The sequence below is a fragment of the Mytilus galloprovincialis genome, chromosome 10, assembly GCF_965363235.1.
Source record: "Mytilus galloprovincialis chromosome 10, xbMytGall1.hap1.1, whole genome shotgun sequence".
Classification (NCBI taxonomy): domain Eukaryota; kingdom Metazoa; phylum Mollusca; class Bivalvia; order Mytilida; family Mytilidae; genus Mytilus; species Mytilus galloprovincialis.
Genome location: NC_134847.1, coordinates 54,577,972 through 54,700,117, shown reverse-complemented (window position 1 = coordinate 54,700,117; position 122,146 = coordinate 54,577,972). Strand labels below are relative to the sequence as shown.

The 122,146-nt window shown below is 32.8% G+C and overlaps 1 protein-coding gene and 2 long non-coding RNA genes across 4 annotated transcripts; 1 reads left to right on the top strand and 2 right to left on the bottom strand.

The window, feature by feature from the left end:
* Positions 1-22,869: 22,869 nt before the first annotated feature.
* Positions 22,870-32,935, bottom strand: LOC143047871 (uncharacterized). 2 transcript variants are annotated; one of them, XR_012969683.1, is made up of 4 exons: positions 32,852-32,935; positions 31,772-32,188; positions 29,316-29,484; positions 22,870-23,469 (listed from the first exon to the last, which is right to left on the bottom strand). It is a non-coding gene; the product is annotated as an uncharacterized LOC143047871 (long non-coding RNA). The 2 variants fall into 2 exon arrangements; XR_012969682.1 differs by having other exon boundaries at positions 32,821-32,884.
* A 3,453-nt stretch (positions 32,936-36,388) lies between these two features.
* LOC143047867 (uncharacterized) lies at positions 36,389-91,416 on the top strand. Its single transcript, XM_076221182.1, has 15 exons — positions 36,389-36,506; positions 37,262-37,378; positions 46,461-46,540; positions 48,847-48,945; positions 58,013-58,129; positions 58,546-58,668; positions 72,021-72,140; positions 73,649-73,768; positions 78,175-79,075; positions 80,370-80,493; positions 81,067-81,226; positions 83,363-86,518; positions 86,842-86,994; positions 89,847-89,973; positions 90,240-91,416. Exons 1-15 carry the CDS (start codon positions 36,457-36,459, stop codon positions 90,334-90,336), a joined length of 5,544 nt encoding a protein of 1,847 aa, XP_076077297.1. The 5' UTR covers positions 36,389-36,456; the 3' UTR covers positions 90,337-91,416.
* A 2,730-nt stretch (positions 91,417-94,146) lies between these two features.
* On the bottom strand, positions 94,147-98,502 carry LOC143047866 (uncharacterized). Its single transcript, XR_012969681.1, has 4 exons — positions 98,207-98,502; positions 97,203-97,266; positions 96,453-96,533; positions 94,147-94,694 (listed from the first exon to the last, which is right to left on the bottom strand). It is a non-coding gene; the product is annotated as an uncharacterized LOC143047866 (long non-coding RNA).
* Between the last annotated feature and the right edge of the window lie 23,644 nt (positions 98,503-122,146).

The following is a 122,146-nucleotide window of genomic DNA, read 5'->3' as shown; positions in this document are numbered from 1 at the left end:
ATTATACCTGATTTTTAAAACAAGCTAAACCTCTCACTTGTATGACGTATCCTGCTATACCTCTAAGAACACCCATCAATGTACATTAGAATTACACAACTAAGTGCAAGAGGGAATCTCACACAACCGATAATGTATAGATCTGGAAATGTTTGAATATCTTTCACCCGCGAAAACATGTCTCTCATGAGTTGAAACACAAATATATAGAATCATACACATGATTTTGGATGATGATTAAAACAACTCAGTTTTGACAAATATTACATTTTTTTTTATCCTTTACATATGAGATTTTAACAGTCGACCAACTGTAAAATATTCTTTTGAAGGAAACAGTTTTTTCTTTACCTCCTCCAAAGTCATCTGTTGTATTTTATGCTTCTAAAGACAAAACTATCTCCGGGATTGCTGTGTATTGATAAAGGGTCATATATATAAATAATATTTATTAGTAATGGTAATGTTTAAAAGAGCTTAAAAAACCTAGCACTCAATGAAAACTGTGAAACCCGTACGTTTATTGTGCCGACTGTAAATCTTGGAATCCTCTCTTCTCTACTCTTGCTACGTTGTATGAACGAAGGGGGATGGTTCAGTTTGAGTTTAAACCAACTAAGATTAATCCTGTAATATGTCATGTTCCTTACTATGAGTGTGTTCTGCAGCAGCAAAGAACGACAACCGTATATATTGTTTTGCATCAACAATAGTGGACTGATTTGGATTTGAATGTTTTCTACTTAACGTCTAGTAGCAAATATTTCACGCAAATTAAATCCATTATGTCAGTAAATCCAATCGTAAAGCTAAGGCACATGTGACGAAATTTCAAGCAACAGATTACAAATTGCGGTTTCATGGTGTTTTGTTTACTTTAGTTTGGTAAAGAATGATATGCTATCCTATACTCTAATATCAGTCACTACTTCTGAGAAAATGCATAACAGCAACGTCATCAACAGTATAGAAGGCCATATCGGAGTGCTGTCTGCATGGGAAGTCTTTCAATTCTGTATTTTTTTTTTAATAATTTCTAGCAGCCCTTTTGCTCTATTCTTTATAAATTTAGCCCATTATTCTCTATTCTGTATAATTCAATACTCTACTATTCATTTTTACTAGTACTCAATTGTTTGGTCTATTTTTCTCTATTCTTTCATGTTTGTCCTATTCGTATGTTCTCTTTATATTGTTAGCCAGTTATTATGCACGATTCGCCCATTATTCTCTATTCAGTATACCCCTTCCAGATCCTCATATGTGTGTGCAATGCATTGCAATATTTAAACTACATATTAACCTTGTCCTACCGCGTCAAAGAGTTTTATGAAACATTGGCGGAAGTTGTTTCATGATAAAGAGAGGTATACATAAAAAATAAGAAGATGTGGTCACAACTCTCCACCAGAGGCCAACTGACATATAAGCTTACTACTATAGGTCGCCGTACAAGCTTCATCAATGAGCAAAACCCTTACCACATATATATAGTCAGCTATGAAAGACTCCGTATAACATATGAAAACAATTCAAACGAGAAATCTAACGGCCGGGTTTATGTACAAACAAATGAATGAAATACAAATATGATATATAGCAACAAACGACAACCACTGAGTAACAGGTTCCTGACTTGGGAAATGCACTCCACCTTTTCTTGAACCTTGTTCCTATCCAGGTTTTTCATTTTACTTCCAAACATTTTATGGGGGCGGGATCAATATACCGTTATTCAAACATTTAATTCAAACCGTACTGGTTACCGGAACTTTAGATACACCAAAACCATGTACTTCATATCTGAGACACAGGCAAAATATGCACTTAGTTTTAGAATTCATTCATACTTTTTTGGTTTTATTTCCGAATTGTCAGTCAATATGTGTTCTACAAGGATCAAGAGTCCGTCACCTTTTATTTGATACCTTAATACCTGAAATATATTCTACAATTTGTTATATTGATACCGATCCGTAGGAACTATTTTGTTTTAAATGTGTACTACTTTCTCGTACGTTTTTTTGTTATCGGATCCCAATTCTGAGTGCACGGTTCTATACTTTCTGCTAGTACAGTAAAACGCAGAATAAAAAGGTTTACATAAAACCCATTTTGGCAAATTAGCACAGACATCCTTGCAAGCTTGCACGCTCTGCATAAGTCTTGCTATTTTTTTGGAGACCAATTCAAATTAAACGAAAACTGAATAATAAAATAATCTGTTAACATACTTTACTTTTAAGCCGTCATAAACAAAACTCCATCCATTGCACGTGGAAAGTGGTGTATATTTTGAACAGACAATCGAAGAAAGTTAGAACAGCGAATTTCATGCTGTTCAATTGTGTGGTGTTGGATTGCTGTTTTATTGACGAATAATACCTCGCATCATTTTTTTATTCATATTCTATGTTATATGTTTAAAAAAAATGCTACCGTTCTACTAAATATTGAATATAACTGTCTCATTTTGTAGCTGATTATCATTTAAAAAGTCTATACCACGGTACCCCTTCCCCCTTTTTCTAAAAGCAGTAGAAAACACAAAACAATAGATATATCTAGATCAAAACACCAAAAAAATATTTGCCATACCTAATACGAGACAAAAAAAGCTTCAACTTCAGAGGTTATCATACTCTGTAATAAGTTTGAAATCCTTATATAGTACACAATTTACACAATTTCCTCAGAGAAGGTATTGAAAAAATCTGGATCGTTTACAAAAAATGTATATACGTATTGTATACGTTTGTACGGCGTTTTGGCCTTTTCCGTATTTTTTGAAGTTGTGATCTGTACAGATTAAAATTTACAAGTTTCAATAACATTTAAACAACGACTTAATCATAAAATAAGTCTTTAACATTGGGTTTTCGTACAAATAAACACAAATTTTGCAATATTTCCGTTTATCATACCCTTTTAAGCAAATAGTTTTTACAAAAATATTTGCAAAACAGTTAGAGTGATCTAACCGCAGTTTAGTTCATTGTAAAATGACAGTCTAGGTCATATAGCCCGAAACGGCACTAAGAAAAACCGGTGCAGTTTATTGGCCGACAGTAATTGTTTACCCTTCTCTATTCTTGTCACGCTGTATTGAGGAAGTAGGATGATTCTGTTTTAATTTTAGCCAACTTACGTTTAACCCAGAAATATTTCATGTTCCTGAACGTGAGTGTGTTTCGCAGCAGTGAGGAACGACAACCCTTAGTTTTTTTTTTTATGTTATATCGTAATGCCCCCTCCCCCTCTTTTTTTTCTCGTTTAGAGAATTGCGTGTTAATAGCAGGTCTTAGATTGTTTCTGTTGAATCTCATGCTGTTCCATTTTGTGTTGTTGGATTGCTGTTTTATTGACGAATAATACCTTGTTTCTTTTTTGATTCATATTCTATGTTATATGTTTCAAAAAAAATTGCCACCGTTCTACTAAATATTGAATATAACTATCTCATTTTGTAGATGATTATCATTTAAAAAGTCTATACCACGGTACCCCTTCCCCCTTTTTCTAAAATCAGTAGAATACACAAAACAATAGATATATCTAGATCAAAACACCAAAAAAATATTTGCCATACCTAATACGAAACAAAACAAGCTACTACTTCAGAGGTTATGGATACACTGTAAAAGATTTGAAATCCTTATATAGTACACAATTTGCATAATTTCTTCAGAGAAGGTATTGAAAAAATCTGGATCGTTTACAAAAAATGTATATACGTATTGTATACGTTTGTACGGCTTTTTGGCCTTTTCCGTATTTTTTGAAATTGTGATCTGCACAGATTGAAATTAAAAAGTTTCAATAAAATTTAAACAACGACTTAATCATAAAATAAGTCTTAAACAAGGAGTTTTTCTACAAATAAACACAAATTTTGCAATATTTCCATTTATCATACCCTTTTAAGCAAATTGTTTTTACAAATAAATTTGCAAAACAGAAATAGTCAACTAACCGCAGTCTAGTTCACTGTAAAGTGACAGTCTAGGTCTGTTGGTGATATAACCGGTAAAGTTTATGGGCCGACAGTAATTCTCTACCCTTCTCTCTTCTTGTTACTCTGTATAGTAAAAGGGGAATGGTTCTGTTTTAATTATAGCCAACTTACGTTTAATCCAGTAACATGTCATGTTCCTCAACATGAGTGTGTTCCGCAGCAGTGAGGAACGACAACCGTTAGTTTTTGTATGTTATATCGTAACGCCCCCCCCCCTTCTTTTTTTTCTCGTTTATAGAATCGCGTGTAAATAGCAGGTTTTAGATTGTTTCTGTTAAATAATATATATCTTTCATGAAATCGAGACAATTGAGAGCGAGACATGTTTTGTATGTGTGGTCATCTGTCTGTCAAAGGATGTATGTTTGCATCAAGATGTTATTTTTTTTCTATCATTGGGCTACAACTTTTCCTGATTCTCTTTTTATTTCACAATTTATTTTCCACGCACACTGCTGGCTGTTTAAATAATACAAATATGATAGCACTTATGAAACATAATGTTAGGACACCTGTCTCCAGTTGAAGATTTTACACGTCTCCCTCTAGATGATCTGCGGTTATTTCTGTAGTAGGGTTGCTGTCTCATTGACGTATACATCACATTTCTTTATATTCCTATGTCACTACAATTTGCGTGTTTGCTGCTGGCCGAAAAAAAAATTGATAGCACTTATAAGACATAATGATAGGACATCTGTCTTTTGTTGAAGTCTCCTTCTAGATGTCGTTTGTCGTTTGTGTATTTCTTTAGTAAGGTTGCTGTCTCATTGACGCATAACTTACATCTCCTTTTTTCGTTCATCACTTATATTCCAGGCGCACTGGTGGCTGAAAAAAAATCTTATCATATAAATCTGATAGCACTGTCTGTTTTGTTTTGCATCAATAATAGTGGATTGATTTGGATTTGAATGTTTTCTACTTAACGTCTCGTAGCAAATATTTCACGCATATTAAAGCCATCATGTCAGTAAATCCAATCGTAAAGCTAAGGCACATGTGACGAAAATTCAAGCCACAGATTACAAATTGCGGTTTCATGGTGGGTTTTTTTTTACTTTAGTTTAGTAAAGAATGATATCTATCCTATACCCTTATATCAGTCACTGTACTTCTGAGAAAAATGCATAAGAGCAACGCCATAAACAGTATAGAAGGCCACATCGGAGTGCCTGCATGGGGAGTCTTTCAATTCTGTATTTTTTTTTAATAATTTCAAGCAGCCATTTTTCTCTATTCTGTATAATTCAACACTCTATTATTCATTATTACTAGTTCTCAATTGTTTGGCCTATTTTTCTTTATTCTTTAATGTTTGTCCGATTCGTATCTTCTCTTTATATTGTTAGACAGTTATTATACTCGATTCGCCCATTATTCGCAATTCAGTATACCTCATCCAGATCCTCATATGTGTGTGCAATGCATTGCAATATTTAAACTACATATTAACCTTGTCCTACCGCGTCAAAGAGTTTTATGAAACATTGGCGGAAGTTTTTTCATGATAAAAAGAGGTATACATAATAATAAGAAGATGTGGTATGATTGCCAATGAGAAAACTCTCCACCAGAGACCAACTGACATAGAAGCTTACAACTATAGGTCGCCGTACAAGCCTCAACAGTGAGTAAAACCCTTGCCGCATATATATAGTCAGCTATGAAAGTCTCCGTAATGACTCAAACGAGAAATCTAACGGCCGGATTTATGTACAAAGAATGAATGAAAAATAAATATGATATACAGGTACAAACGACAACAACTGATGTTACAGGTTCCTGACTTGGGATATGCACTGCAACTTTTGTTGACCCTCATTCCTATTCAGGTTTTTTTCTCGTTGTTTCCTATTGTTGTTTTTAAATCATCATGACTTTTAAAAATGACGAATATTAAAAATCTAGACATAAAATTAGACTTACAGTTTCCAATTTTTTTGACAATTATGAATTTATCAGTTGAAATACCAATACTAAAAATCCAGGCTAAAATAAGGCTTACACACAGATATTTCAATTCAGTCAAGGACCCGCGATATCACGGGTGTGTTCTAGTTTTAATAAAAAAAAAATGACAGGAAATATGTCGGTGAAACAAAAAGTTCAAATCTAATTGAAATTGAAAGTGCCGATGAACTCTATTCATAAAAAGGGTCCGTGTAACAACTAAAAAGTGTCCGTGTAACAACTAAAAAGTGTCCGTGTAACAACTAAAAAGTGTCCGTGTAGCATCTAAAAAGTGTCCGTGTAACACCCGTTAATGTTTTGCAAACAGTGGTGTCTTACTGTAAATTTATCTAAAACCAAAGTGCTTATATTCAACAAGGCAGGCAGACATCTCAAATATAATTTCAAATACAATGGAAAAAATGTTGAATGTGTAACCAAATGTAAATATCTTGGCATTACTTTTTGTTCATCTGGATCTTTCTCCTTTGCTCAAAATGAACTTTACCAGAAGGGTCTAAAGGCTTATTTTAAACTGTGCAAGGAATTTATTTCTCACTGTCCTTCACCTAAAATCTCATTACATGTATTCAATCACACTATTATGCCAATATTATTATATGGTTGTGAATTTTGGGGTTATTTTAATCCCTTTACATCACGATTGAAAAAAACCCTGATTTGTCCTTTGATGAAATTTATAAAAGACTTAAATGTGAAGATTTGCATGTTAAATTTTGTAAATTTGTTTTTGGTTGTGGGAAAAAGAGTACAAACTTTGACTCCTTGTCAGAACTTGGCAGATTACCCACACATTTTAATATCGTCAGTTCAATGCTTAAATATTGGCACCGTTTGGAAAATTTAAATAATCAATTTCCAATTCTAAAAGATGCCTTTTAAACTTCCATAAATATATGAAAATTCATTATATTAATCTTTGGCAAAAACAAAAAACATCATTATCAGATGGCAAACTGTGTACGTACTTCAAGTTTAAACAAAACTTTGGATTTGAAAATTATTTAAATATTATAAAAGATTTTGGGCAGGGGAGAATTTTCACCAGATTCAGAATATCAGCTCATAGACTTCAAATAGAGTTAGGAAGATATCAAGGTATTATTAGGCAAAATAGATTGCGTGTTCATTGCTCATCTGGCGAGGTAGGAGATGAGAACAATTTTTTACTAACATGTACAAAGTATAAAGGTGAACGTTATGATCTAAATTTTAATTAATGCTATTTGTTTGAAATGTCCTAATTGTACCCACTTACAAAATCCTGAAAAATTTATTTGGATGATGAGTAATGAAGATCATGAAATTTTATGTAAAATTTGTTGTCTTATATCCAAACATGAACATACTAATTAAAGAGTAGTGGGACTTTGTCACTTCACTTGCACCTGCTACTGCTATGCTAGAGTGTTGAATATGTATATATATGCATTTGTAAATATAATTACATACGATTTTGGATGCCAAAACCTTTTAGTATCACCCCATGGTGAATTCTGCATTAAAGTGAACATTTTTTTTACTTTTTTGCACTTATCACGAGGAGGTTAAAACGGTATCTAAATTCCAGTTACTAACATGTCCGAGTGCATTTGGCCTTGGTCTCTTTTCCATTTTAGTGACTTGTATTATTTATTCTTTCAACTTATTTTTCTGGATAAGAGACGAGGTGGACCTCTGTTGGCAAACTATTTCCATTCTCAATTTAATATGGTGAATTAATAAATTATTAAAAAAATTTTGCTGGCACTCTGGCATTGCAGAAAAAAATCAAAGATATGAAACTTTGAGACAACTAAAATAACTTATAAATAATAACAAAAACAATTGTTTTATGTTATGATATTTTTAATATATGATATATATATATATTCTATGATATTATCTCATCCTCTACATGTGACTTGAAATTTTAATTTTATCTTCATTATATGTTTATGTGTTAAGAATCAGAATGTATTGTGTATTGTTGTCATTATGTCCCGTCAGGGGCCCTTAATTGGAAAATAAAGAACTTTGAACTTTGAACTTTGTACGGGTTTTCTATAGCTCTACTGGGAGCAAAGTCGTACAAATTATTATAATAAAATACAAATTAAGAAAAAATACTATAATAAAAGTCTTATATATTATTATTATCAATTTTTTACAGGTGAAATACAGGTAAAGGTGGTATCTATTTATTTCGGAAAAGTAATGCACGAATATGCGGAAACATGAAACTGGATTTTTGCTTACTGAAATATGGAAACGTAATACGCCGGATAATAGCAATAGTTTTCCATCTGTCAATGTCGAAAGATCTTATAAGATGCAAAGGAAAGACGATCATAGTTTTTGCTGTTTGAAACAATTATAGACTGTATTCACCCGTGAATTTACAATTGAGTTAACAATTTTGTGACATAAATATTTTACATATTGAAATGCCCGAAATATAAATATGCTCACGTGATTGTAATTGCCTATGTGTATTTAAATCTCTATATATATAGTAAACAACTTTCATGTTTAAAAAATGGCCAGCGAGGAAGACAAGGACGAGAATAGACTATCAGAAGTAGTTTCAGACTGTCTTAAGTGCGAAGGCTATTTTATGGAACTGGTTGGAGTGTATAGGTCTGACTGTTTACTCACTGAGAAGATAGAAGAAGATCTTTTTGAGTCAAACCATATTAAATGCGGAAGTTTTATTGCAGAAGGATCGTTTATATTAGGAAGCGACATGGATCATATGTACGTTGCTACAGGGATCATCGCTGTTAAAGGAAAGTATAATTTTAATGAACCTGGTGTGAAAATGCATATATTTACAATGGCACTTGACAATTGTTCACCCGGTTATACGAGACTTGAAGTACTCAAAATAAATCCAAACAGTACCTTCTTGCCAGACATTGAATTAATGATAGTGACAGCCGGAAATAGACTGTTTTTGTCCAGTGAAGAATTTTTGAAGACATTTCAAAACGGACTCATTAAAAAATATGATAAATGGACACATCCTCACGTAAACGCCAGTTTTTATTCGCATGGTCCTTGTTTATCAGCTTTAATGTACAATTTTAAAGGAATTTCATCAAACATAGAGTATGATATGACATTTGGAATAAAATGCCATTCCTGGCCTGTTGCCGCTTCTGAGTGGAACAACAGAGCACGTTCGAAGGGCTGGCCATCACGCGAAATTGTCCACATAATCAGTGCATTCCCAGTGCACGTGGTGCCAGTTGGAGATTACAGATCTAACATTTCGTCAATGCAGTGGCGGTTTTCCTTTTCAAAAGCAGAAAGGGAACTTATTTGGAATTTCAATGATACTCAGTTTCAATGTTATGTTTTAATGAAAAGTATTTTAAAAGGTAAATTGCAATCTTTTTCTCCAGATGAACTGAGTGGATATCAAATGAAAAACTTACTCTTTTGGATATCTGAAGAGTACGGTGTTAAAATGTTTTCTAAAGAAAACTTGCTCTTTTGTCTTGAAATTTGTTTTGAAAGATTTAAACAACATATACTGAAAGGTTCCCTTCCGCATTATATTATTCGCGATCGAAATCTGCTTGCCGGTAAATTAGATACCCGAACACGACAACGGATTGCAGATGAAATAGACAAAATTTTGGAAGATGTATTCGTGACAATATTCGAATGCCGCCATATCGTGCTACGATCTATCAAATTTCTGAAGATGTATAACGGATCGAAAAGAGACTTTATATGTCAAGTAAAGGCGCCACTTAATTATTGTTTGATGGAATGTCCAGAAAATGTAAAACTGGAAATCATGTTACGAAGTTTTAAAGTTTGTTTAAGCATGGTGCACTTACCAAATAACTCGAACAAACTCTTGGCGTTTATTGAAGATATGAAATCAGGAAATAATTGTTCTCGGAACATTTTACCATGTATGCTGAAAACGGCAAAGCGGTTTGGTAGTATACAATTAGGAATTATGTTCCACGAAGAAAGGTGTCGAACAGAAAAAACTCAAACAGAAATCGATATTTATCTCCGTCATACACATGGCTTACTCAAAATTGGAACCGATTTAGATGAATTGTCTGGAAAACTATACTTGGTCACTTTTGAACTTTTAAACAACAAAATAGATACTGCATGGGCATTACTTTCTCTTGTGATGTCTAATACTAAACCGTTCGTATACAGTGGATGGTGTATGGAAAAAAATATGGTATGGGTGTTAAAATTTTTATACTCTGAAATTCTTGTTGTGAATTATGATATGGTACATAACGAATTATTAATTTCATACGATGTGATGTTTCCGAAAAATGTTGTAAACTTCGTCCCAGAACCTATCAAATATGAACTTTTTCTACTACAATGTACAAAGCAGTCAAATTTTTGTGTTTATCATCCAGTGGTATATGCTTTTTATTTGAATTTCGAAATAAAACGAAAGAAAAACGAACAAATGTCTATACAGAATGAAATTCTTCGTAAACTTTCAAGTTTTATTGAAGACTGTAATGGCGGTTACGAACGACATAGAGCTTACAATATTCTTGGTTACTGCTATTACGTATCTGGGAGAATAAATGAAGCTTTTACTACTTTCTGTCTATCAATGCAAGAGAAATGTGATAGCACAAATGTCGCTGTATACCATTTGTGTATAGTATTGTCGGAATATTTCACAAATAAAGATGTCTAGTATACAGCATAGTAACAGTAGAAAACGCATCAAAGATACCAGGATTAAAATTGTGTACGCTAGATGCGCATTATGCCAATAAATATCTATGTAGATGAAATGTTTTAAAGTAAATTATTAATCATTGTACTTATTATTTTTTACATCCGTATTAGAGATCTTGGGGTTTTTCTTCAAAGTTGTTATTTTAACTTTAAATATTCTGTAAATTTTATTAAAATATTCTGATGTTTTGAACCTTTCTCGTATATATTCGGAAAAGCAAGAGCATCAAAACAGTAGTAGTATAGAATTGTTTGACTGAATGTAATATCCTAATGCCCCTTCCTTGTCTTATTTAGATAATTGCGTGTTTATAGCAGATGTGTGATTATTTCTGTTGAATTTATATATACCTTTCATGAAATCGAGACAATTAAGAGCGTGTGTGTCTGTCTGTCTGTGTCGAAGAATGTATGTATGCATCAAGATGTGTTTTTTTTCATCATTGGGCTACTACAGTGCCTGATTCTCTTTCTTTTCACATTTTTTTCCCGCGCACACTGCTGACTGTTTAAATAATACAAATATGATAGCACTTATGAAACATAATGTTAGGGCACCTGTCCAGTTGAAGATTTTACACGTCTGCCTCTAGATGATCTGCGGTTAATTCCGTGGTAGGGTTGCTGTCTCATTGACGTATACATCACATTTCTTTATATTCCTATGTCACTACATTTTGCGTGTTTGCTGCTGGCCGAAAAAAAAATATGAATTTGATAGCACTTATAAGACATAATGTTAGGACATCTGTCTTTTGTTGAAGTCTACACGTCTCCTTCTAGATGTCTTTTGTGTATTTTATTTCGTAAGGTTGCCGTCTCATTGACGCATACCTAACATCTCCTTTTTTTCGTGCATCATTTATATTCCATGCGCACTGGTGGCTGAATTTTTTTTTTATCATATAAATCTGATAACACTGCCTGTTTTGTTTTGCATCAACAATAGTGGATTGATTTGGATTTAAATGTTTTCTACTAAACGTCTAGTAGCAAATATTTCAGGCATATTAAAGCCGTTATGTCAATAAATCCAATCGTAAAGCTAAGGCACATGTGACGAAATTTCAAGCAACAGATTACAAATTGCGGTTTCATGGTGTTTTGTTTACTTTAGTTTGGTAAAGAATGATATGCTATCCTATACTCTAATATCAGTCACTGTACTTCTGAGAAAATGCATACCAGCAACGCCATAAACAGTATTGAAGGCCATATCGGAGGGTCTGCACGGGGAGTCTTTCGACTCTGCAATTTTTTTTTAATAATTTCAAGCAGTCATTTTTCTCTATTCTTTATAAATTTAGCCCATTATTCTCTATTCTGTATAATTCAACACTCTATTATTCATTATTACTAGTACTCAATTGTTTGGTCTATTTTTCTCTATTCTTTCATGTTTGTCCTATTCGTATCTTCTCTTTATATTGTACCAGTTATTATACACGATTCTACAAATTTTTATATTGATACCGATCCGTAGGAACTATTTTGTTTTATATATGTACTACTTTCTCGTACGTTCTTTTGTTACCGGGTCCCAGTTCTGGGTGCATGGTTTTATTATACTTTCTGCTAGTCCAGTAAAACGCAGAATAAAAAGATTTACATAAAAACCATTTTGGCAAATTAGCACAGACATCCTTGCAAGCTTGTACGCTCTGCGTAAGTCTTGCTATTTTTTTGGAGACCAATTCAAATTAAACGAAAACTGAATGATAAAATAATCTGTTAACACACTTCACTATAAAGCCGTAATAATCAAAACTCCATCTCTTGCACGTGAAAAGTGGTACATATATTTTGAACCGACAATCGACGAAAGTTAGAACAGCGAATCTCGTGCTGTTTAATTTTGTGATGTTGGATTGCTGTTTTATTGACGAATAATACCTTGTATCTTTTTTTATTCATATTCTATGTTATATGTTTCAAAAAATTGCAACCGTTCTACTAAATATTGAATATAACTATCTCATTTTGTAGCTGATCTCATTTAGAAAGTCTCTACCACGGTACCCCAGCCCCCCTTTTTTTCTAAAAGCAGTAGAAAACACACAAAAACAATAGATATATCTAGATCAAGACACCAAAAAAATATTTGCCATACCTAATACGAGACAAAAGAAGCTTCTACTTCAGAGGTTAGCATATACACTGTAAAAAGTTTGAAATCCTTATATAGTACACAATTTGCACAATTTCCTCAGAGAAGGTATTGAAAAATCTGGATCGTTTACAAAAAATGTATATACGTATTGTATACGTTTTGTACGGCTTTTTGGCCTTTTCCGTATTTTTTTAAATTGTGATCTGCACAGATTGAAATTAAAAAGTTTCAATAAAATTTAAACAACGACTTAATCATAAAATAAGTTTTTAACAAGGGGTTTTCCTACAAATAAACACAAATTTTGCAATATTTCCGTTTATCATACCCTTTTAAGCAAATAGTTTTTACAAATAAATTTGCAAAACAGAAATAGTCATCTAACCGCAGTCTAGATCATTGTAAAATGACAGTCTAGGTCTGTTGGTGATATAGCCCGCAACGGCTCAAGTAAAACCGGTGTAGTTTATGGGCCGACAGTAATTCTCTACTCTTCTCTCTTCTTCTTACGCTATATAGAAAAAGGGGGATGTTTTCTTTTAAATTTTAGCCAACTTACGTTTAACCCAGTAACATGTCATGTTCCTGAACGTGAGTGTGTTCCGCAGCAGCGAGGAACGACAACCGTTAGTTTGTGTATGTTATATCGTAATGCCCCCCCCCCCCCCTCTTTTTTTCACGTTAAGAGAATCGCGTGTTAATAGCAGGTTTTAGATTGTTTCTGTTAAATTAATATATATCTTTCATGAAATCGAGACAATTGAGAGCGAGACATGTTTTGTATGTGTAGTCATCTGTCTGTTAAAGAATGTATGTATGCATCAAGATGTTAATTTTTTTCTATCATTGGGCTACAACTGTGCCTGATTCTCTAGATCTTTCTATTTCACAATTTATTCTCCACGCACACTGCTGGCTATTTAAATAATACAAATATGATAGCACTTATGAAACATAATGTTAGGACACCTGTCTCCAGTTGAAGATGTTACACGTCTCCCTCTAAAAGATCTGCGGTTATTTCTGTAGTAGGGTTGCTGTCTCATTGACGTATACATCACATTTCTTTATATTCCTATGTCACAACATTTTGCGTGTTTGCTGCTGGCCGAAAAAAAATTTGATAGCACTTATAAGACATAATGATAGTACATCTGTCTTTTGTTGAAGTCTCCTTCTAGGTGTCTTTTGTGTTTTTCTTTAGTAAGGTTGCTGTCTCCTTAATTGACGCATACCTAACATCTCCTTTTTTCGTGCGTCACTTATATTCCATGCGTACTGGTGGCTGAAAAAATTCTTATCATATAAATCTGATAGCACTGTCTGTTTTGTTTTGCATCAGCAATAGTGGATTGATTTGGATTTGAATGTTTTCTACTTACCGTCTAGTAGCAAATATTTCACGCAAATTAAAGCCATTATGTCAGTAAATCCAATCGTAAAGCTAAGGCACATGTGACGAAATTTCAAGCCACAGATTACAAATTGCGGTTTCATAGTGTTTTGTTTACTTTAGTTTGGTAAAGAATGATATGCTATCCTATACTCTAAAATCAGTCACTGTACTTCTTAGAAAATGCATACCAGCAACGCCATAAACAGTATAGAAGGCCATATCGGAGGGTCTGCATGGGGAGTCTTTCGACTCTGTAATTTTTTTTTAATAATTTCAAGCAGCCATTTTTCTTTATTCTTTATAATTTATGCCCAATATTCTCTATTCTGTATAATTCAACACTCTAGTATTCATTTGTACTAGTACTCAATTGTTTGGCCTATTTTTCTCTATTCTTCCATGTTTGTCCGACTCGTATCTTCTATTTATATTGTTAGCAAGTTATTATACACGATTCGCCCATTATTCTCTATTCAGTATACCCCATCCAGATCCTCATATGTGTGTGCAATGCATTGCAATATTTAAACTACATATTAACCTATTCCTACCGCGTCAAAGAGTTTTATGAAGCGGAAGTTGTTTAATGATAAAGTAAGGTATACATAATAATAAGAAGATGTGGTCTGATTGACAATGAGACAACTCTCCACCAGAGAACAACTGACATAGAAGCTTACAACTATAGGTCGCCGTACAAGCTTCAACAATGAGAAAAACCCTTACCGCATATATATAGTCAGCTATGAAAGGCTCTGTAATGAAATATGAAAACAATTTAAACGAGAAATCTAACGGCCCGATATATGTACAAAGAATGAATGAAAAACAAATATGATATACAGCAACAAACGGCGACAACCACTGAGTTACAGGTTCCTGACTTAAGATATGCACTACACCTTTTCTTGACCCTCATTCCTATCCAGGTTTTTCATTTTACTTCCAAACATTTTATGGGGGAGGGATCGATAAACCGTTATTAAAACATTTAATACAAACCGTATTGGTTACCGGAACTTTAGATACACCAAAACCAGATACTTCATATCTAAGACACAGGCAAAATATGCACTTAATTTTAGAATTCATTCCTACATTTTTGTTTTATTTCAAATTGACAGTCAATATGTGTTCTACAAGGATCACTAGTCCGTCACCTTTTATTTGATACCTTAATAACTAAAATATATTCTACAAATTTTTATATTGACACCGATCCGTGGGAACTATTTTGTTTTAAATATGTACCACTTTCCCGTACGTTCTCTTGTCACCGGGTCCCAATTCTGAGTGCATGGTTCAATATTTTCTGGTAGTCCAGTAAAACGCAGAATAAAAAATTCACATAAAAAACATTTTGGCAAATTAGCACAGACATCCTTGAAGGCTTGAACGCTATGCGTAAGTCTTGCTATTTATTTGGAGACCAGTTCAAATTAAACGAAAACTGAATGATGAAATAATCTGTTAACATGAACACTATAAAGCCGTCATAATCAAAACTCCATCCCTTGCACGTGGAAAGTGGTGTATATTTTGAACTGACAATGTAAGAAAGTTAGAACAGCGAATCTCATGCTGTTCAATTGTGTGTTGTTGGATTGCTGTTTTATTGACGAATAATACCTTCATATTCTATGTTATATATTTGAAAAAAATGCTACCGTTCTACTAAATATTGAATATAACTATCTGATTTTGTAGCTGATTATCATTTTAAAAGTCTATACCACGGCACCCCCTTTTTTTCTAAAAGCATTAGAAAACACAAAACAATAGAAACATCTAGATCTAAGGCAGCAACCATTTGATTTTCTGGGGGGGGCTATGGTTTTTTTTCTGTGCAAACTGTTTTTTTCGCCTGCGGCGAAAAACAATCTATTTTTTTCGCGACAAGTTGAAAACAATTTTTTTCTTTCAATTTTAGCATTACATATAGTGGCAGCTGATGGTGAAACAAACAATTTTTTTTTCTCAGAATCAAAAACAAATTATTTTTTTCTCAAAAAACTGGAAACAAACTTTTTTTTCCAAAAAAAACCATAGCCCCCCCCAGAAAATCAAATGGTTTCTGCCTAAACACCAAAAAGATATTTACCATACCTAATACGAGACAAAACAAGCTTCTACTTCAGAGCTTATCATACTCTGTAAAAGGTTTGAAATCCTTATATAGTATACAATTTGCACAATTTCCTCAGAGAAGGTATTGAAAAAATCTGGATCGTTTACAAAAAATGTATATACGTATTGTATACGTTTGTACAGCTTTTTGGCCTTTTCCGTATTTTTTGAAGTTGTGATCTGCACAGATTAAAATTAAAAAGTTTCAATAAAATTTAAACAACGACTTAATCATAAAATAAGTCTTTAACATGGGGTTTTCGTACAAATAAACACAAATTTTGCAATATTTCCGTTTATCATACCCTTTTAAGCAAACAGTTTTTACAAATAAATTTGCAAAACAGTTATAGTAATCTGACCAGTCACGTCTCAGTCCTTACAGCTGAACGGACGTGCTGGGTCAGCTCTCCTTTACCCGCTATCTTCGATGAGGGTTTATTGCTAGATGGTCAACGACATACTACTAAGATGACAGAAACCAATCCATGCCGTACAGAGAGACGTAGTAGTAGGCGTACCCGCGTTAACATGCCTCCAAAACCATTGTCTATTATGGGGAGTGTCATGCCGATTAACGTCCGAGGGCTGTATCCTAGGCTGTTGGGTGATACGACCTGCATGTAACTGCCTCACGGCTTTGGGTCCTGATAACGCTTCCTGTCATCTTAGAACTACATCCAACATTCATCTACCGGTACTCACTCATCGAGGTTAGCGGGCTGCCAAGCTGACCAAACTGGCCCTGAAAGCAGCCGTTGTGAAGAAGAAAAATCCAAAATAGTCAAAAACCAAAAACAACTCACTAAAACCAAGATGGCGGCCTCCATTCGGCGTCCTCTACTACCAGTTCCTGACCCACGGCAGAAAATATTTAAATGCTCACCAATCGCCTTCGGGCACCGAGCCGACCGTGCGAGGGCTGTATAGCCAGTCAAGGTCGTTAAACACTTCCATTTGTTGTTGTAATCTGACTTCCATTTGTTGTTGTAATCTAACCGCAGTCCAGTTCATTGTAAAATGACAGTCTATAGACTTGTTGGTGATATAGCCCGCAACGGCATTAAGTAAAACCGGTGCAGTTTATGGGCCAATAGTACTTCTCTACCCGTCTCTTTCCTTGCCATGATGTATTGAAAAAGTGGGATGGTTCTGTTTCAATATAAGCCAACTTACGTTTAACCCAGTAGCATGTCATGTTCCTGAACGTGAGTGTGTTCCGCAGCAGTGAGGAATGACAACCCTTAGTTTTTGTATGTTATATCGTAATGCTAATGCCCCCCCCCCCCCCCCCCCATTTTCTCGTTTAGAGAATTGCGTGTTAATAGCAGGTCTTAGATTGTTTCTGTTAAATTTATCTATACCTTTCATGAAATGGAGACAATTGAGAGCGAGACGTGTTTTGTATGTGTGGTCATCTGTCTGTCAAAGAATGTATGAATGCATCAAGATGTTAATTTTTTTTATATCATTGGGCTACAACTGTGCCTGACTCTCTTTCTATTTCACAATTTATTTTCCACGGACACTGCTGACTGTTTAAATAATACAAATATGATAGCACTTATGAAGCATAATGTTAGGACACCTGTCTCCAGTTGAAGATTTTACACGTCTCCCTCTAGATGATCTGCGGTTATTTCTGTAGTAGGGTTGCTGTCTCATTGACGTATACATCACATTTCTTTATATTCCTATGTCACTACATTTTGCGTGTTTGCTGCTGGCCGAAAAAAAAATATAAATTTGATAGCACTTATAAGACATAATGTTAGGACATCTGTCTTTTGTTGAAGTCTACTCGTCTCCTTCTAGATGTCGTTTGTGTATTTCTGTAGTAAGGTTGCTGTCTCATTGACGCATACCTAACATCTCCTTTTTTCGTGCATCACTTATATTCCATGCGAACTGGTGGCTGAAAAAAAATCTTATCATTTAAATCTGATAGCACTGCCTGTTTTATTTTGCATGATTAATAGTGGATTGATTTGGATTTGAATATTTTCTGCTTAACGTCTAGTAGCAAATATTTCACGCATATTAAAGCCATTGTGTCAGTAAATCCAATCGTAAAGCTAAGGCACAAGTGACGAAATTTCAAGCCACAAATTACAAATTGCGGTTTCATGGTGTTTTGTTTACTTTAGTTTAGTTAAGAATGATATGCTATCCTATACTCTAATATCAGTCACTGTACTTCTGAGAAAATGCATAACAGCAACACCATAAACAGTATAGAAGGCCATATCGGAGGGACTGCTTGGGGGGTCTTTCAATTCTGTATTTTGTTTTTTAATAATTTCAAGCAGCCATGTTTCTCTTTTCTTTATAAATTTAGCCCATTATTCTCTATTCTGTATAATTCAACACTCTAGTATTCATTTGTACTAGTACTCAATTGTTTGGCCTATTTTTCTCTATTCTTTAATGTTTGTCCGATTCGTATCTTCTCTTTATATTGTTAGCCAGTTATTATACACGATTCGCCTATTATTCTCTATTCAGTATACCCCATCCAGATCCTCATATGTGTGTGCAATGTATTGCAATATTTAAACTACATATTAACCTTGTCCTACCGCGTCAAAGAGTTTTATGAAACATTGGCGGAAGTTGTTTCATGATAAAGAGAGGTATACATGATAATAAGAAGATTTGGTCTGATTGCCAATGAGACAACTCTCCACCAGAGAACAACTGACATAGAAGCTTACAACTATAGGTCGCCGTACAAGCTTCAACAATGAACAAAACCCTTGCCGCATATATATAGTCAGCTATGAAAGGCTCCGTAATGACATATGAAAATAATTCAAACGAGAAATATAACGGCCCGATATATGTACAAAGAATGAATGAAAAACAAATATGATACACAGCAACAAACGACAACCACTGAGTTATAGGTTCCTGACTTGGGATATGCACTCCACCTTTTCTTGACCCTCATTCCTATCCAGGTTTTTCATTTTACTTCCAAACATTTTATGGGGGCGGGATCAATATACCGTTATTCAAACATTTAATTCAAACCGTACTGGTTGCCGGAACTTTAGATACATCAAAATCAGGTACTTCATATCTGAGACACAGGCAAAATATGCATTTAATTTTAGAATTCATTCATAAATTTTTGTTTTATTCCGAATTGTCAGTTAATATGTGTTTTACAAGGATCACAAGTCCGTCACCTTTTATTTGATACCTTAATAACTAAAATATATACTACAATTTGTTTTATATCGATACCGATCCGTAGGAACTATTTTGTTTTAAATATGTACTACTTTCTCGAACGTTCTTTTGTTACCGGGTCCCAATTCTGAGTGCATGGTTCTATACTTTCTGCTAGTCCAGTAAAATGCGTCAGCCTTGCTATTTTTTTTGGAGACCAATTCAAATTAAACGAAAACAGAATGATAACATAATCTGTTAAATACTTTACTATAAAGCCGTCATAATCAAAACTCCATCCCTTGCACAACGGTCCCTTGCACGCGGAAAGTGGTGTATATTTTGAACTGACAATCGAAGAAAGTTAGAACAGCGAATCTCATATTGTTCAATTATGTTTTGTTGGATTGCTGTTTTTTTGACGAATAATACCCTGCATCTTTTTTTATTCATATTCTATGTTATATGATTCAAAAAATTGCAACCGTTCTACTAAAGATTGAATATAACTGTCTCATTTTGTAGCTGATTATCATTGTCTATACCACAGTACCCCACCCCCCTTTTTTCTAAAAGCAGTAGAAAACACAAAACAATAGATACATCTAGATCAAAACACCAAAAAACTATTTACCATACCTAATACGAGACAAAACAAGCTTTTACTTCAGAGGTTATCACTCTCTGTAAAAGGTTTGAAATCCTTATATAGTACACAATTTGCACAATTTCCTCAGAGAAGGTATTGAAAAAATCTGAATCGTTTACAAAAAAATGTATATACGTATTGTATACGTTTGTACGGCTTTTTGGCCTTTTCCGTATTTTTTGAAGTTGTGATCTGCACAGATTAAAATTAAAAAGATTCAATCAAATTAAAACAACGACTTAATCATAAAATAAGTCTTTAATATGGGGTTTTCTTACAAATAAACACAACTTTTGCAATATTTCTGTTTATCATAGTACCCTTTTGAGGAAATAAATTTGCAAAACAGTAATGGTCATCTAACCGCACTCTAGTTCATTGAAAAAATGACAGGCTAGGACTGTTGGTGATGTAGCTCGCAACGGCACAAAGAGAAACCCTACTCTCTCTAAATTTATGCTGTATAGAAAATGGGGGTTGGTTCTGTTGAAACTTTTATCAAATAACGATTAACCCAGTAATATTTCATGTTCCTGAACGTGAGTGTGTTCAGCAGCAGTAAGGAACGACAACCGTTAGTTTTTGTATGTTATATCGTAATCAGTGGCGGTTCCATAAATTTTCATAAGTGGGGGTCCACTGACTGACCTAAGAGGGGGCCCGCTCGAGTCACGCTTCAGTGATTCCCATAAAAGCAACAATTTTTTTTCCAAAAAAGGGGGGAGGCCGAGCCCGGGCCCCCTGCCCCCTAAATCCGCCCCTGGTAATGCCCCCCTTTTCTCATTTAGAGAATCGCGTGTTCTTAGGTCTTAGATTGTTTCTGTTGAATTTATATATATCTCCTACGAAATCGAGACAATTTAGAGCGACATGGTTTGTTTGTGTGGTCATTTGTCTGTCTGTCTGTCTGTCGGAGGATGTATGTATGCATCAAGATGTCCCTGATTCTCCTATTCTGTAATATCAGTCACTGTACTTCCTGAGAAAATGCCTAAGAGCAACATGATAAACAGTATAGAAGGCCATATCTGAGGGTCTGCATGGGGAGTCTTTCAATTATGTATTCTTTGAATATTTTCAAGTAGCTGTTTTTCTCTATTATTTATAAATTTAGCCCATTATTCTCTAATCTCTATAATTCAACACTCCTTCATTCTATATTACTAGTACTTAATTGTTTGGCCTATTTTTTTTAATTCTTTCATGTTTTGTCCCATTTGTATCTTCTCATTATTCTCTATTCAGTATACCCCATCCAGATCCTCATATGTGTGTGCAATTCATTGCAATATTTAAACTACATATTAACCTTGTCCTACCGCGTCAGAGAGTTTTATGAACATTGGCGGAAGTTGTTTCATGATTAAGAGAGGTATACATACTAATATAGATATATATAGAGAACTCGTCTAAGCATCAACCCAACAATGTTAGATCTGTAAATTTGATTTTGCAAATTTTTGGTTCTTCCCTAGCCGGGATTTGAACCCATGCTGATGAGATATCGTGACACCAAATCGCCTGCACTGTAACCGGTGCGCTAGACCACATGACCACATTGGCTTCATAAAAATGAAGCTTTCGGTGGTCTGGTGTTACCTTTCAACGTCAATTTTGATCTAGCGTCGTACTACAGTACATGATATATAAGGCATGTAGATGTTATTCTTACAGATCAGCTAAATTATCTATAGTAAAGGATCCTACAAATTAATTTAAGATACAGTCACAGAAAATATTTATATTTATAAGTACGTTTGAGCCAGTGGCAACTCTACAACATATTTATCCATCGGATCACCAGCAGTGATGGAGATGCATGGATGATTTACAGATCTACATTGTTGGGTTGATATTTAGAAGAGTTGTATATACATAATGTACACAGCCATGTATCAACATCACTGCTGGTGATCCGATGGATAAATCTGTTGTAGAGTTGTCACTGGCTCAGACGTATTGTAAATTATTTTCTCAAAAGTGGGAGCAGGAAAAGACTGGCCTGTGCCCGCCGCAAAGTTTTAAATGAACCACCACCCCCTTCCACAGCTCCTACAACAGAAAGAAAAATATTGGCCACTTGACATTTTCGAGAAAAGTCGAAGGTTAATATTTTGGCACTTGATGATATTGTTAGCTTTTGCACAGCTGACGCATGTATAAAAATATAAGTAATTTGCTGGTCCCACTGATCTTCCGGTTTTTTGTGTAGGTTCTGAGGTTAATCGCTGAAACAAATTTTGACTTTTTATTTTGAAACGATGACATCAGATGACTACAGGTTTTCAAGAGTTGCTTACCTTTAGCAGCACTCGAGTTTCATATAGGTTTTTGTCAAACAATTTTAAGTTTTCTTTTATGTTTTTTTCGGACTTTGTTTGTTTTCTCGTCTACGTTCATTTTGTCATGATGTTGCTCTTCTCTCTTAAATATTGTTATCTTCTTGCGTATATCTTAAAAAAATACGTTTGTGCTAAGAGAGTTTTTCAACTCTAAGTCAAAATCAATAATTCGGACGGTTGAAAAGGGAGTATATGAAGTCTAAATCATTATCAGTTGTTTTATGTGCGGAGGCACAACGATTAACTCGCTTGTGTCAGTATTTATTTGTTTCCATAAGTGATTTTTCAATAATGCAATAATTATTTTGTTAAACTCATTTATTTAAACATATTCCATTCACAAATAAAAGAACACTACAATGCTAACGATTTTTTTTATTTGATTTACATTATAAACAACTTCACATTTTGATGACAAAAAACAATTCAATACACAGAAAGAAGCCACTATCAGAGCTACGCTTCGCAAAATAATATAACATAAGACTGTACAACATGAAAAAACTTGGTATATTAAACAACTGAGATAGAAAAAGGTGAATACTGTCTTATTATGTGTCATTACAGTTTGAAAAGAAGTCAGAGGTTGTATTGTAAGATTTTTGTCACGAAAGTTCCCATTAAAAGAAACTTCAGAAAATGATATGTCATCATAATTTACTTATATTTCAAATTTGACATTTATGCATTTTCTGACATTTATGCATTTTCTATTTTTTTTTCTCCCATTTGACAAACAAAATCAAGGGTAACCTGTGCGATGGATACGTCGTAATGATCGGTTTACAGTTTGCTAACCTTGCTGTGAGGCAGGAAATCAGTGTTGTTAAGTAGAAATATGCTAGGGCAATTAGTAAGTGCCATATACCATGGAGATACAAATGAGCCAACACATAAGTGCAGTGGAAAGTATCAATCCACCATAGCACATATGCAATTACGACATACCCTGTGGCGTACCTGTTAAAATGAAATTATACAATGTTTATTTGATATTAATTGTTATAATACATTTTCGGGCGTATTGCATTTCCGCTGATTTTTCAAAGTCCCAATACTACGTTTCCGCAAATTTAAAGTATAGGTTTCCGCAATTTGTATTTATTACTTTTCCGCAAATTAAATTACCTGGTAAATTGTAAATTATAAATATTTGAATATTTGAATATCATATATACGATGAATTATTATTATTTATTTTTTTAATAAAGACAAGGTTCTGATCTATCTTATATCTACAATATACTAGATATAACTAGTTGACTCTGGTAGGGATTAGTTAAACTTCATTGAGAAACCCAATGAAAATTATTTGTTTTAAAAGTGTTCACCTTATCCGTAGACATAAATAGGTATTCACACTCAACATTTGATCACACATCAAAATGGATCTGGTACATACAGAAACGAACAGAGGAAAGAAATGCATAATCTACGACGGATTTTCCTATAGATCGTCAAATATTTTGAAGAATGGGGATAAAGTTTACAGGTATGTACACTTTTACAAATATTAACTTTACTCTGAATAAAATGATGTAAATATTTGATTTAATGTTGTACGAGTGTATACAATTAAAAATGATAGAATTTGTTCATACTTTGCCAAAACGTTGTATATATTTATTGTGAACGTTAATGTCGGAAAAGAGAACGACAAATGGTGCCGAGTCTTTTCATGCCCACCTGAACGAGCAGTTTTATGCTAGCCATCCTAACATTTTTGTTTTTGTAGATGTTTAACTAAAACTGCAAACAACATCTTACATAAAGATGAGAACTCTTACTGTCAAAGCACCTGTTCGCAAATACAAAAAGGAAAAGATGGACTTCCTTCCAGAGCAAAATTCAAAACTTCTAAACGGACAATATACTACTGTGGACTTTATAAGACGTGTTGGGTACAAGTATTCTGCCAGAACTGACTTATGAACTATTATCATTCAAGATACATCTGATTATAATAGTGCTGAACATACGCTTGCGTACATTTTTATGATGAATTTTATTTGCATGCTATGATGACCTTTAACTTAATAAATATTTATTTTTTATTATGGCTTTGCTTTCGATCAAAAGGTATTCCTTAATTATTTGCGGAAAAGTAATAATTTATTTTTTCCGGAATAGTTAATTTTTTTCCGGAAAAGTAAGATATTTATTTGCGGAAACGTCATCTTTTTTTTCCGGAAAAGTAATGCCAATTTGCGGAAACGTAAAACGCCGACATTTTCATACGTTTGGTTACTAGCAATTTCAATAGCAAGATCTCGGCATATTTTCGACAGGCTTTCTATTGATAAATATTTCTCTCTCTATATATATATATTATTATATATAACGAGATTACGATGCTAACCAATATTAACTACATCCTGGAATTTACGTTGTTCAGGGACAACAACTGATGTAATAATATATAAATAAACTCATGATAGATACCAGGACTAAATTTTATATTTACGCCAGACGCGAATCCAAAAAAGTTAAAAAAGAAAAAGCCAAATAAAGTACGAAGTTGAAGAGCATTGAGATCCAAAATTCATAAAAGTGTTGCCAAATACAGCTAAGGTATTAATCTATGCCTGAGCTAGAAAAGCCTTAGTATTTCAAAAAATTATAAATGTCACAAAAATCTAACTCTTAACACTGGACATTTTTAATTTGCAAAAGACTCATTTGCAAATCCACCGCCGTTTCTCCTTAGAGCTACAATGTCGTGTATGTAACCAAAATGTGCGGAATTACATGGGATTCAATAATTTCATTGCTTTTCTGCTGTTATTATTGCAATTTGGTTTAGAAAAACATGGAATTTTCAATATCCCATCTGACAGGGCAAAATCCCATGGGATTGACCATTATCCCATCGGATTTTGGGTAAATCCCATAGAATTTATTTGGTTCCATGGGATAGTTGTAGTCCCATGGGACAAAATAATTCTCATAGGACTTTAATTATTTCAAAGGATTTTAATATCCCAGAGGCAAAATAAAATCATATGGGATTTAAATTATAAATATACAGTAATATGTATGTAACATTGAATTCTGTTTGTAAGTTAATTGTTTTAAGATGATTTTTTTAAGTTGAATATCTTTTTTTCCTTTGAAATGTTATGCAATATATTGTTCTATAACTGCTCAAAAATAAAATTTTAAACAACAAAGCAGATAATGTAAGTATCAATATATGTTTATTTATGAATTCTAGAATACTGTTTTTGAAACTCAATTATTTCTCATTTGAAATCAATGAAAGCTCTGATATAAGGGTAAACATACATGTACTCATAGGTTTTAACATAAATCTATATTTTTTCAGGATATCCCTCCACCTAAAGAATTAATAGGTTTTTTTTATCATCCAGCATTGTGTGATCATAATGTACGTTCATTTTTGGTCAATCAGCACGGAACATTGTCATAATTGTGGGTTTAGTATCTTTTGGTATTTAATATTTAATACCAAAAGACACCGAAAACAAAATTTGAAACAAAACATCAATTTAAACTTCAAATATATCAGACTAATTTATAAAAACAAACAAATAACTAATGTAAAACAATTCAAAGGCGAAAGCTAAGTGCCTGATTTGTGCGCAAAACAATAAACAAAAAACAAATATGATATATAGCAACAGTGGACAACCACTGAAAAACAGGCACCAGTCTTGGGAAAGATACTTACAAAATGGGGCATGGGTGGTGTAAGTTTCTGTTCAATATTAAAACTATAAAAATAAGTCTAAAAGGTTTTTTTTCTGCTCTTTTTGTCAGGTTATTTTGATACATTCACATTTTCATTATACATTTTATTAACTGATGAGAATGCAACAAAGCAGAAAACAGCAACTTAAAACACAAATTTGATGTGACTGGAAAATTCTTTCCCTTTCATAAAACAAAAAGACTCAACACATAGATCTGTTTGTACTCACAGTTACTGACAGCTAATTCAAATCAAATATCAACTAACATATAAACATTGTGTGAGTACCCAACACGCCCCTAACCTGGGACAGTGGTTTTAATAACAGCCAAACATTTGAACAACCTGTAAACATTTGCTGCAATTGGCTTAACTCAAAAGACTGCAACGAGGCACACAAACAATTAATATGATCAAGAAAAAAAATTAGAAAAATCATATCATAAGGAACATGTGTACTATGTTTCAATTTGATTGGATTTCACATTCATCAAAAACTACCTTGACCCAAAAACCAAAACTTTAACCTGAAGCGGGAAGGACGAATGAACGAACGGACGCACATACCAGAAAACATATGCCCATACATTGGACATAAAAAACGTAGATACAAAGCACTGAGATAAGAGTACTTACAACTAATATTCAAATGAAAATTTATCAAAATGTTTATAAACATGATTAAATAGCAATTTTATTGCTTTATTTCTCTTCATTGATAATTTGTTGGGTTCTATGTATTTGTAGGTCAGACATCTTTAGTTGGCTTTCATGATCATCATTCAACAGGTTAATACTGAACAGAAAGATCTTTGAAGAATAACCTTATCATAGATACCAGGATTGCAATTTTATGTAGAACTGTTCGCCAAAATGTTTTGTCTGAGAAATGTTGGCATATTCTAGTGGATGAAATAATTTATTTACTTGACTCAGTTGATTTAGTGGACCGAATAATGGTACATAGAAAGTTGAAACAAAAAAACTTAAATTTAAAAGGAAAAGAATTTATTTTATAAATTTGCAAACATAAACATAATATTAGGCACACCACAGAGGTATACAATTCAAAGGAAATGCATATTCAGATGTATTGCAATGCAACTAAAACGAAGAAAACTTTACCTCATGAAAAGAAAAAGAATAAACTATTAAACGTGCTATTTCAACTTTTTCAGTCAGAATATGAACAGATTATTACAGTTCTATTTTTCATAATCAGATAAATAAGTTTTTCAAAACAATATTTTGTTCTTATTTCAGTTAAAGGATCTTATTTTTTACTTAAAATATTATTATACTTTCCAAAATAATAATAATCTTTATTGTAATATAAACAAATTAAAAACATGTTTGTGACAAAATGAAAAAAAATATTTATAATTTGAATCCCAAAGGATTTTATTTTATCCCATGGGATAATTATATTCCTATGGGATTTTTGTTGATGCATTGGACAGCAAATATCCCATGGGACAACTATTATCCCATGGGACAACTATTATCCCATGGGACCTAAAGAAACATATGGGATTTAACAAAAATACCATGGGATAATGGTCAATCATATGGGATTTTGTCCTGTCCCATGGGATATTGAAAATCCCATATTTTTGTAAATCAAATTACAAAATATACATAATAATAACATAAAAAACAATGAAATTATTGAATGCCATGTAATTCCGCTCATTTTGGTTATATACACTACTCTAGCTCTTAGATGTGTTTGAACTTTTGATTTTGCCATTTGATTGGGGACTTTCCTTTTTGAATTTTCCTTGGAGTTTAGTATTTTTGTGATTTTACTTCTTAAAAGAGGCGGCGGCTGATTTGCAAAACAGTGTTTTGCAAATTAAAAGTGTCCAGTGTTTCTAACACTGTTGGATGTTATTTCAGACTTATATATAAGGAGTTAGTTAAGTACTTCATTCCAATAGACTTAATTTAGATGATGTGTCGCTAATCACTTTATCCTCAAAGACTTAGCAATAGGTATCAAGACTAAAGGTACAACAATTAAATGGTTTACAATCAGCTATAAAAACTGTAGGGAGTTAACTTATGATTATGGTTATAAAACTAATTGGTAGCTGAACTTTTTTTATAATAACATATTTCTATCATCTAAAGTATGAATTACAAAATACCCCAACAATGTCTTACAATTACTGGTATCACCTTTTATGATTCGACTAATAATATTGATCATAATGACTTAATTGCAGATTAACTGATATTTTTTTGCCAATGACAAATGACTTTGTAATGTCCATTACTGTAAAGTCAGGCATTATTATAATGAGTGTTTTTTTTTACTTCAGTCAACATTGTACTCATTTACTAACCGTGTGTTAAATCAACATTAAACAAGAATGTGCCCAAAGTTAACGGATGCCCCACTCGCACTATCATTTTTCATATTCAATGGACCGTGAAATCTAATTTTGCATTTAGATTAGAGAGATTATACCATTGGTAACATGTGTACTAAGTTTCAAGTTGATTGGACTTCAACTTCATCAAAATCTACCTTGACCATAAATTTTAACCTGATTAAACTCGCACTTCATTTTCTATGTTCAGTGGACAGTGAAATTGGGGTTAAAAGTCTTTAAAATTAGAAAGATCATATCATATGTGTACTAAGTTTCAAGTTGATTGGACTTCAGCTTCAATAAAAACTACCTTGACCAAAAACTTTAACCTGAAGCGGGACAGACGGACGGACGGGCGAACAAACGGCCGAATGGACTGACGAACGGACGCATCGACCAGAAAACATAATGCCCCTCTACTATCGTAGGTTGGGCATAAAAACGAAGTACTTTTATACATGTTATATAATTTCTTATTCTGATAAACGTTTTCGGTAATATATAAGCAGTATTGAAGTATCAAAAACGTCATTTTGTTGAAACCGTGCTCCGCTTGAAGAATGTGATAGATTTGAATCCTTTTTCTAATGCAAGGATATTTTGAGGTACAAATGTACATTCAAATTACAGACTTAGTTCCAAACGCTTATTTTTCATTATCAAGGTTGATGATTTTTTTTTGTTGAGTCATTATTTTTATACTGTTTTATACTAACCACATCTGCAAAAATGCATCAATCTGGTCAAATTTGTAACTGTCTTTATCCTTCCATATTTCGAGACAAATAGACAGTATAAAGAACCACAGAACGTCAAAAGTCAACCAGCCGATCCATTCATTCCTATAGGCAGAACTTAGAACCACTGTGACCATTGGATACATTCCTAAACAAACAGAAAGTTATAAACTGAGCAATAAACAATAGTTATATTTAGTTCATATATCAATTCAATGAATTTAAGCTCAATAGTCCAATTCTTACCAAACCAGAAGTGATTTTGTAATTGTCAGGGAATAATGCAATAGATGACTTATACAGTTTGGATAGAGATGGACTGCAATTAGAAAAAAAAAATACGAAGCCTATTAAGTTTTTTTAGTCAACTTTGATTGCTACGGAGAGTTATCTGATTTTGATTATTTGGTTTTCTATCTGAAGCTGGAAATAGTTCAGAAATAAGTTCTTATGTTGTACTGTTATACCACTGTCCCAGGTTAGGGGGAGGGTTGGGATCCCGCTAACATGTTTAACCCCGCCACATTATTTATGTATGTGTCTGTCCCAAGTCAGGAGCCTGTAATTCAGTGGTTGTCGTTTGTTTATGTGTTACATATTTGTATTTCGTTCATTTTATTACATAAATAAGGCCGTTAGTTTTCTCGTTTGAATTGTTTTACATTGTCTTATCGGGGCCTTTTATAGCTGACTATGCGGTATGGGCTTTGCTCATTGTTGAAGGCCGTACGGTGACCTATAGTTGTTAATGTCTGTGTCATGTTGGTCTTTTGTGGATAGTTGTCTCATTGGCAATCATACCACATCTTCTTTTTTATATGTCCCGGGTTTTACAAGTTTATTAATGTTGTGCACTACATTCTAGTAATTATTTTGTTAAAATCATAATGTGAACACAAATTTCGTACACTTTCCTTTTGAACAAATTGTAATTTGTAAAATAATTTGTACAAAATTTATACAAAATTTACCTATAATTTGTACAATAATTTTAAGTATGAATTATAATAGCATTGATACACTCTTTAGAATAGGCATTCAATGACCACACAACTTAATTATTTACAATATACAAAAAACGTTCTGTATCATTTGTTTGAGCAAGTGAGTTAATTATGGCATCGGGAATGGAATAACATCTGCTGCCAACCCTTTGCATTTATATGAAACAAATCTCTGTCAACAAGTTTTTTAAATGCTTTTAAACTTCTTCACTTAGCGATTTTTTTACGTGTAAACAAATCGCCATGTCAAATACAGTCAGAAGAAATTACACATTTTTAATTAAAAAAAAGTGGCAATAGTGTTCGTATATTTTTTGTTCAAATACTGATTGCATCTGGTATGTCTAACTTCCTAACGGCTACTTACCAGGTACTTTACATCCCTTAGACATGTATACGTAACGTTTCCTTCAGATATCATTTAGGTATTTGGTTTGAATGATAAAAAAGGAGAAAAAATGGATTTACTTGAAATGAATCAACAAATTAATAAACATTGTAATATCCGGCTTTACTTCCAGCTTTCAAGTAGATGGTTTGTTAAGCATTTGCAAGTAATCGTAAAACAAGTTACCACATTATTCATGTGGCTGTCAAAAGTCATGAGCCTGTAGTGCAGTGGTTGTCGTTAATGCATGTGTGTCATATTTGTTTTTCGTAAATTGTTTCGTATGAATTAGTCCGTTTGTGTTTTCAACTGAGTCATTTCATATTTTTCATGTCTAGACCTTTCAAAGCTGACTTTACCGTATGGGTAACCTATTTGTTGAAGGCCGTACGGTTGTCTGTATTTACCTAAATTGACGTTATTGCAACTTTGGTGGATAGTTGTCTCATTGAAAATCATACCCTATGTCCTTATTTTTATATGAAATATCCTTATAATTGTCAGAATTGTTGGCCTGCTATTAACGTGATTTTCCAAATCAGTAAACCAGGTGTTCCGGAAGGTAAGCAAATCCAGCTCCATATGTGGCATCTATCGTGTTGTTAGAATAAGTGCAAATCCTATGATAAGTCTAATTCGGTAAGTCACAATTGGTAAAATGGAGGACAAAATTGTGTGAACGATAATCAGAACATCTCTGTCGTTCTCTATGAAACTGTTATTGCATAACAGTAATTTAACTCGTGAAGGGATCTGTAAAATTTCATAACGAATGACGTCAAATTAACTATTTATAACTTGTAAAACATTGGGAAGGCTATTCGGAATACATACATTGTAGTATATGAATTTTAAATACGATTGCCTTATTTTGATTGTAAAATTACATTTGCTTAAAATCAATATTCAGCTTTAAATATGCGCATTTAAGAAGCAACTTTACACTTTGATAAGTGCATATTTGTAGCATTAACTTTAGACATAAGCATCTTAAAATGGTGGTTGAAAGATTGAAATGTTTTTATAAATAACCGCTAACTTACCGGCTATCAAAATAGTTGTAATGAAAATGCAGTGGTGTCCATAAAATTGAGAAAAACCAGCAGTATTTGCAAGAAATACTATAATCAGACTTTGTTGAAACTTGAGTATAGTCTCTCCTATTCGTCCAAAACCATTCCATAGTGTTGCATGGTATATGCCTTCCATTATACCATACCCAACAATCAAACTATACAAGTACAGGATTAATGATGACACATTACTTCCAGATTTGTAGATGCCGATAATCCCAAGAAAAACACCAGATAACAAACAAATAGCAAAATTTCCAAACTCTTTGAATAGGATCATGTTAAATAGATTGAAAGGACCAAGTTTCTGGTATTCGCAGAATCCCTCTGGAGGATATATCGCAGTAAAATTGTAAAAAGATATATTGGCTGGTTCTGTCATGATAGCTGAAAAAAATATCTATTTCTAATGTAAAACATTGTTGACCAACAGAATACAACGATGCATTGTTCTCTACTTTTACTTTTAAATGTTAGATTGTATCATAACAATAGCCCGCCAAAGTTTCTGAAAACATTTTCAAAGCGCAAAATCTATTGACATACTCAAAGTCATGCTGTTTTTGTAATATTTATAGATCATCTTATAGACAACAAACAGCTGTAATTCCCTTTTCAGACATGTCGTTTATGCAGAGTTACGTAAAGCGCTTCTTTTCATACTAAACAGCATTTTCAATGTTAAACACAACATTAATAAATATCAGCTGCTCGCCACAATATGAAGAATTTTTGATTTCGTTCGCTGCGCTCAGTCGACAAAATGTTTAATTTTGTGACTCCCAGCTGATAATTTACAATATCAACATGCAGACAACCTGATTATCGGTACACACAACATTGAAACCTTATTTAGTAGAAAGAAATATTAATCATAATTTCTTTCGTTTACAGAGATTGTAGATATATAAAATTTATGTTCATATCAACATGAGTGTAAACTAAATCATCAATACACACGATATAATAAAAATTGAATAACAATACCAATATAAGAATTTAACAACATAAGTATCTACCATAATTAAGACCTGCTGTAAATCTACTCACTGATAAGTTATGTGCGTCTGTTGTACGTGTAAAGAACATTTCCTGGAAGGAAACTAAATGCATATCTAAAAATAGAGTTTATATCCCTTAAATGAATAAGTACATTGTGTACTATATTTCAAAAATAGTATAATGCGTGAATTTTTAAACTAAAATATTACATATTCTTTTGTAATTCACATAACAGGTTTGTAATTGTACTGATAGGTTTATTTTTCTATAGCATATTAAATAACTTGGGCACACTAATATTTTATGATCTTTAATTGAATAAAATTAATTCAAAATGCAGTTTCAAATGAATGCTCAATGTTCACTTGGTGAATCCTATTACGGCAGTCTCATCTGATAATTATACACATAATGACATTGTTTCCTAAGTTATACTTTTAAAAGAACAAGATCAACATACAATTAAGATTTCCTTTCAAAACTTGACTAGCAAAGGGCCACGATGCAGTCCCCTCTTCTATACCCTAGGCGGATATATGTTAATTTGTTGTTTCCTTAGCATAATAATGTAAACAACGGAAGAGGATTGATTTATAAGCTTTGGGATCATAATATATTTATTTGCTTTTAACTATGTTTTCAATATATATATATATATATATATATATACAACTCGTCTAAACATCAACCCAACAATGTTAGATCTGTAAATTTGCTTTCGCAAATTTTTGGTTCTTCCCTCGCCGGGATTCGAACCCATGCTACTGTGATATCGTGACACCAAATCGCCTGCACTGCAGCCGTCCCGCTAGACCACACGACCACCTGGGCTCTCATATATATATATATGATGAAAGATGAAGTCGGTACGACGCTAGGTTAAAGAACATCAGTTGTTCGACCCGTTAGTCAAATGCGTTTTGTTTAAATATACTTTTTCACTTTTTTGGTCTTTTGGAAAATGTTGTTTGTGCTGTTTTTAGACCCTTCTACAACGAAATTTGTTTTCCATGCACACGTATAAAAATTGCGATTTTTATCCAACGCAATCATAGGTTGAACGTAGTTTTCAATTTAGACTCGTTTGAAAAAAATGTTTAATTGATATTAAGATACGAGGGATCCAAAAAGGAATTTGGGTTGACTCCTTGTCTTGTTTTCTAACAGAGGGCTAAAAGTGATATTTTTTGCGATTTTGACACTTCAAGCTTTCTTTCATATCGAAGATGACATAAATACTGGGAAATTATTTTAATAGTATCTGTATATATACAAAGTCTACAATAGTATTCATTTTTTTTAATACTGAAAGACCAGATGGGTCTCGCTGTTTTTCAGTGGTAGGTTTTCACGATACATTTTGAATAGTAAACTGGCATGCTGAGTCCTCCATAAATTTAGAAGATCTTACTGTTCCTGGATTAGATGATTATTGACATTATTTACATGATTTATTTATTCGAAAATATCTATTTTTTGGCTTTCCATAGCTGTTCTTATCTATAATTTTAAATCTTCGTGGAACGTTCGTTTCTGTTTGTTTCCTGTTTAAAATTTTCATTCTTGATTATATTATTAATCTTAAGGTCACAAAGAGAAATATGCGATTTGCATAAGGGTTTATATTTGAGGACAACGATAATTTACGAATACTTTAATCGGTCAATAAAAAGATTTCCTTTATCTCTTAGTTCATGTAGTTTTTACAACTATAGTAAAAATTTAAACTATCCTGCGTTGAATGTTATTAATGTTTAATTTTTTTTATTATATTCAACTTACGAAACTTCAATATCGAAAGAACTGATAGCAGCCTGTTGGATACTGCATATCGAATATCGAATAAGGAATCGGCTGCTTTTTCACATACATTACTTTTCCGCCTAATGATTGTATACGTATATGGAATTTCAACCAAAGATGAAGAACTGGATCTTCCATCACTCTATTGGATACCTAAACTACATAAGTGTCCTTACAAACAACGGTCTATTTTATTAGCAATCAAAGCCGGGGTCCAAAGTTTTTGTGAAACTGCCTTTTCCAGATGTGTATACTAAAACATTCCAAAGATATTTTAGAGTATATACAATCTAAGACTCGCTCATCTTGCAATAGTATTAAAACATTTGACTTTCCTACACTTTACACAAGTATTACCCATTCCAAACTAAAAGACAAATTGAAAGAGTTGGTATTACTTTGTTTCATTAAAAAGAATGGCGAAAGTAGATACAAGTATCTTGTCTTTGGGAGGCATAAACCCTACTTTGTAAAGAATCACTTTGATTCAATCAAAAAATTCTCTGAAACTGACATTATCAAGATGCTTGATTTCTTGATTACCAACATATTTGTTACGTTTGGAGGACATGTTTTTCAACATACTGTCGGAATTCCAAGGGGAACCAAGTGTGCCCTCTTGTTTCTTTATTATTATCAGGCTGACTTCATACAGTAACTTCTTAGAAAGAACGATATGAAGTTAGCAATATCCTTTAACTTTATGTTCCGTTATATATATGATGTTCTCTCGCTAAAAAATACAAAATTTGGTGACTATGTTAAACAAATCTATCCAATCCAACTGGAGATAAAAGATACTACAGATACAGCTAAATCTGCCTCATATCTTGACTTACATCTAGAAATTGACAATTAGGGTTGGTTGAAAACAAAACTTTACGACAAAAGAGATGATTTCAGCTTCCCAATTATGAACTTTCCATTTTTATGTAGCAACCTTAAAGCAGCGCCTGCATACGGAGTACATATCTCCCAATTGATACGATATTCCCAGGCTTGTATTTCCTATCATAATGTCCTTGATAGAGGATACTCTCAGGGAATCTATTAAACCAAGAGTTCTAAATGGTGAAGTTAAATCATCTCTTCGTAAATTTTACGGACACCATCACGAGTTGGTTGACCGTTATGGAATAACCGTTTGACAGATGATATAGGATATGTTCCTCACGTCGTAACTACAATACCCTTTCCCTTTTCACGAATGTGACCTACTGAATTAGACTATCAACCGGATTTGTAATAACATAGCAACACGAAGGGTGTCAAATGTGGAGGAGGATCTGCTTACCCTTCCGGAGCACCTGAGATCACCCCAAGTTTTTGTTGGGGTTCGTGTTCCTTAGTCTTTAGTTTTCTATGTTGTGTCTTCTGTACTATTATTTGTCTGTTTGTCTTTTTAGTTTTAGCCATGGCGTTGTCAGTTAATTTTCTATCTATGAGTTTGACTCTACCTCTGGTATCTTTTGTCCCCCTTTCTTAAATGGTCAATGCATACTAAAATACAGAGTAGTTCGATTAGACATAGCATTTTTGATCTAATAGAATTAACAACATGCATATGATACACTCAATTTTACATTTATCAATTGCAAGTTGTGTTAACATGATTAGAGATGAAAAACAGAAAAAACTTGGATACTAAGATTATTTAAGAATTTACCTTTAACGTGGTAACGGATTACATAATTTATTGAAAGATGAATGGGCAGGTGAATGTTTGAAATCTTGAGTTTCCATGGATCGTCTTCCTCTTCTCAACTTGATGACGAATATATCGTTTTTCATAAGTAAAGTATACCGTAGCATTCACTTTTTTGGGACTTCATTTATGACTTAGATAGAGCATGGAGCTGCACTCGTTTGTAGTGCTTTTTGGGTGTACAATTTTCAGGAGGTAAAATTTACATTTGTATATCTAAAATTGATTATTTATGTATTTCGATGTGCATGCGAAGATGATATTTTATTTCAGTTAATGATCATGGCCTTTTGAAAGAAATCATAAACCTTTTTCAGTTATAACTTAAGGATATTTACTTTTAAATAAATTAACCATTTAAAGGCTTCTTTCAATGTGCATGTATATGTTCGTCAATTCTGACTATATTGAAAGAAAAGTTAAGTCGCCAATAGATAACGTAAAGTCAATAAATGTACAAAGAAGAGTTATTTCTAGGTAAAATACAAAATCTAAGAGAATTGCATACACTCCTAACGGAATAAGACTTAATGGGTCGATATGGTAAACGTCTGTGGCTATGCATTTCATAGGAAAGCATTTTACAGCCAGTATTGACAAATTCAGTGCACTAAAAGAAAAATATAAACACACTTCATTTACACTCATGAATCAAGTAAGTTTTGAAATTTTATTTCGTTTCGTAATGCAGTTCATGTTATCAAAAGTGATCAATGTGGAATTGCTAATTAAAAATTAATTAGGATTACAAGAATCTGTTGTAATATTTAGTATCAACGAATAAGTGTATGTATTTTATAAGAATTTCAGAAATACACGTAACCAGATTAAGATTTTTAATAGGAACTCCGATTCAATGTCGGTAAAGCAATAATTAGCATAACTCACTATTAACTCTTTAACATGCCAGTTATTTCAACCCTTGTTTGTCAATTTTATTTCAATTTCAGCTTTTCTGATGCAGGTTTTTGGGGTCATTACTTTTCATGTTCGACAGACGCTTATTCCTCAGAAATTATATCTGTAGACTGCATTTTTTGGAGTAGTATGTATTGGTCTAAAAACAGGTAATAAAGTAACGAATATACTTTTAGCAATATAAATTGTCTTCGTGATTTTTTTTATGTTTGTTATATTTTTGTTCGAAAGTTCTTTCATACTCAAATGATTTTTTTCAAAAGCGTTCAACAGCCTGAAAGTCATGCATGTAGGAGCTTTAGGAGTAATTTATTTTAAATAAAGCTAATACTAACAATGACCACTGCCCTTTCCTCGACCTTGATATCTATATCATTAACGGGAAGCTTAATACAAAAATTTATGATAAAAGACATGATTTTTCATTTCCTATCGTTAATTGTCCATTTTTAGATGGTGACGTACCCTTGTCACCATCTTATGGTGTTTATATATCTAAACTTGTACGATTCGCTCGTGTATGTAACAACGTATTAGATTTTAGCGAGAGAAATTTATGTATTACTAAAAAATTATTACACCAGGGTTTTCGATATCACAAACTGGTCAACACATTTACTAAATTTTATCACCGATATAAGGAAATAATTCGTAAATATAACTCAACATGCAGACATCTTATATGTTCAGGTATTTCACATCCAATTTTTTATGGTAATATTCTTTACAAAGCACTAAAATGTCAGTATTCACCTCAAAAGCTTACAAAACCTTTAAACAGTCTTATTAAGAAGGGACATAGTTACGATACTGTTGTCAGGTCATTAAAGATTGCATATTTTGGCTTTTAATATTGATTCACTTATAGGGTCTTTGCATCGGAACTAAACACATTTATTTTCAAAAATCAGTTATTGGCATGACACGGGTTGTGTTCTTCTCATATCTTTTATGATAGTATGATACTTAACCCCTAACGGGAGGGATTGTGCCTGATATTCGTATGACGAAGACATAATCTTTCAATCAGTTTAATTGAGGTCGAGAGCTGGCATGTCAGTTAACTGCTAATAGTCTGTTGTTATTTATGTATTATTGTCATTTTATTTATTTTCTTTTGTTACATCTTTTGACATCGGACTCGGACTTCTCTTGAACTGAATTTTAATATGCGTATTGTTATGCGTTTACTTTTCTACATTGGCTAGAGGTATAGGTGGAGGGTTGAGATCTCATAAACATGTTTAACCCAGCCGCAATTTTGCGCCGGTCCCAAGTCAGGAGCCTCTGGCCTTTGTTAGTCTTGTATGATTTTTAATTTTAGTTTCTTGTGTATAATTCGGAGTTTAGTATGACGTCCATTATCACTGTACTAGTATACATATTTTTAGGGCCAGCAGATGGACACCTACGGGTGCTGGAATTCTCGCTACATTGAAGACCCATTGGTGGCCTTCGGCTGTTGCCTGCTCTATGGTCGGATTGTTGTCGCTTTGACACATTAACCATTTCCTTTTTCAATTTTAATCAAATTTTTATAGTTTGTTTTAATGATGTACTGTTTGTGACTGTGTGAACGAGGTTTGGGGTGTGTTATGTGGGTTATGAAGAATGCATGTAGTGATGATGTTCTTGTTTGTATGTTTGATGATGTTCTGCTGCTTTTGAGACTGTAATGAAAACAAGCTTTTAAGAATACAACTTTGTGCTGATCCAAATGAAACAGCAATACATTTTGGAACGCCACAGCTGTCTTATGTGGAACTCTGATATTACTTTATTTTGTTTTAATATTACTCAATGATATTTTGTCTTTACTTAATATGGTTTTGACATTACGTAATGATGTTTTAATATAACTCAATATTGAAAAGTCATTACTTAATGATATTTCGATATTACACTATATGGTTTCGTATTGACTTGATATAGTTTTGTCATTATTCAATATGGTTTTGTCATTACTTGATGTGGTTTCACCATTGTTAAATATGGTTGTGTCATTAGTCAATGTGGTTTTAACATTACTTGATGTGTATGTGACTTAACGTAATGTAGTTGTTTCATTACATGATGTGGTTTTGTTATTTCGTAATGATGATTTGTCTATTCTTTATATTGTTTTAACATTACGTAATGATGTTTAAAATTTGACGATTTTGCACTACTGGATGTGTTTGTTTCATTATTTGATGTGGTCTTGTCATTCTTTGATGAGGTCCTCTCATTCTTTGATGTGGTTATCCCATTACTTGATGAGGTAAAACCACGTGACCAATTCGGAAAAACCTGTTATATTTTTAGATAGTTTTCCATGTTGTATGTGCCTTGAATGCGTGTGGCCATCCATCTAATTAGTGTTCAAATTAAAGTTCGGGTTACTGTTTGAGTTGAACTTTGAGTTAGTTTTCGAATTCAAGTCATGCTTAGAATTAAAGTTCTAGTTAGCAATGAGTTTCGAGTTGGACTTCTAGTTTGAGTCCCATTTAAAGGCAGCTGAGTTCTAGTTACAACAATTTTGAATTTGAGTCACTTCTTGAGGTAGAGTTTGAGTAAGATTCGAAAATAAGTCTCATTTAGATTTATTAAGATTTGGAGTTGAAATTCAAGCTATTTTATATGTGTTTTTTAGTTCGTAATTAAATTTTCAATCGCGGAACAAGGACTTTTGCTCGGGCTTCCGAGAAGAGGGCTCCGTGATATGCGTACTAAATAAACAACGCTTCCGTATACAAAACGCAACATAGGAGTTGAAATAAAGTTAGATGTGGTGTGATTGCCAATTAGACAACTATCCACCAGAGTTTAAATGCAGTGGATGTAAGAAATCATATATAGGCAACCGTACAGCCTTCAACACTTCGTATAGTCAGCTACAAAAGGCCACCATGCATTATGTGAAAAAAAATCTATTTTTTAACAGATTTCAATATGTCGTTTTTTAAATGTGCTTTGGTGGGTATCGCCAAAGTTAAAGTTCAAATTAAAGTTCGAGTGGTTGTTCAGAGTTATTTGGCATGAAAAAGAAGAACGACAGAGTTATTTTACAGTATTTCGGACATAAACTGGGATATTCCTAAACCACGTGGTCCTGTTATTTGATTCGAAGTTCTCAAATAGAAGCAGTATTATAATAAATTTATAAAATAGTCCACGGAACGCTTTGTGTGACTGATATTGCTGCTTTCAGTGTAAAAGCGTTATAATGATCGGCTGTACATTCATCGGTCAAAAAAATAATTTTAAAAATGTTTTTCTGTAGATGATTTTTCTTGATATTGAGGAAAAACTTTAAAACACTTCATGGAGGTTATAAATTTATCATGTCAAAACAGTTTAATACGGTTTTATTTAACTAAAACAAAACTGTATGGTTTTTAACAATGAGCAAAACCCATACCCCATAGTAAGCTATAAAAGGTCCCGAAATGACGCCACTTTTCGACGACGTTGTTGTGTCTCACTGCCGCTACATTAATGTCGCAGGGTCGACACAAATCAAAAGACTAATACTTTTTTGTTAACAAATGAGACACTTCAAATCAACTCACACTAAAGTCACAGGAAAATCGGGAGAGGAGGCACGGACTAAGCGACAAATCATCAATACTACAAAATAAGAATTCTCCGATTTTTTTTTAGCGTTAATGACCATTTGAACATATATACGAATACCAATCTTTGACTTTTAATCAATTGAATTCTACCTCGCAATAATTGAAAAATAAATTTTTGGGAATATCTGTTTCACATGTGACGACTGATATGTTCCAGTTGTTGTAACCATATAATACCTTCATCTTTTACTCCAATGTGAACTTCCAAATAAACCCAAATCACTCGGTTTGTAATTTCGCGAATAACACTACGGGAGCCACACGTTGAGCAGAATCTCCTTACCTTTTTGGGGAACCCGAGATCACCCCGATGGATTTCAATTACCCAGTCATACCGATCTATTGAGTCAGCCAATTGAAACTGTTTTTTAAGCCACAGCAACTTTACCGCAACTGAAAGTTGGGGGCATAGTGTTTAACCTCTGTCCGTCCGTCCGTCTTTCCGTCCCATTATGGGTATAAAGTTATTTCGCATAACTCCTCCAACAGTTTGAATCCTAGGAAATTTTCTCTTTATTGTCTGTTTGTATATATATTGAAGGTGTTCTGCATGTGGTCAGGATTTAATTTTTATTAATATGTGCCCTTTTGGGAGAAAGTTGAACTTTGTCATTTTTGGGAAATTTACTTGCATAAGTAGGGCGATTCCAGATAACTTTTCCTACAGTTTGAATGCTAGGAATTTATCACCCTGCTAGCTGTTTGTACATGTATTGAAGGTGTGCATGTGGTCAGGGTTTTTTCTTTTTATTATTTTTCCTCTTTTGGTAGAAAATTTGAATATTGTCCTTTTTGGGGGTATAAGCGGTTAAATGAGTGGAGTGCGGCTAGTTTACATTTTTTTTCGTGTTGTGTGCTGTAACACTACTGTTACAGTCCAATGTTCGCTCACATTCGTGCACTTTCTTTATGTACCTGCCCCAAGTCAGGAGCATGAAGTTCAATTGTTGTCGTTGTATAAATATGTGTCATATTTGTTTTTTGTAAAATAGACCGTTAGCTTTTTCGAATGATTTTTTTTTAACATAGTGCATGGTGGCCTTTTGTTGCTCACTATATGGAGTGTTGAAGGTTTTACGGTTGCCTATATATGATTTTGTTTACATCCACTGCATTTAAACTCTGGTGGATAGTTGTCTCATTGGCAATCACACCACATCTAACTTTATTTCAACTCCTTTGTTGCGTTTTGTATACTGCAGCGTTGTTTATTTAGTACGCATATCACGGAGCCCTCTTTTCGGAAGCCCGAGCAAAAACCGTTGTTTTGCGATAGAAAATTTAATTACGAACTAAAAAACACATATAAAATAGCTCGAATTTCAACTCCAAATCTTAATAAATCTAAATGAGACTTAAATTCGAATCTTACTCAAACTCTAACTCCAGAAGTGACTCAAATTCAAAATTGTTGTAACTAGAATTCTGCCTTTAAATGTGACTCAAACTAGAAGTCCAACTCGAAACTCATTACTAACTAGAACTTTAATTCTAAGCAAGAATTGAATTCGAAAACTAACTCAAAGTTTAACTCAAACAGTAACCCTAACTTTAATTTGAACACTAATTAGATGGATGGCCACACGCATTCAAGGCACATACAACATGGAAATCTATCTAAAAATAGAACAGGTTTTTTCCGAATTGGTCACGTGGTTTTACCTCATCAAGTAATGGGATAACCACATCAAAGAATGACAGGACCACATCAAAGAATGACAAGACCACATCAAATAATGAAACAAACACATCCAGTAGTGTGAAATCGTCAAATTTTGAAACATCATTATGTAATGGTAAAACCATATAAAGAATAGACAAATCATCATTACGAAATAACAAAACCACATCATGCAATGAAACAACTACATTACGTTAAGTCACATACACATCAAGTAATGTTAAAACCACATTGACTAATGACACAACCATATTAAACAATGGTGAAACCACATCAAGTAATGACAAAACCATAGAGTAATGACAAAACTATATCAAGTCAATACGAAACCATATAGTGTAATATTGAAATATCATTAAGTAATGACTATTCCATATTGAGTTATATTATATTAAAACATCATTACGTAATGTCAAAACTATATTAAGTAAAGACAACATATCATTAAGTAATAATAAAACAACATAAAGTAATATCAGTGTTCCACATAAGACAGCTGTGGCGTTCCATAATACATGAATACATAATATTCGACATATAAACATACATAACATCTAACATAAGCATCTTGTCTTTAATTAACCAATCATCTCTTACCCCAATGTCAAATAATATAAACACCCCAAAACGTGTTCACTTTAATCAGGAAAGGAGGGGGACTAGCTCACGTAATGTATTATTAGAATAATAATGTCTGGATGGTATGGAGTGCTTAGATAAAACATATGAGCAATGTATCTTTTCAAAACAATTAACCAGACTTTAAAACACACAATAAATTTTTAAAAAAATCAATAGGGCAAAATATTTAATGACATTGCCTTGCAAATAATTGAAATAAAAGGAACTTGCTATATTATATACATGTTATTTTAACTACAACCACATAGGGTTATTTAATATCCCAAAGTTAATCATACCTGAACACTCCCCTTTTCCCTTAATTTTCACTTTTCACTAAATTTACACATAATAAATATATAATCATTTGATGTATGCCAATTGCCATAACATATGGACTTGAAATAATAATAGGGATCTCTTTGTTATACCTGGAAATGCCTGATATGTGCACAATAGGCTATTTGCCAATTCCCGTTTTTGACCATGTAATTAGAGATCCTTTTTAAGTTAGTTTAAACATATTTAATTATAGTGGATTGGGAAACAAGTTTTGCAACTTATATTAATCCCTTTCCACTTTGCGAGTGCTGCCTTGAAGCGGCATTAGCCTGCTCTTTTTCGAAATCTACAAGGGTGTCTTTAACGTGCAAGAGATATGGCTCTCTCTCTTAACACGGGTCAGCCATTTATCGTCCCTTTCCGACGGACTATCATCATTTCCTCAAGACCATACACGCAAATGGTGTCAAGGGAGCGCCGAAAATTCAGTCCCTAAAATTTTCATCCCAGACGGGAATCGAACCAGGAACCTTTGTGTTAGTAGTCCGATGCACTAACCACTACACCACGGCGGCTCTTAAGTTGTCTCCCTTATGAGGGACATTAATTATTATTTACAATGGAGAGGTAGTAGAAACGCCAAATTTACCTGTGCGTAATGTGAGTAATCTTTAAGCTAAGTACTTTTGACATCCGAAATTATTTTTTATGAAAAGTAAGTTAAACCGCCGATACATCACTTTGAATTCATCATGCCTTGCATTGCAAATGTGTCCGGTATGGAGCCAGTCTACGATTGACAAAGGGAAGTAATTTGTTTAAAAAATGTGTAATAACAGAATCAAATCGGAAATTGGCAAATGGACTATTCAACAATAACGCGAACAATAACGCGGTTTCGAATAATGGGAGATAATTCAATATGCTACAACCAAAGACCAAAAAGGTGAACATACACTGTAACATGTCATGATTCAATTAACTAAGTATGATAATAAACTTAATACAGACACAGAAAATAGAGTCTCAATATGTTTCAAGTGCGTAGTCTGATTTAGTGTTTCTGTTGTGTCGTAGTTTCTCTTAAATTTGATACGTTTCCCTCAGTTATAGTTTTTAACCCGGATTTGTTTTTTCTATCGATTTATGAATTTCGAACAGCGGTATACTACTGTTGCCTTTATTTACAATGTTCAATAGCCCAAATTACTTGATTATGGTCTTCTACAAATTCAGAAGTAAGTGTTTGCTGCATTTTATTACCCTCATATTTCCAGTGGTATTCATTATCTTCTTTGAGTTTTTTAACCTGCAACTGAAAGACAGCTTATGTGGACCCCTTAAAATCAATGAACTCCTGACGGAGTTTAGAGTAAATGTCACCTTGTTTTTAACAACTCTGAAAATGTCTTGTAATGAAACATCAAGAGATTCTTCAAGTGGTATTGGATTCTCTGGATCCATGGCCAAATTCAAGATGAAATCTACCAAGAAAATTCGACTTTTCAGATTGACGGTGTCGTGCTGAATCATTACATGGGCAATAATATGACGCGAAATCAATTGTGAAGCGGGAAAACCCAACGCTCTCTATGCTACATTGATGAATACACCCAGGAGAAATTAATTTCACTCTAATGCACTGCCCGTTTAAACGAATTAAATTACAATTATACACAAGTAAATGAAAATAATTTTGTTGTTAAGTATACTTCCTCTTCTGTCTATACAATCTGCTGTTTAGGAATACCAAGAAATTTCTTGTAGGGCAATAAAACTAATCTAAAACTTGGTACATGTGTACGATATGGGCCTTGTCTTTATATCTTTACATCTTACGTTAACGACAGCTATAATAAAAAAGAGAGAGTAAAACAAAAGGCGTTTCCGGACATCACTTGTACAATTCCGTAAAACATATAAATGACACATATATAAAACATATATATCTAAATATATAACACATGTGGGTTGAATATCAACAACAAAGTAACAATGTGTAGTAATCCAAAACAATCAAAGCTTGTATATAGAACAGATACATGTTAATATTAAATAACAAAAAAGCATTACAAATAGTATCAACAGGTCAAATTAACAAGAAAGTATGATTTGAAGGTACTCGCAGTTACTGACAGCTAGTTTAAAGCCAAAACAAACAAACATTAAAAATCATGCATAAGAGACTAAAATCAACTAAAACACATCCCGGGGTTTTTAAAGTTATAGACAATCAAAGAAGACATGACTTGTCGATGCCAATGTCTTTATGCCTTTTTAGTGTTTCTTATTTACATATATATATATATATATATATATATATATATATATATATATATATATATATATATGATGGGACTCTGTACTTGTACATCCCTTCTTTGTGTTATTGTGCCATGGTAAATATTTGCTCATATATTTGTTTGTTTTTGTAGTTATCAAGATAATTACACAATGATGACTGCTGTACCCCTATTTTGGACATTCAGTATTTTTGTGATTTGACTTTTTTCAATAGGTTTTTAAAAGGAAGTGCTCATATTTTTAAATTTTACTCGGAGTTCAGTATTTTTGTGATTTTACTTTTTTCATTAGGTTTTTAAAAGAAAGTGCTCATATTTCTAAACAATAAAATGTGGGCCATGACATTTTTCCTTATTTTTGCCGGCGGGTACACAACATTTAATTGGTTCATACATATAAATAAACCATCAGCGAAATTATAAATTAAAAAAGAGTGCTGGTACCAAAATGTATTTAAGACCTTCAAACACTTCACTTTAGACTCTCTTTGAAAAAAAGAACTAGGTCGGTAAATATAGTGCAAATAAAAACAAAACCGTTGCTGCCTCGCCGACGTGTATCCTGACTGTTTATCAATCACTGTACTTTAACACAGAAATATTATACAATTGGTAATTACCAAAGTCTAAAGATGTCATTTATATCAAGCCTAGATGGTCATTATCGAATACAGACATTGTAACAATCAGATAAAAAATTGCAAATTAATTATATGCTTTTTTTTAGGACATATATCACACCATATTATCGAAAGTGCAGTTCTACAATATGCTGTGATGGATATCAAGGGAAATCCTGCTCACAAGGTAATTAAAGGATTTTTTTTTTTAAATCTGCAAAATCTGCTAACGGGCATGGATTCATTTTAGCATTATCTTGTTAAAAAATAACAGCTTTATCAGTATAAGTAACATAAAGTTACTTTGTCTGCTGTTGCAACAATAAGTGTAACATAAACCCTACGTGAAACCCTAGTAATTGAATTTTGATCGAAAGAGCAATTAAGGTCATACGATACAGTAGATATCCCTCATTGATTTTTGTTCTTGAAATTTTAGAACAAGGTCAGTTTCAATGTGTACTTTTGAAATATGCAAAAAAAAATATACCTTTATGACTTATTTTTGTTTAGATAATTTGGTTTCGAAATATGCATATTTGAAGGGAAAACCTTGAAATGTCATCAATGAGGAAAGTATTAATACTTTTGAACGAAGAATCATAAGTCAACCGGGTTTTTTTTGGGGGGGGGGGGGGAACGTCCACTTGATCAATGGAATCACTATTCACAGTTTAAGGTTAAACCAAATTAATATTTTCTGAATTTATATTACTATTATTAAAGTAAAGAAATTGACAATAATTTTGCGGGCAAAAAAAAAAAAAATTTATCGTTGATTTTTTCTTAAATTTTGGCGGAGTGTTTTTTAAACATTACATGATTGATTGCAAAAGAAAAAAAACTTGCGGTCCATGTGCTAGTTTTTCAAAAAAATAAGCAATAAACCTTGGTATCTTTGGTCTCTCTTTTAAACGGAATAGTGCTGTTGATAAACGAGTTTCGTATATCATAGAAGAGGAAAAAAGATACCAGAGGTACAGTCAAACTCATAAATCAAAAATAAACTGACGCGGTGACCGCCATGGTTTGAAATGAAAAGGACAAACAAACAATTGTACACATGACACAACATATAAAATTTAAACTAAAGAATAAGCAACACGAACTCCAAAAAAAAACTGGGGTTGATCTCATGCGCTCCGGAAGGGTAAGCAGATCCTGTTCCACATGTGGCACCCGTCGTGTTGCTCATGTTATAACAAATCTGGTAAATATTCTAATTCGGTAAGTCACATTCATGAAAGGGAAAGGGTATTGTAGTTACGACGTAAGGAACATATCCGATAGCATCTGTGAAACGGTTATTCCATATAATGAAACTAAAATGTCGCAATATTTACATCGAAATATCCCCATACAGAATATCACAGAAAGCGTGTTCCACACATAGTTGAGTCAAATGTGGTTAATTTGAAAGTGTTTCATTAAAGCAACGAAAAACGGTATAATGACTGTAAATTTTTAATGTATACAATACACGAATACAGAATTGGTCTCAGATATATTACAATTATAGCAAAGATGTTATTGTAGGAAGAATATATTTGAACGTTCAACCCACACTCTTAACGATATAATTAGTTCATAGGTGCATGGAGAATATTGACTTTACCTATATTGTTCTGTGCACACATTGGAATAATGAAATTCTAAATGTTTGCCATACAGGTGAGAGGTTGAGCTAGCTATAAAACCAGGTTAAATTCATCATTTTCTACATAAGGAATATATGTAGCAAGTGAGGAGTATAACAGATATTTCTAATTCGTTTAACCTTTTCTGCATTGAATTCCCTTGGAGCTAGGTAATCGTGTTATTCTACTTTTTGACTATCGTTTTGTTTATTTTACGCTAAGCATGTTAAAGAACAAGCTTTACAGAGGATAGTAACCTTATTATTTATTAGAAAAACTTAACATTAATTTTACACTGATTTAGGTCTTTCTTTTTAATTTTTGGCTAACATTTGTTTCACGTTGCTTTGAATGCATAGATCTATAATTTTATCTCAATTTAATTTTTTTTGTATCCAAAACAAAAATCTGTGTACATGAAAAATGCTATATGATATCCTATGTTCAAATCAATAAAAACTTGGACTGAAATTTGTAAAATATATAGTTAAGGAATTGCAAAATCAGCATTGAACGATACATCAATTGTACAAAATAAGACTTATAACCGTGGATCAAGTCACTAGAGCAAAGCGACGGGTGCAATATTTACAGCAGGATCTTCTTATCGTTCCGGAGCACCTTTAAGTATACAAAGTTGGGTGGTGATCTCATTGCTTACTTTTGCTTTTTCTCGTTTGTCTTGTGTAGACTGTCGTTTGTCTTTTGCTTAGTCTTTTTTTTTTGTCATTGCATTGTGTGTTAGTTTTCGATTCATGTGTTATACTTTCTCTATGATGCATTCCGCCTCATCCTGTGATACATATCAATTCCCAATGGCCAATTTGTGAATGTTAATTTTTAATCTATTTTTTAGATGGTTTCCATGGCTCAACGAGTTGTCCAAGTGGAGAGATCTGCTACTCACCCGACAACTGCATCTGTAGTCCGAGGCCTTATATTCTAAATTGTAATGGTAAGCTTAAGACATACTGTACTTGTACTTTTTTTTCGCGGGTACTTATTTTCGCGAATTGTGTATTTCAAACAAGTATTTATATTCGTGATTTTATAATTATTGCCTTTCAGTTGAAAAATTTGATTTAGATTCGCGTGTATTTATTTTCGCGATTATAAACCAACCGCGAAATTCGTGAAAATAAATACACCGCGAAAATAAGTACAATTACAGTAATTTGATTGGTATTTTGTCCCTTCTATAAATAACTTTATTCATTTTGGAGCTGTCTACATTTTAAACAATACAAATCGAATTGTAATAAACATAATTAAAACAGAGAAATGTCTATATTTTCTATTCGCAAATAAGTATTTTTTGCAATTTTCCTACAAAAGTATTAGTCTTTGCCCTTCAATCATATAATAGGGCGTCGCTGTTTATCTTTTCTTTATATATATAGTGTCTAAAAATAGCAACAATCAACATTCAATCTATCTAGGTGTGGATCAGTTTGTAGATAAATTGATGCGGTCACTAAATTAAATTATAAATGTCTAAGAATGTAACTTTAACACACTAATTAGTGTTATAAAATTAGTTGTTAAATTTTATATATTATTCACGTAATATTTCGCTAAACAAATTAGCTTCATCGGGCGTGTGCATCTATCTAGGTGAAATCGGATGCATGACAAAAAATATCTTTGTAGCTTGAGCTACACAAAATATGTGTAAAAGTTTATTGATGGTCTATCTATATAAACATATTTTTGCCGTTTATTGTACATATAACAATTCTTAAATCAAAACAAATAGCTATTTTAGTTAAATATAGTTAAATTCAGGATTTATTCCTTTGGTTTTGGGTAGAACTGTTTTTCATCCCTCTTATTAAGTCCATCAGATTCAAGAGTACGTAGCTGTGCATCCAGAAACTTTCTCTCTGTTTTCTCCTTTCGGAGACCCAATTTTGGTTAACCTCAACTATTTAAAAGGTGATATTATCAAAAGTATGTCCTGTTCTTAAGAGGTGTCTCGTAATTGGAAAGTTTCTTCCTTTTGTGTAAGACGATCGGTGATTGTTAAATCTGATGTTGAATTTAGTTTCTGTTTCACCAATATACTGCAGCTTGCAAGTTCCATAAGTAAGAATATAAATACTATTTTCCGTTTTGCAATTAGATGTAACATAGATGTTGTATCGCTGCTTTGTTACTGTGCTGCTGAAAGAGTGGTCAGTGTTGGCGACTTTACAGCACTTACAATTGCTTCTACTGCATTGTTTGTAGCACCCAAATTTAGAAGTTTCTTGTTTCTTTACTTTTGATGTCACAAGTAGGTCTTTGATATTTTTGGGTCTGCGATAGGCAATAACAGGAGGTGATGGAAAAATTTCTTTTAAGGAAGAGTCATTTTCGATAAGACGCCATTCTTGCGGATAGTAGATGAAATATTTGTCAAATCGGGCTGGAAGGTGACAATAAATGGAATTAAATCCGCGCGGGTCGTCTTATCTTTGTATTCCATGAGGCTATATCGATTTTTTTCTGTGGCTTCTTCAAAAGCGTCTGTGATGTTTTTGGTGTTGTATCCTCTTGATTTCAGTTGAGTTTTTAGTTGTTTAGTTTATTTTGGATTCCGAAGAGCAAATTCGCTTTAGTCTGATGGCTTGACTGTAAAGTATACTCCTGGAGCTGTGTTTCGGGTGACAACTTTTTGAGGAAAGGAACTGGTGTTTATCAGTTTTCTTTGTTTGGAGATCATTTGTCATGACCCCGTTTTTTTACAAAAGTGGTGGTATCGAGGAAAGCAATTTTCTCGCTTGAAAATTCAAATGAAAATTTAATTGATTGATGGAACTGATTGCAATGATCTAAGAAATCGTGTAAATGTTCTGCAGTATCGTTCCATTTCATGTCAATGTCATCAATAAAACAGAGCCATGACAAGGATTTGTATGGTACACTAAAAAAATGCGTTCTTCGAGATCCCCCATAAAAATGTTGGCAAAAGAAGGTGCCATATTTGTTCCCATATTAGTTCCGTCCATCAGTAAAAAGTGCTTGTTGAAAATAAAGTTGTTATTTTCAAGCACTAGCTTGAGCAATTGAACCAGACAGTCAGTTTGGGGATGTTTATCTTTTCGAGTGTTACATACTTTTTCACACGCGGCTATTCCTTCGTCTTTTGGAATATTTGTGTATAAAGAACACATATCCATTGAAACCAAAATTGTGTCATAAGGTAAAGGACTTAAGGAATTCATTTTCTTCAAATAGTCAGTTGTATCTTGAATATGAGATGGTAGTTGTTTAACATGTGGTATAAGGTGGTAATCAATAAATTCTGTAATTTTTTCGGTGGGATGATACAATAGGTCTCCCTAGAATCCCTTCTTTGTGGAGTTTTGAAAGAAGGTAAAATCGACCGGCTGTGTAGTTTTCGTTTGGGAGTAGATAATGGTACGTATCGTCATCAATTTGTGTATCTTTATTCATTGTTGAGAGGACGTCATTAATTGTTTTGCTGATTTCATTGGTTGAATCACATGGTAATTCTTTATAAAATTTAGTGTTGGAGAGCTGACGATTTCCTTCTTCGATGTAGTCTGTCTTGTTCATCACAATAACGGCACTTCCGTTGTCTGCTTGTTTGATAATAGTTTCATTACGGTCTTTTAAGTTTATCATGGCTTGGCTTTCTGACTTTGAAATATTACGCACTTGTTTACCACTGATTGAAGATCTGACTTCAGCTTTGACGGATGTTATAAACGATTTCAAATTATCCTTTTTGCTTTTAGGTGGATTCCATGTACTTTTCTTTTTAAATTTTGGGATGCATTTGTCTTCTTCGTCACTCTCATAATCAGATTCATTCATTCCGGCTTCTTTTACATTTTTCTTCTGTTGTCTATTGAAATGTTCTTTCAAACAAAAATGCCCGGCAAATGCTTCTACATCTGTTTCAAGTTGTAAATTATTGACGGTTGCTGGAACTGGACAGAAATTAAGGCCTTTATTCAGTAGTTTTTCGTCCGAGGCAGTTAGTTCAATTGATGACAAATTTACAACTAACTTATCTTGAACTGCGTGTTTCTGTTTTTTAAAACGTCTATATATATATATATATATATATATATATATATATATATATATATATATATATATATATATATATATATATATATATATATATATATATATTACAGTGAATTTGTATATATATATATATGTAACACTCCCAAACTTGTCCTCCCCCCCCCCCCCACACACAAACGTGTCTATTCTCCCCAAACGTGTCCATAATGTTCAATGTTCCCCAAACGTGTCCGATAATATTGTTATTCACCAAAACTTGTCCATTATTACACGCCAGAACGTCTCACATCTGTTAGCGCTAATACATTTATCTCCTAAATGAAATCGCTGATAACGTTTACGGCAATTTTATTATGGGGCACACAGGTGATGAAGTTGTCATTTATTAGCATTAGTTAGTGCAATGCCGGTTTTCAATGATTAACATAATTCCAAATTTAATCTGTAATTGTAAATTAACTTTTGACTGAAATTGCTTATTGCCCAGTTGCAAGTATTTCATACTCATTCAAAGCGAACATACAAATAATTCTAGCGTTGAATTAATCGTTAACTTTGTAAATTATTTTGTACTAATTAAACTCCGATGATGCCTTTTATATTTATCCAATTATTGTACGGCGGGCTCTCAGCAGCATTTTTTTCACTTTATCAACAGTTGTCCATTTGAATTCATGTGTATTATAAGAACTTATCAAATCATAAACTAGTTATCTGGTTTTTTTTTAAATTAAAGGTGTCTAGCATCGCTAAAGACACACGATAAAGAGACTGATATATGATTGTTATGTGATTAACCCCGGTTTTAATTGCAAATTTAATTTGTACTGTATAAATAAACTTTAGACTGTTGATTACGTATTGTCCAGTTGCAAGTACTTTGTGCATATTTAGAGCCAACAATAGTTTTAAAAGTTTTAATGTTTTTACTATTGTACTATAACAATTAACTTTAAACTGATGATTGCGTATTGTTCAGTTGCAACTATTTCATGCATATTTAGAGAGAACATACAATTTTTAATATTTTTGCAGTTGTACTGTTTAAATTAATTTTAGACAGTTGATTGCGTATTGTCCAGTTGCCAGTATTTCATGCATATTTAGAGAGAAAAGTTTCAATGTGCAGAGAAAGGGACATTTTACCAGGTAACAGTACAAAACTCTTTATTAGGTAATAATACAGTTAAATTAAACATATTTGCTTACAATTTACATACGACATATCCGAAATGCAGCCCCCACTTTTACCCAGTTTATACTGCCGGTTTAAAAAAAAATAACGTAGCTTATCTATAATTTTAATGAAATGGTAAAATAAGTATACGTTAATGAAGTAGCAATAACCAAATTACGCTTGATATTGACACGTCTGGGGGATTGGACACGTTTGGGCGTTTATACAAATGACACGCTTTTGCGCCCTTTTGCAACAAGACAAGTGTTACAGTTCAATGACGTGATGTGGACACGTTTGAGGGAACCGGACACGTTTGGGGGAAGGATACGTTTCTGAGTGTTACATATATATATCCGATTGATAAATCTGTTGTAGGGTTGTCACTGGCTCAGACGTACTTATAAATATAATTATTTTCTGTGACTGTATCTTACATTAATTTGTAGGATCGAAGTTGGATTACGGCCCTTGACTAAGGTAACGGGTGTGTAACCACTAAAGGGAAACAAATCGTAATTAACTTTGTTTTCTCATTGACATTTACTTCACAGTACTATAGCTGCTTGCTAGTATGTAGAGCTAACCTATAAGTGACTTAATATCGCACTAACAACTTTAGGAAAGCTGATTTCAGGAAAGTTATGGCAAAATCCAATAAACAAAGTGAACCCAAAATGGCGTCCTACGCAAAAAAAACAAAAACAGACCCTAAAACAATTGAATCCTCAGACATGGTTAGTGTTAAACCTGTATTTATACAGGAAACAAATGTCTTTGGGTCAATATCGGATGGAGAGACTCTGAAATGTTTTTACCTGACTCACCCTGAAATGTACAAAGCTGTCGGTGAAGTAGTACCAGAAAGAACAATTACTGGTCTTCAAAGAATCCGAGGTTTATGGAGAATTTACCTGAATGACGAAGCTGAAAGAGATATTCTCATATCCAAATGCCTCAAACTTCGTGGTAAATCAATCTGGATTTACTCCAGAAATCCACGTGTAACTGCACACGAAAACGTCAACAATATACGTATAAGAGTAAAAGATGTACCTCTTTCAGCAGACGACGGACAAATAATTAGGGAGAGAGATGGAAAAACATGGCTGCTCAATTTTGAGTAATATGCGTGAACGGCTCAGATACAACAACGAAGTGTCAAACTGTCTAACAGGAGACAGGATCATCATTTGTGATGGACCACTAACAGAGCACATCCCAAGATCCATTTTCATTGGTAAATATAGAGCCACCATCATCTATCGATATCAGCCTAGAAACAACCCTCAAAATATGAAATGCTCAAAATGTCTGCAGGAAGGTCATAAAACAAGAGACTGTACAAATGATTGGGTATGTAGGTCATGCGGACAAGAAGGTCACAAACAAAATGCATGCACCAAAGATACTTTCTCAGACGCACCAGATCAATCAGATAAAGAAAACACTAAAGAAAGCCATGAAACAAGTGATGCAGATGATGAAACTTCTGAATCGCAATCTGGCACTGATGCAACACAAATATCAGTCAAAACCAACAATGATTAAATATGTGAAAGTGCAACAGCTACCGGACGTGAGGGAGCATCAGCTGCTGAGTTTGGAGGTGTATCAACTACTGGATGTGAAGATGACAACGGACAGTCGCAATCTATTATCAATCCCGTAGCTGATCCACGAAAACGGAAAAAAAAGAACAGTAAAAAAAACTAGTAAACTAAGTCAAGCTGAAATAACCTTATTCGTGTCTAGTAACAAACAGAGAACACAAGAATCAACCAAAAAATCTCAAACTTCATCAAAGCAACCTGTCAGCATTTCTTGTCTGAAGTCTCCAGTGACACCAACTGAAAAGCTTCATGACAAAAAGAGTGACTAATGCCAAGAGGTCCAAAACAACTAATATCTAATTATTTTACCTGTGTTTGTATAAGAATCCAAATCACAACAATATGAATATATGATGTATAAATTAATATTTTATTATTAGTACATGTATCATTTATCCACATTTCAGAAATTAGCTGACCATTTAGCTATAAGTCTTAATTTTATATCACTTAATTGTCAGTCGACATTACAACAGCTACAAGTATCTTCCCTAAAAGAAATTGACATTCCTTTGGAAATTATGTACATATTCTTACATCAAATAGTAAGCAGCATGCACAAAATCTCAAAATCTTCAGATCTTTTTTATATAATTTTTTGTGTATTTTTCTTTAACTTGTTGCATAACTACACAAGTACATTTATGTCACATTTTTGTTAGCAAAAAGCTCTTCAGAAACGTTCCTGCGTAATCGTAATCAATCCTTCAATATGTTTGATTCAAGTTGATATCATCTGCGATTCCATGCACCAAACTTCAAAAGGATAAAGCACACCTACAAAAATCAAAACAAAGTTCAATTACTATAATTCACACAAAAACTTTGATAAGTCATACATTACAAGCCTTTATAACAAATAAACTAGTTTTTAAGTTAGCTTGTCAAGTAGCCAATAATACTATGCAACGTTGGCTCTGTAAATATTATGTAAATAGAAGTCCAGTATGTATTTTTATGTTACATGTAAAAACATTAAAAAAAATATTTGTTTATTTTGTGTTTAGTTTAAAGTTATTTAAAAGTTTTTTTTCTATCAACTATCTCTGTATATATTTTGTTATTGATTGTATTTTTATGTATGTTTACAAACTTTATGAGTTCAAAATAAAAAAATTTGGACACAGAGGAGTCTGTATCCGAAGTCACATTGTTGACCCAAATCATGACCTATAAATTCTTTCGTGATGAAGCTACTCAAGGTAAAAAAAAATAACCTTTTACACACAATAAGTTCTTTAAAAATTTTGTTTTTTGCACAAATAGTTACGCTTAGCAACTTGTGCAATATCACTACACAGATATTGTTTACTTACTCACAACATTTGTGTTCCTCAACTTGAGACGCATGAGAGATGGTAATGATATTCATGCATATCATTAAGATTAAAATGAACATCATGTCAAAATATTAGGCCGTGTTCACATTGACCTAAATTCGTTGTTGTGTTAGTGTAACTCACACATAAACTAAACACAATTGCGTTCCCATTGATAAAACTCAATGTTTACATGTAGTTTAAATGATGTTTTATCTACTGACAGTCGATAGTCAATGTAGGCCTTGTGTAGGTTAAGTGTAGCAATTTCTTTTATTTGCATTATTCTTACAAAGTTTTTGACAGAGATAGAATCGATTTCAAAATGACAGCATGCACAAGAATAGATAATGTTTAATAAACATAAACAATTATTTTGTTATCAACCCTTATAAGGAGTTATTTCCCTATAAAAAAAAATTACACAATTTTTTAAAATATGTATTTTGTGAACCTGAAGTCGTAGAGACTTGGACCTTCACCAATAATCTTTAGTTCATGTGACCTTTAATTTGCATCCAAGGTCAAAGGTCACCGAGTGCAAAAAAAAAACAAAAAATAACGCTGCAATTTCAAGCTTACATATTTAGAAAACGATAAGAGTTTGCTGCATATAAAATGTTCACCTCGACGAGCTCTACATTTTAAACATTAAGCCCAAAAATATCCGACCCTCTATTCAAAAGTTATGACGAGATAGTTCTTTTAAAAAAGTATAGTATTGAGTGTATATTTTTGAAAAGATAACAGATATCAACCTACTATAAATTGCAAAAATGATCAGTACTTTAAGACCTTCAATTTGAGGTCAATGCCACGTCCTGATGACATTTAACCTTGAACTTTAAGGTGAACTATGACCTTGACCTTGTGATACTTGAAAGGTCAAGTGGTACTGCGTTAAATGGTGGTAGTCCAATGTCTCTATGTTTTCCGGTTCTCAAGTTTGGTATTGCGTTATACATTTAATTATTTATTGTGACCTTGATGAACCTTGGAATCGTCCCAATAAACTCTACTTAAAAATGAAAATTTCAAACCCCTTTTTCATCCCAATGGGAAGGGCGGGGTCTTTTAGTGCAAACATTCTCAATTGGTAAGTGTGTCACATATCAAATGAAAGAACATAAAGCGTTCATTTCAAATTTCAAATTGACGTCCCCCAAAAATTGGTTGGGTGGGGTCATTGAGTGCAAAAACTATTTTTTTTGTTTCTTTTAAGATAAGGTTGTTGTACATCAAATGAAAGGTCATGATGTGTTCATTTGAAATATCAAATTCCTGACCTTCAAAATGAGTTGGATGGGGTTATAAAGTGCAAAAATTAAACTTTCAAAAACAGAGCGTTGTCGCATATTAAATGAAAGATCATCAAGTCTATGTTACATATATCATACTTTCGATCTCGAAAATGTAGGCGGATGAGGTCATTAAGTGTAAAAAGCGAAAAGTTTCAGAAGGTATGCTTGTCGTATATCAAACGAAAGGTCGTACAAAGTACATTACGAAAACATCACTTTTACAGGAAAGACCTTTCAATTGTTTTACAGACAATTGAGATACTAGTTACTGATGTGTTTTTGCTTTAAAAGTAGCATGTAGATGTTGTTTATTGGCAACTTTATAATATCAATGTATTGTTTACGTTTATGAAGACAATGGATTTTCATGGTAATGCACTATATTAGTTATGATGCCAATGTATTGGATAAACATTTAATAGTGTCAGTGTTTTGTTTACTATTAAAGCTGTTGATGATTAATGATGTCATTCGTCAAATGTTTGGTTACTTTTTGATGTCATTTACTAGCTATGTATGTTTACACTCATTCAAACTAACAAACTTACACATTGTGAGTTGTTTGTTGTAGAGATAACAAGATGTTTATCCAATAATAGTTTGGATAGTTTCTGTTCACCCAATTATGGTCACTTCAGTTGTCCTTGTTATATGCTGGATATATTTGATGACAACAAAACATGTGAAGGTAAGTGTTTTGAGATAACATATTAGTTAATTAGAACTATGAGGAATGGTTGTTAACCTATAACTGTACTTTAATCCCTAATTACCTAAGATTTCTAGGGGAAAAGTTAAAAACAAATGAGAACTTTTTTTTCTGTTTCAAACGTTTAAAAAAACGTTAATTTAATGAATATTCGCTATAAGTCGGTTAAATCTTTTCCAATTAAGTCCCGAATTAATTCACACATCGCTGATACTAGTACGTTATTAACCAGATAATAAATCAACCTTATTCAGATTCATATACATGTGACCAATAAATTGTCTGAGTTGGATATGATTGTGCATCACTGTACTAGATGTCATGAATATGGTTTATTCATGTAATTTTTTGGGATCCAGGATATTACGTAACTGATTTTTTTTTTTCATTTCCAGATGTTGATGAGTGTTTAGTAAACAATGGTGGATGTAGTCACACATGCATTAAAGGAGATGGTTCTTTTGAATGTCAATGTCATCTAGGTTTTGTTCTAAACAGAGACGGAAAAACATGTACAGGTGTGTTTAGTTATGCGATATATTTTTGTGTTTGTTATTTCATTGCTATCCTAGTATTTGACAAATATAAGATGCTAGAGTATTTGGTGTATCATCTGCTACATGCACTGAATTGGATTTTATAACTTGTTCTGCTTAAATTATGTAGTCGAGGAAATTATGTGACCTGTTTATGTAGCATTTTTACTGTTGAGGCACAAACCATGACCTATTATACTCCTTTAGTATAATAGTTCCAGCAAACATTAAGCGAGCCTTTCATACATGTAGATGAAAATGAATATTCCGTTTCAAACATATTCTCTCCTGCCCCATAAATAATAGAATAGCCCCCATAAATAACAGAATAAATTTCTTTTACTTATAAAAGCTTAGCACCACTTTCAAAAATAATTCAGTTAAATCGTGATGTTCATTTTTATTGGGAGAGGAAACCGAGACACCAATAAATAAAACCGCTAACCTTTTATCGAAACTGAAATTAAGCATTTCATTTGAATTGTACCCGAATTTTGAAATCTTTTAAAATTAATTCGATTAACTCTTCTGTCCGAAATACTGTCTAATGTTGATCGAAAAAAAGTTCACGTAAAATATGAATTTATGATAAGTGATTTAAACAGTATATCGGGATTATGCATGTATTGTTTGCTTTTGTTTTGTGCTGTATTGCCATTAAGCACAGCAGAGGTAATAAAAGTGAAACTGGTAAAGTGTATCACACCATAGAAACAGAATGAAGCAGGTCACTTTCAAAACATACCGCATATAAAGCTCAACAGTCCCAAGCAATGATCTAAAAACTTATCTGACAAACTGCTTGACAAGTTTTTCAGCCTAAGAAGTAGAAAGACAGAGTTCTATATGGGCTAAAGAGATTGTTCTTGTATAACCAGTGATTTCAAAGAATAAACAAAATGTTTGATTAATATCTTTATTAAAACATGCCCTTTTCATATAGCATATCACGCGTTAAATGCCCTTTTTCAGGATTGGCGCCCTGCTCTTTTGAAATACTAGCTGGAACACTGCATGATTAATTTTAGATTCCAGTGACATCTCCCAATCTTTTCAGTGATTTGAATAGTAAACCCTTACAATTCAAGATAAAATGAGAATAAAGATGATAGAATTTAGATAGACAAAGGTACATATTCAAACGTTAAAACCTGCTGCATTTGTTTGCACCTGTCCTCAGTCATGAACCTGATGTTCAGTGGTTGTCGTTTGTTGATGCGGTTCATAAATGTTTATCCTTTCTCATTTTTTATATAGATTCGACCGTTGGTTTTCCCGTGTTAATTGTTTTACACTAGTAATTTTAGGACCCTATATAGCTTGCTTTTAGATGTGAGCCAAGGTTCCGTGTTGAAGACCGTACTTTGAACTATAATGGTTTAATTTTACAAATTATGACTTGGATGAAAAGTTGTCTCATTGGACCTCATACCAAATCTTCTTATATCTATATGAAACAATAAATAACTCCTCAAAGGTGACCAAATCTTTCAATTCGGATACATTGTACTTGAACCCTTTATTACAGAAAACTTACGTCTGTAATTCTATGTAAGAATTGAATGATAACAAATGTTCTAGGATAAGCCCATGAGGGGTTCACGCTTATATATTGGCGAGTTTTGGATGTGTTTATGTGCCACTCGATATCTCTCGACCGGAAGTTAGAATAAAATTCTCGGAACGTCTCGAAAGTTTGGATCAATTATATTGGTAGTTATCTACGTCTTTGATACGGTCCCTCTATGGCTAGGCTACCTGACATTGTAACAATCAAAGTTAATTGGCAAGTAAACCAATTAAGACTATGTTACAGTCAATAAATTGTTTAAAGATAAGCACTATGAAATATTGTGTGGATTAAAACTTGCTCATTGTTGAAGGTTGTACGGTTACCTTTAGACGATAATACCAACGTTTTTGTTCAGTTGAGTTGTCTCATAGGCGATCATTCAGCAACTCCTTAATACTAAATAATTCACGAAATCTTATGTGGAATAAAATCCGCCGCAGGGGAAACACAGTAAACGATGTCTAGCAAGACGATACAAATCGACGGCATTTTTAATATTGGCAAGAAGGTGTTCTTCTGGTAACAGAAGTAACAGAAGTTCCTCTAACGAAAATTAGAGTAAACGAGGAGCACTACCCACACTGACGCTAGGCCATTACTTAAATAACGCTGCCTCTGTACTCGGAGGATAAAACTGGTAACAGAGATGAACCGGCCGCTCTGACAAACAAAGTGAAAGCCATTTAAAAAAAAACACGGGAGAATATTTTAACATATAGTTTAACGAAGAATTATAGGGTACACCGTACTGAAATTTAATTAAACTCATCAATTAGGAAATATTCGACGGTCAAAACTTGCAAACGACTCTAAAGCTCCCTGAACATTATTTAAGAAAACATCACTACCTACATCTGATAAGTGCACTCCGTCATGCCTGAACAAATCTCTATCTTGAGCTTTTATATTTGGATGGCATATTACACGGCCATGATATAATTCTTCTATGAAAATATTACGAACAGCTGCATTAACTCGTTTACCAGTCGAATTGATAGCCACCTGATTTTCTGCCAAGTGCCAGTATATCTACGAAGCAAAATTTCACTCCATACCAAGGAGAGATTTGGCAAAACTCATGTAATCGCATAATGTCAAACCTTATCTGCTCAATAAGCTCTTTTCCTTTGATTAAACCAAAACCGTTGGAACCCATGCAGATGTATGATTAAAATTTGTGGAGGTGGGTAACATCTAAGATTCTTTTCAACTGAAGGTAACACATTTGATCATTTCATCCCTTGTTGGCCATACCAATAAAAATTATAACCTTTTGACTGTAATCCAAGGTTTTGACCACCTGGTCTTCTCTTAACGCTTCTTGCCGCCAAATATACAACAGATGATCCCATGATCCAAACTTGAAGGGGTTCTACAATGACAAAAATTCTTAAAAGTACTGTTCTGTTTAAACCTTTACGAAACATTAAAATACAGCTTCGAAGATCTTCGACGTATCTATGAATCTACCAGTTCCGAATGTAACTCGTGTATGAATTAGAAACCCAACGTCCCAACTTCTTAATTTCTGAACCCGAAGCCCCCATTCTGCTATAATGCGACGCCCCGCCTATTCTAAACGAATGTGATCAGATATGATCTTTAACGTCACAAACATAAAGGATTTTCTTAAGTATAGAAATAAACTGAAAACGAGTTAATGGAGACCCATTAAAATGTAAAAACAAAGGTTTGTCATAACCAGGGTATCGTAGTTGTCGTTTATTTATGTAATTTAAACTTGTTTCTCGTTTCTCGTTTTATATAGATTAAACCGTTAGTTTTCCCGTTTGAATGGTTTTACACTAGTAATTTTGGGGCCCTTTATAGCTTGTTGTTCAGTGTGAGCCAAGGCTCCGTGTTGAAGGCCGTACATTGTCCTGTAATGGTTTACTTTTTTTAAATTGTTATTTGGATGGAGAGTTGTCTCATTGGCATTCACACCACATCTTCCTATATCTATCTAAAAAGGCACGCAACATGCTCACAGGACAAAGATCTGACTCCCTTTGAGGAATAACCAAAGTCGTTGAAATATCTCTCTGGTCAGCTTTCGAACTGCAAATCTTCTAATGCAATTCATATTTACTATTTGAAAATTTCAATGACAGATCATTAATGAAAATTGTGTGGGCTCCGATATCTGTACTCGTATCGGTCGCAAGCTCCCCTTTTTTTAATAAGGTAAAAAATGAAAGACTAAATGCAGAAGCTAACAGACAAGATTCATAACGAGAAGATCAAACGGATGGGAGTGATCATATATTTTTGTGCAAAACTTCTAAAAAAGATATCTTCGAATATCTGATAATTTAGGACTCTTCCTTCGAACTCCCTCTTACATTTTAGAAACTATAAAAGTACATGTAGTGTCAGTCACACCTAATAATTTATGTTTATGGCTTATCCCGGATAAGTATGTATTGATTGTAGATGATGTAAAACCAGAATGAGATAAGTAAGCTATAAAACGAGTTAACACATCAATTTGTATAGGCCATGATACATTTAAGTCATATTCCTTGCTAAACTTTGCACCTGATTCTCATCTGGTTTTTAGTGGAGTTCGTTTTGTTTCTTATTTATTATTTATAACTGTTGATGTAAATGTCCTTTGTTTTTTTTTAGTCTTTGTTTACCCCTTGGTTTTGATTGTTATTGTCTTTTCTAACGACTCTAATGCTGTCTTGTACGTTTTCCATGTATTTTTCGCCATCGAAAAATGTACCAATTTTTTAACTACCACGTCTAGAATTTACATAGTAGGCTTGGCATTGGAGTAGGTTCCTTGTCTGCCTTTGGTGCTAACTGTCCGAAGAGCTGCCAATGACAACGAGACAAAGCGTCAGCAATTACATTCCAGCTACCCGAAATGTGCTTAGCCTTTATCAAAATATTATGTTTGAGGGTAAGAAATACAAGTTCTCTTACTAAAATCATTACTCTGGCAGATTTTGATGACTTTTTATTCTAAATTGATATAACTGACTGATTGTCAATATCAAACAATAACTTGTTTTCCTCTAAATATCACCCTCACAATGCAAACTTCAAGCTATAATTTCGGATATTGCAAGTCACAGACTTTTCAAGCCAGTTCGCATTGGAAAAGATGAAAAAGAGAAAAGATCATTTCTAAAACTTTCCTTTGCCAACAAAGGTCTCGATGGCGTCAACCTAGGCAATATTCTTCATCATAAATTAGTTCTATCGAAAATACCTCCTTATTTCACCGACCAGTCTGTACCAATAATTTCTTATACCTATACCAAACCTATTGCAACTAAAATTTTCAATTACAAACGCGTTTTGCAGAATCTCGATATTGACGACTTCAAGTCTAAACCTCCTGATTGCACTTGTGCTAGTTCCCAATTCATATATAATCCTGCTGGCCACGTTATTACCGGTGACCTTAACATTGTTAATAACACTTCTCTACGAAATGTGTTATCGAAAGGTCCGAAATATCGTCAGCCTAAATCCATCAATTGGAAATACAACTTTAAAATTTTGATGGACTCAGTCGAGGATTATGCCAGGCAATTGGCTAAACGGCAAAAGGAAGACATAGACACTCTATCCGAATGGATTAAGGCAGTGAGAACGTTAATACAAATCAGAATCAAGAAACTGAATGGGTCCATCAATGCCCATGCTACGTCAATCTTTAAAGACCCAAATGTTGCTCAACACTTATCCGACCTCCATGATAAATATGTTGTTGTCCCCGCAGACAAAGCCCCAAATAACATCGTTTTTGTCTGTAAAAGTCACTACATTAATTGCTTGATAAACGAATTAGGTATAGACAATTCACTTGGAAACTCAACATATACCCTCACGACACTTACCAAAGAGGAAATCCTGGATAATCATAGGTCTGTTCTTTGTTCCTTTGGTATTTCAACCAAAGATGAAGAACTGGATCTTCCATCACTGTATTGGATACCTAAACTACTTAAGTGTCCTTACACACAACGGTATATTGCTGGGTCTTCCAAGTGCTCCACGAAACCTCTTTCTAAATTATGAACATCTATTTTATCAGCAATCAAAGACGGGCTTCAAAGTTATTGTGAAACTGCCTATTCTAGAGGTGGCGTGAATCAGATGTGGATACTTAAAAATTCCAAAGATCTTTTAGAGTACATACAATCTAACTCTCTTTCATCTTGTAACAGTATTAAAACATTTGACTTTTCTTCTCTTTACACAAGTATTCCACATTCCAAACTAAAAGACAAATTGAAAGAGTTGGTATTACTTTGCTTCATAAAAAAGAATGGCCAACGTAGATACAAGTATCTTGTCTTAGGGAGGGATAAATCATACTTTGTAAAGAATCACTCTGATTCAAACAAAAAATTCTCTGAAACCGATATTATCAAGATGCTTGATTTCTTGATTGACAACATATTTTTAACGTTCGGAGGACGTGTTTTTCAACAGACTGTCGGCATCCCAATGGGAACAAACTGTGCCCCTCTACTTGCCGACTTGTTTCTTTATTATTATGAGGCTGACTTCATGCAGGAACTTCTTAGGAAGAAAGATAAGAAGTTAGCAATATCCTTTAACTCTACTTTCCGCTATATAGATGACGTTCTTTCACTAAACAATTCAACATTTGGTGACTATGAGGAACGCATCTATCCCATCGAATTGGAGATAAAGGATACTACAGATAGAGTTAAGTCGGCTTCATATCTTGACTTACATCTAGAAATTGACAATGAGGGTCGGTTGAAAACAAAACTTTACGACAAAAGAGATGATTTCAGCTTTCCAATTGTGAACTTTCCATTTCTAAGTAGCAACATTCCAGCAGCACCTGCATACGGGGTATATATCTCCCAATTGATACGATATTCCCGTGCTTGCATTTCCTATCATGATTTTCTTGATAGAGGGTTACTGTTCACAAGGAAGCTATTAAACCAAGAGTTCCAAATGGTGAAGTTGAAATCATCCCTTCGTAAATTTTACGGACGCCATCACGAGTTGGTTGACCGTTATGGAATAACCGTTTCACAAATGATATCGGATATGTTCCTTACGTCGTAACTACAATCCCCTTCCCTTTCGTGAATGTGACCTACCGAATTAGACTATTTACCGGATTTGTAATCACATAAGCAACACGACGGGTGCCACATGTGGACCAGGATCTGCTTACCCTTCCGGAGCACCTGAGATCACCCCTAGTTTTTGGTGGGGTTCGTGTTGTTTATTCTTTAGTTTTCTATGTTGTGTCATGTGTACTATTGTTTTTCTGTTTGTCTTTTTCATTTTTAGCCATGGCGTTGTCAGTTTGTTTTAGATTTATGAGTTTGACTGTCCCTTTGGTATCTTTCGTCCCTCTTTGAATGGCAAAGACGACAGGCAAAACATAAAAAAACATGACCGTACTGACTCCACTCTCGAGGACAAGCTTGCGACCATTTGCCATTAAAATAAATCCAGAACCCCCTATATAAAACTCCCGCTCTATCAGTGTACATCTGGATTGTCTCGTTTGATGTCCAAAACAAGTCTAGCATTACAGAAACACCGTTATACTCATAAAAAGTATAATCAAATTTGCAAATCATCTTTCCTCTTAGACGAGACGCGAATTCTATGCCAAGCTTCCTTTACGTTGCAAGCTTAAGTTGCATCGATTAACCGACGACAAAATGCCCTGCATGGAACGACAACCTGACAGGCAAAGTTCAATAACCCAATAAGTGACTCAAGTTCACGCAACTTTACTTTTTTACAACAAAGTAAAACTGAAATCCGTTGCTTTATCTCGATTTACTTAACTTATGGCAGCCAGAGCTCCATGGCGATAGTAACAAATTCTATGCCCAAAAATGTTAAAATTTCAACTGGTAAAACTGTTTTCTCTTCTGCTAAAGGGACCCCCATGTCTGGCATACATTAGTAAATGTTTTCAATAAATTGACACACTGGTTCTTGCCTGCTTTGCCGGCGAACAAAAAATCATCTAAATAATACAAAATATTATTATAATGGCTGCACTTTGCCGTATACCAATGCAAAGCCGCTGAAAACTTTTCGAATAAGGAAAAACTGAGACCTACCCCGAGAGGCAAATCACGGTAAAATAAAACTCATAATCAAATTCAAAACCTAACTGATCGAAATCCTATGGCCAAATTCTCAACGATTTGAAGGCGGACTTTACGTCCGCTTTGCCAATTAAACTTGTGTTCCTAATTTTTTAATCATCTCGACCGCATCATCAATACTAGCATAATGCACAGAACAACATTCTCGATCAATGAAATCATTAACAGAATTACCAGTAGGGGATGAAAGATTCAACACTAAGCGGAATTCTCCTGCACATGTTCAGTTGTTTTATGAATATGAGAGCGAGGGGGGACAGCAAAATGCAGGAAAAGGTGAATGTGAAAATGGATCTGCAATACGCCCGAGCTCAATTTCTTTATTCAACCACTTTGAGTATTTTTACAAGTAAATGAAAATCTAGGCACAACGTACATTAGTTTAAAGACAAAACATTATCCCTGAATCAATTCGGAGGCAGCAGTTATTACCGGATAATCCAACAAACATTGTTCGACTTCACACACATTGATAGGGGAATTTCCTAATTTATATAAATCTGACAAGTCACACCGTTGAACCATTTTAATATCTACAACTTGTAAATGGGTGTGCCCCGTTACATTCTGACTGGTCAACATACTTTTTACCACATTTACACTGTAGGAGATACACAGGTGGCTCGGGAAAAATCTTGGATAGTTTAGGATGTTTTTCGATTTCTTTCCAATTTTCGCGGATTATGTGTGATAAGTTGTCAAATTTTGGATGGTGAGTTAACACAAAAGGCAATCTCTTGTTGATCTTTTTGTCTTTATATTGTAAAAGATCATCTCAGCTGATGTTGTTAGCACGAGAAAAACCTTTATCAATGTCTTTTCTTTTGTAGCCTATGTTTAAGATGACCTCGAAGTTCTTGTAGCCATTTTTTTGCAATATCTGAAATACCAATGTTAGAAGCTGGATGAGACATTCAGTTGATATATGTAAGGTGTAACGAGAGTTCCAGACTTCCCTACACGCTTCAATACCATCGTCATGGGGGGTTGTTAGTATATAGGGAGGTTACATCAAGCGAGACAAGGATCGTTTCAGGTGGAGAGGGTTCAAAAATTCCATTTTCTTAAGATAATGTGTTGTGTCTTGTACATATAGGATTGTAAATTTTCTACATGTGGTCTCAGATGAAAGTCAATAAATTCTGATATTTTCTCTGTAGTTTGGTCATTGGCGGAAACAATTGGTCTTTCTGGATTATTGACTTTATGTATTTTTGGCTGAAGATAGAAACACCCCGGCTTTGATTTTTCAGGTTACAGATATTTAAATGTGTCTTCATCAATATTATCCTGTTCACACATGTTTTTCAGGTTTGTGGTGATCTCTTTGTTAAATTGAGGGGTGGGATCAGAGTCTAATTTCTTATAAAAACTCTCATCAGAGAGTTGACGTTCTGCCTCTTAAATGTAGTCACATATAGTACATGTATATATATATATAAGTACGTCTGAACCAGTGACAACTCTACAACAGATGTATCCATCGGATCACCAGCAGTGATGGTGTTACATGGCTGTGTACATTCTGTATATATAATTCGTCGATTTTCAGCCTAACAATGTAAGATATGTAAATTTGCTTTCGCAAATATTTTTTTCTTCCCTGGCTGGGATTCGAATTCCTGCTACTGAGATATTGAAGAAGTGAATCGTCAGCTTTCAAACACCAAATTTTACAAACAATTAGAATGTGATTCTACAAAAGAAATAAGCAAACAAATTAATGATGTACTTTCAAAATAGGATAGCAAAAAAGACATAGATAACGACACGTACGACTATCTATGCTCTGATGCAACCTGCACATTCAGTCGATTTTACTTCCCAAAACTTCATATAGAAGGGATTCAGGGACGACCGATAGTATCTGCAAATGGCCATCTAACCGACAAAATATATGAATTCGTGGTTTACCATCTTAGACCACATGTTAGAATATATGCCATCCTACATTCAAGATACAACAGATTATTTGACGAAAATTGATTCATTAAATCCCCTACCAAACAACACAATTTATACACAAATATTCCCAAAATTGAAGAAGGAGTTGCTTGTGAACAAGTATGGAACAATCGTAAGGATAAACATCCCCCTACAGACTGTCTGGTTCAGTTTCTGAGACAAGTGCTTGAAAACAACAATTTTGTATTCAACAACCAGCACTACTTGCATATTGGTGGTACCAGTATGGGAACCAAAATGGCACCTTCAATTGCCAACATTTTCATAGGAAGTCTCGAAGAACGCATCCTTTCGAATGTACCATAAACACCCTTGTTTTGGCTCTATTGTATTGATGACATCGACATCAAATGAAACGAAACTGCAGATCGTCTGCAAGAATTTCTCGATTTCTGTAACAACTTTCATCAATCGATAAAATCTGAAATTTTAAATGAGAAAATTGCGTTTCTCGACACCACCATAACTTTAGAAAACGGAGTCATGACAAACGAACTTCATACCAAAAAAAAAAAAAGATAAACACCAATTTCTCTCTCCGATGAGTTGTCACCCGAAACACTGTTCCCGGAGCATCCCGTACAGCCAAGCAATCAGGTTAAAACGTTTATCGGAATTAAAATTAAACCATAGTTTGGGACAACTCCAATAGCAACTTAAATAAAGAGGTTATTAGAACAAAAATATTTTAGAAGCTTTGGGTAAAGCAAAAGAAAAAGATAGAACAAACCTACTTAAAAATACAAAGAGAAGACGGCCCAGACAAATAAAATTCCATTTTTTGTCAGCTTTCATACTGACCTGACAAATCTTTCATTTATTGTCCACAAACACTGGCGTCTTATTGAAAATTATCCTTCCTTAAAAGAGATTTTTCCATCCCCTCCCGTCATGGCCTACCGCAGACCCAAAAACCTCAAAGATATTCTAGTAACATTCAAAGTATCTAAACAGGATATATCAACAATCGGAGGTTATAAACCATGCGGAAGGGGCAATTGTAAGTCGCCAACATCAAAATCCAATTCGTCACCACAGTTACAAAAAAAACATACAACCTATGTATAACATCAAATTGCCAAATGCAAAATTGTGTATATGTCTAAACGTGTGGAACTTGCAAATTACAATATTTTGGTGAAACAGAAACACCATTTAACATCCGACTAAATAGTTACATCAGCGCGAAAGTCATTTTGAATTTTTTAATACGTTTATTACGCTTTATGCATGAAAAAGATGCATTTCGTTAAGATCAAGTCAATTCCGCTACAAAAATTTAAACATCACGGCCAGTGCGAAACAAATCAATACATTGTTTATCACTAGTATGGGATAATGTTTTATTTTGATCTTACTTTACAAAACTTCATGAATATATGATTTCAGTTCAGTAATCCTAAGAACAAATTATGACAAATTGAAGGGTTTAGATGCATACCAAAATGGGAGCTCTATAATTCGGCTTCGTTTTATATCCACTTGTCAAAAAAGGGAAATTTTCATAATGTAGAGTTATTCAACTTCGTCTATTATATTTAGGTATACAATTATTTTTTCATATTATGGTAATCTATATAGCAAGCAGATGATCCAGATTTACATAACACATCGTATGTAGGATGTGTCATCTAATCATTTCTGCAAAAAAATGTATTGTGAAAATGAAAATTCGTGTCCAGATAGAAAAAGTTTAATGTGTAATTTGCTATTTCAAATTGCCACAAACAACCTATGCTCTTTATAATAAGCTGTAGTGTACATATTTCCTTATTCATTTCATTTATCAAATGCACACGTAAATCTTTTACACAAATGGTGTTTCTGTTCAGATTGATTTTTACTCTCTTAAAAAAGACATTGCAAAAGCTGAAAGTGTTCAACTTGTGATTGATAATTCAGATCAACATACAGACTTTGATAGTTGATGAACTATAACATGTATAACTTATCAGAATTTATTGACTTTATCTTCATATCTTTACTTTTATTTTACACCCGGTTATGCTTTTTCTCAGGCTGGTCGTCACGTATGTACACTAAGTGGTCTTATCTCATTTCTGGGCTTTAAACGAATAAAAAAGAAAGAAGAAAAGTCTGTTTATTGTAAAACAGTTTACAAAACACAATTTTGACAAATCAACCAACGCGACCGAGTTCCTAGCTAGCGCATGTAAAATATGGTGGAGTTTAACATCAGGTTTCGACAGACTAAAGTATCAATTAGTACACTTCAACAAATAAGGAGTAAAAACGTCATTAATGGTTTGAAAAAAAATATGACATTGTGGAATTCAAAAACGAAAATTATTCATGTTATTCTAGATACGGAATAATCTGTCCATGGTGGTAGAGTTTGAAATACACTTTTTAACATGTTTATTTTAAAAAACGACTATATCAAACCCTGTACATGTTTATGTATCAATGCCAAATGTCTGACCAAGAACGTCGCCAAATTTGTCTTTTTTCTTCAAATTGTGTGTGAAGGTATTTCATTTCATTTGGGGAATAAAATATGATAAACAGTAGATTTATATATAACAAAGATTCTAGAACTATGATTCTTGGTGTTTTTATCCTAAAAAAAAGTATGATTTACCCGTCATGTAATGTTGTCATTTTAGCTAAAATATATTTAACATTGCCATAAAGCGTGGAGGTTTGGCTTGTCATAGAACAAAGTTAAATTCACCATTTATCTTAAAATTTCCTGTACCAAGTCAGGAGTATGGTAGTTGTTATCAAATAGTTCGTTTCTGTGTAAGTTTCATTGTCGTGTATAGTTGATATGTTTCCCACGGTTTTAGTTTGTAGCCTGGATATCTTTTTTCTCAACTGATTTGTGACTTTTGAACAGCGGTATACTACTGTTACCTTATTTTACGTTCTGTCCTCCATATATGAAACATACTAATGAAAAGCGTTTCCAGTTTCTCCCTTGTTTTTAAGAGATGTTTTTCTTCAGATAACTTGATCTGCCGTATAAGAATTTCGCAATTTTCGGAAATATCGCAAATTAAACGTTTGTAACCGACATTCAAATCTTCAATGATGACAATAACATACACCTACTGAGTTATCCGGTTTTCTAAGAATGACCACATTAACGTATTGGTAATTTGTGTACATCTCAGTCTGTAATATGGTGTGATGTTTTAAGCTTCTTAATTTCTGACCTAGTCCACTACTTCGTCTCTAAAGTGTTTAAAGGATGAACATAATCACGGACGGACTACGGTACACCACTTTTTTCCCAAACAAGATAGACTATTACTAACTGTTCCATCTAATTGTATAATTTGCGGATACATCATTTCTGAATATTTTACAGACTTTACCAGTTTAAAAGTATAAACAAAATTTCACTTTACTACAATTAAGATATTCTTTACAGAATCAGATACTCTATCCAAGATTGTGTAAAAGTCAAAAGTGGTGCAAGTAGATCGAAACTTTTTCAAAATAGTTGTTTATCGGCATTAACTTTTAAAAGCTCGGCTCACTTCAGGCTATAATTTTTTTTATTGAACTATGAAAAATGCATGAATTTGATTGGATGTCATCTTGCACTTACATGGTCTATGTATACGTATATCAAATGTTATCTACATGTATATCTAACCTATATTATTGTCATCAAATTTACTGTATTGTAGATATTGATGAATGTACAACGACATCAAAATGCACCCATTTATGTGCAAACACTGTTGGATCATATCAGTGCAGTTGCAAAACTGGATATCAACTTGCATTGGATGGAGTATCTTGCTCAGGTGTTTTTACGTTTATGCATTTTTTCGTGTTAAAAAAATCTTATATTTTTTAATTATCTAAATTAAAGAGTATAATTATGCTCTTCATCAAAGCCTCGATTCCAGTGTCTATTCCTCCATAACTTAAGATTTTCGAAATGTTCAGTTTGTGGAGTACACTGGCGAATATATCTTTTGATGGATCAATCTCTACAATAACAAAACAAAATATTCTGCTGGTGTAGGTGTGGGGGCATCAACTAAAGGCTTTCGATTCCTTTCAATTCATATTAGCTAATGGCCATTTTATGACTATGATAATTAAGTGCCACTAAATGTCCTCTGTCTACATTTATGCATAGTGTTTTTGTTGGAAAGTAGGATTTAACCGATATTTCTCTGAATCTCTGTCCAGGAAAGTTCAAAGAATATCATTTTGTTCGTCCTGATAAATATGAGAGTTGTGTTTAAATTGATGCTGAGGAAATTAAAAAAAAAAAAAAAACAGGCCCAAGACATACAGAACATATTAAGTGACCTTCTGGAATGTATGTCTTAGGAGACATTTGTTAACGTGTATACAATGTATATCATATGTTGGTTTTCTTTTGATATAAGTTGACAAAACATGCCTTTTTTTGAATTTCTGATTAGTTGTTCTAGGTGTAAATTGTGTTAAGCTACTAATTTCTTGTTACTGTTTCTTTTCATTAAATACGATTATTTATCAAAATCGCTTCTTAATATTTGTATGCATCAAATTTTTCCATTTATCATTTTTAGATCTTTGGCACTTACAATGTACATGTTCATGATTTATAACATATGCTTATGCCGTTACTTCAATCCTGTTTCCTTTCGCGAATATGATCTACCTAATTAGACTATTTACAGGGTTTGTAATGACATTAGCAACACGACGGGTGCCACATGTGGAGCTTATCCTTCCAGAGCAAATGAGATCACCCCAGTTTTAGATGGGGTTCGTGTCCCTTTGTTCTTAGTTTTTTATGTTGTGTCGTGCACGTGTGTACTTATAAAAATCTGTTTGTCTTTTTTCTTTTTAAACAATGGTGTTGGCAGTTTATTTTCGATTTAAAAAAAATGTATGTGTTTGAATGTCCCTCTGGTATCTTTTGCCCCTCTTTTATATAGAACTTCTCGTTTACAAATTAAAAAGAAATATTCAGGTACCATCTCCTTCAGTCAAAGTTCATCTTAAATAGATTTGGCTATTCTATTTATATCCTTTTGTAAAGCTCCTGAAAATCAATTCATACGCAGGAAATAACACTTAATATATATTCCATTTTCAAGCGCTCAGCTGTTTGTGCCAGAGAGTTGTTTCAGCTAAATAGTGGATGTTTCAGTACTGACAATATGAAAATGTATACTTATTTGAAATATCCCGTTCATCCATAAGGCAATATATAGAATCTAACAGGCCCAACTCCTTCAGACAAGTAAGCCATTGATGATATATGTTGAAGTAAAACATTATTTCATTGCAATGTATAACTATTTTTCAGATGTCAATGAATGTTTGCTGATCAATGGCGGTTGCGATGACATATGTGTCAATACACCAGGTTCTTATTATTGTCAGTGTCAAAATGGACCACCGTTGAACCCTGATGGTAGATGTCCAGGTAAGTGTAAGATACACACAACAATTTAGCAATATATATATTTATGTTGTCTGCAATTTTTATAAATATCCAAGGGATTTCCAGTTTTCATTTTTTTGTAATGGAGTTCCCCTCTGCTTTGCTTTATAAGGATGGCTTGTAACATTCAGGATTTGTCCATTCTCTTTCTAATGGAATAGAATAAACTAGAATAATTTTTATTATCTGTAAGTCAGGGGTAATCCGTAATATATGTGTAATTCAGGTCTCAGAAAGGGTATATACTGTGACATTCCCGGCTTAGGGCTTATATCCCCTTCGCCTTCGGCTCAGGGGATATAAACTCTTAGCCAGGAATGTCACAGTATATACCCTGTCTGAGACCTGAATAACATATAATATATAGTTTTAATAAGAGATAGCTATAATTTAAATTGAATAAAAATCTATCAATTGGCTATGATACTTGTATGAATTCCTGTCTTTTTTTTTAAATAAGTAGACAATATATTTTTTTTTATATTGATAATCTTGGGATCCTCAGAGTTCATAAGCCGGACAAATTGACTCATCAGCTAATGTCTTTATATTTGGCACTCTGTGTTCTATATAACTAAAAATTGCCTGTGCTGTTCTATATATGTTGGACATTTAAGTGAAAAATGTACCAGTATCTTCAATATTAATTAAACAAATTCGACATATTCTATCATATACATCTACATTTTTGTATTTTCCTGCTTCTATTCCAATTTATGTGCACTTAGACCAAATTCAGTTATCATATGTCTTTGTTCATTATTCAAACCTAAATATGGTTCAAATTTAAATTGAGATTCAAACAGTCTATAAGTACGCCATTTGTTTTTCTTATTACCATCTCTAAAATCGGAAAATATTTCGTTTTTCCAAAAGGGGTTATATTTTAATCTTAATTGTGAAAAAATCCCATTTTTTAAAATTTAAATTTTGATATTTGTAAATATCTTAATCAAGATCATGTAACTCTGAGGATTCCTGCATTGATGCAGATAACAATGTATCACAATTTTTTTCTATATGTTTCCAGTCTTTAACATATAATAAATGGTTTCTAGAAAAAGCTGATAACGACCAACCTCTCAAAACACCAATAGTTGTGGTTTTCTTGTTTACACCTAATAAATATTTACACATTTTTAAGTGCAACGTTTCTTGTTCAAATTTTTACATAGATTAGATAAAAAAAATAATATTATCTTGGGGGTTATTTAATGTTTGTATTTTTTTTCGAGAAACTCCACATCTCACTACCATATAATGAAATGGGCTTAACTGTGTTATCAAAAATATGAAAAAAATGTTTTTATCTTTGGTTTTTGATTACCACATGCTTTACAAAGTCTGAAATATGCTTTTAAGGGCATACGATACAGTTACAGTGAAGGTAATGACGTTGCTAACGTAAAATGTTATTTTCGCGACGTCAAACTCTGACATATCGGGAAAAGATGCATTTTTCGACTGATTCTTATCATTCAAACTGATTTAATTTGAAAACGAGTGCATGGACCCCTATTTTTTAAAACAGCAATTTGTTTCATTTTGCAAGGAGATTATGTGACCCAAATTTTATAAAACTGTAAATAGCGCAATTTTTTTAATTTTGATAAACATGCAGCAAAAAATGACGTTTTTTCCTCTATTCATGAACATTTGATAAATATAGAGTTATTTCGGAATAAAAATTGCATAATTTTTAATGATACTTATAAAATGCAGAAATTACCGATTATTTAACAAAAACCATTTTGTGTTTATCTTTTAAAACAAAAAAGTTATGTCTTTCTTTCGAAAAAGAAAATACGGACACAAATCTGAATTTTGAGCAAATATACAAAATTTCGACCTTATTTTACTCAAAAAGTAGCACATGAAGGTATATTTTTTATTACATATTTGATTTAATCAGGTAAAAAATAGCCTATATGCAAATTTTCATCACCTTGTAAATACAGGTTCAAAACTGTATCGTATGCCCTTAAGCTTTGTTTAGCTTCTTTAAAACTGCCAGAGCAGTGGATAATAACTCCAAGGTAGAGATAATCTTTAGCATTTTCTGACACATTATAGTTATAAAGGAATTTTTGGGAATTTACCTTTTCTGATTTATTACACATTTTGTCGTTTCCATATTAACCTCTAAACCCCACATTTTGCAATATTCTAATAGTCTACCATCTACTATAATTTGACCACTAGTAAGTACAGATATCCTATTTATCTTGCTTTAACTAGATATAACTCTTCTTTCACATTCGATATATCAGCGATATAATCTTCTGTCAATTAAAAGTTATAGGTGAACTTAATATGAAGACAAAGATATGTTATATTGGTATAATAATAGACTGCTTAATATGAAAACAAAGATATGTCCCAGGTGGATAACCCTGGCCGTGTTGGTCGAGACTTTTTAAACTTTTGGTCCTCGATGCTTTTTCAGCTTTGTACTTGCTTTGGATTTCAAACTTTATTCATCTGGGCGTCGCTGGTCAGTTTTAAGTCGACGTGGCGCACGTCTGGCGTATTAAATTTTTTAACAAAGTATCTTTTGTTGGCTATTAATCGTTTGTTTCTCTGTCCTATGTTTACTCCCATTTATTTGTATTGTAGTCCTATCATGTAATGTTGTCAGTTTAATGTTATAATTAACATTGCCATTAAAGCGGGAGGTTTGGCATGCCACAAAACCAGGTTCAACCCACCATTTTTATCTTAAAATGCCCTGTACCAAGTCAGGGAAATGGTCACTGTTATATTATAGTTCGTTTCTGTGTGTGTTACATTTTAATGTTGTGTTTCTGTTGTATCGTAGTTCTCTTATATTTGATGCCTTTCCCTCAGGTTTAGTTTTGTAACTCGGATTTGTTTTTTCTCTATCGATTTATAAATTTCGAACAGCGGTATACTACTGTTGCCTTTATTTATATTCATAAATACTTCAGGGACATGAAATCTTCAATGATTAAAATTTCTGTACTTTATCCTTAAACTACGAATGAAAGAAACAAGTTGAATTGTACTACGAGATATGTTTTGTTGTTAACGCAGAGTAATCTTGTGCGTGATGATAATTTAGATACATTTTCCATGATACATCCGTCAACCAATAGACCATAATGTTAAATTAAACTAGCAATACAAGGATCTTATGCTACAAATAGGGACAAGGGACAAAAAAAGGCTTGTTTTGCATATACATGTAGTTAGAATTTTGGCAGTGAGTCACTTACTGTTCTTGAGTTATGTCCCTTTATAACTTCAACTTTTGCTATGTGTTTCAGTTCCGCACTTGTACTTAAGTTTGCCTCATGCAAATTTAATGAAATGCATGTATACACAATATTAAGAGCCTAAACTAAAAGACAGAATTTGAATTTGAGCAGTCAGTCATGAGCATTTACCGTTAAAGAGGTATGTCTCTTTTTAACTTGGAAAATGACAAAGTTTGAACGGGGGCATTCGTGTCCTAAGATTCTTCTTTTATTTTATCATAATGCCAAACAATAGCTATCAAAAAATTTACACGACGGGTGCCACATGTGGAGCATGATCTGCTTACCCTTCCGGAGCACCTGGGATCACCCCCGTTTTTTGGTGGGGTTCAAATTCGTGTTGCATAGTCTTTAGTATTCTATGTTGAGTCTTGTGTAGTATTATTTGTCTCTCTTTTTATTTTTTCATCCATGGCGTTGTCAGTTTATTTTTAATCTATGATGTCGACTGTCCCTCTGGTATCTTTCGCCCCTCTTTTAGGTATATCACTGATAATTAAACACTGTATTGATTGGTTTGATCACATGTATCATAATGTATAGTTTATTATACTGGTTATATATTTTAATCTATTTTTTTAAGGATTTAACTGACGTGTCTCAAATCATTTAGAAATTATAAATGTGCAATATAAATACATTTACATGGAGCTATAGTATGATTTCCTGAGGAAGATTATAACTGAAGAGTTTCAAGTATTATATGTTCTAGGCTCAATGCATATTATGTATAGAGTGTAAAAAATGTACCATTCAGGGGTATCGAATCCAAAGCCATTACATAAATAGTGTGGCCGAAATCTTCAATAGCCGGTGTAAAATTTAATGCAATACAAAGTAAAGTTTAACCCCAAAAAAAACCCAACATAATGTATAATGTAACCGTGTTCGTAACATCACTGGCTACTCTGCATAATGTATATTAGAGTAGTAAACTAAGTTGCAGTAATACAATTGAATGTCTAACGCAAGTATTTCCTAAAGTTATTAAATATGAATGACTAAAAACCCATTTAATCACCATGTTTCACACACATATACATATATATATATATATATATATATATATATATAAAACACTTGCATTAATTTATTTGTCGATTTTATCAGAAAGAAATATCACAGACGGTGGATTACAACAAACATTATTCGAAGTTCATAAAATAGCACGCAGATTGCTACCCAAAGGATGTGCTGTGCTCGAATTGTCATCATGTGGGGAAAAAGGCATATCAAAAGATATAATTATTTTGTCTTCGACATCGTCTTGGTATACACTATCAACTAATTCAAGCATTTATTTTACCATGGGAATTGTATTTGTTGAATCTGGAGACTTTGCCTTGCCAGTTTCTATATCAGGGTTAGAAGTAGTTTCAACGATTTCTAATTTCGAGTTAATTTACGGATCCTTGAAGTACTCTATAGCAGATGGAATTGAGTTAAACAATAAACGAAACCATACATGTTTCTTTTTTGAAACAACACCAAAGGATATTCATGAATTAATTGGTTCTGTTATACCAACATTGTTTGATAAACTATATGAAGTATTGCCAAATTGGATTCGTTTTAGCGAATCTGGGAAAAAAGAACTTTCAATCACTGAATTAAAAACGAACTTGCTTTACGGAGAGGAATTGAGCGCTATTCCTGACTGTGAAGGGGCTCCAGTTTACGACGGTCGTCTATACAGTGTATTTAGATTTGGAACTAATATGTCGATTACTTTATTTGAGAACGAAGTCCATTTACCATCTCCTTTGGCAGGACATAGATTTTGCCTTGTAGTTGACATTTGCCAGGATAAGGGAGGAACTGCATTTCTGCTCATACCACCAGAATCGCGCGACTTTCTTGAAAAATTTGATATCTTTAGATCTCTAAAACAGAGTTATGGAGTGATCTTCAAACCGCATGGAATAGGATTGTCATTAGCTAAACACATTGATGTAACTCATAGTAAAAAAGAAATAATTGCATGGAATGGAGATAATTTCTTTCAATACTCGTAAGTTGTCAATCATTTGTTTAATATGAATAAGAAGATGTGGTACGGGTGCCTATGAGACAACTGTCCATCCAATTCACAATGTATATAAGTTAACAATTAAAGGTAAAGTACCGCCTTCAACACGGAGCCGTGGCAAGCTGAAGCTACAAAGGGCATAAATTAGTGTAACACAATCTAAACAGGAAAATTAACGGTCTAATCTATATATGTAAAAACGAGAAACGAGAAACCTTTTAACCCAATCAGCAAACGACAACCGCTGAACGACAGGCTCCTGACTCAGGACAGGTTTATACAAATGAAGCGGGTTTAAAGTAAGTACTCGATCATGTGTTCCAGCATAAAAGGATAACAATTTTTGTATTCAGTTATAGTTAAAATGAAAGTAAAACTACGGCTTTCGACAGTTATGATATTCTGTCAGAAACGCTCAAACGTAAAATTGTAAAACCAAGTACAAATTTGTGGCATGATGACCCGTTTATAAAAATATCCCAAAAAGAATTCTGTATTCTATCCATGTTTAATTTTCCATAAGGAAGCTAGTTCTTAATTTTATTTTCAATCTAAATCTAGCAACGGCAAATTTATGATAGGAGTTTTATAAATCATGCCAGAACCACACTTAGCATTATTGAGCTACTGATCCTTTTGTGGAAAAGCAGTAAACCACAAGCAGTAAACCACAAGCAATAATGACCTAGTGCAAAAAAGATACGTATTATATATATTTGTCTTACATCCTATACATTTATAGGAATATATGATTGGTTATATTTCATATTAGGTTAGTAGGAAGGTGGGCCTTATTTCAATACACGGTTAGTAGTTGAGTTACGACTTTGGCTCTATTTGATTATTTAAATGTATTGAAAGTTCTGTTTAATATTGTTATATCAAGGTTGTTGATATTGAATTGTTATTGTTGACATTAGTTTTTTTGTGCAGACCAATGAAGTTAGGTTATTAACATTAAACACTCGAGCACTTTGATATAAAATTGAATAGATGGGGTATGATTGCCAATTAGACAACTCTAGTCTAAATTCAACAAATAAAGAGAGTCAGTAAAATAAATTCGTTACATAGTGAGCTAGTGACCTAATACGATATATACGGGGTCAGTAAATTCCATATGAGGTTCGAGCGTCGCTCTCAGCCTATATGGAATAATCTTTTGTTGATTTAATTTGAATTCATAAAAAAAAACGCTTATCCAAGCAATTAAAAAGGAATTTCGTAAAGCTAACTTTGCTCGTATTTAATTTAATTTTTAATTTTATGCTTACAGAGTTTTCCCATCTGCTAACGTATGGCTTCACAGTAGCTTTGAATGGGGATTTGATGCAGATTTCTTCAGCCTTAGATTAGAAGGGGAAATTGATTTATTCCTAGCAATGCCAAGTATATCGAATGTAAGAAACAATACAAACTTTTAATGAACACAAATAAGAATAAATCAAGCATGTTTTATAAGTATATTTTCAATTTAGAAAGAATGGTAGTAAACAATTGTTATAACCTTTTGTGTGTTAGCCGTAATATAGTCTATACCTAGTTATTGTCAAACGGTCTAAGGTAAATATGTCACTTAATTTCAAGATGTGAATGATTTCATAAGTGTATTGGACTTTGATATGTAGTATGCTCATCAAACTGCAATATGTTAGTAAAAAGGAACCAGACGATACTAACATATATCAAATAAATACAATAAGTTTTATCAGAACAAGACATTTTCAATTTCAGAAATGAAGTGGAGTGTACGTAATTGTAGACTCTGACAATAACACAAAAATATTATGAGTTTTTCTCATTGTTGAATGCCATATGGTTGCCTATAACTTTTTAAATGCACTTCATTTATACTATGGTGGGTACTTGTCACATGGCAATCATACGCATTATTATCTGTTTTAGAATGAAAGGGAAATTGTGCAGTGCGATATTCTTTTTTTTTTTATTAAGTTTGATTTTTTTATTTGTAGTTGCTGAAAGGATTATTTGTTGACGAATGGAACGCCTTGTTACAAGTTAAAGAATTAGGTGTAACACCTGTATTAAAATTCAAGTTGTTTAACAAAGATGTAACCTTAGCACTTCACGACATCATGACTGCCAGCATAGACGCTTACATGGAAATAGGAGGTTTTTCATGTCTATTTCATTTTTTTCTATCCTAAAACACTGTTGGGTGTTGTTTGTTTGTTAATCTATCATCTTATCATAATCTAGTCATTTAGTGTTTGTACCAAATACACAATCGTTAATGCTTTCAGTAAAGAGGGGGTTGTCCCTATTCGTTCACATTTTTTCTCTTATGTAGTAGCCCGTGTTTTCATTACCCAAAATGTGTGTTCTAAATATCCAGTGAGCTCCTTTTAAATCTGCAGAATTTTGAAACGTTTATTTTGATTTTTTCGAAACATAATATATCTTTTTATCTCAGTCTAAGAATATTTATATTCAGTCTAAAATGAATGTCCTCGTCATTCTTGATCTTCTCTTAAAACATTATAATATTATATTCTTTTGGTTTTTTTCAAATACTCTGGCCTCGAACTTTAACGGAGAGAAAACAATTGTCGGGATGCGCATTTTGATGCAGTAAGAATTTTTCCTTTAAGTTTATTATCATAAGCCAACTAACCTTTTCGACGTTGGTTACTATCCCATTTATCAATTCAGAATTTAAGGTCTTTCCACATTTCCATGGAAAGCTGTATTGCTTTTGTTGTGATTATTATCATTATTATATCTTTCCACTTTTCCGTGGAAAAAACTATTGCATTTGTTCTGATTAATTTTTTTTCTTCTTCCGCATTAGACGTTTGTTGTAAGATATCGAACACTTATGCGTTTTTGAAACTGACACCGCATAACCAAAAACTTTTCCATGTAAGAGTAATCTCCCCAAACACTGTTTTTCTTGTAATTTCTAATAAGTCGCAACCGTAAAGGAAACCGACAAATTATTTTATCAATATTGATTGTTATATCCGCAGAATGTTTTGATTCATTTTGACTCTAGCGTTACGGAGATTCCATATGAGAGTTATCTCTCCTTATGCGTTTCGTATAAAATATATGCATTTGTAACCGGTTTACAGTAAGTGACCTATGGTCTTTTGGTTTGAGGTTCTTGGTCATAAAAAAGAAAAGAAAAAAAGGCAAGGTCAAAGTTCAGTTTCATACTCTAAAGTTTAATTTTGGCTTATTTTACTTCTTTTCAAAAACTGTTTACGATATCGACAATATATTTTTACTTAATTTTTTTGCAACATGTCCAAACATACATTTAGTTGACAGTGTACATTGACATCTGAAGGCAGTTTTCTCACCTTTTATGTGTTAAGTTTTGTGTATGGTGATATTAGTCGTTAACCATATCTAATGAAGACCTAAGGTATTTTGATTTGAGGTCTTTGGTTTATAATCTAGAAATTGAGGTCACGGTCAAAGTGGAATTTGACGTTCTAGGTTTTGACCTTTGCATTTACTTCATATTTATACGCGCTAAAGCCATAGGATTTATTGCATTAGGTTATAAACCTTATGAACATGACAAATCCGACAGGAAATGACATTGTGTAAACTTGAAGTAGTTTTTTTTTGTACTTCTTAAATGTTTAAGGATATAAAACTATATATTTTCAGAATAAGTGTGAAGTTAACAATCAATTCATACCAGAAATGAACTTTTCAAACCGAGAGTAACAAATGATCTCCCTTATTTAAACAAAAATTCATATAGAAAACCATATAAATTCGGAATCAGCGTACGATAAGCTATCTTTTTGCGCTGGAAATGACATTTTAAATTGAATTTTAATATTTTCATATCAAGATATGTCTTTATACTGGTAGAAAGACCTCCAATTTTTTGTTTTTCTGTTTTCAATTTCTGGTTTTTGATTCCAAAACAACACTGTTACTGAAATTAAAGTTTACATATTTTTTATGTATACTTTAATAATAAAATATTATAATGATAATAATAACCCTTTTATTGTATAGCAATATAATATTTGAAAGTAAAAATTGGATTTAAACTAAGATTTTGTCGTTGATGACGTCATGAATTTTGAAGGTTGATCGCACTAGTGCAATATTGGAATTTATTGCACGCTAACTTATGGTTACTTTCTGTGGGAAATATTATATTGCTATGCAATAATACTAATTTTTAAGGTTTGTTGATATATATCTTAAAAAGTATATATGGGCGTTGTTGTGTCTATGAGACAACATTAAAGCAATACAAAAGCATTATATTTGTTTCAGGACAAAGGGAACGTTCTTGGTGTGGAAATCATGCAAATCCAGAAGGTGTCTTTTTATCTTTTATGTCGAATTTAAATCCATTCCGAGATGTTCCACTTATAAAAGAATGGGTGTTTGATATGAATATAAGATTGTTTGCATTTTTCACTACCAGTCCAAACCATATGCCGACAACAAATACTACAATAAATGTTCTGACTGACATAGAGGATTTTAGTGCCGCAATACAAAGATTTGGAGATATATTAACAGCTTTAATTGTAAGATTTGGGAAGGATTTGTCACATACCGTTCGCACATTCCTACACGATTTTCAGACATTAATATTATCATTTGTCCAAATGCTTGCAGATGTTATAAAAACTGGAAAATTTAACATAAAACAAATATCTGAAATTACTGGTAATATATTTACTACTTACATTGACAGTTTTAAAAGAAAGGGACAGGGTGTGCTCGATTTGTTAGAGTTTGAGGGAAGTGTCGTTGCTTATAAAATCGCTCGATTTATCAAAACTGAACAACAAATCATTAGGCAAAACGTCGACAAATTATTATCAAAAGTAAGGAGTCAAGTTTTCAGTGCAATTAAAAATTACAACGGATTTGGAATAAGATTTTCAGTCGATTTATTTCTCATCAAACTTGGATTTGGACAAATGGACATTGAATTTATATATTCAGTTGACCGTCTTGGTCAGTGCAGTAAATTCAACAAAGTGTATGAAATTTTGAGTGGTGAACCATCAATAAAAATTCTTGCGAGTCCAACCATTCAAAAACGATTGGGGAAAATGCAGAGCCTTGGAAAATACAAGAAATTGGGATATTTTTTCAAATTTGAACTCAGTGACTCTTTAAGTATTGCTTTAAGTAAAGTATCGGATAAATTCGTAGCCCATTTGCATGTACATGCTGAACTCTTGGGAATGAAGGTTTCAAGGGACGTGTTGATAAGTAATAAGGAGTTTTTTATAGCCCTTGAAGGGAATTTATGGAATGTATACTTTGCCCGACTATCTCTTTCAACCGAGCTAGGAAATGATTGGTACAATTTAAATTATCATTTAAGAGGAGAACTAGTGGCGAAAAGGGGAGAACATGATTTTGGAGGCAGTTATCTAGATGGACTACTTATTTTATCACAAAAAGCCGCTGGTGCTGCAAATAAACGACTGAATACAGCTAAAGAGAAGCTATCGTCTGCACAACATAGCATTTCATATATCCAAGATAAATTAACAGTAGCGATACAAAAAGTAAGGAAGTGTAATGCTGATTTCGATACAGCTGTTTATTCTATGAATAAGGCAAAACAAGCCCTAGATCGTGCGAAAGGTCCTTTTGAAAGGGCCATCGATAAACTCAATAAAGCAAAGAAACACATGGATAGTTTATGCAAAATAAAACGTTGCCATAGCTTATGTATTCCTGGAATAAAATTTAAAAGATGCAAAAAGGGATGGATCCGTTATCCATGCTTCAAAAAGACCAAATGTATGATCCGGATACCAAACATTGCATGCGGGATTGCTAATGTAGCATGTCGAACAGTACGAGCAGTAGCCTATGTTGCGTTAGAAGCTGCTAAACTTTTTGTTCGTGTTCCAATCCTGGCATTAGATGCAGCTAAAATCGCGGTATCTGCGGCTCAGCTTGTTGTTGACAAGTCAATGGTTGTTCTTGTTTTAGCAGAAGGTGTGCTTGATGTTGCAAAACTTGACCTAGAAATTGCAAAGGAAATACTCGAGGTTGCAAAGGCTGACATTGATACCGTGAAATTTATTGTAGGAGCAGCATTGCATGTTTTTGATTTAATTGTGAAATATGGTCTTCAATCACTTCTTGATGTTAGAAACTGTAGATTCGATCTTGAACTTTCAACTGAAGACAAGGCCGTCTTCGATGTGTCGTGCGAACTTAAGGCTTTTCACCTTCATTGGCATAAATTCAGATTTGAATTTGATTTTAAAAAACCAAAGCTCAGCATGTGGAGAATAGCCAAATCTACGATAAAAACCTTGATGGAAATCATTGGAGACATAATTGGAAAACGTAAAAGAAGGGCAGTTTTGTATGAGTCAATGTCTAGGTTGCATCACATAATACAAATTTATAAAAGGGATGCGACTAATCAGTCTGAATATATGAATTTCTCAAGCGAATATACAAATGATTCGTTTCTATATTTTGATGATATCTCTGAAATATACTTCAAAAGCAAATTTAAAAGTCGGGTTGAGTACTTTGCTTTCAATTGTGAATCGTTTCGTCACACATTCTCATTTCTATCAAAATCAATTGAAAGCCTTAATATAATGACAAATGAATCTACTGTTGTTCTAAATGACGTAATGTATGTAAGACATACGATAAATAATATAAATAGGACGATAAATATCGACAATTTAACAGCAGAGTCTCTTGGAATAAGCACCGACTACGCTTTGCGAGAATTCAACCTTACAGATGAAGATATACGAAATGCTATTGACAATGCTACAGATATGTCTTCTGATGATTCGTTTCTTTCCCAAATGGCAAATATCTCAAATATTGCAGCGGAGCTTCTTGATTCACAAATGGCAGATGCAGATTCCATATCTGTAATTGATCACTGGATTCATGGAATGACGAATACTTCAAAGGAGTTTTTTTACGAAACAGATTGCTCTGATTTTCAGGACTGCATTTTGTACTCGTTTTTTCATCTTCATGATATACTCGATGATGAAACAATACCGGACCTAGAATACAGTAGAAATGTATTAACTACCCTTGAAGATCAGTTTTCAGAGCTCATCGTAAACAGCAGTAGATCAATAACAGATACCAATAGACTTTTAATAGAAGTAACCGAATTGTTAACAAGATTAAACAATGCTAACTTATTCTGTACAATTCCTCCTAATGTTTCGATTGCAGTTCCGAATACAATAGCCCTTCTTGGATCATCCATCAGTATCATTTGTAATGTCATAGGGGACCCAAAAGCTTTTATTAGCTGGTACCACAATGGAACTCTTCTATTTGGTGCAAATCAAGATGAACTGCTGCTTATCAATATTCAACAACCTCAAGAAGGAACATACAAGTGTATAGCAGAAAATATTGTTGCGAATGTATCCTCAAATGACACTCAGATTTTTGTTAAAGGTACACTTATTTATTATCTGTTCAGCTCTAAAGCTGTGCATTTTTAAAGACTACAAATCGGGGATTTTTTTAATATTTTTTTTTTACGTTATCGTTTTGTTTCACTCTAAGAATACAGAAATATAAGCTAGTAAAGTTAGAATAGAAAATCTGAAATTGTCATCTTAGTGACCACGCGAACAATAAATGCACCATGTCTGTCATCTTGTTTTTAAATAAATGAATGGAGTTATGACCCGCAACCTTTACCACAATGATATATGAAAACACAGAAAGAGGCAACATTCTTTTTTGTTTAATATAAAGTATGTTTATCATTGCAGAATGTCCCCCTGGTACGTTTTTTAACAATGGAATGTGTTCTTTATGCGATATTGGTATGTATCAGTCCGGAAGGAATCAACAAAAATGTAATGCTTGTGGATCCGGACTTAAAACATCTGCAACAGGATCAAAGGAAATGTCTGAATGTTTTGGTAACGTATATCATATATATTGTGCATGTAGGGAAAAATGACAAGAAGCTGAACATGAATTAAAATATGATTAGATTTTGAGACATCCGCCGGCCTTTGGGGATTATAATTGTGTTAGAGAATGGTATTTGGCAAAAAAAGAAAATATGTAACGATTTAAGCAGATGCAAATAACAGTTTAAGTTTCATTAAATTCTTTTTGTGTGTGGCTTTACCTGTTGCCTCACTTGCTTCACTAAGGATGTGTTAATAATGCGATAACAGTTAATGGATCTCAAATAAACAAACTTACTTCTAATTTAAGTCTATGACTTTTTTAGTACTTGGGTTGTTTAATAACTATTCAATATGATTTATTGTGAATTTGTGATTGCTTGGCACCAGTCTTTATAGAACAAAACAATAAATCCATATAAAATAGCATATGGAATAAATTTCCCAAATTTTGCTGTAATATATTTTGTTATGACCATGACAATTTGAGTAACTATAAGACCAAAAGGAAACTGAAATTGATTGACCAGTACCCCTATGGTGATTTGGATATTAATATTATCCAAATCTCAATTACATAGTAATTTTGGTCATCTTCACACCAACAGTGAAATTTTTGCCAAAGTGGACGTCCATTTGACCGTGAATATCATAATTCTCCGCAACGCACGGTCAGACGCTTAATCAGATGCCTAATGTAACGTGGGCATAACGCTCTATGTACGTTAATAAATCCTTTAAAAAGTTACATAAACTTCTTTTTAGGTCCGTAGATGCGCCAGGCTCGTTTTTCAGTTTCTACCCCTTACCAGCAATTCTTTATCCGTGTTTGGTTTACTTGTAAGAATTGCCAGCTTTATAGACCGTTATTTTGTTCTTGTCTCAATAAACAAGAAATATTTGCCACTGGATGTAAAGCAATCAGAAATTAAATAATCTAAGTTGATTGATAAAGTCTAACGTTCGATGTTGTCAATTGTGTTGTCCTCCTTTTAAATTTTCTTCGAAATTTGGTATTTTTCTTTTTCTATTTTTTTTTCTCAATGAAAATGTAATTTTATTCAATTTTGCCTGAAGAAGTTGTAACCTAATTTTCCAAATGATTCCATTGATTAATCAACGGAAAAATAAGAAAAGTGTGTTATCTATCATATAAGCACCATACCACCAACCCCAGAAGCTTGCAAATGAAAACACACTTTTTAAAGTTGGTGCGTTGAAACTCTTTTTCTAGATTTACGTTCATAGTAACGATTGAACCCTAAATATTGAAAACTAAGAAACTAATGTATAAGTATCCGAATACTCGAGGAGCTATAAACTCAAATGACATATAACTGAAAACTATAGGAAAAGCCAATTCATCTATTGTCAACTTTTTCTGGGAACTATGAACTAATAGATTTTAATATAAAATTCAAACATCAACACATAAACAGAATGCCGTAGTATCGAAGAACTTACTATACTGTGATGATGTAACCCTCGGAAACTACTAGTCCTACAGAAGCGATATCAAACTAGACACTCGATTTTAAAAACAAGATGTATACATTATAGTTATACATTTTAAGCTAAAATGAATTAATGAAAATTTTACAAGTGACTTTTGCATCGAAATGATTGAAATAATGGATTTTGTTATATATAAAATTCAAAGGATATGTGGTCTGGATATCATTAAGTCAGCAATGCAATACAGAAATGCTGTTATAAAGCTAGATATCAACATATGAATCAGATGATTCACAAATTGAATCTCACTTCACAATGTAAAGTTCTTGATCACCTTGACTAATATGCATAAAACTGTTGAAGTTAAGATTTGTTCAGAACTGACGGAGTTTTGCTGCTTGTCCTACGATATATGAGTACTACGACTGAATATCTTTATAAAAATAGTTAGATGCATATCAGGCATGGGGCCAAAATTAAACATGTCGTGTGTAAAAATAAGTATTTAGACACCGATCCATCATCATACAAACCCTCGGATAAGCTGATAGATGTACAGACAGAGACCAAATATAACAGACAAGACATGGTCCACATAAGCTCAATTTGGTTTAAGCACACGATCTGGTGTGATTTAACAACATTTGCAGAATTGCAAACCTCGTTTTGATTCACACATTAAAAAAAAGATGTGGTGTGCCATTGATACAACTCTCAACATGAGACCAAATGACACGGAAATTGGCAAAAATAGGTCACCGTACGGCTGACAACAATTTCCAAAGCAGTTACCACATACATGTAGTAACTGATTTACAGGCTCCTGACTTGGGATAGACACATACATAATGTGGCGGTTTTAGACTAGTTTGTTGACGCTCTCCTCAGCAACCGGGACAATATTGATGTAACGTCATAACATAAGAACAAACTATGCAAAACAATAACCGATAAAAAGTGAACCAACATGAAAAAAAACATTGTGCATATAAAAAGATATCATCATTTGCGATTAAATGATCTTATTGCTTTCTAAATCGAACATATCATTTTGCAGTGTTTAATTTATTTCCGAAGGATTTGTTGGTTGATTGATTAATTGGTTGATTTGTTTATGGTATTTAACGCCGCTTTTAGCACAGTTGTCTATGTCGTCGTGGTCAATATTTATTGTTTGATGAAGCCGTAGTGCCTCGAAAGTTCGTTGACGAAGACGATAAATGAGCATTTCCGGTTTCAGTTATTACATCAAGGAAACCTTATTTCAATTTGATTTGGATATTTGAAATTATTAAACAAGAAATTATTAAAGAAGAAACACTGTGACAGAATAGTAGTAACTAAATAATGGTGTTTTGTTTTTGCAAACACTGAATGTAACATATAATGTTTCTATTTGACAGATCCAGTGAAGGACACAGATAAAACGAAAATAATTGTCGGTGTCATTATAGGAGTCGCTGTAACAGTTGTTATAGCTGTTATCGTCCTTGTGTTCAAATTGAAGCATTCAAATGAGACGAAAAAGAAGTAAGTTCAAGCATATCGCGGAATATTTAATTTCAAATTCCAACAAATTGAAACATTTTTTTCTGATCCGGTCACTAGCTCATTTTAGTTCTCTTTGATGATTTATTTTTTTCCGCACTTTTGTTTTAAGGTTTATACGACAAAAATTTTTGATAAAACATGTATCATGCGGATTTAAATCGGTACTATAAAAAATATGTTTATATTACACTCGTATTTATGTCTCAGTGAATATGTAGATTTATTTGAATTAACTTCCTTTTTAGGTCACATCTAGATGCAGTAAAAAGACATAATTCTGTAAAGAAACCAGTGTTAAATCATGCGTTTGAAGACCCAGTTTCGACAGGCGAAGACCTTTAGTTTATATATTTGTGTCTTTTTTGTAGAATATCAGGCAAATAATCAGAAATAGAATTTTTATTTATAGAACTTAATCTCCCTCGTACAACAAATACACAGCTCTGATTCCTTGTCCGACTTTGGCTTTACTATTTGTTTGGTTTATAAGCTCTCCGTGTTTTTTAGAAGCTTTGGATTTTCAAATATTTTGACCTAGATTTTCAAATATTTTGACCTCGAACATCAATGAAGATACATTATTGTCCAAATGATCATTTGAACAAATAAGTACCGTTAATATTATTACAACCACAAACAGTTTACAATAGATAAAAAAAAACTATTGTGATTTGCCTTCTTCAAATATGATCAAGTTTTATATGCTTTTATGATTCAATCGTTTTTATTCGCATTCGTATTTTTGCCAACATACATTTAACTTGAAAACAAATACATTAGAAAACAACATACAAAATACACCTAATTGTTTAAAGGGAACATACATGTAACACATATATATAGGAAGATGTGGTGCGAGTGCCAATGAGACAACTCTCCATCCAAATAACAATTTATAAAAGTAAACCATTATAGGTCAATGTACGGCCTTCAACACGGAGCCTTGGCTCACATCGAACAAAAAGCTATAAAGGGCCCCAAAATTACTAGTGTAATACCATTCAAACGGGAAAACCAACGGTACTCTATATATAAAAAACGAGAATCGAGAAACACGTATAAATTACATAAACAAACGACAACTACTGTACATCAGATTCCTGACTTAGGATGGATCAAATAAAAAAAAAATTTTGTGTTATTCTCATCACTGGAGAACAATTTTTCTACGATTATACAAATTTGATCGATTAAAAGTAAAATAACAAAAAAAACGAACTCCAAGTTTATTCAAAACAAGAAAGTCCATTATCAAATAAATAAATTTGGTGTATTTACTGTCTTCTGATTGGTTAAAAGTATTAGTTTTATTTTCAATGTTGTCAATTTTTATGGCGACACGCCCACTCTGACGTTGTGTATTCATACGCCAACATGTGTGTACGTACGTTGTTATTGTTAATATAAATAATATAAAAAGTTCTTTGAGCCTTATTTTTGATAGAAATTTATTTATAATGAATGGCAATAATTCATTTTGAATTTATTGACCCATAAAATTAATTTTTGACTCTTCACATTCTACATAATCCGCTTCGCGGATTATTCAATGTGAAGAGTCAAAAATTAATTTTATGGGTCAATAAATTCAAAATAAATAATAGCCATTCATTAATTGCAAACTTAAAATCTTCAAACACACCAAACTAATGAAAATCAACTGTCATATTCCTTACTTGGCACATGCATTTAGTCTCTTTATGTAGAAAATGGTGGATTGGACCTAAATAGATATCCGAAACTTTACTTTTGTGTCAAAGAACATTCTTTACTAAAACGATAAATAATAGATATAGGAAGATGTGGTGTGAGTGCCAATGAGACAACTCTCCATCCAAATAACAATTTAAAAAAGTAAACCATTATAGGTCAATGTACGGATTTCAACACGGAGCCTTGGCTCACACCGAACAACAAGCTATAAAGGGCCCCAAAATTACTAGTGTAAAACCATTCAAACGGGAAAAACAACGGTCTAATCTATATAAAAAAAGACGAGAAACGAGAAACACGTATAAATTACATAAACAAACGACAACTACTGTACATCAGATTCCTGACTTATGACAGGTGCAAACATTTGCAGCGGGATTAAACGTTTTAATGGCACAAAACCTTCTCCCTTTTTCTGAAACAATAGCATAACATCACAACATAGAAAAACACACGATAAAATATCAAAGTAACTAACTCATTTTTCTTCTCGTGGTTTTCCATAGCTATGGCCGTTTTTCTTCAACAAATGAGTGAATGAATGTCCCTAATATATATATATATAAATCTTTTTTTAAGCATGTCTTTGTAATATTTAGGAACCCTTTGAACAATACATTATTACGGTGTTAGAACCTCGGTGTAAACACAGTGTAATACTGTGTGTTTTTTATCCTGTGTAAAGATTTATGTTTGGAAAATTGGCCCATGTGGAATAAATTATGGGTAAAGTGGTTTTACCTCTTTGACAGAATTGCTTTGAAACTGATATAGTTGCGCACTTCAAATTCGAGTTGAGGTGATCCATTTTTTTTAGTTATAGTGTTTTGTTGGTTTACGGAATAAAAAGGAGAAATAAATACTTACAAATAGTTTTTAAAAATGCAGAATTATAGTGTTGCCTTCTCCGCCTTTTAAGAAAATCAAATGTAAGCATCTCAGGACCTAGAGAATATTGCGTCGTTCACTATATTGTAAGGACAATTAATATTGTCAACTTACATTAGACGTAAAACAAAATAGTGTTCAAAGCCAATCGGAACCAAGGATAATATTTTTCGATTCAAACAACTATAAATACACCATTATTTTGTTCATAATAAAATGCAGATGTTAAAAAAAATGTTGATAATACATAGTACATCGCAAAATATTTTATAAGGATTTGGAAAATAAATCATTATAAAATAAGGAGATGTGGTATGATTGTCAATGATACAACTATCCACCAAAGTTAACATGAAGTGTATGTAAGCAATTATAGGTAACTGTTCGGCCTTCAACAATGCAAGAAAAAAAACCAATATCGTATAGTAGGCTATAAAAGGTCTCGACATGGAACAAATGAAACAATTCAATATTAGAAAACTAACGGCGTAATTTATAACAAAACAATTTACCAAAAAACAAATATGACAGATATAAACCAACAAAAACCACTGAGCTACAGGTTCCTGAGTTGGAACATGCATAAAAAATTATACAGAATGTCGCGGGGTTAATAATTTGTTCAACTCTCCCCTTTACCCTGGAAAGTGGTGTAACAGCACAACTTAAGAACAACTATACAAATCTGTTGAAAAGGCTAGGCTCATCCTATCGATACAAAGCAGAAAAAATATCAAACAAAAAACAGACCGGAGGTGGCAGTGTATTAATCATCCTTCGACATTCCTAACGACAAAACGACACTTAATTGCATACATGTGAGAAATTGCGGTTACCTAGATAAATAAACAGCTAGTTCAGCACGTCAGATATCTAAATCATGCAGGATAATATATCTAACTGTATATACGGCAATCCTCTAACGTAGATTAACATATTCGTTGTTTCAAGGATGGCCTCTCTTATTATGCTTCAACTGACCTTGATTGAGATAGTATATGCCATTAGAGGCTTAGGTCTATGATTAACTGTGAACAATTTCTATGCATTAAGAGTCCGTGGAATAATATATGACTATAAAGAAACAAAGATGTCAACTCCCTCAGTCAAAGTTGACCTTCCCAATAATTAAATAAAGTTCAGTCTTCTATCTGTAACTCGTAATGTTCTACTTATTTGTATTTATTATTAATACCTAGATTTCACATTATCCCGTTCGGGGGTTCCTGGTGTATTTTAATTTAAAAAAGGGCTTCGCACGCCATTTTGTTTATGGAAAAGACTCTTTCTAAAACTTTAATTGTATTAAAAGTCAACCCGTATATATATTTTTTTAACTAACAACATTTTAAAAAGATTAAAAAGCAACAGATACAATTGTAAGAGCTTAATTTATTACGCTTGGAGATTAAGACTTTAGTTATTTTGTTTAATTTGTTCTTAGTTAAAATTTACATCTGTAAACAATTTTATAAACAGGAAGAGATAAACCAGTATACATGATACTTAAATTTGATTATTTGATAACGTGCAATAAATCTACACAAACAAAGCAAGCCAACCAAATTCTTAATCTTCAAGCTTTAGGAAAATAGCTCTAATGAAAAAGTCCTTAAAGTTAGTTTAACAACCTAAAAACGACGAAGTTGGTTTGCATTGATATTAGATCAGAATAATCCCAAATATATTTTTCGGTGGACTTGATGCATAAGATATGTTTGCCACTTTGACATATATTTCATCTCCTGCTGCCAAATAAGTATCACCACTGATGTATGTATCATATCTCGAGAAAACAAGATTCTCTGAACGTTCATACGGATGTTGTGTGCACATGATCTCGTCTTCCTTCTTTGAATTCTCTATGTTTGATTTGTATATTACATGTTTCAAGTTCGGGCTCTTAGAATGCACTTCAATTGTGTTGCGCTCAGTGTCCCGTATTAAATGATAGTTAAACTCAATAGCGCTGTACACATGGTAAAGTCCACTGACCGGGACACGAACACGTCCTCTGTGTAGTTTGATACCGTTCAACAAAAGGCAGTTGTTTCCTCTGTACCACTTCTTGACCGGTAGTATCTCCTTTTTCGTGTCATCTAAAATAATTCTATATAGATGAACAAATATTCGGTATGTAAGGTTTATTGTTAAAAAATGCAATTTATGTTACGTTGTAAATGTTTCACGTTCCTATGTATAATTAACCATTGAACTGGAAGAATTATCGAATTTAAATTGACAGTTTTGACATTTGTTATTTAAACCACATAGTTTACGAACGAACTTAAATAGTTTCAACTTTAATTTAAAAAAAAAATATGAACACAAACACTATTTACATGGATTTTTTGCCCAAATTGATTCAAAGCAATAGAAATTATTTTTCTCTAATGACAAATCTATAACATTTAACATTTTTGATATACTTTAATATACTTGTACATAATTCTCATGCATGTCAGTTATATGGTCATTTTTATAAATTAACTATTTGCAAAGGTATGAATTATTCGAAAAAGTAAGAATTTTCTTATCCCTGGCATAGATTACCTTCGACGTATTTGGCACAACTTTTTGATTTTTTTTCCCTCAATGCTCTTCAACTTTATATATATGTTTGGCATTTAACTATTTTGATCTGAGCGTCACTGGTGAGTCTTATAAAGACGAAACACGCGCCTGACGTATCAAATTATAAGCCTGGTACCTTTGATAACCAAATTGAATTATCCCATATGAGTTTCTTTAGAAAAATATCTTAAAATTACGATGAAATAAATATGATTGTAAATTGTTTTGAAATTTTAATGGTTCAAGAGTATTATTTTTTCGTAAGACATTTTGTGAATTGGTCGACGTAATGTGTTCATGCATTAACCTTACCACGTCAAGTAAGCTATATTTGACATGCGCTATTGTTGTGAATGTTTCTATGTACGTGTAATGAAAATGTTGGGTGTACGCCAATGAGACAGCAACCTAACGACAAAAAATAATGAAAAAAGATATCTAGAGGGTAACATACAGTCTTCACCAACAGACAAGCAACAGTTTTTGTCGAAGGTAGTAGGTGTTGGTAGTTGGTATACATTTCACTATCATAATACCAAGTTAACAAGATTGATGTGATCCCTGTTATCTTTTTTGTGTAACTTGAGTGAAATGGGGTAAAACTGTTTATCAGGTCAAGATCTATCTGCCCTGAAATTTTCAGATGATTCAGACAACCCGTTGTTAAATTGGTAATTTTAAGGAAATTTTGCTGTTTTTTGGTTATTATCTTAAATATTATTATTGATAGAGATAAACTGGAAACAGCAATAATGTACAGCAAAATAAGATCTACAAATAAGTCAACATGACCGAAATGGTCAATGGATCCCTTAAGGAGTTATTGCCCTTTATAGTTAATTTTTTACATTTTTCATAAATTTTTGTAAATTTTTAGAAAATATTTTCCACTGTTACTACTGGGCCAAGTTCATTATAGATAGAGATAATTGTAGCAACAAGAATTTTCAGTAAAGTAAGATCTACAAACACATCACCATCACCAAAACACAATTATGTCATGAATTTATCTGTGTCCATTGTTTTTAATATGCACATAGACCAAGGTGAGCGACACAGGCTCTTGAGAGTCTCTAGTTTTAACCAGACTAGTAACTTAATATTGGGTACGTCGATTTAATAAGTTTCCCTCTAAAATGATAACATATTTGTTTTCAAATTAGCAAACATAAAATGAAGAAAACAAATAATGAATGGCAACACGTGGCATATGTTGAGGCCATTTCTATGGATATTTCTTTTTTAGTTAAATCAAATTGCGTTTGTTTGTCTTTGAGTTTTACCTTTTGTTGGCATGTCCGTGTCTTCACCAATCAAATGGGCCACAGGTTTAACATCTCCAATGTAACCTTTATGCATTTTGACTGAAAATATACACACATTTTAATTCTGATGATAATAGTATCAATTTGCGGCTGCGTTTTATTGACGCTACTTTTGCCAATATAAAATACGAATACATAAACTTGCTTAAACTAATTTTCCCGAAGTCGAATAAAGTATTTGACCGAGAAAAAAGTTAGCGTACAATGCATCTAAGTAAGGACCATTGTCAATTGGTTGAAGTTGTGAGAAAACATTGACATCATTTGAAGTAAAAAAAAAATAAGTTTAGCTTTTTCTTGTGAAAACCTTCCCTTTGTCGATTTTTCACATTGTGCGTTACCATTATGATTGAATTGAAATGACCGTTAAAGTTAAAAAAAAAAATCAAAAAAAAACTCAAGCCTACTTATAGTAGACGCCATCATCGGGATGGGGTACTTAGTATTAGGATTCCATCCGTTCGTCCGTTAATCAGTCATTGTATCAACATTGGGAACTGCAGGGTTTCATGGTTTTCTTCTTTCAATCTTAAAATAGAGGTTAACCTGCACGATATTGATTGGATATACGAATGGACTGAACGAGTTTTGTAACCATCAAGATATTTACAAAATGAATGTTAGTGGGGGAGTTGTCCCATTACCCCTTGGATGTTTTTCTGACAAGAACGTGGACAGTTCTGTAGATGTAGCTATTATGGTTATTACCTGAAGAACTCTTGAACATATCTCTGTATTCTTTTGATATAGTCATCAATTTCTCATCGAAAGTCTATATGAAAAAAATATAGGTAGTACATATATCAAGAAAAAAAATGTTCAAAACAAAAATAACGGCTTTACGGAGCACTGTGTGTCCAATACAGATAAAGATTTGTGATATTTCAAATGCAGCGCTATAAATATTTTAAAAGTCTAGCGCTGTAGATAACAATGAGGTAAATTCCAGGAGATGTCAAGTCCAGTAGCCCTTTTCACAAAAAATCTTAAGTGTAAAATTTATCGTAAGTCTAAAATATTCCTTTACAATTCAACTAAATATTTTTATCGTAAGATTAATTTTACACTTCAGTTTTTTTTTTTGTAAAAAGAGCTATAGAAGGCCATCATGCACTAGCTTTTGCATTTACAGCGAAGGAATTTAACATATCCTGCTCTTGTTTTAAAAATGTATAGCGCTTGGCTTTATATTTACAGTGTTTTACTCTTTATCTACAGCCGCCCGACTTTACATCTCTAGTGCACTATTTATACATCTACATATGCAGCGATGGAATTCATACCTATAGTGCTGAACTTTTAAATTAACTAATCTAAAAAAAAAAAAACCACAAAAATTTGAATGATTGAGACTCAGAGCAACAGGGTTCAGTAATTTCACATAATGCTATTGACTTTATATATCGTGTATTTAATCTAAAGATCTGTATATTTGTACAATTGTTCTAAAAGAATTTTAAGTATGCTTATGACATTCCATAGCTTTATGCTTATGGCCGCATGATACTTGATAAATGATATATGCATTGTTGTTCTTTAGTTGTTATTTGCTTTTTAATATCATTTTCACTACATTGGGTTTATATCTATGTCAAATAAATTATCTACCGAATATATATAAATTATAATTGGGTCAAACATTATTATCATTTTTTAAATACTTCCCGGTTAGCTATATAGAGATCAGAGATGAACTATTTATAAATATTTACCTTTTCTGTGTATTCTTGTAATACTTCAGCTCTGCAACCACATTTCATATAATCAGAATTCTTTTCCATTTCAAGGCACAAGTACCCACAATTTTCTACAGGGGTAGATGGTTCTGACATATCCCATAGAATTCCCAGAACAATTATCAGAGTTAATACGTTGATAAGAAATAAAACAAGGATAATAATTTTTACATGACTTTCAAAATACTTTCGGATGTCTTGATACGGCATTTTTCATATTCCACAATCAATTTTTTCTACTTTCGCTTTCTAATTTTAAACACAGCAATACTAACAAGTTATACAAAGATAAACGTCTGGATCCGATTATACACTAGTGGTGTGTGTAAATCAAATCCTGTCCAGCAAACCATTCAAGCGTCGACAATGGCCTATTGCTATATAAAGCAAAATGCCAAAATTTTACTGGTTTTTGCCAACATTTAGACAAATCACAACTGCGCAACTCCTACTTTCGGTCTTCTAAATCTTTATAGTTATACTGTAACTTATTTTAATGAATTAAATGCTCTGTTGATTAATATAATGATTATCATGATATAGTCAAACTTAATTTTTAGGAACTTGTTTTTTCTATTTCTCATGTAACTATATGTTACATGTATCCTTCAGATTAAACAAAAAAGGATGAATACTATATGCATATATATATATGGCCTACAATGATGCTGTATGTATTTTATTAGAAAAATGACTATTATGGAATAATTAATATATGCATGAAATCGAACATAAAAACAATATAAAGGAGAAAACATTTTTTTCAAAATTGGTTATTTGACACAATACGATACATTGCAATGTAATTCGTGTAGTCTTAAAATCTATTTTTTTCCAAATTATTTCTTTTATGTTTTAAAATGTATTTAAATTTCAAACTGTTAATTAAAAGCATTCAGTACAACAAACTAACTTTGCATACCCTTCTCCGAAAGAACAATACAATGTTGGCTATCTTTTTTCAGGAACTACATTCAAAGTACTTTTAGTTAGAACTTTTAAGTACTAAGCTTCACGTGAGCCTGTTATTCTTTGTTATGAATTTTTAGGTTATTGTAATAATTGCCTGCAGTCTATCTCCCGTTGACAAAAAAAAAACAAAACAAACCTGACATAATCTTATACTCATTAGCTTTATGTAAGCATGTAACTAATGTATCGACTATATTGGATAATGAATTTCACATCCAAAGCTCATTTACACCCTGTTCATCAAATAGTTATATATAAACTTTTCATAGATAACAGGATTAAATTTTGTATTAAAGTCAGACGCGCGTTTCGTCTAAAAAAGTCTCATCAGTGACGCTCGAATCCAAAAAAGTTTAAAAGGTCAAATAAAGTAGGAAGTTGAAGAGCATTGAGGACAAAAATTCCAAATACAGCTAAGGTAATCTTTTCCCGAGGAAGAAAAGCCTTAGTATTTCAAAAGTGTCAAAAGTTTTGTAAACAGTAAATAGTGTAACTTCATATAACGACCATCCATCAAATTTTGGACGCGATTTTTTTTTAAATACAAAATTAAATATGAAAATTTACCGGTTTCAAGATTCTTGCGAGCTTGCGTTACTGTGAGATGCATTATAGGATCTAGGACTATAATAATATTGTATTTTATACTCCATGTTCAGATTCATCGCTCATAAATACCTCTTGACTAAATACTCATGTATTCTTTCACATAACGTTCATGTATTAAAAGGTTGTCACAATATTTCAGGAACTACAAATCAAGACTTTCGGAATAATGTTAAGTCCGCCTTATATTTTGACTATCATACCACATCTTCTTTTTTATATTGCATCTATAAATTGATAATGAGGTTCGGTTGTGGATATAAAACAAGAGATGGTGAGCATAGTGGAAATCATGGTAGTGGTGGTGGATATAAAACAAGAGCTCGAGAGTGTGAGCATAGTGCCAATCATGGTGGAAATCATGATGGTAGTGGATATAAACAAGAGATGGTGAGCATAGTGCAGTGATGGTGGAAATCACGGTGGTGGTGGATATAAAACAAGAGATGGGGAGAATAGTGGCAATCATGGTGGAAATCATGATGGTTGTGGATATAAACAAGAGATGGTGAACATAGTGCAGTGATGGTGGAAATCACGGTGGTGGTGGATATAAAACAAGAGATGGGGAGAATAGTGGCAACCATGGTGGAAATCATGGTGGTGGTGGATATATAACAAGAAATGGTGAGCATAAAGACAATCATGGTGTTGGTGGATATAAAACAAGAGATGGTGAGCACAGTGGCAATCATGGTGGTGTTGGATATAAAACAAGATAAGGTGAGCATAGTGCAAATCATGGTTAAAATCACGGTGGTGGTGGATAGAAAACAAGACATGGTGAGCATAGTGGTAGACATGATTGAAATCACGGTGGTGATGGATATAAAACAATTTATGGTGAGCATAATGCCAATCATGGTGGTGGTGGATATAAAACAAGAGATGGTGAGCATAGTGGCAACCATGGTGAAAATAAAGGTTGTGGTTGTATATATTAAACAAGAGATGGTGAGCATAGTGGCAACCACGGTGGAAATAATGGTGGTTGTGGATATAAAACAAGAGATGTAGAACATAGTGGCAACCATGGTGGAAATCACGGTGTTGGTGGATATATAACAAGAGATGCTGAGCATAGTGGCATCATGAAGGAAACCATCGTGGTGACGGATATGAAACTAGAGATGGTGAGCATAGTGGAAATCATGGTGATGGTGGATATAAATTAAGAGATGGTGCTGGATATAAAACCATCTCTTGTTTTATTTCCACCACCATATAGTGGATATAAAACATGAGATGGTAGCATAGTGGCAACCATGTAGGTGGGGGATATAAAACAAGAGATGGTGAGCATTGTGGCAAGAATGGGGGTAAACATGGTGGTGGTGGATATAAAACAAAAACTGGTGAGCATAATCGCAACCATGGTGGAAATCATTGTGGTGGTGGATATAAAACAAGAGTTGGTGAGCACAGTGGCAACCATGGTGGAAATCATGGTGGTGGTAGATATAAAACATGAGATGATGAGTATAGTGGCAATCATGTTTGAAATCATGGTGGTGGTGGATTTGAAACTAGAGATGGTGAACATAGTGGCAATCATGGTTGTGCTGGGTATAAAACAAGAGAGTGTGAGCATAGTGGCAATCATGGTGGCAATAATTGTTTGAGAAGTAGCAATGGGTATGGTCGTGGATATCTTTTGCATGGTGGAGGATATTTTGCGTATGGTAGAAGATAGGATGTGCTGGGGGGATCGAAATGGGATATGGAACTTGATTTTTTTTTTCATCTCAAGCATGTTATTTTGACAATCATGAGTTGAAAGCGATATCTTCCGATGAACTTCATAAAAAAGGTTTCTACAATGTACTACTTAACCTTGGTTCATCAACTTTCTGCTCAGACACAGATATCAAAATTCAACAGATATGATGTCAATAGGAAACCTCAAGCATACTGATCACTTGTTCCTCTATGTAACTTGCACTACCTTTTTGTTCTTTGCTCAACAAAACTTGCTGTATGATATTCTAAAGTAATAAATTTATAGCATATCCTACCATTCTTTTATTGAAAAGCAATGTGAGTTATTTCGTTTAGACGGGTGTTCAATTTCACATATGGAGCTATGGTATGCAGTGTTAAAAATCAAAAGTTTTGATAGCATAATTTCAGAGAAAGATCGAAATTGAAATCATCCAGAAGTTCTTAAAAGAGTTTTTTTTTAATCCACGTACCAGTATGGTCAATACCAATACGCGAGTAAACAGCTTCGTAGTTTTTTCTGATGAACCTCTTTCGCTGATGATATATATTTTTTTGTCAATCGTTTGTTGTTGAACATGCAGATCAGCCGACAATGAACTGTTTTTTGTAAGGAGTTTTGTGAACTTGGTATCTCATTGAATCCACGAGAAGGTACAAGCCATTTGATGTGGCTCTATATGTAAACATCTCGTCATTGTGTTATGGTTAAAAAATATATTTTTGTCTATGATCTTTGCTAATGTGCTTGGTCTATATGCCTGTTTTCGTGGTTCTTTGTTACATATGACGTGGCCTTTGTACCTATACATCCCGTTACTTTGCAATGGTAATTTTTTTTATTCCTGTCTTTCATCTTAGCAAATGTGCTATATGCCTTTTTGTGTTTCTTTGTTGCAAATTAGTTTCTTTTTATAGTGATTAAGATTATAACAAAATGTTGACTGCTGTTCCGCTTTCTCTTACATCATTACCTATTATGTCTGTTTTGTTCAGATGTTGTTGTCAATATAATGGAATTTAAGCGACTGTCATACATGCAAGAGGTTTAGCTAGCTATAAAACCAGTCTTAATCCACCATTTTCTGCATAAGAAAATGCTTGGACTAAGTCAGGAATAATATCCATTCGTTTGAGTTTTGGTTTTGCCATTTGATTACGGACTTATCGTTTTGAATTTCCTCGGAGTTTTTTTTTATTTTACTTTTTATTTGTGATTCGATTTTGTAAGTGGGATTATCTGAGTGTTTTTGTTTTCCTTTTTATTTTACAAGAAACGCGTAGTAGTACGACTTATATATAAAAACATTTTTTCTCTCCGCAGGACCAATAACTTATATATATATCGTGAAATTGGGATAGACATTTCACAGCTTATTCGTCTCTGAAAACGGACTGTCGATCATTCATAGTTTTTCAAGAAAGAATTCGACTGTTTATCAGAGATCTGAAAGTGTTGACCCATTCTGACAAAGTGTCCAGTAAAACTTATTAGTGTTTTGCCTATGCTCTGGTGTAGTCCTCAATGGACACGATGAAACGAGGATCTGAAAAGATCCATTAAACTATGAAGAACGTATATCGGATTCCACGGCATTTCTTTCAATTGCAATTGTGTTGCTAGCTTGCTCACTACTTAGTTCCTTAATTGGTATTTTTCAAATATTATAACAATATTGTGATCACACATTTTTCTGTTTCGGATAAATTCTAACCTTTTGACGACTTAAGTATAGTTCTATATTCAAAACATTGCCCTATCTATCTATTACATCAATGATAATGAATGACGCAACAAAAATCATCAGATACGGATATCCTTTTCTAAACATTAATTACAGTTGCAGAAATCCCTTTTTAAAAGTTTATTATAGGTACGGATATCAGTCTTTACAGTTGCCAATACCATTGAAGTTATTTTTCGAATTGCCGATTTGTCCATTAGGTGATAAACTATGAAAACAACTGCTGGTATTTCAGTTTCGTATTAAGTAATATGTTTAAAAAAAGAAGACATGAAATACCAAAGAATTATGCCTAATTATTACAATATCGAGAAAAGAGATGCTTCCTAGAATCATGTCAATCATCCTTGGATATATGTAACTGCAGTTACGGCTATCGCATTTACCCTGGAATGATATTGGAATTTCGGAACAACGTAGATAACTCAACAAAATTTGGAAACATTGAAAAAAAAAAAGCTTACTTCACGCGCGGCTGGCGTACCAAATATTAAACTATAGTGGATAAAATTTCTTTATGTTGAATTCAAAATAATCTCTAATTTTTTTCTTCCAACCATTTATATAGTTTCAAAATCGATATTATAATAACTATAAATGTATCACAGAAAGCCAAACAAATGTTACTGTTTTATTGAGTTTTACTTTCATGAAACTGTTTCAGCAGTATCGCATAATGTCCTCAAAACTACACCACTCTTGGCAACAGTGGCAGAGTAAATCTTTTTCTCTGTTCCGCTTCTTCACAATTGAAAACGGGCTGTTGCTTCTTTCTGGAAATACATATAACAGTATAAAACGATTTATTTATCGAAAGCAAAAAGCCTTTCTAGTTTATTATATTGACTCTCAAACGATTTGTTAACAATTTATTTTCCTTATTAAACTTGCGATTACAGCGAGCGACACTCATTAGTATTGTGTTCTTATATGGAACTAAATTAACAAGTACGTTTGTAATGTGGTCATCTGGCTACTATTTGAAGGTAATTTAAACACATATTTTGCAATATATAAACGATAAGCGAAATACTAATCATTCGAAATATATCTTATCAAACATTACATACAGTATCATTGCATTTTTTTTTTACAAATTCCCATGATGTAAATAAGCTATATATTTAAGGTTGTGGCTTTCAGTGTGTATTAAGAGTAAAGTAACTTAATGCGTAACACATTGACAGAATTTTACAAAACAATTTTTCTACAGGACAAGTTGTGCATCTGGTACATTATGTTTGCGAGATTTTTGGGTTTTCCATACTGTGGATTCATTTATTTTCGTGGGTATCAAATTTCGTGGATTGCTGAAAGGTTGCATATTCGGGATATTTGATTTCGTGGATTTGCCAATCTCTATATACAAAGCCTTTTAAAAAATATTTTATTCGTTGAACATTTGAATTCGTGGTTCACCTGTACCCACGAAACCCACGAAAATTGGTATCCAACGAATAATAATGAATCCACAGTACTTCAATTTGATATCACAACACCCAGTTAATAATTTTGGGACCGTCTTTATGGGAAAATTCGCACGTTTAGAAGAAAAGAACTGTGAAGTAAATAAAACTCTTTTCAATCAAACCACTCAGTCATCAAGTAAGAAAACTTTCTCTACAACTTATCAGATTTGGAAGATCTTAAAAAAATACTAGTTGGAAAATGAACTTTTATAAGCTATTGAATTATTATATGAAAAGAAAAATGGGCGTTATTGGGCAAAACGTTTTATGTGTTGACTTGAGTTATCATTGATATGTTCATAATTATAAATAAACTATTAACAAAACTTAAAATTTTTGAAAAACTAAGGCTTTTCTATCTCAGGAATAGATGACCTTAGCTGTATTAGGCAAAACTTTTAGGAATTTTTGGTCCTAAATGCTCTTCAACTTTGTACTTTATTTGGCCTTTTACACATTTTTTTTATTCGAGCGTCACTAATAAATCTTTTGTAGACGAAACGCGCGTCTGGTATAAATATAAAATTTTAATCCTAGTATCTATGATAAGTTTATTTACCTTGTATTGAACGGGTAAAAACAGAGTCTGATCATCTGACAAAAATTCCTTAACCTCAATTTAGTACATCCTTCAGAATCCTTGCAACACTCATTAAGGGTTACGAAGGTGAACTCATTCAAAAGTTTTATCGTTATATGTGATCTGACCCGAGGAGCGTTAATGAAATAAGTACATGTATTTGCGAAACCCTAATTTAACAATGACAGAATATACCATTTGAATAATAATGAAAATGTCAGTTACCATTGCGAATCGTTTTGGTAAAAAGTAAAATAATAAAACACCAGAACTCCAAGGACAATTCTGATAGGAAAGTCCCTCATCAAATAGCTAAATCAAAAACTCATACTACTGAATTGAAAACAACACGTTTAATAATTTCATGTGTCCGACGCGTTTTTCTGGATTTACCTTCATCAGGAACGCCCAAAGCCAAAAATTTGAAATCCGAGTATGTATAAGTACCGAAACCATTGAAGAGCTATATTAAAAAAAATACCGACTTTGTAAGGCCTTTCCTTATTTAGAAAATGGTGAAAATGATAGGAAACGACATTCAGTCCACTCGTCAAAAATACGACAATTTTGTATGCCAGACGAGCGTTTCAAGCATCTACAAAAGATAGTCATCCAAAGTGGATTTACATGTCATTGGATTAGAATCGCAAACAAAGATCACTTATAAATTAAGTTATAATATCTGATTAAAGATTATGCAATCAAACGACAGCTTAGTTTCTCCAAAACAGTGTAACAGAGAAGAATAATATTCTTATATTCATAAACAAAATACAATGGCAACATCAGATCAATCAGAAAAAAACTATTTTAAGGATTTGATCCATTATAAGACTGTCTATTATCATAATTATGGAACAGAATATCAAAGAGTTTCACAGATTATTTATTTATCGTAAAATATGCACGCAATTTAATTTTACTTGGTATTCAAGAGCTTACAGCTGCTTCTCATATTTTCTAAAACGTCACCCGTATCTAAGAAGAAAGTTTATGAGTCGAGGTTATGTCAAAAAACGACTGATTCTATAAAAGTTCGCTAAGACCTCATACCATACCAACTTCATAAATAATACACGATGGTCTTGGAAGTATAGATTCTAGGTACCGACGTTGTTACTCGTCTTAATTACGTGTTAAAGTTCCCTTTGTTTTGTTTAGCTTGTTTAATCAAAACCTTTATTGTTGAGTCCTTATTGAGTATATACTTATGATGTGGATCTGTACTTATACATCCCGCCAGTGTAATATTAAGATATGGTCAATTTTTCATTTTTGCTTTTGAACTTTGTCTTAATATTTTTTCGTGTTTCTTTGTTGAAACAGTTATTTGTTTTTAAAATGATTCAGATCATATTTCAATGTAACAATGACTCTGAACCCCGATCCCCAATTTTATAAAGACGTTTTTACATAATAAGTATGTTTGTTAAGTGAATGGGACTGTCATAAAAATGAGAGGTTTAACTAGTAATAAAATCAGATTAAATCCACCATTTTGTACATAAAGAAATGACTACCAAATTCAGGAAACTGACAGTTGTTTCCATGTGGTTGAGCTTTTGATTTTTCCATTTTATATAGGATTTTCCGTTTTGAATTTTTAATTGGAGTTCGGTATTTTGGCTATTTTACTTATTACTACTACTGTACTGTGAAAACGAGTTGACGTGCGCTTAAGTCATTTATGTTGATCTTAAACAGAAATATAAACTTTCAAAAAAAAAATGTTTCAAAAAGTTAACATAAGGTATGCAATGAATGGTTTAGTTATTTGACCGATATTTGACCGTTTAGTATGGATTACTACTAAACCAAGATCATGTTGTCCTGTGGTATTTGATGATTGCTATCTGCCATGATGATTTGCTTTTGTTTAGTAATTAAGTACAAAATAGGATATTAATGTTATTTTCTGAATAATAGTTTACAGTTTGTCAATTTTGGGGCTTTAATAGTTTGCCATACGGAATGCGTTTTCCTAATGGATGAACGCCGTATGGTTACCTGTATCTGATCACATAGTTGTCCCTTGCTCTGTTGTATTAGTGTCCCATTTCAAACTATAAAACATCTCCCTTTTTATATGATATACTGTTCTTTACTAACTTATGTTTAAACAATCTTGCCTAACAAGACTTTCACTTGAATTATTTAGTTATCATTTGCTTCATCTACATTGAACATTAATATATTCAAATTGAAATGAAATAAAAACCATTTTAAATATTTGAACAATATTCTGCTTAGCTTTAAAATTCTCTCAATAGTATATGAAAAAAGTGACATCTTACCAGACACAGCCCTCTTTTTAACGCCAGACATTACTCCACAAACGAGTTCAACAACACTACTAAGTTCATTAAAACATTCTTCATGCGATACTGCTGTTATCATTTGACCATTATCACATACATAACAATGACATCTACTAAATAATATCATGAAGGTTCCAAAAAGTCCAAACACAATTCTCTGGAACTTCATTGGAATGTGTTAACTAATGTACAACAATCGAGAAACATTTCATCCAAATTGCGATATTTATACTTATATGTCAACCCACTCACTCAATACGTATTTATCATTTGCTTTGGTAAATAATATTGAATATAAGCCTTTGGCAAAGACTGTACCGACTTAATATAAAAGATGAAAATAGCAGAATTATAAGTTATAATATTGAAGTTTCCTTCAGTGGTATCTTTTGATATAATGACATATTTAGATAAGTAAGTAGACATTTTGCACTGATTATTATATTTTAATCGGTTTCTACAAATAATCCTCTGCAGTAAGAATGAACGATACATGAATAGTTTCTGCTTGCTTACTTAATGAATTATATGGTTTTTTATCCTTGATTCCTCTTTCGTTTTATAGAGAGTATATAGACTGGCGATTGTTATACACATTGGAACTATAAGGTAGATCATAAGTAAATATTGTTTGAGACAGAATTTTCTTATACTAAGCCAAAATGAAGATTTTACTATACTCTTTTCAAAAATATAATAAAAAGTATGGGTCACCGTGCTAATTTTCAAGCTATGAGTCATTGAAAATCGCCAAAATTTGGTTAGATTGTTCATGGAAAAACACATTTGAGTGCATAAAAAATATCTCTGAGATAGAATTTTAAAATAAATTGTGAGAAGATAGTTTTTGTAATATATTTTAAGAAAATAAGGTGTCACCGAACTTGTTTTCTTGCTACAAGTAAAAAGAAAACATTTCCCTATCAGTCCAGTATAATTTTTCACTAAAAGAGTTATCTTCCCTTAAATGGCTCATTTGAAAAAAATGATTCTAAAAGCAAGAAAATGATATTTGTTTAAATATTTTGTATTATACAATACATTACCAAGTTGTTTTTATATTATTAAACAATCTAACCTTTTAATTGCAAATCGGTCTCCAAATTTGCCGATTTACGCAAATAGCTAGACCGATTATTTACTGTGATTGTACAATCCAAGATGGCGGTATACCATGTATCTACCTTAAGGGCATACGATACAGTTACAGGGGAGGTTATGAAGTTTCTAACATAAAATGTTATTTTCGCGACGTCAAACTATGACATATCGGGAAAAGATGCATTTTTCGACTATTTTTTATCATTCAAACTGATTTAATTTGAAAACGAGTGCATGGACCCCTATTTTTTAAAACGACATTTTGTTTCATTTTGCAGGGAGATTATGTTGACCAAATTTTATAAAACTGTAAATAGAGGAATTTTTTAATTTTGATAAATATACAGCAAACAAAAAAGGATTTTTCTTAATTCATGACCATTTGATAAATATGAGTTATTTCTAAATAAAAAATGCATAATTTTTTAGGATACTTATAAAATACAAAAATTACAAATTATCTAACAATAAACAATTTGTTTATCTTTTAAAACAAAAAAGTTATGGTTTTCTTTCGAAAGGGAAAATACGGTCATAAATCCGAATTTTGTGCAAATATACAAAATTTCGACCTCATTTAACTCAAAAAGTAGCACATGAAGGTATATTTTTTATTACATATTTGATTTAAGCAGGCCTATATGGAAATTTTCATCAAACTGTAAATACGGGATCAAAACTGTATCGTATGCCCTTAACATGCATGTATTATTAGCCCATATACGTTGAGTAATCAAAGTATCATAACTTATACATCCCAACGAAATGTAATTTGACGCGACTGTCATACAAGTAAGAGCTTTAGCGCTGTAAAACTAGGTTCAATCCACCATTTTCTACATTTGAAAATGCCAGTACCAAACAAAACCGCAATATGACAGTTGTTGTCCATTCGTTTGAAGTGTTTTGTCATTTGAATTTGCCATGTGATTAGGGACTTTCCGATTGAATTTTCCTCGGAGTTCAGTATTTTTGTGATTTTACTTTTTGAAAGATAACTCTGAGGTAGTATGAATCTCATATGAATGGTCCTTATCAGATGCTGACCAAGTATTTAACCTAGAATCAGATCCATCATCAAAGATGGCTGCCAGAGAGGTACTTAGTTTAACATATGACCCTACGGGAAATACTTACAAATGTCGTTTTTAGGGAGCCACTGAATGGAATGAAATAAAACATGGCATGTATATTCCTGGTGCGGTGCTGACCAAGTGTTGTTACTTTGTAGGCAATCCATCGTGTCAGATTGCCGCTAGACCATGTTGGAAATATATACAAATGTCTTTTTCTAGTAAATGAACTCATCATAGATACCAGGACTAAATTTTGTATACACGCCAGGCGCGCGTTTCGTCTACAAAAGACTTATCAGTGACGCTCGAATCCAAAAAAGTTTTTAAAAAAAGTCAAAAAAATTCAAAATTTTGTAAACAGTTAATTTATAAATATAAACCGCTTGATTGATTGAAACCAAACATGGTATGAATATTTCGTTTGAAGTGGTGACCAAGTGTTGTGGTACTTTGTAGCTGATTTGTCATTGTCCTTATAGAGGTCATTTTTACAATTTAAACGAAATTCTTTGTAATGCCTGTTTACTTTACAAAAGTCTTTTGCTTTTAATGAAATGCGGAAATACTTTTAAACCAAATGAGCCTCAATTATTTGGGTTTCTGATATGATTTGAATCTATTTTTACATTATTTCCAAACCCAAAGTAGAATCAGGTGGGAGACACAGGCTCTTCGACACCTCTAGTTTTTTAGGGACATTTTGGAAAGAAGAGGAACACATTTTGGTTACCTTAAGAATGCCGAGTGTTTTATTTTAATCTGGTCATCCAAAGGTAACGAGCAAACAAACAAACGTCCATAGTAGGACTAATCCTTTTAATATTTATGTTTAGAGTGAGGATACTAGTGTAAAGAGTTTATAGTAAAATTCTGTTATACTGTTGCAAGAGGATATATATATATATAAACTTTGAACATATCTTTGGCGTTGACATGAATCCCAATAACATGGTCATTTTTATAAATTTCCTGTTACAAAATTTTGATTTTATTTTTGGAAAAATAAGGATTTCTTATCTAAGGAATAGGTTACCTTAGCAATACTTGGCATAAAACAAATGCATTTTCTCAAATATTTGATTTAAAATTAGTTTATAGTCTTTTATTAGCTCTGCCAATTTTAAATATTTTTGGACATCTGGATCATATTTTTAAAGACGCATGCGACTAGGTTAATATTGTCAAATCTGCAATCTAATTTAAACTATCATGAAACCTACATACTGCCCTTTTCTTTTACGTAAATATTCTTAATGTACCAGTTTGACATTAATAATTATAGATAATCAAATTTTTCGGCTTTCAAATTAAAAAAAAAAGTAAGTAAATAACGAGTTTATTATAAAAATACACGTTTGAAGAGAGATAGACCTCACCATTGCAAATCAAAACAATTGATTAAAAAATTATATAGAACAACCCAAACAGAAATTTTAAATTGCTCTCAGTCTCATCACGCAATTATTAGCACGATGTAATCTTCTTATTAGTGTAGCATTGTCGCATTGTAGCATCAGTATGTACAAGTCTGGCATTCTTTACTTGATAACTCACCCAAAAGCACTTAATTACAAAGTTTTGAAAGATTTTTTTGGGAAAGAAGGTGATTTTGAAATTCTTGGGAACAAACTATCCATTGATCTATGTAGATTAAGGACCCCAAATCACAAGCTCACTATTGAACATGGTAAATGGAATAATATAGTAAGAAAGGATAAAATCTGTGTTCTATGTCATAAAAAATTGTAAGGGGTCTGCAGAACCCAGTTTCTCGCCTACTTTTGATGTTAATCACACACTCAATAAAAATGATGAAACAATCAATAAAAATATTTCTCTCGGTACTATATTTTGATTGTCAGAAGCTTCTGTCAAAGTTTGGTAAAAATCCAGGATAGTTTAAGAATCTTAAAAAATGTTTCAACTGCAGACTGCATGTAATGTTAACTGGAAGAAGAACTAAGTCCATTAATAAGTAAAATTCGGGAAAAATGGATTTTGTTTTACAAAATTTACTTTTGGATACTACCTTAAGATTAGAAAAATGCTTCTGTCCAAGTTTGGTACAAATCCAGGATAGTTTAAGAAAGTTATACAGTTTTTAAAAACTTTAACCACAAAGTGAATGTCATGTTTCCTGGTAGAAAAACTAAGTCCATTTATAAGGAAAATACAGAAAAATTGGAATTTCATTTTTACAAAATTTACTTCTGGATACTATCTTACAATCCTAAACAAATTTCTGTCCAGGTTTGGTACAAATCCAGAATAGTTTAAGAAAGTTATTAAAATTCTAAAATCTTGATTCACAAAATCAATGTAATGTTTCCTGGGAGAAAAAAAAAGTCCTTTTATAAGTAAAATACGGGAAAAATGGAATTTTATTTTTACAAATAAAATTGAGAATGGAAATAGGGAATGTGTCAAAGAGACAAAAACCCGACCACAGAACAGACAACAGCAGAAGGTCACCAACAGGTCTTTAATGCAGCGAGAAATTCCCGCACCCGGAGGCGTCCTTCAGCTGGCCCCTAAACAAATATATATACTAGTCAGTGATAATGAACGCCATACTAAACTCCAAATTGTACACAAGAAACTAAAATTAAAGATAATACAAAACTAACAAAGGCCACGGGCTCTGACTTGGGATAGCTGAAAAAAACGCGGCGGGTTAAACATGTTTATGAAATCTCAACCCTCCCTCTATACTTCTAGCCAATGTAGAAAAGTAAACCATAAGAATACGCACATTAAAATTCAGTTCAAGAGAAGACCGAATCTGATGTCAGCAGATGTAACCAGAGAAAATAAACAAAATGACAATAATACATAAATAACAACAGACTACTAGCAGTTAACTGACATGCCAGCTCCAGACTTCAATAAAACTGATTGAAAGATTATGTCTTCATCATATATATATGGCACAATCCCTCTCGTTATGGGTTAAGTATCACATCATCATAACATATATGAGAAGAACATAACCCGTGTCATGCCAACAACTGGGTTTTAGATTAATGTGTTAAGTTCCGATGCAAAAACACTATACGTGAATCAATATTAACGCTAAAATATGCAATCTTTAATGACCTGACAACAATATTTAAAAAATGCAAATATTGTCAAATGCAAGCAATGTATGTCTTCAAAAAACAAATCAAAATTGATTAAACTTATAGAGATTATTCACAGAGGTATATGTGCTCCTTGCTAAAATGTGCTTTGTATATTGTCTTAACAACTGTTTTGTTTGTTCTGTCTTGTTGTAAATATTTTACATAATTGTCTTCTCTATACCTATGTATATGGTTTATTGAGAATAAAGATATAAAAAAAATTGTTTTAATCATATAGGCCGATATTAATTAGCTTTGCTTTATCGCTAAAGGTGCATTTTGAACTTCCTGTATTTGACTAATATATCAAATAAGAGGGAGGTTAATTGTTACAAATGAAAATTGTAACACTTAATTGTAAAAATGATAGTAGTATTTATGCGTGTTTACTCAGTTTAATTAATTATCAGGATTTTTTGTTATTGCGAAGATCAGCTGTTAGTTCACATGGACTGAAGTAACATGCAATCATTTAACTAGATTACCTTATTAGCCGTATTTTGGGAATTTTGGATCCTCAGTGCTCTTCAACTATGTACTTGTTTTGGCTTTATAACTATTTTGATCAAATTATAATCTGGTACCTTCGATAACAATTTCCACAATTATGCCAGCTCCAGACTTCAATAAAACTGATTGAAGGATTATGTCTTCATCATATGAATATCAGGCACAATCCCTCTCGTTATGGGTTAAGTATCACATCATCATAACATATATGAGAAGAACATAACCCGTGTCATGCCAACAACCTGGTTTTATATTAATGTGTTAAGTTCCGATGCAAAAACACTATACGTGAATCATTATTAACGCCAAAATATGCAATCTTTAATGACCTGACAACAATATCGTAACTATATCCCTTCTTAGTAAGTCTATTCAAAGGGTTTTTTAGCTTCTGATGTGAATACTGACATTTTTGTGCTTTATAATGAATATTTCCATAAACATTGGATGTGAAATACCTGAACGTTTAAGAAGTCTGTATGTTGAGCTATATTTACGAATGATGTCCTTATACCGATGATAAAATTGAGTAAATGTTTTGACTAGTTTGTGATATCGATTTAAAATTTACTTCTGGATACTATCTTCTGATCATAAAAAAGCTTCTGTCCAAGTGTGGTACAATTCCAGGATAGTTCAAGAAAGTTATTGAAATTTCAAAAACTCTAACCACAGTGTGAATATTTGTGGACGCCGCCAACGACGACGACGACGACGCCGACGGAATGTAGAATCGCTCCGTCTCGTTTTTTCGACTAAAGTCGAAGACTCGACAAATATGATATATATTGGTGATGAAAAGCATTCCATATTAGTATGTAAATACTTATATGAAAACAGGAAACATAAAATGTCATTTGTGTTATTTGAAAAATGCAAATATTGTCAAATGCAAGCAATTTATGTCTTCAAAAAACAAATCAAAATTGATTAAACTTTATAAACTTATACATGTTATAAAGATTATTCACACAGGTATATGTGCTCCTTGCTAAAATGTACTGTGTATATTGTCTTAACTGTTGTTTTTTTTTTTGTTCTGTCTTATTATAAATATTTTACATAATTGTCTTCTCTATACTTATGTATATGGTTTATTGAGAATAAAGATATCAAAAAAATTTTGCTTTATTCATATAGACCGATATTAATTAGCTTTGCTTTATCGCTAAAGGTGCATTTTGAACTTCCTGTATTTGACTAATATATCAAATAAGAGGGCGGTTAATTGTTACAAATGAAAATTGTAACACTTATATTTAATTGTAAAAATGATATTAGTATTTATGCGTGTTTACTCAGTTTAATTAATCATCAGGATTTTTGTTATTGCGAAGATCATCTGTTAGTTCACATGGACTGAGGTAACATGCAATCATTTAAATAGATTACCTTATTAGCCGTATTTTGGGAATTTTGGATCCTCAGTGCTCTTCAACTATGTACTTGTTTTGGCTTCATAACTATTTTGATCAAGTTATAATCTGGTACCTTCGATAACAATTTCCACAATTATGCCAGCTCCAGACTTCAATAAAACTGATTGAAAGATTATGTCTTCATCATATGAATATCAGGCACAACCCCTCTCGTTATGAGTTAAGTATCACATCATCATAACATATATGAGAAGAACATAACCCGTTTCATGCCAACAACTGGGTTTTAGATTAATGTGTTAAGTTCCGATGCAAAAACACTATACGTGAATCAATATTAACGCTAAAATATGCAATCTTTAATGACCTGACAACAATATTTAAAAAATGCAAATATTGTCAAATGCAAGCAATGTATGTCTTCAAAAAACAAATCAAAATTGATTAAACTTATAAAGATTATTCACACAGGTATATGTGCTCCTTGCTAAAATGTGCTTTGTATATTGTCTTAACAACTGTTTTGTTTGTTCTGTCTTGTTGTAAATATTTTACATAATTGTCTTCTCTATACCTATGTATATGGTTTCTTGAGAATAAAGATATAAAAAAAATTGTTTTAATCATATAGGCCGATATTAATTAGCTTTGCTTTATCGCTAAAGGTGCATTTTGAACTTCCTGTATTTGACTAATATATCAAATAAGAGGGAGGTTAATTGTTACAAATGAAAATTGTAACACTTAAGTGTAAAAATAATATTAGTATTTATGCGTGTTTACTCAGTTTAATTAATTATCAGGATTTTTGTTATTGCGAAGATCAGCTGTTAGTTCACATGGACTGAAGTAACATGCAATCATTTAAATAGATTACCTTATTAGCCGTATTTTGGGAATTTTGGATCCTCAGTGCTCTTCAACTATGTACTTGTTTTGGCTTCATAACTATTTTGATCAAATTATAATCTGGTACCTTCGATAACAATTTCCACAATTATGCCAGCTCCAGACTTCAATAAAACTGATTGAAGGATTATGTCTTCATCATATGAATATCAGGCACAATCCCTCTCGTTATGGGTTAAGTATCACATCATCATAACATATATGAGAAGAACATAACCCGTGTCATGTCAACAACTGGGTTTTAGATTAATGTGTTAAGTTCCGATGCAAACACACTACACGTGAATCAATATTAACGCCAAAATATGCAATCTTTAATGACCTGACAACAATGTCGTAACTATATCCCTTCTCAATAAGTCTATTCAAAGGGTTTTTTAGCTTCTGATGTGAATACTTACATTTTTGTGCTTTATAATGAATATTTCCATAAACATTGGATGTGAAATACCTGAACGTTTAAGAAGTCTGTATGTTGAGCTATATTTACGAATGATGTCCTTATACCGATGATAAAATTGAGTAAATGTTTTGACTAGTTTGTGATATCGATTTAAAATTTACTTCTGGATACTATCTTCTGATCATAAAAAAGCTTCTGTCCAGGTGTGGTACAATTCCAGGATAGTTCAAGAAAGTTATTGAAATTTCAAAAACTCTAACCACAGTGTGAATATTTGTGGACGCCGCCAACGACGACGACGACGACGCCGACGGAATGTAGAATCGCTCCGTCTCGTTTTTTCGACTAAAGTCGAAGGCTCGACAAATATGATATATATTGGTGATGAAAAACATTCCATATTAGTATGTAAATACTTATATGAAAACAGGAAACATAAAATGTCATTTGTGTTATTTGAAAAATGCAAATATTGTCAAATGCAAGCAATTTATGTCTTCAAAAAACAAATCAAAATTGATTAAACTGTATAAACTTATACATGTTATAAAGATTATTCACACAGGTATATGTGCTCCTTGCTAAAATGTACTGTGTATATTGTCTTAACTGTTGTTTTTTTTTTTGTTCTGTCTTATTATAAATATTTTACATAATTGTCTTCTCTATACTTATGTATATGGTTTATTGAGAATAAAGATATAAAAAAAATATTGTTTTATTCATATAGACCGATATTAATTAGCTTTGCTTTATCGCTAAAGGTTCATTTTGAACTTCCTGTATTTGACTAATATATCAAATAAGACGGCGGTTAATTGTTACAAATGAAAATTGTAACACTTATATTTAATTGTAAAAATGATATTAGTATTTATGCGTGTTTACTCAGTTTAATTAATTATCAGGATTTTTGTTATTGCGAAGATCATCTGTTAGTTCACATGGACTGAAGTAACATGCAATCATTTAAATAGATTACCTTATTAGTCGTATTTTGGGAATTTTGGATCCTCAGTGCTCTTCAACTATGTACTTGTTTTGGCTTCATAACTATTTTGATCAAATTATAATCTGGTACCTTCGATAACAATTTCCACAATTATGCCAGCTCCAGACTTCAATAAAACTGATTGAAAGATTATGTCTTCATCATATGAATAGCAGGCACAATTCCTCTCGTTATGGGTTACGTATCACATCATCATAACATATATGAGAAGAACATAACCCGTGTCATGCCAACAACTGGGTTTTAGATTAATGTGTTAAGTTCCGATGCAAAAACACTATACGTGAATCAATATTAGCGCTAAAATATGCAATCTTTAATGACCTGACAACAATATTTAAAAAATGCAAATATTGTCAAATGCAAGCAATGTATGTCTTCAAAAAACAAATCAAAATTGATTAAACTTATAAAGATTATTCACACAGGTATATGTGCTCCTTGCTAAAATGTGCTTTGTATATTGTCTTAACAACTGTTTTGTTTGTTCTGTCTTGTTGTAAATATTTTACATAATTGTCTTCTCTATACCTATGTATATGGTTTATTGAGAATAAAGATATAAAAAAAATTGTTTTAATCATATAGGCCGATATTAATTAGCTTTGCTTTATCGCTAAAGGTGCATTTTGAACTTCCTGTATTTGACTAATATATCAAATAAGAGGGCGGTTAATTGTTACAAATGAAAATTGTAACACTCAATTGTAAAAATAATATTAGTATTTATGCGTGTTTACTCAGTTTAATTAATTATCAGGATTTTTGTTATTGCGAAGATCAGCTTTTAGTTCACACGGACTGTAGTAACATGCAATCATTTGAATAGATTACCTTATTAGCCGTATTTTTGGAATTTGGGTCCTCAGTGCTCTTCAACTATGTACTTGCTTTGGCTTTATAACTATTTTGATCAAATTATAATCTGGTACCTTCGATAACAATTTCCACCACTGGGTGGATCCCACTGCTGGTGGACGTTTGTTCCTCGACGGTATCGCCATCCCAGTAGTCAGTACTTCGATGTTGACATGAATTTCGATTTTTAGTCATTTTTATAAATTTCCTGTGATTTTTTTGTTTTGGAAAAGGGAATTTAACAGTAGATAAGAAGGGCTGTTTTGATTGCTGATTCAATTATATTTGCTGTTTGATATAAAATTTGTAAGGACACTTGTGTAACTTTGGTATCCAGGGCAATGATCCAAGATCCAGTTCTCCAGAGTGGTGTACGCAAATGTTTCAATGTGGTTTGCTGAACCTGCACTGTGTTACATTGTTTTATTTTTTCTCCGTGACAAAACGTGCAACCTTTTTTGGGGTCACTTGTGAAAACATCCTGAGAGTACAAAAACTTTAAAGCGTCGACATAGGATGTGGACTATGGCCTGAAAATGTAAAGATTATAAAAACAAAAACATCGAGTGCGAATTTTTCTATTAAAAAACGAATTTACAATTACAGAAAAAGATTAAACAACGTTGAGCTTTGGAAATCGTTTGATGTCAACTCTTGTTTTAAAACCCCATTAACATGATAAGCTCGCAAAATGTTTGTTATGTCCTACAATGAAATGCATTAACTCTAGTGTGCGCAATATCTAATTTTCATTTGTTATGAATGTTAATTACATTTGCTTTTTCAGAACGACTATTTTTCAAATACGTTATTACATGTTATTATGTATTTTACTTATTTTACAGTTTTCAAAACCTGAACTGTTAAAACACACTGTTCTCAATGAACTGGAAGATAATTTTATCGGTCAAATTAGAAGACGAAAAAAGAATTGAACCTATATAAATATCTATATTTATTAAGTTACATTCAACGAGTTTTTTTTCTCTCGGCAATTTCAGATTTTTGAAAATGCAATATATACATTTATTATCTAACAGCATATCCGCCGTTTCATAATCAGACTCTGTTGTGTCTCAGGGCATGTAGTAAATTAAAGATGTAATAATCAGGTTCAGTTGATGCTGCTTAAATAGCATTGAGTTTACATACAATTATTAATCTGTTTAAAAGTAATGATTTTTTTTTAAACTTTTGAGGTTTTGATAATTTTTTATTTGATGAAAGTCACGAAAGTAATCCAACACGATCTATCAAAGTCTTCTCGTCTTTTTGTGCTTCTAATGACGTCATCATTTGATTTAAAATGCAAGCCGAAGTACAGCTACCATTATTTATAAGAGTTTTGGACAACATGGACAAGTGCAAACAAATGCAGCGAGTTTGAACGTTTTAAAAGGTACCAACCTCCACCCTTATCTGATACAATAGTGTAACATCACAACATAGAAAGACACACTATAAAGTATCATTTAATATGCGTTAACTTAATCAAAAGACTTATTAACACAAATGAACATACACCGAACGAAAATAATTGATCTATGCCACAGTGTTAAAACACAATCAATAAAATAAGGGGTAAATAAATAAAGGCGTCAGTATTATACCGCTGTGAGATGTTAGAGACTTTAAAAAAATCAATAAGAACCTTCCAACAAACACCGCATCGATAGAATAATGTACAAAATTGATATTTGTGCCATTGTAAAGATATTTGTGCCTAATTACAACATTGGTAGGATAACCTTTATTGATAAGTTTGTTTAAAGGTTTGTCGAGTTTAAACATATTACATGCTTTTTTAGTAAAATTTAGGATGTGAAGTCGGTTGTAATAAGTTTTCTACTTGTACAGCCAAATTTACTTTAAAATTCTTGCATCTATGAAATAATTAAGTAAAAGTTTTAAGTAATATATAATAACGAAATCACTGACTTAAACAATTATGATGCATTGATCACGTTTGTTGAACATTGCCAATAGGCAATGAAAAATCGTCTCTTTTGTGTAAATCTTAGTATGGAGTTTCCTTTTAGAAATTGAACTTTTAAATCTAAAAAAAGGACAACTACTGGTTTTATGTTAGATAAAGTTTATGTTAGTTCCCTTGGATAAATTTTGGTAGTATATCAGATAAATCTGAATTAATTTACGAAAAACAATCAGTAGGTATTGCTGAGTGTATCAATCAAATGTAACACTGACGTTTCTCTACTGAGTTTGGTTCTAAACTGAGTTTCACAGCAATTCAGGAATAAATCTGATATTAAAGGGGCAAGTAAGTGCAATAGGAATACCATCAGCTTGACGATTCGTATTATTGCCGAAACGTACATTTATGTTGTCCATGAGAAAATTTAAGGCTTCAATCATATCTTCACATTTCCAGTAACTATCTAGCATACTTTCCTTTTTCGTAACTGAAAGGCTTTAGTCGATTTTAGTCTCTGATGCATGATTTTTTATTTTTAATTGGTTTTGGCTTTTAACTAGCTGTCAGTAACTGCGAGTACTCTCAAATCGTATTTTCTTGTTAATTCGACCTGTTGATACTGTTTATAATGCTTTTTTGCTATTTTTTATTTATATGGATCTTGTCTGTACACCAGGTTTGATTATTTGTAATATCTTCAATTTTTCACTTATTCTTACAACATTTGTATAAACTTCAAGATTATTAAAAAAACGGTTTTTTTCTAAAGTGAACATTGATTGGTTAAATATTTCTCAGTCATGTCCTGTGTTTGAATTTGTTTGTTAGCTTTTTGGTCATGAATGTTTGTCTCTAATATTTAATTAACTGTGCATTTGTATTCAGATATCGCAGATCAAATTTATTCGTTCATTGTTTAATCATACGTTTTTTGATTGAGTTAAGTCTGCCAATTGATATTTTATCGTATGTTTTTCTTTGTTGTGATGTTATGCTATTGTTTCAGAAAAAGGGAGAAGGTTTGGATCCATTAAAACGTTTAATCCCGCTGCAAATGTTTGCACCTGTCCTAAGTCAGGAATCTGATGAACAGTAGTTGTCGTTTGTTTATGTAATATATACGTGTTTCTCGTTTCTCGTTTTGTTTATATAGATTAGACCGTTGGCTTTCCCGTTTGAATGGTTTTACACTAGTAATTTTGGGGCCCTTTATAGCTTGTTGTTCGGTGTGAGCCAAGGCTCCGTGTTGAAGGCCGTACTTTAACCTATAATGGTTTACTTTTTAAATTGTTATTTGTATGGAGAGTTGTCCCATTGGCACTCGCACCACATCTTCCTATATCTATTTGAACGAGTTACAGCAAAAATAAACTGCACAAGATTTTTCAAAACACGATTTTATTAAGTATGAAAACTTTTTCCTGATAGGATTGTGACAGTGTCCTGAAGAAAGTAAAAAGAAATCATAATTGTCAACAGAATTAAAAGGCCACCAAAAGCATATATTTTATATAAAACCTCTAAAGAATTCTTAACACTCCACAAATACTTAATACCAATTTTATGCATAAGCTTTATTACAAAAGTTAATAAAAGAGGGACGAACGATACCAAAGGGACTAAAACATTAAATGACAAACAGAAGCACTGATAGATTAGTACTTACTTACTTACTGCTCATTACGCCCATTGGCGTGTGGGGCAGCAACGAAGTTTCTCCACATCTGTCTGTGTTTTGCCATCTTCCTCAAGCTCACCCAAGTATGTTAAAAATTTGCCATCTCAGATTCAACTGTGCGCCGCCATGTTATTTTAGGTCGTCCTCTGGGGTCCAGAACATTGCTGTTTTTGTAAGTTCTTCAGGGCTCTTACGTTAAACATGGCCAATCCATCTCTATCTTCTCCTGCTAATGAGTACGCTGATCTCTTCCTGTTTGCATTTAATGAGGAGGTCTTGGTTGGTGATTTTTTGTGACCAAATTATCCTTAGGATTCTCCTCAGACTCTTGGTATGGAATGTAGAGAGCTTCTGTTGGTCTGCCTCTGTCATTCGCCAACATTCAGAACCATATAACAGGATAGGTAGTATACAACTGTTGTATACTTTTAGCTTTGTCCGGATGGTGTATTGACCGGATTTCCATACGGGCTGCAGGTTATTAAATGCAGCTGTAGCTTATGACAGTCTTTGTTTGATGTCA

Coding starts and splice junctions, on each gene's coding strand:
- LOC143047867 (XM_076221182.1), top strand. CDS start 36,457: ATGGAGCTGCACTCGTTTGTAGTGCTTTTTGGGTGTACAATTTTCAGG. Junction 58,130..58,545: donor TGACAACAAAACATGTGAAG/GTAAGTGTTTTG, acceptor TTTCATTTCCAG/ATGTTGATGAGTGTTTAGTA. Junction 81,227..83,362: donor CGCTTACATGGAAATAGGAG/GTTTTTCATGTC, acceptor TATTTGTTTCAG/GACAAAGGGAACGTTCTTGG.